This window comes from Coregonus clupeaformis, chromosome 25 (assembly GCF_020615455.1).
Source record: "Coregonus clupeaformis isolate EN_2021a chromosome 25, ASM2061545v1, whole genome shotgun sequence".
NCBI lineage: Eukaryota > Metazoa > Chordata > Actinopteri > Salmoniformes > Salmonidae > Coregonus > Coregonus clupeaformis.
The window spans coordinates 20,086,914-20,199,359 of record NC_059216.1 but is presented as its reverse complement, the minus strand read 5'-3'; the positions used below and the strand labels follow the sequence as shown (position 1 = coordinate 20,199,359).

General features: G+C 47.4%; 3 protein-coding genes across 8 annotated transcripts in view; 1 reads left to right on the top strand and 2 right to left on the bottom strand.

Moving 5' to 3' along the window:
- The first annotated feature begins 23,826 nt into the window (after nt 1-23,826).
- Nucleotides 23,827-32,862, top strand: LOC121538754 (enhancer of rudimentary homolog). 3 transcript variants are annotated; one of them, XM_045207447.1, is made up of 5 exons: nt 23,827-23,923; nt 25,980-26,067; nt 28,960-29,080; nt 31,479-31,924; nt 32,019-32,862. In XM_045207447.1, exons 1-4 carry the CDS (start codon nt 23,921-23,923, stop codon nt 31,579-31,581), a joined length of 315 nt encoding a protein of 104 aa, XP_045063382.1. In that variant the 5' UTR covers nt 23,827-23,920; the 3' UTR covers nt 31,582-31,924; nt 32,019-32,862. The 3 variants fall into 3 exon arrangements, with proteins under 3 accessions (XP_045063382.1, XP_045063381.1, XP_041702850.1); XM_045207446.1 differs by having other exon boundaries at nt 25,977-26,067; XM_041846916.1 differs by lacking the exons at nt 31,479-31,924; nt 32,019-32,862 and adding an exon at nt 31,080-31,137 and having other exon boundaries at nt 25,977-26,067.
- Nucleotides 32,863-45,324: 12,462 nt separating this feature from the next.
- LOC121539125 (exonuclease 3'-5' domain-containing protein 2-like) lies at nt 45,325-99,152 on the bottom strand. 2 transcript variants are annotated; one of them, XM_041847387.2, is made up of 11 exons: nt 98,769-99,152; nt 84,939-85,500; nt 84,669-84,797; nt 84,389-84,516; nt 65,427-65,553; nt 55,025-55,341; nt 54,262-54,368; nt 50,467-50,602; nt 48,116-48,278; nt 47,617-47,819; nt 45,325-45,819 (listed from the first exon to the last, which is right to left on the bottom strand). In XM_041847387.2, exons 2-11 carry the CDS (start codon nt 85,338-85,340, stop codon nt 45,603-45,605), a joined length of 1,929 nt encoding a protein of 642 aa, XP_041703321.1. In that variant the 5' UTR covers nt 85,341-85,500; nt 98,769-99,152; the 3' UTR covers nt 45,325-45,602. The 2 variants fall into 2 exon arrangements, with proteins under 2 accessions (XP_041703321.1, XP_041703322.1); XM_041847388.2 differs by having other exon boundaries at nt 98,773-99,152.
- A 3,822-nt stretch (nt 99,153-102,974) lies between these two features.
- Nucleotides 102,975-112,446, bottom strand: part of LOC121539126 (protein numb homolog) — a 135,340-nt gene continuing 125,868 nt past the window's right edge. For 2 of the 3 annotated variants that reach the window (XM_041847389.2, XM_041847390.2), the window contains 5 exons: nt 108,129-108,330; nt 107,725-108,039; nt 106,740-106,898; nt 105,843-105,944; nt 102,976-103,723 (listed from right to left, as the gene is read on the bottom strand). In XM_041847389.2, coding sequence (XP_041703323.1) covers nt 103,329-103,723; nt 105,843-105,944; nt 106,740-106,898; nt 107,725-108,039; nt 108,129-108,330 — 1,173 coding nt within the window. In that variant the 3' untranslated portion in view covers nt 102,976-103,328. Of the gene's footprint in view, nt 103,724-105,842; nt 105,945-106,739; nt 106,899-107,724; nt 108,040-108,128; nt 108,331-112,446 lie in introns of all 3 variants that reach the window. The other variant, XM_041847392.2, reaches the window with a different exon arrangement.

Here is a 112,446-nt window from a genome sequence, read left to right as displayed (position 1 = left end):
CTGAAACATATATCACTTGTTGGTTTATCCCTCTGTACTGGTACAGATCTACTCCTCCCACCACTCCTCTCAGGATCCCTCCCCCTTGACCCATCTTCCTCTACTTCCTTCCCTGCCTCAGCATATGACAACTTCTGCACTACTGTAACCCTGGAAACCTCAACCTGCCTCAGCATATGACAACTTCTGCACTACTGTAACCCTGGAAACCTCAACCTGCCTCAGCATATGACAACTTCTACACTACTGTAACCCTGGAAACCTCAACCTGCCTCAGCATATGACAACTTCTTCACTACTGTAACCCTGGAAACCTCAACCTGCCTCAGCATATGACAACTTCTTCACTACTGTAACCCTGGAAACCTCAACCTGCCTCAGCATATGACAACTTCTTCACTACTGTAACCCTGGAAACCTCAACCTGCCTCAGCATATGACAACTTCTGCACTACTGTAACCCTGGAAACCTCAACCTGCCTCAGCATATGACAACTTCTGCACTACTCTAACCCTGGAAACCTCAACCTGCCTCAGCATATGACAACTTCTGCACTACTCTAACCCTGGAAACCTCAACCTGCCTCTCTCGCACGGGACATTTCTGATCCCCAGCCCCATGGGCACCCCTACAATTAGCACATACCACTTTTATTTTTTATTTATTTCACCTTTATTTAACCAGGTAAGCCAGTTGAGAACAAGTTCTAATTTCCAACTGCGACCTGGCCAAGATAAAGCAAAGCAGTGCGATAAAAACAACAACACAGAGTTACATATGGGGTAAAACAAAACAAAGTCAAAAATACAACAGAAATACATATATATACAGTGTGTGCAAATGTAGCAAGTTATGGAGGTAAGGCAATAAATATGCTATAGTGCAAAATAATTACAATTTCGTATTAATACTGGAATGATAGATGTGCAAGAGATGATGTGCAAATAGAGATACTGGGGTACAAATTAGCAAAATAAATAACAATATAGGGATGAGGTAGTTGGGCGGGCTAATTTCAGATGGGCTGTGTACAGGTGCAGTGATCGGTAAGGTGCTCTGACAACTGATGCTTAAAGTTAATGAGGGAGATAAGTGTCTCCAGCTTCAGAGATTTTTGCAATTTGTTCCAGTCATTGGCAGCAGAGAACTGGAAGGAATGGCGGCCAAAGGAGGTGTTGGCTTTGGGGATGACCAGTGAGATATACCTGCTGGAGCGCAGACTACGGGTGGGTGTTGCTATGGTGACCAATGAGCTAAGATAAGGCGGGGGATTTGCCTAGCAGTGATTTATAGATGGCCTGGAGCCAGTGGGTTTGGCGACGAATATGTAGTGAGGACCAGCCAACAAGAGCGTACAGGTCACAGTGGTGGGTAGTATATGGGGCTTTGGAGACAAAACAGATGGCACTGTGATAGACTACATCCAATTTGCTGAGTAGAGTGTTGGAGGCTATTTTGTAAATGACATCGGCGAAGTCAAGGATCGGTAGGATAGTCAGTTTTACGAGGGCATGTTTGGCAGCATGAGTGAAGGAGGCTTTGTTGCGAAATAGGAAACCGATTCTAGATTTAACTTTGGATTGGAGATTCTTAATGTCAGTCTGGAAGGAGCACATCCCACTACTTTCCCCAATGCTACACATTCCTTTGTCTCATGCCCTTCTGCACACTTCTCACACCTCCCTCCTACACACTGCTGCCACATGCCCATAAGCTTGACACCTATAACATCGTAATGTATTCAGCACAAAAGCTAGTACAGGATAACTTATATATCCTAACTTCACTTTGTCGGGCAAAGACTCAACATCAAAACAAAACAACAGACAATGACTCTTCTGTTTCACCACTCACGCCACCCTGTCTGCATCGCACCAAACGACGAGCATCACAAACACCGGGAATCTTCCCCTTCAGTTGGTCAGCTTTTACATTTACTGCTACCCCAGTAATCACTCCTTTCAATGGCGCCCTTTTCTTGAGTGCAAAACAATTTTAATCTCTTGCCCTCATTTGTTTAACGTGGAGCGCCTGCTGCCTCTGAGGAGCACACCACTTCTGATTACCCTCACTGATTCCACATCACCCAACTCTGTTTTCACCCACCCTGAAACCACAAGTGGATCAGCCAAAAGACAAGGTTCCACTTTTTCCACAAACTTCACAGACTCATCTTTATCCTGACCCTCGGTGCAAGCCTCGGGCTCCGAGAACTTCACCACACCTTCCACCTCCGATACTTCCCCCTCATTCTCTTCCATTTCTCCTCCTGTCTTCAGCTCACTCTGCTAACACTTTCTACCATTCTTCTTTAACAAACCTTCTCCCTTTTCTCAACCATTCTTACCTGGCTCAATCTCACCCTCTTCCTCCCTCTCTCTCTTAGACCTCCTCTGCCTCTCTTTTTCCCCTCCATTCCTCCTCCGTATTCCAAGTATACGTCTCCTTATGATAACACTGCACTTCTCCTTACATACATCTAGTTCTTGCCTTGTTAAGGGACGCCATTTAACCGGCTGTCACAATCTCCGTACATTCAGCACGAACCCCTCGGGATGTAACGTTCAACAGTGCATCCCACTTGTAAAGCAGCCCCTGACCGTCTCTTCCCATCCCCCTTGTAAAGCAGCCCCTGACCGTCTCTTCCCATCCCCCTTGTAAAGCAGCCCCTGACCGTCTCTTCCCATCCCCCTTGTAAAGCAGCCCCTGACCGTCTCTTCCCATCCCCCTTGTAAAGCAGCCCCTGACCGTCTCTTCCCATCCCACTTGTAAAGCAGCCCCTGACCGTCTCTTCCCAGCCCCCTTGTAAAGCAGCCCCTGACCGTCTCTTCCCATCCCACTTGTAAAGCAGCCCCTGACCGTCTCTTCCCATCCCCCTTGTAAAGCAGCCCCTGACCGTCTCTTCCCATCCCACTTGTAAAGCAGCCCCTGACCGTCTCTTCCCATCCCACTTGTAAAGCAGCCCCTGACCGTCTCTTCCCATCCCACTTGTAAAGCAGCCCCTGACCGTCTCTTCCCATCCCCCTTGTAAAGCAGCCCCTGACCGTCTCTTCCTTGCGTTTCGTCGATGCCTTGGAATCTACCAAGAAGAGCGCGCATGAGGGCACGAGCATTCCGGAAAACTCAGTGGAATTTCAGTGGGTCGAAACTAAGATAATATGTCGGATACCGCCATCTAGTGGACATAGTTATACTTTGATTTCAACAGTGCGTCCCACAGAGCGCGTCTTGATGTTATAATTTTTTTTCAATAGCTACCATGACGCTTTTCCATTTTAAATTAGCGCGCTCTTCCAACCACCATCCACCGTCACTCGTTACGCTCTGTGTCGCCCGGTACTCTCCTGTCGGGAAGTCCATACCCTAAACCTGAACCTTAATAAAATGGATACTTCGGGAATCGGGATCTTGGGAATGAAGCCATTTGTCTACTTCCCCAGAGTCAGATGAACTCATGGATACAGTTTTTATGTCTCTGCGTGTGTACTTTGAAGGAAGTTGCTAACTAGAGTTAGCGCAATGACTGGAAGTCTATGGTATCAGCTAGCATGCTAGTAGATACCATAGACTTCCAGTCATTCCGCTATTAACTGATACCATATACAGTGGCTTGTGAAAGTATTCACCCCCCTTGGCATTTTTCCTATTTTGTTGCCTTACAACCTGGAATTAAAATTGATTTTTTGGGGGGTTTGTATCATTTGATTTACACAACATGCCTACCACTTTGAAGATGCAAAATATTTTTTATTGTGAAACAAACAAGAAATAAGACAAAAAAACTGAAAACTTGAGCGTGCATAACTATTCACCCCCCCCAAAGTCAATACTTTGTAGAGCCACCTTTTGCAGCAATTACAGCTGCAAGTCTCTTGGGGTATGTCTCTATGAGCTTGGCACATATAGCCACTGGGATTTTTGCCTATTCTTCAAGGCAAAACTGCTCCTTCAAGTTAGATGGGTTCCGCTGGTGTACAGCAATCTTTAAGTCATACCACAGATTCTCAATTGGATTGAGGTCTCATCTGACCAGAGTACCTTCTTCCATATGTTTGGGGAGTCTCCCACATGCCAAACATGTTTGCTTATGTTTTTCTTTAAGCAATGGCTTTTTTCTGGCCACTCTTCCGTAAAGCCCAGCTCTGTGGAGTGTACGGCTTAAAGTGGTCCTATGGACAAATACTCCAATCTCCTCTGTGGAGCTTTGCAGCTCCTTCAGGGTTATCTTTGGTCTCTTTGTTGCCTCTCTGATTAATGCTCTCCTTGCCTGGTCCGTGAGTTTTGGTGGGCGGCCCTCTCTTGGCAGGTTTGTTGTGGTGCCATATTCTTTCCATTTTTTAATAATGGATTTAATGGTGCTCCGTGGGATCTTCAAAGTTTTGGATATTTTTCTATAACCCAACCCTGATCTGTACTTCTCCACAACTTTGTCCCTGACCTGTTTGGAGAGCTCCTTGGTCTTCATGGTGCCGCTTGCTTGGTGGTGCCCCTTGCTTAGTGGTGTTGCAGACTCTGGGGCCTTTCAGAACAGGTGTACATATACTGAGATCATGTGACAGATCATGTGACACTTAGATTGCACACAGGTGGACTTTATTTAACTAATTATATGACTTCTGAAGGTAATTGGTTGCACCAGATCTTATTTAGGGGCTTCATAGCAAAGGGGGTGAATACATATGCACGCACTACTTTTCCGTTATTTATTTTTTAGAATTTTTTGAAACAAGTTATTTTTTTCATTCCCACTTCACCAATTTGGACTATTTTGTGTAGGTCCATTACATGAAATCCAAATAATAATCCATTTAAATTACAGGTTGTAATGCAACAAAATAGGAAAAACGCCAAGGGGGATGAATACTTTTGCAAGGCACTGTACTTCCAGTCATTGCGCTAGTTAGCATTGACTTGCGAAAGTATTAACTTCCTTCATACTGGATGGACCATAAACATGGTGTCCATGAGTTCATCTGACTCTGGGGAAATAGATAAAGGGCTTCATTACCAACATCCCGAAGTATCCCTTTAACCCCCGACCCTAACCATAACCCTTACCTAACCCTCACCTAACCCTAACCATAACCCTTACCTAACCCTTACCTAACCCTCACCTAACCCTTACCTAACCCTTGCCTAAACCTCACCTAACCCTTGCCTAACCCTCACCTAACCCTCGCCTAACCCTCACCTAACCCTAACCATAACCCTTACCTAACCCTCACCTAACCCTTACCTAACCCTTACCTAAACCTCACCTAACCCTTACCTAACCCTCACCTAACCCTTACCTAACCATAACCATAACACTCACCTAACCCTCACCTAACCCTCACCTAACCCTCACCTAACCCTTACCTAACCCTTACCTAACCCTCACCTAACCCTCACCTAACCCTTACCTAACCCTTACCTAACACTCACCTAACCCTCACCTAACCCTTACCTAACCCTAACCATAACACTCACCTAACCCTCACCTAACCCTTACCTAACACTCACCTAACCCTCACCTAACCCTCACCTAACCCTCACCTAACCCTCACCTAACCCTCACCTAACCCTCACCTAACCCTCACCTAACCATTACCTAACCCTCACCTAACCCTCACCTAACCCTTACCTAACCCTCACCTAACCCTTACCTAACCATTACCTAACCCTTACCTAACCCTCACCTAACCCTCACCTAACCCTTACCTAACCCTCACCTAACCCTCACCTAACCCTCACCTTAACCATTTTAAGTTTTAACTTCAATGGGATAAGGATGTCCCAAGGATTCTGGATAGCAAAGTGCTATCCCCGTAACTGGTTATTCCTAGGAGATTTTGGGGCGAGATACATGAATATTCATGAGCTGTGGTTTAGAACGCGCTGTGTGATTGGCTGAACCCAGGAACATGCAGAGAAGGAACTGCCAGATCAGTTCTTATTATACCTCAGTGTGCCAGATGCTTCATCAAGCAGCACTGGGAGCCTCATTTGAAATGGAATGAGTCATGCTGAAACAGGAAAGGGCCTTCCCCAAGTTGGAAGCACAGAATAGTCTAGAATGTCATTGTACACTGTAGCGTTAAGATCTCCCTTCACTGGAACTAAGCCCAAACCATGAAAAACAGCCCCAGACCATTATTCCTCCTCCACCAAACTTTACAGTCGGGACTATGCAATGGGGCAGGTAGCGTTCTCCTGGAATCCACCAAACCCAGATTCGTCCGTCGGACTGCCAGATGGTGAAGCGTGATTCATCACTCCAGAGAACACATTTCCACTGCTCCAGAGTCCAATGGCGGCGAGCTTTACACCACTCCAGCCAACGCTTGGCATTGCGCATGTTGATCTTAGGCTTGTGTGCGGCTGCTCGGCCGTGGAAACCCATTTCATGAAGCTCCCGACAAATAGCTATTGTGTTGACGTGCTTCCAGAGGCTGTTTGGAACTCAGTACAAAAATAATATATATGGACCCATGAAAAAACTATAAAATAGCTCTCCATTACCATGAGATGTATCTACACTATATATACAGCAGTATGTGGACACCCCTTCAAATTAGTGGATTCAGCTATTTCAGCCACACCCGTTGCTGACAGGTGTATAAAATCGAGCACACAGCCATGCAATCTCCATAGACAAACATTGGCAGTAGAATGGCCTTACTGAAGAGCTTAGTGACTTTCAACGTGGCACCGTCATTGGACGCCACCTTTCCAACAAGTCAGTTCATAAAATGTCTGTCCTGCTAGAGCTGACCCGGTCAACTGTCAGTTCTGTTAAAACCACCCTAATGATTGGTGGGTCAAGCAAATGCACCCTAATGATTGGTGGGTCAAGCAAAAGCACCCTAATGATTGTTGGGTAAAGCAAAAGCACCCTAATGATGGGTGGGTCAAGCAAATGCACCCTAATGATTGGTGGGTCAAGCAAAAGCACCCTAATGATTGGTGGGTCAAGCAAAAGCACCCTAATGATGGGTGGGTCAAGCAAATGCACCCTAATGATTGGTGGGTCAAGCAAAAGCACCCTAATGATTGGTGGGTCAAGCAAAAGCACCCTAATGATTGGTGGGTCAAGCAAAAGCACCCTAATGATTGGTGGGTCAAGCAAATGCACCCTAATGATTGGTGGGTCAAGCAAATGCACCCTAATGATTGGTGGGTCAAGCAAATGCACCCTAATGATGGGTGGGTCAAGCAAATGCACCCTAATAATAATAAATAATAATAATATGCCATTTAGCAGACGCTTTTATCCAAAGCGACTTACAGTCGTGCGTGCATACATTTTTGTGTATGGGTGGTCCCGGGGATCGAACCCACTACCTTGGCGTTACAAGCACCGTGCTCTACCAGCTGAGCTACAGAGGACCACAGACTCAAGCAAAAGCACCCTAATGATTGGTGGGTCAAGCAAAAGCACCCTCGTGATTGGTGGGCAATAGTTCCTCCCACAATGTAGGCACGACTGCATGAAGCTGTTCAAAGCTTCAATGTAAATGTATCTCTATCTTGTTCAAATCTGAAGCTACATACATGTATGATTTGTGCTCCTGTTACAGACGGTTCTGGCTCACCTGTATTCAGATATTTGAGGAAGATCACTCAATAAATAAAAACAACCTAACCGATGAAATTCCCAGTGCCCCTTTGTTAGCTACTGTCAGTCACATGGTCAATTGTGTGGTTTAGTAAATGTTATTGCAGTGCAGAAATTCACTTGTTCTTATCAACACTACTGTCCTCCTTTTCATCAAAGTACTCGTTTTTTAAAAGGATTGAACAAGTTGTTTTCTCACAATCACTCTCTATAACACTCTCACACATTACACAAAGCCAGGACATTCTGGGAAGAAACAGCCAGGACATTCTGGGAAGAAACAGCCAGGACATTCTGGGAAGAAACAGCCAGGACATTCTGGGGAGAAACAGCCAGGACATTCTGGGGAGAAACAGCCAGGACATTCTGGGAAGAAACAGCCAGGACATTCTGGGAAGAAACAGCCAGGACAATTCAGCAGAAAGATATCTGTAAAATAAGGTAAGAAAGCTTCAAGGATGCCAGAAAAAAAAGTAGCTTATTAATTCAGATGTAAAGATATTTTTCAAAGGTTCTAGCTGTCTGAATAAGTACTTGACTAATCCATCAGAAAATCTAAGACTAGTGATTCACAAATGTATTTATAAAGCCCTGTTTACATCAGCAGATGTCACAAAGTGCTATACAGAAACCCAACCTAAAACCCCAAACAGCAAGCAATGCAGATGTAGAAGCACGGTGGCTAGGAAAAACTCCCTAGAAAGGCAGACACCTAGAGAGGAACCAGGCTCTGAGGGGTGGCCAGTCCTCTTCTGGCTGTACTGGGTAGAGAGGAACCAGGCTCTGAGGGGTGGCCAGTCCCCTTCTGGCTGTGCCGGGTGGAGATTATAACAGTACATGGCCATTAAGGCCAGTATCAAAAGCTTTGGCCAATAAAAATAGCAGCACAACATAGCTTAGAATCAAGGGCAATGGTGACATCATTTAGGACCTTTAAGGTTGCAGTGACACATCCATAACCTGAGCGGAAACCAGATTCCATACCGGAAAGAATACTACAGACATCAAGAAAGCCAGTCAGTTGATTATTGACAAGTTTTTCCAACACTTTTGATAAACAGGGCAAAACAGGAACTTTTATTTTGAAGGCGAACTGCAAATTCCACTATTGTGGCTGATCTTTACTGTGGGTAGCTTCACATAAGTAGGGACAATGACGAATTTGTTAGATTTTGTGGATGACGGTCAGTAACAAAGCTGTATCTTTGTTTGTTTTCTGACGGATTTGGCAAAACTCCACTGTGACTGGGGTCGGCATGGCGGGTAGTTCAGATGGTAGCTTTAGGGCTATTTATATTAATAACTAGATGGTAACTTTACAGGTAAAGTTGTGGGGCTTGCTAAAGCTCTTTAAAAGTATGTTTGTGGTAGAAGTTTAAAACATTTGACTTTACTATTTAAAGCAAAACAGTTAAAGTATGTATGGTTTTGGAAAACGTTATAGTAGTGGTAGTGACTGGTTATAGTTATAGTAGTGGTAGTGACTGGTTATAGTTATAGTAGTGGTAGTGACTGGTTATAGTTATAGTAGTGGTAGTGACTGGTTATAGTTATAGTAGTGGTAGTGACTGGTTATAGTTATAGTAATGGTAGTGACTGGTTATAGTTATAGTAGTGGTAGTGTCTACAGTAGTAATGGTAGTGACTGGTTATAGTTATAGTAGTGGTAGTGACTGGTTATAGTTATAGTAGTGGTAGTGACTGGTTATAGTTATAGTAGTGGTAGTATCTACAGTAGTAATGGTAGTGACTGGTTATAGTTATAGTAGTGGTAGTGACTGGTTATAGTTATAGTAGTGGTAGTGTCTGTAGTAGTAATGGTAGTGACTGGTTATAGTTATAGTAGTGGTAGTGACTGGTTATAGTTATAGTAGTGGTAGTGTCTGTAGTAGTAATGGTAGTGACTGGTTATAGTTATAGTAGTGGTAGTGACTGGTTATAGTTATAGTAGTGGTAGTGACTGGTTATAGTTATAGTAGTGGTAGTGACTGGTTATAGTTATAGTAGTGGTAGTGACTGGTTATAGTTATAGTAGTGGTAGTGTCTGTAGTAGTAATGGTAGTGACTGGTTATAGTTATAGTAGTGGTAGTGACTGGTTATAGTTATAGTAGTGGTAGTGACTGGTTATAGTTATAGTAGTGGTAGTGTCTGTAGTAGTAATGGTAGTGACTGGTTATAGTTATAGTAATGGTAGTGACTGGTTATAGTTATAGTAGTGGTAGTGACTGGTTATAGTTATAGTAGTGGTAGTGACTGGTTATAGTTATAGTAGTGGTAGTGACTGGTTATAGTTATAGTAGTGGTAGTGACTGGTTATAGTTATAGTAGTGGTAGTGACTGGTTATAGTTATAGTAGTGGTAGTGACTGGTTATAGTTATAGTAGTGGTAGTGTCTGTAGTAGTAATGGTAGTGACTGGTTATAGTTATAGTAGTGGTAGTGACTGGTTATAGTTATAGTAGTGGTAGTATCTACAGTAGTAATGGTAGTGACTGGTTATAGTTATAGTAGTGGTAGTGACTGGTTATAGTTATAGTAGTGGTAGTGACTGGTTATAGTTATAGTAGTGGTAGTATCTACAGTAGTAATGGTAGTGACTGGTTATAGTTATAGTAGTGGTAGTGACTGGTTATAGTTATAGTAGTGGTAGTGACTGGTTATAGTTATAGTAGTGGTAGTGACTGGTTATAGTTATAGTAGTGGTAGTGACTGGTTATAGTTATAGTAGTGGTAGTGACTGGTTATAGTTATAGTAGTGGTAGTGACTGGTTATAGTTATAGTAGTGGTAGTGACTGGTTATAGTTATAGTAGTGGTAGTGACTGGTTATAGTTATAGTAGTGGTAGTGACTGGTTATAGTTATAGTAGTGGTAGTGTCTGTAGTAGTAATGGTAGTGACTGGTTATAGTTATAGTAGTGGTAGTGACTGGTTATAGTTATAGTAGTGGTAGTATCTACAGTAGTAATGGTAGTGACTGGTTATAGTTATAGTAGTGGTAGTGACTGGTTATAGTTATAGTAGTGGTAGTGACTGGTTATAGTTATAGTAGTGGTAGTATCTACAGTAGTAATGGTAGTGACTGGTTATAGTTATAGTAGTGGTAGTGACTGGTTATAGTTATAGTAGTGGTAGTGACTGGTTATAGTTATAGTAGTGGTAGTGACTGGTTATAGTTATAGTAGTGGTAGTGACTGGTTATAGTTATAGTAGTGGTAGTGACTGGTTATAGTTATAGTAGTGGTAGTGACTGGTTATAGTTATAGTAGTGGTAGTGTCTGTAGTAGTAATGGTAGTGACTGGTTATAGTTGAAAAAAAGTAGGTTGATGAAAAGTTAGGATAGCCTGAACATGTGAAAGTTGGTTTGTTGTCTCTAGCTTGAACGGTTCAAGAGTTACTGTTGGTGGGTTATTTTATGCTGTTTTATGTAAATAGTTATCCTAGGTTATTATTATTTTTATTATTATTACTTTCTAACCCCACCACCCCTCCCCTAATTGGAGTAAACTTGTGAACAACAACGCTTAGGCCTCTACTTCCAGCTTATACATACTATATACGTTTTATGGACACAGTCTATTTTACAATAGTTATATTTTGTTTGTTTTTACTCCTGCCCTTCCTCTACCCAACCTCTCCCATCTATTTCTGATGTCCATCCGGTTTGATTTCTATTTGCCATATCTTTCACAACAGCTCTTAACCTATATTCTATATCCATTTTACGGACACAGTATATTTTACATTAGTTATCTTTGTTGTTATTAGTCCCAAACTTCAGCTCCATTCAACACCTCCCATCTATCTCTTAACACCATCCATATTGGATTTTCTATTTGCCATATATGTTTCAACTATGCTGTGATATTTCATAAAAGTTCTGAAACGTTCTATTCTCATTGTTTCTACAGATCGTAAATTGAAAATAAACATTTTTATTCCACACTCAGTGGTCAGTTTATTAGGTACACCACCCCATTCACGAAAATGGTTAGCTCCTACCTGGCCATGCCAAGAGTGTGCAAAGCTGTCATCAAGGCAAAGGATTGGCTATTTGAAGAATCTCAAATATAAAATATATTTTGATTTGTTTAACACTTTTTTGGTTACTACATGATTCCATATGTGTTATTTCATAGTTTTGATGTCTTCACTATTATTCTACAATTTAAAAAATAGTAAAAATTAAGAAAAACCCTTGAATGAGTAGGTGTGTCCAAACTTTTGACTGGTACTGTATATATAAATAATACTACAGTTTTTTCTTACTACAATATTTACCCTATAGTAAACTAAATATACAGTATACTACAGTCATGTCTGCAAAACTACAGTAAAAAACCACAGTATTCACTGTTGTGTTTTTGCTACCTTTAGTCCGCTAAAACACTACAGTAAATGGGGCGGCAGGTAGCTTAGTGGTTAAGAGCGTTGTGGCAGTAACCGAAAGGTCGCTGGTTCTAATCCTCGAGCCGACAAGGTGAAAAACCTGTTGATGTGCCCTTGAGCAAGGCACTTAACCCTAATTGCTCCTGTAAGTCGCTCTGGATAAGAGCGTCTGCTAAATGACCAATTTATTTATTTTATTTTTTAAATGATACAGTTAAGTCTCCCCTTCTTTCCTCCCCATAACGTCTCAGAAAAATGTTATAATTGGACAACATATCCAACAAGGGGCAAATAACAGCCAAAAAAAAGAACCCTTTATTTTACCAAGTAAAAGAAAATAACCCTTTATTTTACCAAGAATTGTCCAACTGTGCCAGATAGAGAAATAGTATATATTATCTAGAAATAGTATCTATTATCTAGATTCAACTAAAAAAGGTACATGTTGACCACAACATTTTTGCTAAAAGTATTATTATATTATTGATTGATTGACTATGACTTTTCAGATCACCCAGTAGTGCTATCTGCAGGGTTAGCTCCAGGTAAATATTGCAATTATTCAGCCATTCCTTGACCTGTGACCAAAAACAAGCTACATACCTAAACAAATGATCACATTTTTCTGTCTCTTCGCAGCAAAATCTGCAGAGCTGGGAAGGTTGTATCCCCCATATAAATAACATTCTATTGATTGCAAGAATTTTGTATAATCATTTAAATTGAAAAATTCTAAGTTTTGAATCCGGCGTCGTTTTGCGTATCAGTTCATAAACCATGTACCATGGAATCGGTACGTCACCAATCTCTTCCCAACTATTTTGCAATCTATATGGGACGGCTGTCAATTTTTTGGTGCTTAAATGAAACTGGTATACTTTTTTATTTATCACACTTTTCTTTAACTAATTATGGTCTTTAATGCAATTCCTTACTTTTACCCCCTTCCATTTTTTTATTTATTTTATTTCCAGTTGCATGTGTGACATAACTCCACCAGTCCTACCGATGATATAATTTACGAATATTATACCTTTTTTTAAACATAGTTTTTTTTATCAATTAGTATATTTGAGTTTAACCACAATATTTGTAGCATTGTTTGTTCTGTCGTTTCTGGTGGATGAAATTGAAATTGCAACCAATTTTCTATGGCTTGTTTTAGAAATAGTGATATTTGTGAGATTATTTCCTTTTCAAATAACTGAAAGTGCGAGGTTGTAATCTGAATAAAGGGAAAAAGGCCATTATTGAACATGGGGTGAGACAATCTTACTAATTTGCTAGATAACCAGTTCGGATTTAAGTATAACTTTTGTATGACTGAAGGTTTTAGTGATAGGTCTAATGCTTTAATATTTAATCATTTCTGCCCTCCGAATTCATATTCATTATATAAATAGGCCCGTTTAACTTTGTCTGGCTTGTCATTCCAAATAAAATGGAATATATTTTGCTCATATAATATAAAAAACAGGCGTAGGCAAGACCATAAGCAAATAGGTAAACTGGGATAATACTAAAGAGTTAATCAGGGTGATTTTTCCACAAATAGACAGGTATTTACCTTTCCATGGTAGCAAGATCTTATCTATTTTTGCTAACTTTCTATTAAAATGTATTGGAGTGAGAACATTTATTTCTTTCGGGATATGTATTCCGAGTATATCCACATCACCATCAGACCATTTTATTGGTAAACTACATGGTAATGTAAAAGTTGTATTTTTTAGTGATCCAATATGTAATATAGTACATTTGTCATAATTTGGTTGTAATCCAGAGAGGTTAGAAAATGTATCTAGATCCTCTATGAGGCTCTGAAGTGATCCAAGTTGTGGATTTAAGAGAAAACATTAATCATCAGTGTACAATGACACCTTTATTTTTAAGCCCTGGATTTCTAATCCCTTGATATTATTGTTGGATCTGATTTTAATAGCTAACATTTCGATGCCCATAATAAATAGATATGCCGATAGTGGACAACCTTGTTTTACTCCTCTTGACAGTTTAAAACTTTCGGAGAAATAGCCATTTTTTACTATTTTACACCTAGGGTTACTATATTGATATGATTTTAACCCATTTCATAAGAGATTCTCCAAAATTGAAATGTTCCAGGCATTTACATATGAATATTTGTATTATATTTTATTTAACAATTTTTATCTATATATTTTTTTTATTATTACAATCCCTACCATGGCTAGTATTGGGTGTTCCATTATTCAACTCCCCTATGAGAACTTTGTAATTTTTAGAATAGCCATGGAGTAGTCTTTGTGTCTCGGGAACATTTGGTTTGGCGCTTTTGGCGCAGCGGTCTAAGGCACTGCATTTCAGTGCTTGAGGCATCACTACAGACCCCCCGGTTCGATTCCAGGCTGCATCACAACCGGCCGTGATTGGGAGTCCCATAGGGCGGCGCACAATTGGCCCAGCGTCGTCTGGGTTTGGCCGGTGTAGGCCGTCATTGTAAATAATAATTTGTTCTTAACTGACTTGCCTAGTTAAATAAAGGTAAAAAAATATATATATATATATATATATATATATATATATATATATATATATATATATATATATATATATATATATATATATATATATATATATTCTCCTTGAAGATTGGGTACAGAACTTTGCGCCGTTCTGCAATCTCCCTCAGGAACTGATCATTCATGCCTATTTTCGTGCCAGCGAGTCTTTTACCCAGGCTTTTAACCATTACTTTATCCTTAAAGAACGCAAATTTGGCAACAACTGGATGCTCATATCTCTGTCCGAAACGGTGTACACATTCGAGTTGGATTTTATCGACAGCATCGAGTGGGATTTGAAGCGCTGTAAGAAAGAATTCCTTCACTACATTTTCGGGAACTTCTCCTTCTTTTTCCTGGATCCCCGTAAGTACTCAATTTTCTCTCATACTGTAGATCTAGTCTGTATGTCTAGTAAGGCTTCTCTCAGAAAGATGTTCTCCTTTTAAAGTTCATTAACATCCGTTTCTATCTTAGTGACCGTCCCTTTTAGCTTTTTTGTTTCTTTCACTATTATCGCAGCTTTTTCGTCACTCATTTCAAGGCTCGCCTTCAACTCTTTTATATCCTTACTGACCAACTCTAGTATGGCCAGTTTGTCATTTATCGACTAGAACAGATCGCTTTCCACACTTACCAGTCCCAGTGGTGAAAACCATAAATCATTTGTATCCGTCGAGGAGTCGCGTTTTCTTTTGGAGATTGATTCTCCTCATTTACCCTCCATCATGTTTGAGTGTTGCTTGTTTTCGTAATATTTTTCTATACATTTTTTTAGCCTTTTGATTTGTTTTGTGTTATTATCCAGATTGAATGTTATTACCCACAAGTATATGAAGTGCTAATATTTAGTCTAACTTACTGATATTGAATATTACTTTTTTTTATCCTGGAGCGATTTGCACCGCTGTGTTCAGTACTCCTTGATAAAAGTTTTAAGGAATTTGTTAGGATAGCCCGAACATGTGGAAGTTGGTTTGGTGTATGTAGCTGGAACAATTTAAGAGTTACTGTTGGTGGGTTATGTTATGCTAATAACAGTGCCTTTGGAAAGTATTCAGACCGCTTTACTTTTTCCACATTTTGTTACGTTACAGCCTTATTCTAAAATTGCTTAAATAGTTTTTTTCCTCATCAATCCACACACAATACCCCGCAATGACAAAGCAAAAACAGGTTTTTACACATTTTTGCTAAATTATTACAAATAAAAAATGGAAATATCACGTTTACATAAGTATTCAGACCCTTTACTCAGTACTTTGTTGAAGCACCTTTGGCAGCGATTACAGCCTTGAGTCTTCTTGGGTATGACCCTACAAGCTTGGCACACCTGTATTTGGGGAGTTTCTCCCATTGTTCTCTGCAGATCCTCTCAAGCTCTGTCAGGTTGGATGGGGAGCGTCGCTGCACAGCTATTTTCAGGTCTCTCCAGAGATGTTAGATCGGGTTCAAGTCTGGGCTCTGGCTGGGCCACTCAAGAACATTCAGAGACTTGTCCCGAAGCCACTCCTGCATTGTCTTGGCTGTGTGCTTAGGGTCGTTGTCCTTTTGGAAGGTGAAACTTCACCCGTCTGAGATCCTGTGCGCTCCAGAGCAGGTTTTCATCAAGGATCTCTCTATACTTTGCTCCGTTCATCTTTGCCTCAATCCTGACTAGTCTCCCAGTCCCTGTCGCTGAAAAATATCCCCACAGCATGATGCTGCCACCACCATGCTTCACAGTAGGGATGGTGCCAGGTTTCCTCCAGACGTGATGCCTGGCATTCAGGCCAAAGAGTTCAATCTTGGTTTCATCAGACCAGAGAATCTTATTTCCCATGGTCTGAGAGTCTTTAGGTGCCTTTTGGCAAACTCCAAGCGGGCTGTCATGTGCTTTTACTGAGGAGTGGCTTCCATCTGGTCACTCTACCATAATCGCTTGATTGGTGGAGTGCTGCAGAGATGGTTGTCCTTCTGGAAGGTTCTCCCATCTCCCCAGAGGAACTCTAGAGCTCTGTCAGAGTGACCATCGGGTTCTTGGTCACCTCCCTGACCAAGGCCCTTCTTCCCTGATTGCTCAGTTTGGCTGGGTGGCCAGCTCTAGGAAGAGTCTTGGTGGTTCCAAACATCTTCCATTTAAGAATGATGGAGGCCACTGTGCCCTTGGGGACCTTTAATGCTGCAGACATTTTTTGGTACCCTTCCCCAGATTTACGGACAATTCCTTCGACCTCATGGCTTGGTTTTTGCTCTGACATGCATTGTCAACTGTGGGACCTTATATAGACAGGTGTGTGCCTTTCCAAATCATGTCCAATCAATTGAATTTACCACAGGTGGACTCCAATCACTGACAAACTGAAATGGGCCACCCACACAAACATTGTGGTGAAGAAGGCGCAACAGAGCCTCTTCAACCTCAGGAGGCTAAAGAAATTTGGCTTGGCACCTAAAACCCTCACAAACTTTTACAGATGCACAATTGAGAGCATCCTGTCGGGCTGTATCACCACCTAGTCAATCTCCTCCTTCTATGTATTCAGTCTCCTCCTCCCATGTATTCAGTCTCCTCCTATGTATTCAGTCTCCTCCTCCTATGTATTCAGTCTCCTCCTTCTATGTATTCAGTCTCCTCCTCCCATGTATCCAGTCTCCTCCTCCCATGTATTCAGTCTCCTCCTCCTATGTATTCAGTCTCCTCCTATGTAATCAGTCTCCTCCTCCCATGTATTCAGTCTCCTCCTCCCATGTATTCAGTCTCCTCCTCCCATGTATTCAGTCTCCTCCTTCTATGTATTCAGTCTCCTCCTCCCATGTATTCAGTCTCCTCCTATGTAATCAGTCTCCTCCTCCCATGTATTCAGTCTCCTCCTATGAATTCAGTCTCCTCCTCCCATGTATTCAGTCTCCTCCTCCCATGTATTCAGTCTCCTCCTATGAATTCAGTCTCCTCCTCCCATGTATTCAGTCTCCTCCTATGTATTCAGTCTCCTCCTCCTATGTAATCAGTCTCCTCCTATGTATTCAGTCTCCTCCTATGTATTCAGTCTCCTCCTCCCATGTATTCAGTCTCCTCCTATGTATTCAGTCTCCTCCTATGTATTCAGTCTCCTCCTCCTATGTAATCAGTCTCCTCCTCCCATGTATTCAGTCTCCTCCTTCTATGTATTCAGTCTCCTCCTTCTATGTATTCAGTCTCCTCCTCCCATATATTCAGTCTCCTCCTCCTATGTAGTCAGTCTCCTCCTCCCATGTATTCAGTCTCCTCCTCCCATGTATTCAGTCTCCTCCTTCTATGTATTCAGTCTCCTCCTCCCATGTATTCAGTCTCCTCCTATGTAATCAGTCTCCTCCTCCCATGTATTCAGTCTCCTCCTATGAATTCAGTCTCCTCCTCCCATGTATTCAGTCTCCTCCTCCTATGTATTCAGTCTCCTCCTCCTATGTATTCAGTCTCCTCCTTCTATGTATTCAGTCTCCTCCTCCTATGTATTCAGTCTCCTCCTCCCATGTATTCAGTCTCCTCCTATGTAATCAGTCTCCTCCTTCTATGTATTCAGTCTCCTCCTCCTATGTATTCAGTCTCCTCCTCCCATGTATTCAGTCTCCTCCTCCCATGTATTCAGTCTCCTCCTATGTATTCAGTCTCCTCCTATGTATTCAGTCTCCTCCTCCTATGTAATCAGTCTCCTCCTCCCATGTATTCAGTCTCCTCCTTCTATGTATTCAGTCTCCTCCTTCTATGTATTCAGTCTCCTCCTCCCATATATTCAGTCTCCTCCTCCTATATAGTCAGTCTCCTCCTCCCATGTATTCAGTCTCCTCCTCCTATGTATTCAGTCTCCTCCTTCTATGTATTCAGTCTCCTCCTCCCATGTATTCAGTCTCCTCCTATGTAATCAGTCTCCTCCTCCCATGTATTCAGTCTCCTCCTATGAATTCAGTCTCCTCCTCCCATGTATTCAGTCTCCTCCTTCTATGTATTCAGTCTCATCCTCCTATGTATTCAGTCTCCTCCTCCTATGTATTCAGTCTCCTCCTTCTATGTATTCAGTCTCCTCCTCCTATGTATTCAGTCTCCTCCTCCCATGTATTCAGTCTCCTCCTATGTAATCAGTCTCCTCATTCTATGTATTCAGTCTCCTCCTCCTATGTATTCAGTCTCCTCCTCCCATGTATTCAGTCTCCTCCTTCTATGTATTCAGTCTCCTCCTCCCATGTATTCAGTCTCCTCCTATGTAATCAGTCTCCTCCTCCCATGTATTCAGTCTCCTCCTCCCATGTATTCAGTCTCCTCCTATGAATTCAGTCTCCTCCTCCCATGTATTCAGTCTCCTCCTCCTATGTATTCAGTCTCCTCCTCCTATGTATTCAGTCTCCTCCTTCTATGTATTCAGTCTCCTCCTCCTATGTATTCAGTCTCCTCCTCCCATGTATTCAGTCTCCTCCTATGTAATCAGTCTCCTCCTTCTATGTATTCAGTCTCCTCCTCCTATGTATTCAGTCTCCTCCTCCCATGTATTCAGTCTCCTCCTTCTATGTATTCAGTCTCCTCCTCCCATGTATTCAGTCTCCTCCTATGTAATCAGTCTCCTCCTCCCATGTATTCAGTCTCCTCCTATGTATTCAGTCTGCTCCTCCTATGTATTCAGTCTCCTCCTCCTATGTATTCAGTCTCCTCCTCCTATGTATTCAGTCTCCTCCTTCTATGTAGTCAGTCTCCTCCTCCTATGTATTCAGTCTCCTCCTCCTATGTAATCAGTCTCCTCCTCCCATGTATTCAGTCTCCTCCTCCCATGTATTCAGTCTCCTCCTTCTATGTATTCAGTCTCCTCCTCCCATGTATTCAGTCTCCTCCTATGAATTCAGTCTCCTCCTCCCATGTATTCAGTCTCCTCCTTCTATGTATTCAGTCTCATCCTCCTATGTATTCAGTCTCCTCCTCCTATGTATTCAGTCTCCTCCTTCTATGTATTCAGTCTCCTCCTCCTATGTATTCAGTCTCCTCCTCCCATGTATTCAGTCTCCTCCTATGTAATCAGTCTCCTCCTTCTATGTATTCAGTCTCCTCCTCCTATGTATTCAGTCTCCTCCTCCCATGTATTCAGTCTCCTCCTTCTATGTATTCAGTCTCCTCCTCCCATGTATTCAGTCTCCTCCTATGTAATCAGTCTCCTCCTCCCATGTATTCAGTCTCCTCCTCCCATGTATTCAGTCTCCTCCTATGAATTCAGTCTCCTCCTCCCATGTATTCAGTCTCCTCCTCCTATGTATTCAGTCTCCTCCTCCTATGTATTCAGTCTCCTCCTTCTATGTATTCAGTCTCCTCCTCCTATGTATTCAGTCTCCTCCTCCCATGTATTCAGTCTCCTCCTATGTAATCAGTCTCCTCCTTCTATGTATTCAGTCTCCTCCTCCTATGTATTCAGTCTCCTCCTCCCATGTATTCAGTCTCCTCCTTCTATGTATTCAGTCTCCTCCTCCCATGTATTCAGTCTCCTCCCTATGTAATCAGTCTCCTCCTCCCATGTATTCAGTCTCCTCCTATGTATTCAGTCTGCTCCTCCTATGTATTCAGTCTCCTCCTCCTATGTATTCAGTCTCCTCCTCCTATGTATTCAGTCTCCTCCTTCTATGTAGTCAGTCTCCTCCTCCTATGTATTCAGTCTCCTCCTCCTATGTAGTCAGTCTCCTCCTCCCATGTATTCAGTCTCCTCCTCCCATGTATTCAGTCTCCTCCTTCTATGTATTCAGTCTCCTCCTCCCATGTATTCAGTCTCCTCCTATGTAATCAGTCTCCTCCTCCCATGTATTCAGTCTCCTCCTATGAATTCAGTCTCCTCCTCCCATGTATTCAGTCTCCTCCTCCCATGTATTCAGTCTCCTCCTATGAATTCAGTCTCCTCCTCCCATGTATTCAGTCTCCTCCTATGTATTCAGTCTCCTCCTTCTATGTATTCAGTCTCCTCCTCCTATGTATTCAGTCTCCTCCTATGTATTCAGTCTCCTCCTCCCATGTATTCAGTCTCCTCCTCCCATGTATTCAGTCTCCTCCTATGTATTCAGTCTCCTCCTATGTATTCAGTCTCCTCCTATGTATTCAGTCTCTTCCTCCTATGTAATCAGTCTCCTCCTCCCATGTATTCAGTCTCCTCCTTCTATGTATTCAGTCTCCTCCTTCTATGTATTCAGTCTCCTCCTCCCATATATTCAGTCTCCTCCTCCTATGTAGTCAGTCTCCTCCTCCCATGTATTCAGTCTCCTCCTCCCATGTATTCAGTCTCCTTCTATGTATTCAGTCTCCTCCTCCCATGTATTCAGTCTCCTCCTATGTAATCAGTCTCCTCCTCCCATGTATTCAGTCTCCTCCTTCTATGTATTCAGTCTCCTCCTCCCATGTATTCAGTCTCCTCCTATGTAATCAGTCTCCTCCTCCCATGTATTCAGTCTCCTCCTATGTATTCAGTCTGCTCCTCCTATGTATTCAGTCTCCTCCTCCTATGTATTCAGTCTCCTCCTCCTATGTATTCAGTCTCCTCCTTCTATGTAGTCAGTCTCCTCCTCCTATGTATTCAGTCTCCTCCTCCTATGTAATCAGTCTCCTCCTCCCATGTATTCAGTCTCCTCCTCCCATGTATTCAGTCTCCTCCTTCTATGTATTCAGTCTCCTCCTCCCATGTATTCAGTCTCCTCCTATGTAATCAGTCTCCTCCTCCCATGTATTCAGTCTCCTCCTATGAATTCAGTCTCCTCCTCCCATGTATTCAGTCTCCTCCTCCCATGTATTCAGTCTCCTCCTATGAATTCAGTCTCCTCCTCCCATGTATTCAGTCTCCTCCTATGTATTCAGTCTCCTCCTTCTATGTATTCAGTCTCCTCCTCCTATGTATTCAGTCTCCTCCTATGTATTCAGTCTCCTCCTCCCATGTATTCAGTCTCCTCCTCCCATGTATTCAGTCTCCTCCTATGTATTCAGTCTCCTCCTATGTATTCAGTCTCTTCCTCCTATGTAATCAGTCTCCTCCTCCCATGTATTCAGTCTCTTCCTTCTATGTATTCAGTCTCCTCCTTCTATGTATTCAGTCTCCTCCTCCCATATATTCAGTCTCCTCCTCCTATGTAGTCAGTCTCCTCCTCCCATGTATTCAGTCTCCTTCTATGTATTCAGTCTCCTCCTCCCATGTATTCAGTCTCCTCCTATGTAATCAGTCTCCTCCTCCCATGTATTCAGTCTCCTCCTATGAATTCAGTCTCCTCCTCCCATGTATTCAGTCTCCTCCTCCCATGTATTCAGTCTCCTCCTATGAATTCAGTCTCCTCCTCCCATGTATTCAGTCTCCTCCTATGTAATCAGTCTCCTCCTCCTATGTAATCAGTCTCCTCCTCCTATGTATTCAGTCTCATCCTATGTATTCAGTCTCCTCCTATGTATTCAGTCTCCTCCTCCTATGTAATCAGTCTCCTCCTCCCATGTATTCAGTCTCCTCCTATGTATTCAGTCTCCTCCTATGTATTCAGTCTCCTCCTCCCATATATTCAGTCTCCTCCTCCTATGTAGTCAGTCTCCTCCTCCCATGTATTCAGTCTCCTCCTCCCATGTATTCAGTCTCCTCCTCCCATTTATTCAGTCTCCTCCTCCCATATATTCAGTCTCCTCCTCCCATGTATTCAGTCTCCTCCTATGTATTCAGTCTCCTCCTCCCATGTAGTCAGTCTCCTCCTCCCATGTATTCAGTCTCCTCCTATGAATTCAGTCTCCTCTTCCCATGTAGTCAGTCTCCTCCTCCCATGTATTCAGTCTCCTCCTCCCATGTATTCAGTCTCCTCCTATGAATTCAGTCTCCTCCTCCCATGTAGTCAGCCTCCTCCTCCCATGTATTCAGTCTGCTCCTCCTATGTATTCAGTCTCCTCCTCCTATGTATTCAGTCTCCTCCTCCCATATATTCAGTCTCCTCCTCCCATGTATTCAGTCTCCTATGTATTCAGTCTCCTCCTATGTATTCAGTCTCCTCCTATGTATTCAGTCTCCTCCTCCCATGTATTCAGTCTCCTCCTCCTATGTATTCAGTCTCCTCCTCCTATGTATTCAGTCTCCTCCTTCTATGTATTCAGTCTCCTCCTATGTATTCAGTCTCCTCCTATGTATTCAGTCTCCTCCTATGTATTCAGTCTCCTTCTATGTATTCAGTCTCCTCCTATGTATTCAGTCTCCTTCTATGTATTCAGTCTCCTCCTATGTATTCAGTCTCCTCCTTCTATGTATTCAGTCTCCTCCTTCTATGTATTCAGTCTCCTCCTATGTATTCAGTCTCCTTCTATGTATTCAGTCTCCTCCTCCTATGTATTCAGTCTCCTCCTCCTATGTATTCAGTCCCCTCCTTCTATGTATTCAGTCTCCTTCTATGTATTCAGTCTCCTTCTATGTATTCAGTCTCCTCCTATGTATTCAGTCTCCTCCTATGTATTCAGTCTCCTTCTATGTATTCAGTCTCCTCCTATGTATTCAGTCTCCTTCTATGTATTCAGTCTCCTCCTATGTATTCAGTCTTCTCCTTCTATGTATTCAGTCTCCTCCTTCTATGTATTCAGTCTCCTCCTCCTATGTATTCAGTCTCCTTCTATGTATTCAGTCTCCTCCTATTTATTCAGTCTCCTCCTATGTATTCAGTCTCCTCCTATGTAATCAGTCTCCTCCTTCTATGTATTCAGTCTCCTCCTTCTATGTATTCAGTCTCCTCCTTCTATGTATTCAGTCTCCTCCTCCTATGTATTCAGTCTCCTTCTATGTATTCAGTCTCCTCCTATGTATTCAGTCTCCTCCTATGTATTCAGTCTCCTCCTTCTATGTATTCAGTCTCCTCCTCCTATGTATTCAGTCTCCTCCTCCTATGTATTCAGTCTCCTCCTCCCATGTATTCAGTCTCCTATGTATTCAGTCTGCTCCTCCTATATATTCAGTCTCCTCCTTCTATAGTGGCAGAACCAAGCTTTCTCATGTAGAAAATAACAGAGCCATCTTCGAGGTAAGAAGTGATTGTGTTTCCCAATAGCCTGTTGGAAAAGTCTACTGAGGAACAGACTGTCTCAATGTCTGACAGTCAGCAGCAGGTCACAGTGAAATATATATTTTAAGAGAAATGGCATGGCGGCCACAGTGCAACTTAGAAATAGCCCAAAAACCTGCAGACCGCGACCAAAACATTTTTACCCGCGTTTTCAATTTGACTGGAAAACCGGGAACATGGCAACACTGAGGGTAGGAACGTCCCAAGGATCACACTAACCCTTCTCGCATTCCTAAAGTTATTCTTCCGGTATCAAAAGTCATTTCCGCTCTCGTTCTGCCATCAAATCCAAATCGTGTAGCACGAGAAATCTTACCTACTTCAAGAGCACGGTGAAGGAATTATGGTTAGTTTTTTTAAATAACATTTCTAGATTTGCATTCGAGTAGTTTACCAGATAAAATAATAAGTAGATTGCTAACTAGCCTTGTTTTGAAATTGTCAACGCATGTCAATCAACAAACGGATAAACGTTAGCTAGCTAGCTCGCTAATGAAGTGAGTCGTTTTTAAACATCTTTGACTTTGTCATATAACAGCTTCTTATATTACATCGTGTTGTAACAATCTTCAGCTATTTATTTTAGTCTGCGTGTTAACTGACCAGCCGTTGTCATCCTGTGTTGAATTCTGAGCTACGCTAGCTGTAGCCCTTGTCATAACTCAGTTCCATTATATTACATTTACATTTTAGTCATTTAGCAGACGTACATGAGTCATTGGACAAAGGCATCTTCTGTAACAAAATTCCCGACGCTCAATCTGAAAATTAAAACGCGTCGCTTGCGGTACGGTTTTGGAAGCATAAGGACCTTCTCTTTGATATCATCGAGAGAGAAAAAAAGGTTAACTAGAAACACACCTTTTGTTAGGGTTAGTGTTCCCACAAGGCCATATATCCATGTTACTGCGCTTGTTTATGGAAGACATTGGCGGCCACCTGTGCAAATCAGCTATGTAGCATGCGTTGAACACAAGCCTAATTCGGGAGAAAGTGTTGTTCCTCAACTGGAGGCACACAGCTTGTGGATCTGTCAAAAACTGCAACAGTATGTAACTTTTTATTTATTTGAAGGATTCTTTCTCGCTGATGAAAGATAAGGACCATATGTTTCCACAGCCGTATCGCAACCGATGATTATCGACGTTTCTGAACCTTAAAACACACAATTTGCCTTTTTTCTAAACACATTTCGTGCAATTCTATGACACTTTACAGACTGGAGACAATATGATAATCTTTAATAATAGGCACACTACAAAAACGACAGGCCTACTCTGCTGATACTGATCAAACTAAGATCAATAAAAACGACCTGGTCTTGAATGCAACCATCTAATCTAGGAGCGAACCATATTATACAATATGACGTCCATCTAGACCAGACAAGGAAATGAGATGTGGCCTACTAATGGGAATACACTACAATTAACGTTTAAATCATTTGAAAGGATCATTCAGACTTGTGTTTATCCCGCGATTGAACAATCAGCTATTTAATATTTGCCATGCGGCACGAACGGTATGCACTTCTGATTTACCATATGACTGCAATATAACCAATTAGATCCCAGGGACCTCCTACTGCATTTTCAACCCTTCCGATTAGTCTGACAATATATTTTAAACCAGTGTGATTGGATGGCCCAGTATTCAATCTGGCAGGGCCTTGGCCCAGTATTCAATCTGGCAGGGCCTTGGCCCAGTATTCAATCTGGCAGGGCCTTGGCCCAGTATTCAATCTGGCAGGGCCTTGGCCCAGTATTCAATCTGGCAGGGCCTTGGCCCAGTATTCAATCTGGCAGGGCCTTGGCCCAGTATTCAATCTGGCAGGGCCTTGGCCCAGTATTCAATCTGCCAGGGCCTTGGCCCAGTATTCAATCTGCCAGGGCCTTGGCCCAGTATTCAATCTGCCAGGGCCTTGGCCCAGTATTCAATCTGCCCAGCCCTGCCGTGGCTTCACCTCTGCTAGCAATATAATGCTGGACCTGTTGCTGTACCCGTTTTAGCAACACTTGTTGCACTCTGCACCGGTACCCCCCTGTATATATAGCCTCCCTACTGTTTTATTTTACTTCTGCTCTTTTTTTTCTCAACACTTTTTTGTTTTATTTTACTTTTTATTAAAAAATAATTGCATTGTTGGTTAAGGGCTGTAAGTAAGCATTTAACGGTAATGTCTACACCTGTTGTATTCGGCGCATGTGGCATATTTGATTTGATTTGTTATACTGCTTGACAGGGCAATATATTATACTGCTTGACAGGGCTATATGTTATACTGCTTGAGAGATACTGTGCAAAACCCCTAACCTGGTAATTTGAGTTGTATTAATCTTATTGAAACTGAAAAGTTGATTTTGAAAACTGACATTTCTACTCTGTTTTTGTTATTGTTGCAGTCTCACACGATCCTGTTGGTCCAGCCTACTAAGAGGCCAGAGGGGAGGACATACGCTGACTATGAATCAGTCAACGAGTGCATGGAAGGTAAACTGACAGCCCCCATTGCAGTTCACTCCAACCCCAGTTGTAACAAACCTGATTTTTAATCTTGTCAACCAGTTAATTATTAGAATCAGGTGTGCTAGATTAGGGTTGGAGTGAACCTACAGGAGGGTAGCTCTCCAAAAAAAAAATAGGGTTGAGAGCCCTGCCCCATAGGTTAAATACCCATTCCTTCCTTGTCCCAATTGAATGCTTAGAGGGGGGTCCTACATCCTCCATCTTAAAGGAGTGGTTTACTATTTCAGCCGCAATAGACTTCCTTATTGCTCGTTGTGCACTGTGGGGTAACCAAAAGACACGGACACGCTCCAAAAAACACCAAATACATCCTTTTTAGAAACAAACATGCTCTCGGTGATGTAGGTTTTAGATGTTGTACACATGCAGCGGCGACCATCATTCAAATTATATATTATTTTTTTTGCATGTTATTTTGTCACATATCAGTTTGCAAAACAATGTAAAAAAAAATAAAAAAAAATAATAATCATTGAGTTAATAAAGCTGCGTACAATCTTGGTCTCTTTTTGTGCTTTCTTGAGTTTGGCAGCTCCAAAATGTAGGTGTTTCAGCCTAGCTCAGTGCTTTCTGTGGTGGTGGGGTCAGCCTGCGGAAAATACAGAGCTTAGGGGTTGGTAATGTCCTCTAGTTGTGCCGTGATTGGCTCAGTGTTCTGTCACTCGTGGGGACACTACGTCACCGCCAAATCTAAGGGTAGAGCTCGAAAATTCAAATGCATTTTTTTTTTTTTGGGGGGGGGTTTCCCCCACTAAGATTGACATGCTAAAATCACCACTCTACATGTGAAACTATCATTCTTAACTTTGTCTGCAATGTTATGTTCTATTTTGTGCGACACCGAGCCGTTTCCCTTTTCTCCGTGTAGCCTGCTGGTAGGGGAAACGGCTCGGTGTCGCACAACATTGAATATATCGTTGTGGACAAAAGTTAGGAATGACACAATTTCACGTGTACAACATCTAAAGACCTGCGTCAGTATACTGAGCGCGTGTCTGTTTTCTAAAAGGACTTATTTGTTTTTGGAGCTTTTGCTCATGTCTATCGGTGGTCCGCACAGCGCACAACGAGCAATAAGGAAGTCTATATGCGGCTGAGGTAAGTTTATTCTCAAAAACCAAGTGAAATCACAAATATGTCTGTACCCTTCTATAACATGCCACTACATTAAAAAATAGAGATTCACTACCGATTTATAGTAAACGACTAATTTAAGGACGAATCTTACGGGAGTGATAATTGACACATTTTTTCACAATGATGCACATCCGTCACCTTTTCATGCATGATTTACAATCGGTCAACCAGTAAAAACTAATCGTACGAGGATTATGAATCTGTAATTGAGTGCATGGAAGGTACGTTGACAACCACCTAAACTGACAGACCAGGGTATTGAACCCACTTCATCTGTGGCCCACTGAGCTTTAGACTGACAGACCAGGGTATTGAACCCACTTCATCTGTGGCCCACTGAGCTTTAGACTGACAGACCAGGGTATTGAACCCACTTCATCTGTGGCCCACTGAGCTTTAGACTGACAGACCAGGGTATTGAACCCACTTCATCTGTGGCCCACTGAGCATTAGACTGACAGACCAGGGTATTGAACCCACTTCATCTGTGGCCCACTGAGCTTTAGACTGACAGACCAGGGTATTGAACCCACTTCATCTGTGGCCCACTGAGCTTTAGACTGACAGACCAGGGTATTGAACCCACTTCATCTGTGGCCCACTGAGCTTTAGACTGACAGACCAGGGTATTGAACCCACTTCATCTGTGGCCCACTGAGCTTTAGACTGACAGACCAGGGTATTGAACCCACTTCATCTGTGGCCCACTGAGCTTTAGACTGACAGACCAGGGTATTGAACCCACTTCATCTGTGGCCCACTGAGCTTTAGACTGACAGACCAGGGTATTGAACCCACTTCATCTGTGGCCCACTGAGCTTTAGACTGACAGACCAGGGTATTGAACCCACTTCATCTGTGGCCCACTGAGCTTTAGACTGACAGACCAGGGTATTGAACCCACTTCATCTGTGGCCCACTGAGCTTTAGACTGACAGACCAGGGTATTGAACCCACTTCATCTGTGGCCCACTGAGCTTTAGACTGACAGACCAGGGTATTGAACCCACTTCATCTGTGGCCCACTGAGCTTTAGACTGACAGACCAGGGTATTGAACCCACTTCATCTGTGGCCCACTGAGCTTTAGACTGACAGACCAGGGTATTGAACCCACTTCATCTGTGGCCCACTGAGCTTTAGACTGACAGACCAGGGTATTGAACCCACTTCATCTGTGGCCCACTGAGCTTTAGACTGACAGACCAGGGTATTGAACCCACTTCATCTGTGGCCCACTGAGCTTTAGACTGACAGACCAGGGTATTGAACCTACTTCATCTGTGGCCCACTGAGCTTTAGACTGACAGACCAGGGTATTGAACCCACTTCATCTGTGGCCCACTGAGCTTTAGGACCCTAACACGTGAGTCCTCGGTGGTTGAGCAAACTACATTCATGTCATAGCATACAATCCTCTTTTTATTGGCTTTGCGTACACGCTGTGCAATTCATAAAAGGACTTATCATATAATAAATATAATATGCCACTTAGCAGACGCTGTTATCTCTACCGACTGAGCTACAGAGGACTTATCATTGAGGTGTTTTATTTTTCTCAATTATGCATAGGCCTGTTTATCTTTTGTGGTGAATTTTGATGCCTGTGACAGATTTGCAGCGAGTACTTCAAATAATGTATGACTCTCCTAATGTATGACTCTCCTAATGTATGACTCTCCTAATGTATGACTCTCCTAATGTATGACTCTCCTTCCAGGTGTTTGTAAGATGTACGAGGAACACCTAAAGAGAATGAACCCCAACAGTCCGTCCATCACATATGACATCAGTCAACTGTTTGACTTCATCGATGACCTGGCTGACCTCAGCTGCTTGGTGTAAGTCTTATCTGCAGTACACTTTTCACATGGATTTCGCTGTCTTTGATTCTACACCCTTTTCCTGATGTGCACAATCCCCCGTCAAGGATTTAAAAGCATCAGTTGGTATTGGCTGGAGGGAGATTCCACCATTTTTGTTAAATTATATATGTGAAAAAGTGTACATACTTCAGGAGGGAGGTGGAGAACTGGGACGCAACCCATCTGCCCACATGGTCTGTCTGAATGGGATCAAATCCCATAGATCTGCCCACATGGTCTGTCTGAATGGGATCAAATCCCATAGATCTACCCACATGGTCTGTCTGAATGGGATCAAATCCCATAGATCTACCCACATAGTCTGTCTGAATGGGATCAAATCCCATAGATCTGCCCACATGGTCTGTCTGAATGGGATCAAATCCCATAGATCTGCCCACATGGTCTGTCTGAATGGGATCAAATCCCATAGATCTGCCCACATGGTCTGTCTGAATGGATAATCATGAATAATGAGTGAGAAAGTTAGAGGGTCAAAGATCATATCCCCAAGTCACTACCACTACTATAACTAACCAGTCACTACCACTACTATAACTAACCAGTCACTACCACTACTATAACTATAACCAGTCACTACCACTACTATAACTATAACCAGACACTACCACTACTATAACCAGACACTACCACTACTATAACCAGTCACTACCACTACTATAACTATAACCAGTCACTACCACTACTATAACTATAACCAGTCACTACCACTACTATAACTATAACCAGACACTACCACTACCACTACTATAACCAGTCACTACCATTACTACTGTAGACACTACCACTACTATAACTATAACCAGTCACTACCACTACTATAACTATAACCAGTCACTACCACTACTATAACCAGTCACTACCATTACTATAACTATAACCAGTCACTACCATTACTATTGTAGACAGTACATGTCCTCTGTAGCCTGCACTCGAATAGCAACCCTGTACCGGTGGTCCAAGGCCTATAGGCTACGCTTAGTTATTTGGTCACTTTAATTGTGTCACAAGCCTTATCAAAACTTATAGGCTTATGGGCTAGGCTACATGATTTAATCTTGTCTTTACATATACTAAATAATATATGTGTGAAATTAGTTTTGATATAGAATGGACCATTATCATGCACCTGTCTCGAAACAGGATCAAATAAGACACGTCATCTGTATGCACTTGAATAGCGAATGGAGGACGCTTTTCCTGTGGTTCATTTTCATGCCAGTCAGGTAGGCTACTCCGGTTGTAACGCAAAGCAATGTGCTTAATATTAGGAGAGTTGAGAACAAAATATAGTAGACTTTCCTCTAGAAAGCTGATGGGGATCCTCCTCTTTTTAAGAGGCCATCAAAACTCTTTTCTCACACAATTGCATAGAATAGCCTATAGAAATGTTACGCAACATGGGCTTAGAGGAACACATTTCATTCCGTGCAACCACCAGCTATGAGGAGCTGGCTCTCGCTGCACAACAGGTGATCCTATTCTGCTCTGAATGCCGGGGCTCTAATGAAGTGTTTGATTAGAATTTAGAGCACATTTGCATTGATGTCAGAGTGATTAGAGGGACAATAGAGTGCTGAGTACCAGGCAGTTAGCAAGTTTGGTAGGCTACTAATGACCATCGGTGGCATCAGAGTAGCCTAGTTACCGTGACTCAACTGGCACGTGGAATTTGACTGCTGTCATGACTCGTGACTGCCGGTGTGGCGGTAATACGGTCACTGTGACAGCCCTAATCAATAGGCCACGTTAAACGTGTCTCTCTCTCTCTCTCCGTTAGGTACCATGCGGACACACAGACGTACCAGTCCATGTTTTAATATATCTCTCTCCGTTAGGTACTGTGCGGACACACAGACGTACCAGCCCATGTTTTAATAGATCTCTCTCCGTTAGGTACTGTGCGGACACACAGACGTACCAGCCCATGTTTTAATATATCTCTCTCCGTTAGGTACCGTGCGGACACACAGACGTACCAGCCCATGTTTTAATATATCTCTCCGTCTGTCTCTCCGTTAGGTACCGTGCGGACACACAGACGTACCAGCCCATGTTTTAATATATCTCTCCGTCTGTCTCTCCGTTAGGTACCGTGCGGACACACAGACGTACCAGCCCATGTTTTAATATATCTCTCTCCGTTAGGTACCGTGCGGACACACAGACGTACCAGCCCATGTTTTAATATATCTTTCCGTCTGTCTCTCCGTTAGGTACCGTCTGCCGGACACAGACGTACCAGCCCATGTTTTAATATATCTTTCCGTCTGTCTGTCCGTTAGGTACCGTGCGGACACACAGACGTACCAGCCCATGTTTTAATATATCTTTCCGTCTGTCTCTCCGTTAGGTACCGTGCGGACACACAGACGTACCAGCCGTACAACAAGGACTGGATCAAGGAGAAGATTTACGTGCTGCTGCGGCGTCAGGCCCAACAGGCTGGGAAATGAGACTCTGGCCCCGTTCCAGGCTGACTACACTGCAGACGCATGATCTCGCAACAACCTGGATAGGTGTTTAACATGTCGGCTAACCACATCTTATCAAATAGCAATCCGATGCAGTGTAGTCTGCCTGGAACGCCACCAATCTATGACATCAGAGGTTATTACGGTGGGGTCAGGGTTGGGGGGGGCTGGGAGTGTTGGGTAGTGTGAATTTGCCCCTAGATCCTTGGGTGGGGAAGGGGATGATCAGAGGTTATTACGGTGGGGTCAGGGTTGGGGGGGCTGGGAGTGTTGGGTAGTGTGAATTTGCCCCTAGATCCTTGGGTGGGGAAGGGGATGATCAGAGGTTATTACGGTGGGGTCAGGGGTTGGGGGGCTGGGAGTGTTGGGTAGTGTGAATTTGCCCCTAGATCCTTGGGTGGGGAAGGGGATGATCAGAGGTTATTACGGTGGGGTCAGGGAGTGTTGGGTAGTGTGAATTTGCCCCTAGATCCTTGGGTGGGGAAGGGGATGATCAGAGGTTATTACGGTGGGGTCAGGGAGTGTTGGGTAGTGTGAATTTGCCCCTAGATCCTCGGGTGGGGAAGGGGATGATCAGAGGTTATTACGGTGGGGTCAGGGGTTGGGGGGGGCTGGGAGTGTTGGGTAGTGTGAATTTGCCCCTAGATCCTTGGGTGGGGAAGGGGATGATCAGAGGTTATTACGGTGGGGTCAGGGTTGGGGGGGCTGGGAGTGTTGGGTAGTGTGAATTTGCCCCTAGATCCTTGGGTGGGGAAGGGGATGATCAGAGGTTATTACGGTGGGGTCAGGGTTGGGGGGGCTGGGAGTGTTGGGTAGTGTGAATTTGCCCCTAGATCCTCGGGTGGGGAAGGGGATGATCAGAGGTTATTACGGTGGGGTCAGGGTTGGGGAGGCTGGGAGTGTTGGGTAGTGTGAATTTGCCCCTAGATCCTAGGGTGGGGAAGGGGATGATCAGAGGTTATTACGGTGGGGTCAGGGTTGGGGGGGCTGGGAGTGTTGGGTAGTGTGAATTTGCCCCTAGATCCTTGGGTGGGGAAGGGGATGATGATCTTTGATCTGTACATAGGGGAACCTTCACTCCGGAGCGTTTGGATAGGAAGGGAGAAGGGTTGAATGATATTATCTTTATTGTTTCACTGAGAAGTGTTGTAGAGGGAGAGTGTAAGGCAGCTTGCGTTTTGTTTTAATTTTTGTATTTAAAGAAAATTCCCCCTTTATAAAGAAGTGTTTGTCTTTTACTTAAAATAAAACAATAAAAAAGTATTATTTGTTACTGTTCATGTTTGTGTTCTACACTGAGTGGACAAAATATTTGGAAACCCTGCTCCTTCCGTGACAGACTGACCAGGTGAATCCAGGTGAAAGCTATGATCCCTTATTGATGTCACTTGTTAAATCCACTTCAATCAGTGTAGATGAAGGGGAGGAGACAGGTTGAAGAAGGATTTTTAAGCCTTGAGACAATTGAGACATGGATTGTGTATGTGTGCCATTCAGAGGGTGAATGGGCAAGACAAAATATTTAAGTGCCTTTGAACGGGTTATGGTAGTAGGTGCCAGGCGCACCGGTTTGAGTGTGTCAAGAACTGCAACGCTGCTGGGTTTTTCACGCTCAACAGTTTCCCCCGTGTATCAAGAATGGTCCACCACCCAGAGGAGATCCAGCCAACTTGACACAACTGTGGGAAGCATTGGAGTCAACATGGGCCAGCATCCCTGTGGAATGCTTTTGACACCTTGTAGAGGTGTGCAGCGAGCATTGAATTAAAACGACCTCGAACCAGTGCCACAGACCAGGCACAATTTAAATGTTTATCTATTTTCTACAAAATATACTGGTGTTTTGGTTCTATTTTAACCATAGACAATGTGAATTGAGAGTGAGGTCTCTAATGTAAAATACTCTACAGGGGCCTCCTGTAGCTCAGTTGGTAGAGCATGGCGCTTGCAACGCCAGGGTTGTGGGTTCGATTCCCACGGGGTGCCAGTACGAAAAATGTTTGGCCGGTGTAGGCCGTCATTGTAAATAAGAATTTGTTATTAATAATATAATAATAATATATTCAGTTATTAACTGACTTGCCTAGTAAAATAAATAAAATGTGTGCCATTTTTAAATGTATGTAGTTCTGTCCTTGAGCTATTCTTGTCTATTAATGTTCTGTATTATGTCATGTTTCATGTTCTGTGTGGAGCCCAGGAAGAGTAGCTGCTGCTTTCACAACAGCTAATGGGGATCCTAATAAAAATACCAAATGGGGGCCTCCAGCGTATGACGTAGGTCTGTAATGGGCCTCCAGCGTATGAGGTAGGTCTGTATGGGGCCTCCAGCGTATGAGGTAGGTCTGTATGGGGCCTCCAGCGTATGACGTAGGTCTGTAATGGGCCTCCAGCGTATGAGGTAGGTCTATAATGGGCCTCCAGCGTATGAGGTAGGTCTAATGGGCCTCCAGCGTATGACGTAGGTCTGTAATGGGCCTCCAGCGTATGAGGTAGGTCTGTAATGGGCCTCCAGCATATGAGGTAGGTCTGTATGGGGCCTCCAGCGTATGACGTAGGTCTGTAATGGGCCTCCAGCATATGACGTAGGTCTGTATGGGGCCTCCAGCGTATGACGTAGGTCTGTACGGGGCCTCCAGCGTATGACGTAGGTCTGTAATGGGCCTCCAGCATATGAGGTAGGTCTGCGTTCCCTTATCCATGTTTTTTTTTTTTTACCAACCACTTTGCTAAGTATAATTTTTTGTTTGAATGACGTGTGCTCATTTACATTTACATTTTAGTCATTTAGCAGACGCTCTTATCCAGAGCGACTTACAGGAGCAATTAGGGTTAAGTGCCTTGCTCAAGGGCACATTTACGTCATTTAGCAGACGCTCTTATCCAGAGCGACTCACCAATTGATGCGTTCACCCTATAGCCAGTGGGATAACCACTTTACAATTTTGGGGGGGGGGTAGAAGGATTACTTTATCCTATCCCAGGTATTCCTTAAAGAGGTGGGGTTTCAAATGCCTCCGGAAGGTGGTGAGTGACTCCGCTGTCCTGGCGTCGTGAGGGAGCTTGTTCCACCATTGGGGTGCCAGAGCAGCGAACAGTTTTGACTGGGCTGAGCGGGAACTATGCTTCCGCAGAGGAAGGGGAGCCAGCAGGCCAGAGGTGGATGAACGCAATGCCCTCGTTTGGGTGTAGGGACTGATCAGAGCCCGAAGGTACAGAGGTGCCGTTCCCCTCACTGCTCGAGCTTCAACTGGAAGCCAGTGGAGTGTGCGAAGGAGGGGGGTGACGTGAGAGAACTTGGGAAGGTTGAACACCAGACGGGCTGCGGCATTCTGGATGAGTTGTAGGGGTTCGATGCTGCACATCGAACAGCTCAATGTTTTGAGGTGCTAGATAGAGCTCATTAGACAGTGAGTTATGTCTGATGTCACTTATCTCATCTGACCTCTCCTTCAGTTGATATGGAGGATGAAGACGGGACGTGTCTACTTGATGGTTTGTGTTGAGTGCTGCTGACTAAATCAACGAAAATATTGAATAAGCCAGTCCTGTTCTAACCACTATTGTTAACCCTACTCTTCCCCAGAAAAAAAAGAAGATGAGGGGACAAAGGGAAAAACTGATGCTGTTTGATGTCATGAGGATATTGTTAATGTCTCTAAGTAATCAGTATGATATTTTTTGTTGTTTAATTTAACCTTTATTTTGACAGGGAGTCAATGCTGAGACCAAGGTCTCTTTTCCAGATGAGCCCATGTATAGCATCAAAATACACTGCTCAAAAAAATAAAGGGAACACTTTAACAACACAATGTAACTCCAAGTCAAATCACACTTCTGTGAAATCAAACGGTCCACTTAGGAAGCAACACTGATTGACAATACATTTCACATGCTGTTGTGCAAATGGAATAGGCAACAGGTGGAAATTATAGGCAATTAGCAAGACACCCCCAATAAAGGAGTGGTTCTGCAGGTGGTGACCACAGACCACTTCTCAGTTCCTATGCTTCCTGGCTGATGTTTTGGTCACTTTTGAATGCTGGTGGTTCTTTCACTCTAGTGGTAGCATGAGACGGAGTCTACAACCCACACAAGTGGCTCAGGTAGTGCAGCTCATCCAGGATGGCACATCAATGCGAGCTGTGGCAAGAAGGTTTGCTGTGTCTGTCAGCGTAGTGTCCAGAGCATGGAGGCGCTACCAGGAGACAGGCCAGTACATCAGGAGACGTGGAGGAGGCCGTAGGAGGGCAACAACCCAGCAGCAGGACTGCTACCTCTGCCTTTGTGCAAGGAGGAGCAGGTGGAGCACTGCCAGAGCCCTGCAAAATGACCTCCAGCAGGCCACAAATGTGCATGTGTCTGCTCAAACGGTCAGAAACAGACTCCATGAGGGTGGTATGAGGGCCCGACGTCCACAGGTGGGGGTTGTGCTTACAGCCCAACACCGTGCAGGACGTTTGGCATTTGCCAGAGAACACCAAGATTGGCAAATTCGCCACTGGCGCCCTGTGCTCTTCACAGATGAAAGCAGGTTCACACTGAGCACATGTGACAGACGTGACAGAGTCTGGAGACGCCGTGGAGAACGTTCTGCTGCCTGCAACATCCTCCAGCATGACCGGTTTGGCGGTGGGTCAGTCATGGTGTGGGGTGGCATTTCTTTGGGGGGCCGCACAGCCCTCCATGTGCTCGCCAGAGGTAGCCTGACTGCCATTAGGTACCGAGATGAGATCCTCAGACCCCTTGTGAGACCATATGCTGGTGCGGTTGGCCCTGGGTTCCTCCTAATGCAAGACAATGCTAGACCTCATGTGGCTGGAGTGTGTCAGCAGTTCCTGCAAGAGGAAGGCATTGATGCTATGGACCGCCCGTTCCCCAGACCTGAATCCAATTGAGCACATCTGGGACATCATGTCTCGCTCCATCCACCAACGCCACGTTGCACCACAGACTATCCAGGAGGCGGATGCTTTAGTCCAGGTCTGGGAGGAGATCCCTCAGGAGACCATCCGCCACCTCATCAGGAGCATGCCCAGGCGTTGTAGGGAGGTCATACAGGCACGTGGAGGCCACACACACTACTGAGCCTCATTTTGACTTGTTTTAAGGACATTATATCAAAGCTGGATCAGCCTGTAGTGTGGTTTTCCACTTTAATTTTGAGGGTGACTCCAAATCCAGACCTCCATGGGTTGATACATTTGATTTCCATTGATAATTTTTGTGTGATTTTGTTGTCAGCACATTCAACTATGTAAAGAAAAAAGTATTTAATAAGATTATTTAATTCATTCAGATCTAGGATGTGTTATTTTAGTGTTCCCTTTATTTTCTTGAGCAGTGTATTTACATTTACGTCATTTAGCAGACGCTCTTATCCAGAGCGACTTACAGTTAGTGAGTGCATAAATTTTTTCATACTGGCACCCCCGTGGGAATCAAACCCACAACCCTGGCGTTGCAAACGCCATGCTCTACCAACTGAGCTACACAGGGATATTCCATTTTGTTTTTAAAATCTGCCGTTTCCAGCTATAGCCATTTACAATAGCAGCAATAGCCATTTACAACATTAACGTCTACACTGTATTTCTGATCAATTTGATGTTATTTTAAAAAGGTACCAAAAAATTGCTTTTCTTTCGAAAACAAGAACATTTCTAAGTGACCCCCAAAACTTTTGAACGGTAGTGTATACAGCAACCCCCCCCCCCCAGGAAGTCTACATTCCATTATGTCAAAGTAGATTAGCGATGGTTAGGGTAGTGTGAGTGATGGACAGGATGGTGTGAGTGATGGTTAGTGTAGTGTGAGTGATGGTCAGGGTGGTGTGAGTGATGGTCAGGGTGGTGTGAGTGATGGACAGGATGGTGTGAGTGATGGTCAGGGTGGTGTGAGTGATGGTCAGGGTGGTGTGAGTGATGGACAGGATGGTGTGAGTGATGGTCAGGGTGGTGTGAGTGATGGACAGGATGGTGTGAGTGATGGTCAGGGTGGTGTGAGTGATGGTCAGGGTGGTGTGAGTGATGGACAGGATGGTGTGAGTGATGGTCAGGGTGGTGTGAGTGATGGACAGGATGTAGTGACCTGAGGGCAAAGGTTAATAAGAACAGAGACAGCGAGGCCAATGATTGGTTACCAGATGTATGTGAAAGGAAGGAGGACCAAGAGGCTATATAAGATAGAGTCTTCTTTGTTAACTGAGGTCAACTGACGAAGGGCAAAGCCATGTCCGTTTGTTAGATGAACCCACGAGCTCGTGATTCAATAAATACTTGGTATGAAATCTCCACAGAATGTCTAAGTATATCCTTGATTCTTTGATACCTGAGAAACTCATCATAACAGTGTCATAATACCTGTATCCATTTGTAGCAGACAAATGAATGTAGTAGCTCAAACAATGAGAAATTGACAAAAATGTGAAGTTTTATAAGCATACCCAGTCTCCCCTACTACATAGAACACTGCAATCCATCCACTTTGAATCATCAAAACAAGTCTCACAAGTATGCAAAAAAACAATACTTTATTTTTTCCATTTAAAAATATTAGGGAAAAAGAACAGCTTCTATGGGACAAATGTAAATAAAATAAAAAGCTGATGGTTTTCTTTAAATTAAAAATGACTTCAGAATTTAAACAAATGCCCATTTCGTCACGCTCAAGAACATGAAAATCTCTGCTTTGCAAACGGGTTTCCTGTATTCAGTGTTAAGGCCATCATTCTTCAGTAACCAATGGAGCTAGTCTCTCAGGCTACCTATTCCATATAAACTTCTCTCAATGTGAAATGACAAGGAGGTTGGAAAGAACCAACTTGTTATTGCAGAATTAGGAGGATGTGTGCTGATGTTTTGGGGGTTAAGTTAGTCTTTCGTCTAGTGAGCGGAAGAGTCACACTAAAAACATGTGATATGGTGTCCTGACGTACACTACCGGTCAAAAGTTTTAGAACACCTCCTCATTCCAGGGTTTTTTCCTTTATTTATACAATTTTCTACATTGCAGAATAATAATGAAGACATCAAAACTGTGAAATAACACATGGACTCCAGGTGACTACCTCATGAAGCTGGTTGAGAGAATGCCAAGAGTGTGCAAAGCTGTCATCAAGGCAAAGGGTGGCTACTTTGAAGAATCTCAAATACAAAATATATTTTGATTTGTTTTAACACTTTTTTGGTTACTACATGATTCCACTTGTGTTATTTCATAGTTTTGATTTCTTCACTATTATTCTACCATGTAGAAAATAGTAAAAAGAAAAGAAAAACCCTGGAATGAGTAGGTGTGTCCAAACTTTTGACTGGTAGTGTATGTCAGGATACATCCCAAATGGCACCCTATTCCCTATATAGTACACTCCTGTTGACCAGAGCCCTATGAGCCCTATGTAGGGAATAGGGTACCATTTGGGACGCTCCCATACAGTACAGGAGGAAGTGAGGTCACAACCAGGACGTACATAGGAGGGACTTAAGGGCACTTCGCCAAGCCAACTGTTCTACGATCTACATTCTGTCCTACTGAACCGGAGAGAACCGGCCGTGTCTGAAATAGCATCCTATTCACTATAAGGCCGGGACGATGCCACGATCGTGGCAAGGCAAGGCAACAAAACAAGAAGCGGCTTTAACTGCTTTTTAGGAAAACAGCCCTAAATGTTGGAAACAAACATCATTGTCGTCATCCTGAGTCACGTTTTATTTTCCAAACTATAGCACACACTATTTTACATACAGCAGGGTTTTTTTTAAAGGACCAAAGAAGACCAGAGTTTTTGCTTCATGTTTAAAATGTTTTGCCATGGAAATTATCATCACGATACTGGTATCGTCACATACCTAATACACAGCTCTGGTCAAAAGTTGTGCAATACAGTGCCTTCAGAAAGTATTGACATCCACTTTTTCCACATTTAATTGTATTACAAAGTGGGATTAAAATGGATTTAATTGCCTTAAAAAAACAACAACAATACTGTCAAAGTGGGAGAAAAATTCTAAGAATTTAAAAGAAAAAAGGAAAATAATACACTAATATATTTTGATTAGGTAAGTATTCAACCCCGAGTCAATAAAATGTTAGAATCACCGTGTTCTTGGTAAGCAACTCCAGTGTATATTTGGCCTTGTGTTTTAGGTTATTGTCCTGCTGAAAGGTGAATTCATCTCCCAGTGTCTGGTGGAAAGCAGACTGAACCAGGTTTTCCTCTAGTCTCCCAGTGTCTGGTGGAAAGCAGACTGAACCAGGTTTTCCTCTTGGATTTAGTCTGTGCTTAGCTCCATTACGTTTCTTTTTTATCCTGAAAAACTCCCCAGTCCTTAACGATTACAAGCATACCCATAACATGTTGCAGCCACCACTATGCTTGAAAATATGAAGAATGGTACTCAGTAATGCGTTGTACTGGATTTGCCCCAAACATAACACGTGTTGTCCTGAATACAAAGTGAATTGCTTTGCCACATTTATTGCAGTATTTAGTGCCTTGTTGCAAACAGGATGCAGGTTTGGAATATTTTTATTCTGTACAGGCTTCCTTCTTTTCACTCCGTCAATTAGGTTAGTATTGTGGAGGAACTACAATGTTGATCCATCCTCAGTTCTCCTATCACTTTGTTTTAGTCACCATGGCCTCATGGTGAAATCCCTGAGCGGTTTCCTTCCTCTCTGGCAACTGAGTTAGGAAGGATGCCTGTATCTTTGTAGTGACTGGGTGTATTGATACACCATCCAAAGTGTAATGAATAACTTTACCATGCTCAAAGGGATATTCAATGTCTGCTTTTTTAATTTTACCTATCTACCAATAGGTGCCCTTCTTTGCGAGGCATTGGAAAACCTCCCTGGTCTTTGTGGTTTAATCTGTGTTTGAAATTCACTGCTCGACTGAGGGACCTTACAGATAATTGTTTTCAATGGGGTACAGAGACGAGGTAGTCATTCAAAAATCATGTTAAACACTATTCTTGCACAGATTTAGTCAATGCAACTTATGTTACTTGTTAAGCACATTTTCATTCCTGAACTTATTTAGGCTTACCATAACAAAAGGGGTTGAATACTTATTGACTCAAGACATAAGCTTTTCATTTGTAATTAATTTGTAAAAATGTTGAAAAAATAATTCCACTTTGACATTGTCATTCAGACAATGGCTGGTCGTCATCTGGGATCAATTCTTAACGGCTTATTGGTTATAAAATTCATAGCTTTGTCTGATCTATTAAAGAAGATTGACAATGCGCTGCCATTGTGTTTTCAAAAATTAAAGCTACCATTGCAAAGCAAACTTGATTTCTGCTCACAAATGCATAGTAATTATCGTTAGGACTGAAAACCTGCAGGGGAAATTATAATTCATATTTACTGATAATTAAAAGCAGGTTTCAGCTTAGTCTAAAATACATGATTTTCTGAAACTGGTGAAAACTAATACACAGTGCATTCAGAAAGTATTCAGACCCCTTGACTTTTTCCACATTTTGTTACATTATATCATTATTCTAAAATTGATTAAATAAATAATCCTCAATCTACACACAATACCCCATAATGACAAAGTGAAACCGCTTTTTTGAAATGTTTGCAAATGTATTTAAAAAAAGCCCAGAAATACCTTATTTACATAAGTATTCAGACCCTTTGCTATGAAACTCAAAATTGAGCTCAGGTGCATCCTGTTTCCATTGATCATCCTTGAGATGTTTCTACAACTTGATTGGAGTCCACCTGTGGTAAATTCAATTGATTGGACATGATTTGGAAAGGCACACACCTGTTTATATAAGGTCCCACAGTTGACAGTGCATGTCAGAGCAAAAACCAAGCCATGAGGTCGAAGGAATTGTCTGTAGAGCTCCGAGACAGGATTGTGTCGAGGCACAGATCTGGGGAAGGGTACCAAAACATTTCTGCAGCATTGAAGGTCCCCAAGGGCACAGTGGCCTCCATCATTCTTAAATGGAAGAAGTTTGGAACCACCAAGACTCTTCCTAGAGCTGGCCGCCCGGCCAAACTGAGCAATCATGGGAGAAGGGCCTTGGTCAGGGAGGTGACCAAGAACCCAATAGTCACTCTGACAGAGCTCCTTCCAGAAGGACAACCATCTCTGCAGCACTCCACCAATCAGGCCTTTATGGTATAGTGCAAACATTTATTTAAAAACCTATTTTTGCTTTGTCATTATGGGAAAGAGAAATATGGGTATTGTGTGTAGATTGAAGAGTAAAAAAACAATTTAATCCATTTTAGAATAAGGCTGTAACGTAGCAAAATGTGGAAAAAGTCAAGGGGTCTGAATACTTTCCCTATGCACTGTATAGGGCCGGTTTCCTGGGCCTAGATTAAGTCTAGTCTCCTATGGCATTTTTGGCTAGGACTAGTTTTAAATCTGGATCTGGGAAACCAAACCATAGCAGGGTCATCATGATACCAATAAGGTGATACTACGATACCTAGCATGGAAGATCAACGTGATTCTGGGTGACATCAGGCTGCTTGTCTCCAACGTTCGGAGTGTTTTCCTCAGGACATTTAGTCCGCTTCCTGTTTTGTTTCCTTGCCGTGATACTGCGGAGTACCGGTATCGCGACAACCCTAAACCATCGTGTTTTGTCCAATAGGATTTTAACATGAATTCTGCAAAATTGTATCAAGGTAGTGTTCTTGATGCTGGCTTCTTTTCCCTCGGTCAGAACGAAGGCAGTCTCTCTCCTTAGACTCCAGTTAGGCCGCATCTCAAATGGCCCTGATCACATGTAGTGCACTATATAAGGAATAGGGGGCATCTCACATGGCCCTGATCACATGTAGTGCACTATATAAGGAATAGGGGGCATCTCACATGGCCCTGATCACATGTAGTGCACTATATAAGGAATAGGGGGCATCTCACATGGCCCTGATCACATGTAGTGCACTATATAAGGAATAGGGGCATCTCACATGGCCCTGATCACATGTAGTGCACTATATAAGGAATAGGGGGCATCTCACATGGCCCTGATCACATGTAGTGCACTATATAAGGAATAGGGGGCATCTCACATGGCCCTGATCACATGTAGTGCACTATATAAGGAATAGGGGGCCATTTGGGATGCAGGCAACATCTCAGCAATTCTCTGCAAAAAATAATAAAACAATTTATGGGGAGCAAATCTCTGGGTCCTTTAGGGGCCCATTAGTCTCTGTCTGGTATTCAACACGTATGGCACCGTAGGGTCAGGGTCCCGTAGGGTCAGGGTCCCGTAGGGTCAGGGCACCGTAGGGTCAGGGTCAGGGCACCGTAGGGTCAGGGCACCGTAGGGTCAGGGCACCGTAGGGTCAGGGTCAGGGTACCGTAGGGTCAGGGTACCGTAGGGTCAGGGTCAGGCACCGTAGGGTCAGGGTACCGTAGGGTCAGGGTCAGGGCACCGTAGGGTCAGGGTCAGGGTACCGTAGGGTCAGGGCACCGTAGGGTCAGGGTCAGGGTACCGTAGGGTCAGGGTCAGGGGTACCGTAGGGTCAGGGTCAGGGTACCGTAGGGTCAGGGTCAGGGTACCGTAGGGTCAGGGTACCGTAGGGTCAGGGTCAGGGCACCGTAGGGTCAGGGTCAGGGTACCGTAGGGTCAGGGCACCGTAGGGTCAGGGTCAGGGTACCGTAGGGTCAGGGCACCGTAGGGTCAGGGTCAGGGCACCGTAGGGTCAGGGCACAGTAGGGTCAGGGTCAGGGCACCGTAGGGTCAGGGTCAGGGCCGTAGGGTCAGGGTCAGGGCACCGTAGGGTCAGGTCAGGGTACCGTAGGGTCAGGGTCAGGGTACCGTAGGGTCAGGGTCAGGGCACCGTAGGGTCAGGGCACCGTAGGGTCAGGGTCAGGGCACCGTAGGGTCAGGGCACCGTAGGGTCAGGGCACCGTAGGGTCAGGGTACCGTAGGGTCAGGGCACCGTAGGGTCAGGGCACCGTAGGGTCAGGGTCAGGGCACCGTAGGGTCAGGGTCAGGGTACCGTAGGGTCAGGGTCAGGGTACCGTAGGGTCAGGGTCAGGGTACCGTAGGGTCAGGGTCAGGGACCGTAGGGTCAGGGTCAGGGGTCAGGGTACCGTAGGGTCAGGGCACAGTAGGGTCAGGGCACAGTAGGGTCAGGGCACCGTAGGGTCAGGGTCAGGGCACCGTAGGGTCAGGGTCAGGGTACCGTAGGGTCAGGGCACCGTAGGGTCAGGGTCAGGCACCGTAGGGTCAGGGTCAGGGTACCGTAGGGTCAGGTACCGTAGGGTCAGGGCACCGTAGGGTCAGGGCACCGTAGGGTCAGGGTCAGGCACCGTAGGGTCAGGGTCAGGGTCCCGTAGGGTCAGGTACCGTAGGGTCAGGGTCAGGGCACCGTAGGGTCAGGGCACCGTAGGGTCAGGGTCAGGGGTACCGTAGGGTCAGGGTCAGGTACCGTAGGGTCAGGGTCAGGTACCGTAGGGTCAGGGTCAGGGTACCGTAGGGTCAGGGTCAGGCACCGTAGGGTCAGGGTACCGTAGGGTCAGGGTCAGGGCACCGTAGGGTCAGGGTCAGGGTACCGTAGGGTCAGGGTCAGGGCACCGTAGGGTCAGGGCACCGTAGGGTCAGGGCACCGTAGGGTCAGGGCACCGTAGGGTCAGGGCACCGTAGGGTCAGGGTCAGGGTACCGTAGGGTCAGGGCACCGTAGGGTCAGGGTCAGGGCACCGTAGGGTCAGGGTCAGGGCACCGTAGGGTCAGGGCACCGTAGGGTCAGGGTCAGGGTACCGTAGGGTCAGGGTCCCGTAGGGTCAGGGTCAGGGTCCCGTAGGGGTCAGGGTCAGGGTCCCGTAGGGGTCAGGGTACCGTAGGGTCAGGGTCAGGGCACCGTAGGGTCAGGGCACCGTAGGGTCAGGGTCAGGGCACCGTGGGTCAGGGTCAGGGCACCGTAGGGTCAGGGTCAGGGCACCGTAGGGTCAGGGTCAGGTACCGTAGGGGTCAGGGTCCCGTAGGGTCAGGGTACCGTAGGGTCAGGGTCAGGGCACCGTAGGGTCAGGGCACCGTAGGGTCAGGGTCAGGGTACCGTAGGGTCAGGGTCAGGGTACCGTAGGGTCAGGGTACCGTAGGGTCAGGGCACCGTAGGGTCAGGGTCAGGGCACCGTAGGGTCAGGGTCCCGTAGGGTCAGGGTCCCGTAGGGTCAGGGTCCCGTAGGGTCAGGGTACCGTAGGGTCAGGGTCAGGGCACCGTAGGGTCAGGGCACCGTAGGGTCAGGGTACCGTAGGGTCAGGGTACCGTAGGGGTCAGGGTACCGTAGGGTCAGGGGTCAGGGCACCGTAGGGTCAGGGCACCGTAGGGTCAGGGTCAGGGTACCGTAGGGTCAGGGCACCGTAGGGTCAGGGTCAGGGCACCGTAGGGTCAGGGTACCGTGAGGGTCAGGGCACCGTAGGGTCAGGGGTACCGTAGGGGTCAGGGTCCCGTAGGGTCAGGGCACCGTAGGGTCAGGGTCAGGTACCGTAGGGTCAGGTCAGGGCACCGTAGGGTCAGGGTCAGGCACCGTAGGGGTCAGGGTCAGGGCACCGTAGGGTCAGGGTCAGGGCACCGTAGGGTCAGGGCACCGTAGGGTCAGGGCACCGTAGGGTCAGGGCACCGTAGGGTCAGGGTCAGGGCACCGTAGGGTCAGGGTCAGGGCACCGTAGGGTCAGGGCACCGTAGGGTCAGGGTCAGGGCACCGTAGGGGTCAGGGTACCGTAGGGTCAGGGTCAGGGCACCGTAGGGTCAGGGTCAGGGCACCGTAGGGTCAGGGTCAGGGTCACCGTCCTCATCCAGCCAACAGTAGACTGAGGAGGACTGAACACACCCAGAATCCAACCCCTCCCCTGTAGGCATCAGTCAGTCAGTCTGCTCTCTGGGCTACTGAGTAGACCCAGTGTGGATGGACCCCAGGTAGAGGCTGCTGCAACAGCTGATGGAGATCCAGCCTGGGGACCAGACAGACCTTTCAGGCTAAGACTGACAGTGTGGCGACTGTAGGTCAGTTAAGCTGGATGGGAAGGTCCTCTCCGTACTTGCGTAGGAACTTGTCGTGGTTGTGGCTGACGGACCAGAGAGGAGGCAGGTAGCGAGGTGTCATGGTAGACAGGAAATGCTGCCTCCAGCAGCCCTCCAGCTCCATCAATCCCTTCAGGCCCCGCTTAGCGTGCGCCTTCACCACCTTCAGCCCGTGGGGAACGTAGCTCTCGTTGAAGATCCTGGGAGAGGGCAGGGTAATCCATCAACTCCATTTCTTCATAAAGGCCTCATTATACAGTGGGGGAAAAAAAGTATTTAGTCAGCCACCAATTGTGCAAGTTCTCCCACTTAAAAAGACGAGAGAGGCCTGTAATTTTCAGCATAGGTACACGTCAACTATGACAGACAAATTGAGGAAAAAAATCCAGAAAATCACATTGTAGGACTTTTAATGAATTTATTTGCAAATTATGGTGGAAAATAAGTATTTGGTCAATAACCAAAAGTTTCTCAATACTTTGTTATATATCCTTTGATGGCAATGACACAGGTCAAACGTTTTCTGTAAGTCTTCACAAGGTTTTCACACACTGTTGCTGGTATTTTGGCCCATTCCTCCATGCAGATCTCCTCTAGAGCAGTGATGTTTTGGGGCTGTCGCTGGGCAACACAGACTTTCAACTCCCTCCAAAGATGTTCTATGGGGTTGAGATCTGGAGACTGGCTAGGCCACTCCAGGATGTTGAAATGCTTCTTACGAAGCCACTCCTTCGTTGCCCGGGCGGTGTGTTTGGGATCATTGTCATGCTGAAAGACCCAGCCACGTTTCATCTTCAATGCCCTTGCTGATGGAAGGAGGTTTTCACTCAAAATCTCACGATACATGGCTCCATTCATTCTTTCCTTTACACGGATCAGTCGTCCTGGTCCCTTTGTAGAAAATCAGCCCCAAAGCATGATGTTTCCACCCCCATGCTTCACAGTAGGTATGGTGTTCTTTGGATGCAACTCAGCATTCTTTGTCCTCCAAACACGGTTTCATCTGACCATATGGCATTCTCCCAATCCTCTTCTGGATCATCCAAATGCACTCTAGCAAACTTCAGACGGGCCTGGACATGTACTGGCTTAAGCAGGGGGACACGTCTGGCACTGCAGGATTTGAGTCCCTGGCGGCGTAGTGTGTTACTGATGGTAGGCTTTGTTACTTTGGTCCCAGCTCTCTGCAGGTCATTCACTAGGTCCCCCCGTGTGGTTCTGGGATTTTTGCTCACCGTTCTTGTGATCATTTTGACCCCACGGGGTGAGATCTTGCATGGAGCCCCAGATCGAGGGAGATTATCAGTGGTCTTGTATGTCTTCCATTTCCTAATAATTGCTCCCACAGTTGATTTCTTCAAACCAAGCTGCTTACCTATTGCAGATTCAGTCTTCCCAGCCTGGTGCAGGTCTACAATTTTGTTTCTGGTGTCCTTTGACAGCTCTTTGGTCTTGGCCATAGTGGAGTTTGGAGTGTGACTGTTTGAGGTTGTGGACAGGTGTCTTTTATACTGATAACAAGTTCAAACAGGTGCCATTAATACAGGTAACGAGTGGAGGACAGAGGAGCCTCTTAAAGAAGTTGTTACAGGTCTGTGAGAGCCAGAAATCTTGCTTGTTTGTAGGTGACCAAATACTTATTTTCCACCATAATTTGCAAATAAATTCATTAAAAGTCCTACAATGTGATTTTCTGGATTTTTTTTCCTCAATTTGTCTGTCATAGTTGACGTGTACCTATGATGAAAATTACAGGCCTCTCTCATCTTTTTAAGTGGGAGAACTTGCACAATTGGTGGCTGACTAAATACTTTTTTCCCCCCCACTGTAAAAACAGCTTGACAGATACCTGACCTGGATACCAAATAGCAAGCAGAAGCAGGACAAAGGTCCTAGGAGGAGGAACCTAGATAGGAACTGGCTCAGAGCGGAGGCTGTACTGGGTACAAGTTAAGAGTACACGATGACCATCAAGGCCAGATGGCGCGGACCCTCACCTAGTCTCCAGGTCTGCAGCCCTCTGCAGTGTCTCGGGCGTCAGCTCCACATCGGTGTCGTTGAAGAAATCCCTTATGACCTTCTGCAGCTCATCTCGCCTGGCCCCTGGCAGCCTCTCCCCCACGGTGAGCAGGGCTCGGGCTGCAGAACGAACTCTCCTGCGGTCAGAGTCCTCCAGGAGACGCACCCCGTCCTCACACCCCTGGGGGTAGGAAAAAAAAATCCATACAGTTGAGTATCGCAATATTATTTTTGACCCCAAAACAATGTTTTTTAAATTTATTTTTATGGGGAGCCAACATGTCTTGTCAAGTCTTGTCCCTCTGCAACAGACATGGTGAGCAATGTTTGGAACATCGAATCGCAATAAAATCACAGTATCGAATCACAAAATCACAATAAAAATCTCCATATCAAATCACAATAAATATAGAATAGTGATACATCTAAATTCTCAATACATCTCGTATCGGCACCTCGGTATCGTGAGGTCCCTACCTGGGGCGCGGCGTACTCATCAGCCAGCTGCTGCTTTAGGAAGCCGTCGTGCACGTTGGAGGCCGCGTGACAGGAAGTGCACAGCAGCAAGATGTCATGGGAGTTGTGGTCCTTCATCTCCGTGGGGAAGTGACGTCTGTATTCGTGAGGGACGATGTTCTTCCTGTAGGAGCAAGACGAGAGGGGAACTAGTAAACACTATAGGCCTTCAATGCAGAGGGGAACTAGTTAACACTATAGGCCTTCAATGCAGAGGGGAACTAGTAAACACTATAGGCCTTCAATGCAGAGGGAACTAGTTAACACTATAGGCCTTCAATGCAGAGGGGAACTAGTAAACACTATAGGCCTTCAATGCAGAGGGGAACTAGTTAACACTATAGGCCTTCAATGCAGAGGGGAACTAGTAAACACTATAGGCCTTCAATGCAGAGGGGAACTAGTTAACACTATAGGCCTTCAATGCAGAGGGGAACTAGTAAACACTATAGGCCTTCAATGCAGAGGGGAACTAGTTAACACTATAGGCCTTCAATGCAGAGGGAACTAGTTAACACTATAGGCCTTCAATGCAGAGGGGAACTAGTTAACACTATAGGCCTTCAATGCAGAGGGGAACTAGTAAACACTATAGGCCTTCAATGCAGAGGGGAACTAGTTAACACTATAGGCCTTCAATGCAGAGGGGAACTAGTAAACACTATAGGCCTTCAATGCAGAGGGGAACTAGTTAACACTATAGGCCTTCAATGCAGAGGGGAACTAGTAAACACTATAGGCCTTCAATGCAGAGGGGAACTAGTTAACACTATAGGCCTTCAATGCAGAGGGAACTAGTAAACACTATAGGCCTTCAATGCAGAGGGGAACTAGTTAACACTATAGGCCTTCAATGCAGAGGGGAACTAGTAAACACTATAGGCCTTCAATGCAGAGGGGAACTAGTAAACACTATAGGCCTTCAATGCAGAGGGGAACTAGTTAACACTATAGGCCTTCAATGCAGAGGGGAACTAGTTAACACTATAGGCCTTCAATGCAGAGGGGAACTAGTTAACACTATAGGCCTTCAATGCAGAGGGGAACTAGTAAACACTATAGGCCTTCAATGCAGAGGGGAACTAGTTAACACTATAGGCCTTCAATGCAGAGGGGAACTAGTTAACACTATAGGCCTTCAATGCAGAGGGGAACTAGTTAACACTATAGGCCTTCAATGCAGAGGGGAACTAGTAAACACTATAGGCCTTCAATGCAGAGGGGAACTAGTTAACACTATAGGCCTTCAATGCAGAGGGGAACTAGTAAACACTATAGGCCTTCAATGCAGAGGGGAACTAGTAAACACTATAGGCCTTCAATGCAGAGGGAACTAGTTAACACTATAGGCCTTCAATGCAGAGGGGAACTAGTTAACACTATAGGCCTTCAATGCAGAGGGGAACTAGTTAACACTATAGGCCTTCAATGCAGAGGGGAACTAGTTAACACTATAGGCCTTCAATGCAGAGGGGAACTAGTTAACACTATAGGCCTTCAATGCAGAGGGGAACTAGTTAACACTATAGGCCTTCAATGCAGAGGGGAACTAGTTAACACTATAGGCCTTCAATGCAGAGGGGAACTAGTTAACACTATAGGCCTTCAATGCAGAGGGGAACCAACACCGATATATATTCACGTACGCCTCCTACCCCACTAGGATGGACTGTCATGGCTGCAACGTGAAAAAGGTCTTGACTCTCCACCTTCTCACATGGTGGTCCCTCCAGCCGATGCTTACACCACTCCTATCCTCAAATTCACTACGGGGAGTGTGCAAGTACTCACCTTGAGAAAAGGGTGGCGAATCGGGACATAGCTTCACGTTGTTAGTATAACTAATAACAGGCCTGACTGTGTAGCATCCGGCCAACCTGATATAAGACTTGTTCCGGCCAACCTGATATAAGACTTGTTCCGGCCAACCTGATATAAGACTTGTTCCGGCCAACCTGATATAAGACTTGTTCCGGCCAACCTGATATAAGACTTGTTCCGGCCAACCTGATATAAGACTTGTTCCGGCCAACCTGATATAAGACTTGTTCCGGCCAACCTGATATGAGACTTGTTCCGGCCAACCTGATATAAGACTTGTTCCGGCCAACCTGATATAAGACTTGTTCCGGCCAACCTGATATAAGACTTGTTCCGGCCAACCCGATATAAGAGTTGTTCCGGCCAACCTGATACAAGACTTGTTCCGGCCAACCTGATACAAGACTTGTTCCGGCCAACCTGATATAAGACTTGTTCCGGCCAACCTGATATAAGACTTGTTCCAGCCAACCCACACAGGTTGTCCTCACCGGATATAAGAGTTGTTCTTGCCACACACCACACACAGGTTCTCTTTGGCAGTCAGATAGTAGTCCTGCTGGGAGTCTGGACGTCCCGACGGCTCAAACAGCAGACGCACGATGAAGGGATCCTCAGTCTGCAGCACTGGAGGAGGAGTGAGAGCAAGACAGGAGAAGAGTCAGCGTCAACATCAACTCACCTGGGACTTGGTTAACATTCCTGGAAATGGGCCTATGTGCATAGGGCCAAATTGAAATGTTTCTTACAGAATAAATTTGAAAAGTGTGAACATAAGCAATGGTAGCAATTGAAAGGGAACAGTTGGGAGAGGGGAAAATCATTAGACCAAAAAGGTGAGGACACAAGACTGGAATCCAAACATTACACTGGTGATTTTATGTGCATTTTACAGTACTTTTCACCGCATTTGTTGATAACGAAATCTGAAAATACACTGGATACATTTCTGGAAAATGTTATGTAGGTGCAACTTAAGACAGAAAAATGACATGGGTTTGAGTGAGAGGACTAACTGGTGTCTCCAAGTGGCCACACCTCTCCACAGTGTGGGTTTGAGTGAGAGGACTAACTGGTGTCTCCAAGTGGCCACACCTCTCCACAGTGTGGGTTTGAGTGAGAGGACTAACTGGTGTCTCCAAGTGGCCACACACCTCTCCACAGTGTGGGTTTGAGTGAGAGGACTAACTGGTGTCTCCAAGTGGCCACACATCTCCACAGTGTGGGTTTGAGTGAGAGGACTAACTGGTGTCTCCAAGTGGCCACACCTCTCCACAGTGTGGGTTTGAGTGAGAGGACTAACTGGTGTCTCCAAGTGGCCACACCTCTCCACAGTGTGGGTTTGAGTGAGAGGACTAACTGGTGTCTCCAAGTGGCCACACCTCTCCACAGTGTGGGTTTGAGTGAGAGGACTAACTGGTGTCTCCGAGTGGCCACACCTCTCCACAGTGTGGGTTTGAGTGAGAGGACTAACTGGTGTCTCCAAGTGGCCACACCTCTCCACAGTGTGGGTTTGAGTGAGAGGACTAACTGGTGTCTCCAAGTGGCCACACCTCTCCACAGTGTGGGTTTGAGTGAGAGGACTAACTGGTGTCTCCAAGTGGCCACACCTCTCCACAGTGTGGGTTTGAGTGAGAGGACTAACTGGTGTCTCCCCAAGTGGCCACACCTCTCCACAGTGTGGGTTTGAGTGAGAGGACTAACTGGTGTCTCCAAGTGGCCACACCTCTCCACAGTGTGGGTTTGAGTGAGAGGACTAACTGGTGTCTCCAAGTGGCCACACCTCTCCACAGTGTGGGTTTGGAGTGAGAGGACTAACTGGTGTCTCCAAGTGGCCACACCTCTCCACAGTGTGGGTTTGAGTGAGAGGACTAACTGGTGTCTCCAAGTGGCCACACATCTCTCACAGTGTGGGTTTGAGTGAGAGGACTAACTGGTGTCTCCAAGTGGCCACACCTCTCCACAGTGTGGGTTTGAGTGAGAGGACTAACTGGTGTCTCCAAGTGGCCACACCTCTCCACAGTGTGGGTTTGAGTGAGAGGACTAACTGGTGTCTCCAAGTGGCCACACCTCTCCACAGTGTGGGTTTGAGTGAGAGGACTAACTGGTGTCTCCAAGTGGCCACACATCTCCACAGTGTGGGTTTGAGTGAGAGGACTAACTGGTGTCTCCAAGTGGCCACACCTCTCCACAGTGTGGGTTTGAGTGAGAGGACTAACTGGTGTCTCCAAGTGGCCACACCTCTCCACAGTGTGGGTTTGAGTGGGAGAAGACTAACTGGTGTCTCCAAGTGGCCACCCCTCTCCACAGTGGTGAAGGCAACTAACTGGTTCCAAGTGGCCACACATCTCCACACAGTGTGGGTTTGAGGAGAGGACTAACTGGTGTCTCCAAGTGGCCACACCTCTCCACAGTGTGGGTTTGAGTGAGAGGACTAACTGGTGTCTCCAAGTGGCCACACCTCTCCACAGTGTGGGTTTGAGTGAGAGGACTAACTGGTGTCTCCAAGTGGCCACACTCTCTCCACAGTGTGGGTTTGAGTGAGAGGACCAACTGGTGTCTCCAAGTGGCCCACACCTCTCCACAGTGTGGGTTTGAGTGAGAGGACTAACTGGTGTCTCCAAGTGGCCACACCTCTCCACAGTGTGGGTTTGAGTGAGAGGACTAACTGGTGTCTCCAAGTGGCCACACATCTCCACAGTGTGGGTTTGAGGGAGAGGACTAACTGGTGTCTCAAGTGGCCACACACCTCTCCACAGTGTGGGTTTGAGTGAGAGGACTAACTGGTGTCTCCAAGTGGCCACCTCTCCACAGTGTGGGTTTGAGTGAGAGGACTAACTGGTGTCTCCGAGTGGCCACACCCTCTCCACAGTGTGGGTTTGAGTGAGAGGACTAACTGGTGTCTCCAAGTGGCCACACCTCTCCACAGTGTGGGTTTGAGTGAGAGGACTAACTGGTGTCTCCAAGTGGCCACACCTCTCCACAGTGGGCACCGTTCCTAACTAATTTCAATGCCCTTTTAAGACTCAAAGAAGGTTCTTCAACTATAAGGTGCTTGTTTGATCTCTCCTAGCTGTGCTGTTGAGGAACTAGAGCAAGCAGACCAGTTGTTTAGTTTGGAACGCAGCCCTGCCTCCCCGCCATCACACAGTTACTGTTGTTGTTTACGCAATCCAAAAAACGGTCCGTTATAAATCGCAATCTGGGTCAGGTGGGCCTGATTTGAAAGCGTGTTCCCTTGCCAATGTGACTAGGTCCTCTGTAGCTCAGCTGGTAGAGCACGACGCTAAGTTATAAAATACACTTTTACAGCATTTAGGCTTTCATAAAGCAATTCAGATTAACAGATCTCAATTTTGTTTGCGCATAGAATAGGTCATGACCGCGGCAAATTTCCTTCACAATAAACAAACATAGGCTCATTCTGTTCAGAACAGGGTTGCAGAATTCCTGGAACTTTCAATAAATAAGTAAGTAAATAAATAAATAAATAAAGCAGGAACTCTAGAATCTGTCAGTCCAAACCCATACAGAGCTGTGAAGAACAGAACCAGAGCTCTGACCTGATGTATAGCTGTTACTGTCCAGAACCAGAGCTCTGACCTGATGTAAAGCTTGTTACTGTCCAGAACCAGAGCTCTGACCTGATGTATAGCTGTTACTGTCCAGAACCAGAGCTCTGACCTGATGTATAGCTGTTACTGTCCAGAACCAGAGCTCTGACCTGATGTATAGCTGTTACTGTCCAGAACCAGAGCTCTGACCTGATGTATAGCTTGTTACTGTCCAGAACCAGAGCTCTGACCTGATGTATAGCTTGTTACTGTCCAGAACCAGAGCTCTGACCTGATGTATAGCTTGTTACTGTCCAGAACCAGAGCTCTGACCTGATGTATAGCTTGTTACTGTACAGTCACTACGTTCACATTTAGCTGCTTATTACTGCCCAAATTAGCCATTTCCAACCCGTGTACGGGTACGAGTGTAAAGGGCTACGGCACGGACACACCATTCCAACCCGTATACGGGTACGAGTGTAAAGGGCTACGGCACGGACACACCATTCCAACCCGTATACGGGTACGAGTGTAAAGGGCTACGGCACGGACACACCATTCCAACCCGGATACGGGTACGAGTGTAAAGGGCTACCTGTTCATTTTTACGCCACATTTTACAGTATGAAACCACCAAATGATAGTGGTGTTCTCCAATTCAACTGTTAAATTCATATGAAAATACTGTCAGTCGTGGCACTGCCAGTGCCGCATGTGGCTGCCGCTTACCCCCTATTCCTTTATCCAGGTACCACTTGGCCTTCTTCTTGTCACAGGTACAGAGGGGCTGTCCATCCGGAGCTTGGAGGAAGCAGTTGTCATAGAGAGGGGACTTCCTGCAACAAGCAGAGCGAGCGGGAACCTGATCAGTCACTACACTGACACACAGCTGCCCTTAACACACAGGAAATGTCTAAAACCAGCCAATGCTGCCCAGAATCACACTACTCAAGTCTTTGACACAATGTTCCCCAAAATGTGGGCGATGATCTTTGCTATGGAAAGTCGGGCAAATTGTTCTGTATTATGACCTTGACAACTGGCAATTGTCCAGAGGTCAGTAACAACGGTCTGCCCCACGCGCCTGTGCTGTGAAAGAGATCCCTGATCCCTGGACAGACCAACCACTGACCTAGCAGAGTAGCCCGCACCGAGCGGTTTTCTCTAGTCACTTTAACTCTACCCACATGTACATATTACTTCAACTACCTCAACTAGCCGGTGCCCCCGCACATTGACTCTGCACCGGTACCCCCCTGTATATATAGCCTCCCTACTGTTATTTTATTTTACTTCTGCTCTTTTTTTTCCTCAACACTTTTTTTGTTGTCGTCGTTTTATTTAACTTTTATTTATTATTAAGAAATAAATGCATTGTTGGTTAAGGGCTTGTAAGTAAACATTTAACGGTAATGTCTACACCTGTTGTATTCGGCGCATGTGGCAAATAAAATTTGATTTGATTTGATCCCTGGACAGACCAACCACTGACCTAGCAGAGTAGCCCACACCGAGCGGTTTTCTCCTGCTGTTCCTTCTGGGGTCTGGTACTTGCTGGTCCCCAGACTCGGGGCTTTCAGTAGGCTGCTGGAGCGCCCTACTCCTCCGTCTCCTCTCGCTTCTCCCTCCATCCTCCCCCTCTCCTCCGCCCCTCCCCCTGAAAGGTGTGTCCACCAGGCCCTGGCAGCGATTGGCCAGCTGGGTGTAGTCACTCCCACAGCCAGGTGAGGGCGTGGCGTTAGAGTGGAGGCTCAGCAGATGGAAGAAGAGGGCGATGGACACTTGGGCATCCCGGGCTGCGTACGTCATCTAGGGGAGAGAGAGAGGGAGACGGGGGGGACGTCATCTAGGGGAGAGAGAGAGGTAGGGGGGACGTATCTAGGGAGAGAGAGAGGAGGGGTGGGGGACGCATCTAGGGAGAGAGAGAGAGGGGGGGGGGGGACGCCATCTAGAGGAGAGAGGGAGGGGGGCGTCATCTAGGGAGGAGAGGGGGGGGACGTCATCTAGGGAGTCACCAGAGAGTAGGGGGGGACGCATCTAGGGGTCACCAGAGAGAGAGGGGGGACGTCATCTAGGGAGAGAGAGAGAGGGAGGGGGACGCATCAGGGGAGAGAGGAGGGGACGTCATCTAGGGGTCACCAGAGAGAGAGAGTGTGGGGGACGTCATCTAGGGGTCACCAGAGAGAGAGGTGGGGGGACGTCATCTAGGGGTCACCAGAGAGAGGTGGGGGGGACGTCATCTAGGGGTCACCAGAGAGAGAGAGGGGGGGGGACGTCATCTAGGGTCACCAGAGAGAGAGGTGGGGGACGTCATCTAGGGGAGAGAGAGAGAGGTGGGGGGACGTCATCTAGGGAAGAGAGAGAGGGGGGGAGTATCGGGAGAGAGAGAGGGAGGGGACGTCATCTAGAGAGAGAGAGGGGGCGTCATCTAGGGGAGGAGGGGGACGTCATCTAGGGTCACCAGAGAGAGAGGTGGGGGGGGACGTCATCTAGGGCAGAGAGAGAGGTGGGGGGACGTCATCTAGGGAGGGAGGGGGACGCTATCTAGGGAGAGGGAGGGGGGACGTCATCTAGGGAGAGAGAGAGGGGGACGTCATCTAGGGTCACCAGAGAGAGAGTGTGGGGGGACGTCATCTAGGGAGAGAGGGGGGGGGACGCCATCTAAGGGAGAGAGAGAGGGAGGGGGGACGTCATCTAGGGTCACCAGAGAGAGAGGTGGGGGGGGACGCATCTAGGGAGAGAGAGAGAGAGGGGGGGACGATCTAGGGGCACCAGAGAGAGAGAGGTGGGGGGGACGCCATCTAGGGGAGGGAGGGGGGACGTCATCCAGGGTCACCAGAGAGAGAGGGTGGGGGGGACGCCATCTAGGGAGAGAGAGAGAGGGAGGGGGGGACGTCATCTAGGGTACAGGAGAGAGAGGTGGGGGGGACGTCATCTAGGGGTACAGAGAGAGGGGGGGGGACGTCATCTAGGGGTCACCAGAGAGAGAGGTGGGGGACGTCATCTAGGGGAGAGAGGGGGGGACGTCATCTAGGCGGAGAGAGAGAGGTGGGGGGGACGTCATCTAGGGAGAGAGAGAGGGGGACGCACTAGAGAGAGAGAGGAGGGGACGTCATCTAGGGGTCACCAGAGAGAGAGGTGGGGGGACGTCATCTAGGGGTCCAGAGAGAGAGAGGGGGGACGTCATCTAGGGGTCACCAGAGAGAGAGAGGTGGGGGGGACGTCATCTAGGGGTCACCAGAGAGAGAGGTGGGGGGACGTCATCTAGGGGTCACCAGAGAGAGAGGTGGGGGCGTCATCTAGGGGTCACCAGAGAGAGAGGTGGGGGGGACGTCATCTAGGGTCACCAGAGAGAGAGAGGTGGGGGGGACGTCATCTAGGGGACCAGAGAGGTGGGGGGGGACGTCATCTAGGGGTCCCAGAGAGAGAGGTGGGGGGGGACGTCATCTAGGGGTCACCAGAGAGAGAGAGGTGGGGGGGACGTCATCTAGGGGTCACCAGAGAGAGAGGAGGGGGGGGCGTCATCTAGGGGTCACCAGAGAGAGAGAGGTGGGAGGGGACGTCATCTAGGGGTCAGAGAGAGGTGGGGGGACGTCATCTAGGGTCACCAGAGAGAGAGTGGTGGGGGGACGTCATCTAGGGGTCACCAGAGAGAGAGGTGGGGGACGTCATCTAGGGGTCACCAGAGAGAGAGGTGGGGGGACGTCATCTAGGGGGTCACCAGAGAGAGAGGTGGGGGGGGACGTCATCTAGGGGTCACCAGAGAGAGAGAGGTGGGGGGACGCCATCTAGGGGTCACCAGAGAGAGAGAGGTGGGGGGGACGTCATCTAGGGGTCACCAGAGAGAGAGGTGGGGGGGACGCCATCTAGGGGTCACCAAGAGAGAGAGGTGGGGGGACGTCATCTAGGGGTCACCAGAGAGAGAGAGGTGGGGGGACGTCATCTAGGGGTCACCAGAGAGAGAGGTGGGGGGACGTCATCTAGGGGTCACCAGAGAGAGAGAGGTGGGGGGACGTCATCTAGGGGCACCAGAGAGAGAGAGGTGGGGGGACGTCATCTAGGGGTCACCAGAGAGAGAGGGTGGGGGACGTCATCTAGGGGTCACCAGAGAGAGAGGGTGGGGGGGACGTCATCTAGGGGTCACCAGAGAGAGAGAGGTGGGGGGACGTCATCTAGGGGTCACCAGAGAGAGAGGTGGGGGGGACGTCATCTAGGGGTCACCAGAGAGAGAGGTGTGGGGGGACGTCATCTAGGGGTCACCAGAGAGAGAGAGGTGGGGGGACGTCATCTAGGGGTCACCAGAGAGAGAGGTGGGGGGACGTCATCTAGGGGGCACCAGAGAGAGAGGTGGGGGGACGTCATCTAGGGGTCACCAGAGAGAGAGGGGGGGGGGGCGTCATCTAGGGGTCACCAGAGAGAGAGGTGGGGGGACGTCATCTAGGGGTCACCAAGAGAGAGAGGTGGGGGGGACGTCATCTAGGGGTCACCACAGAGAGAGAGGTGGGGGACGTCATCTAGGGGTCACCAGAGAGAGAGGTGGGGGGGGACGTCATCTAGGGGTCACCAGAGAGAGAGAGGTGGGGGGGGACGTCATCTAGGGGTCACCAGAGAGAGAGGTGGGGGGACGTCATCTAGGGGTCACTAGAGAGAGAGGTGGGGGGGGACGTCATCTAGGGGTCACCAGAGAGAGAGAGGTGGGGGGACGTCATCTAGGGGTCACCAGAGAGAGAGAGTGTGGGGGACGTCATCTAGGGGACCAGAGAGAGAGGTGGGGGGACGTCATCTAGGGGTCACCAGAGAGAGAGGAGGGGGGACGTCATCTAGGGGTCACCAGAGAGAGAGAGGTGGGGGGGGACGTCATCTAGGGGTCACCAGAGAGAGGAGGTGGGGGGACGTCATCTAGGGGTCACCAGAGAGAGAAGGTGGGGGACGTCATCTAGGGGTCACCAGAGAGAGAGAGGTGGGGGGGACGTCATCTAGGGTCACCAGAGAGAGAGAGGGGGGGGGACGTCATCTAGGGGTCACCAGAGAGAGAGAGGTGGGGGGGACGTCATCTAGGGGTCACCAGAGAGAGAGAGGTGGGGGGGACGTCATCTAGGGGTCACCAGAGAGAGAGGTGGGGGGGACGTCATCTAGGGGTCACCAGAGAGAGAGGTGGGGGGGGACGTCATCTAGGGGTCACCAGAGAGAGAGAGGTGGGGGGGGACGTCATCTAGGGGTCACCAGAGAGAGAGGTGGGGGGGACGTCATCTAGGGGTCACCAGAGAGAGAGGTGGGGGACGCTCATCTAGGGGTCACCAGAGAGAGAGGTGGGGGGACGTCATCTAGGGGTCACCAGAGAGAGAGAGGTGGGGGGGCGTCATCTAGGGGTCACCAGAGAGAGAGAGGTGGGGGGACGTCATCTAGGGTCACCAGAGAGAGAGAGGTGGGGGGACGTCATCTAGGGGTCACCAGAGAGAGAGAGGTGGGGGGGGACGTCATCTAGGGGTCACCAGAGAGAGAGGGAGGGGGGACGTCATCTAGGGGTCACCAGAGAGAGAGGGGGGGGGGCGTCATCTAGGGGTCACCGAGAGAGAGAGGTGGGGGGGGACGTCATCTAGGGGTCACCAGAGAGAGAGAGGTGGGGGGGGACGTCATCTAGGGGTCACCAGAGAGAGAGGTGGGGGGAGCGTCATCTAGGGGTCACCAGAGAGAGAGAGGTGGGGGGACGTCATCTAGGGGTCACCAGAGAGAGAGAGTGGGGGGACGTCATCTAGGGGTCACCAGAGAGAGAGGTGAGGGGGGACGTCATCTAGGGGTCACCAGAGAGAGAGAGGTGGGGGGACGTCATCTAGGGGTCACCAGAGAGAGAGGTGGGGGGACGTCATCTAGGGGTCACCAGAGAGAGAGGTGGGGGGACGTCATCTAGGGGTCACCAGAGAGAGAGGTGGGGGGACGTCATCTAGGGGTCACCAGAGAGAGAGAGGTGGGGGACGTCATCTAGGGGTCACCAGAGAGAGAGAGAGGTGGGGGGGGACGCTCATCTAGGGGTCACCAGAGAGAGAGGTGGGGGGGACGTCATCTAGGGGTCACCGAGAGAGAGAGGTGGGGGGGGACGTCATCTAGGGGTCACCAGAGAGAGAGAGGTGGGGGGACGTCATCTAGGGGTCACCAGAGAGAGAGGTGGGGGGACGTCATCTAGGGGTCACCAGAGAGAGAGGGTGGGGGGACGTCATCTAGGGGTCACCGAGAGAGAGGTGGGGGGACGTCATCTAGGGGTCACCAGAGAGAGAGGGTGGGGGGACGTCATCTAGGGTCACCAGAGAGAGGGGGGGACGTCATCTAGGGGTCATCAGAGAGAGGGGGGGGGACGTCATCTAGGGCAGAGAGAGAGGGGACGTCATCTAGGGGACAAGAGAGAGAGAGGGGGGGGACGTCATCTAGGGGGTCACCAGAGAGAGAGGTGGGGGGGACGTCATCTAGGGAGAGAGAGAGAGGGAGGGGGGACGTCATCTAGGGAGAGAGAGGGGGGGGGCGTCATCTAGGGAGAGAGAGAGAGGTGGGGGACGTCATCTAGGGGCAGAGAGAGAGGAGGGGGGACGTCATCTAGGGGAGAGAGAGAGAGGAGGGGGCGTCATCTAGGGGAGAGAGAGAGGTGGGGGGGGACGTCATCTAGGGGAGAGAGAGAGAGGGGGGACGTCATCTAGGGGAGAGAGAGGGAGGGGCGTCATCTAGGGGTCACCAAGAGAGAGAGGTGGGGGGACGTCATCTAGAGAGAGAGAGGGAGGGGGGCGTCATCTAGGGAGAGAGAGGTGGGGGACGTCATCTAGAGAGAGAGGTGGGGGGGGGGACGTCATCTAGGGGAGAGAGAGAGGGACGTCATTAGGGTAGAGAGAGGGAGGGGGGGACGTCATCTAGGGGTCACCAGAGAGAGAGGTGGGGGACGTCATCTAGGGGTCACCAGAGAGAGAGGTGGGGGGACGTCATCTAGGGGTCACCAGAGAGAGAGGTGGGGGGGGACGTCATCTAGGGGCACCAGAGAGAGAGAGGTGGGGGGACGTCATCTAGGGGTAGAGAGAGAGAGGGGGGGGACGTACAGGAGAGAGGGTGGGGGGGGACGTCATCTAGGGGTCACCAGAGAGAGAGGAGGTGGGGACGTCATCTAGGGGTCACCAGAGAGAGAGGTGGGGGGGGGACGTCATCTAGGGGTCACCAGAGAGAGAGAGGTGGGGGGGCGTCATCTAGGGTCACCAGAGAGAGAGGTGGGGGGGACGTCATCTAGGGGGTCACCAGAGAGAGAGAGGTGGGGGGGACGTCATCTAGGGGGTCACCGAGAGAGAGAGGTGGGGGGACGTCATCTAGGGGTCACCAGAGAGAGAGGTGGGGGGGGACGTCATCTAGGGGTCACCAGAGAGAGAGGTGGGGGGGACGTCATCTAGGGTCACCAGAGAGAGAGGTGGGGGGGGACGTCATCTAGGGGTCACCAGAGAGAGAGAGGTGGGGGGACGTCATCTAGGGGTCACCAGGAGAGAGAGGTGGGGGACGTCATCTAGGGGTCACCAGAGAGAGAGGTGGGGGGACGTCATCTAGGGGTCACCAGAGAGAGAGAGGGGGGGGACGTCATCTAGGGGTCACCAGAGAGAGAGAGGTGGGGGGGGACGTCATCTAGGGGTCACCAGAGAGAGAGGTGGGGGGGACGTCATCTAGGGGTCACCAGAGAGAGAGGTGGGGGGACGTCATCTAGGGGTCACCAGAGAGAGAGGTGGGGGGACGTCATCTAGGGGTCACCAGAGAGAGAGGGTGGGGGGACGTCATCTAGGGGTCACCAGAGAGAGAGGGTGGGGGGACGTCATCTAGGGGTCACCAGAGAGAGAGGTGGGGGGACGTCATCTAGGGGTCACCAGAGAGAGAGGTGGGGGGGGACGTCATCTAGGGGTCACCAGAGAGAGAGGTGGGGGGGGACGTCATCTAGGGGTCACCAGAGAGAGAGGTGGGGGGACGTCATCAAGGGGTCACCAGAGAGAGAGGTGGGGGGGACGTCATCTAGGGGTCACCAGAGAGAGAGGGTGGGGGGACGTCATCTAGGGGTCACGAGAGAGAGGTGGGCGTCATCTAGAGAGAGAGAGAGGGGGACGTCATCTAGGGGTCACCAGAGAGAGAGGTGGGGGGGGACGTCATCTAGGGGTCACCAGAGAGAGAGGTGGGGGGACGTCATCTAGGGGTCACCAGAGAGAGAGTGGTGGGGGGACGTCATCTAGGGTCACCAGAGAGAGAGAGGTGGGGGGGACGTCATCTAGGGGTCACCAGAGAGAGAGGTGGGGGGGGCGTCATCTAGGGGTCACCAGAGAGAGAGGGGGGGGGGACGTCATCTAGGGTCACCAGAGAGAGAGGTGGGGGGACGTCATCTAGGGGTCACCAGAGAGAGAGGTGGGGGACGTCATCTAGGGGTCACCAGAGAGAGAGGTGGGAGGGGGAGGACGTCATCTAGGGGTCACCAGAGAGAGAGGTGGGGGGGACGTCATCTAGGGGTCACCAGAGAGAGAGAGGTGGGGGGGGACGTCATCTAGGGGTCACCAGAGAGAGAGGTGGGGGGGGACGTCATCTAGGGTCACCAGAGAGAGAGTGGGGGGGACGTCATCTAGGGGTCACCAGAGAGAGAGAGGTGGGGGGACGTCATCTAGGGGTCACCAGAGAGAGAGGTGGGGGGGACGTCATCTAGGGGTCACCAGAGAGAGAGGTGGGGGGGACGTCATCTAGGGGTCACCAGAGAGGGAGGTGGGGGGACGTCATCTAGGGGTCACCAGAGAGAGAGGTGGGGGGGGACGTCATCTAGGGGTCACCAGAGAGAGAGAGGTGGGGGGGGACGTCATCTAGGGGTCACCAGAGAGAGAGAGGGGGGGGACGTCATCTAGGGGTCACCAGAGAGAGAGAGGGGGGGGGACGTCATCTAGGGGTCACCAGAGAGAGAGAGGTGGGGGGGGACGTCATCTAGGGGTCACCAGAGAGAGAGGTGGGGGGACGTCATCTAGGGGTCACCAGAGAGAGAGAGGTGGGGGGGGACGTCATCTAGGGTCGCCAGAGAGAGAGGTGGGGGGCGTCATCTAGGGTCACCAGAGAGAGAGAGGTGGGGGGACGTCATCTAGGGGTCACCAGAGAGAGAGAGGTGGGGGGGACGTCATCTAGGGGTACCAGAGAGAGAGGTGGGGGGGCGTCATCTAGGGGTCACCAGAGAGAGAGGTGGGGGACGTCATCTAGGGGTCACCAGAGAGAGAGGTGGGGGACGTCATCTAGGGGTCACCAGAGAGAGAGAGTGGGGGGGGACGTCATCTAGGGGTCACCAGAGAGAGAGGTGGGGGGACGTCATCTAGGGGTCCGAGAGAGAGAGGTGGGGGGGACGTCATCTAGGGGTCACCAGAGAGAGAGAGGTGGGGGGGGACGTCATCTAGGGGTCACCAGAGAGAGAGAGGTGGGGGGACGTCATCTAGGGGTCACCAGAGAGAGAGGTGGGGGGACGTCATCTAGGGGTCACCAGAGAGAGAGAGGTGGGGGGGGGACGTCATCTAGGGGTCACCAGAGAGAGAGAGGTGGGGGGGGCGTCATCTAGGGGTCACCAGAGAGAGAGGGGGGGGGGACGTCATCTAGGGGTCACCAGAGAGAGAGGGGGGGGGGACGTCATCTAGGGGTCACCAAGAGAGAGAGGTGGGGGGGCGTCATCTAGGTCACCAGAGAGAGAGGGGGGGGGACGTCATCTAGGGGTCACCAGAGAGAGAGGTGGGGGGGGACGTCATCTAGGGGTCACCAGAGAGAGAGTGGTGGGGGGACGTCATCTAGGGGTCACCAGAGAGAGAGGTGGGGGGCGTCATCTAGGGGTCACCAGAGAGAGAGAGGTGGGGGGACGTCATCTAGGGGTCACCAGAGAGAGAGAGGTGGGGGGGACGTCATCTAGGGGTCACCAGAGAGAGAGAGGTGGGGGGGGGGCGTCATCTAGGGGTCACCAGAGAGAGAGGTGGGGGGGGACGTCATCTAGGGGTCACCAGAGAGAGAGAGGGGGGGGGACGTCATCTAGGGGTCACCAGAGAGAGAGGTGGGGGGGGCGTCATCTAGGGGTCACCAGAGAGAGAGAGGTGGGGGGACGTCATCTAGGGGTCACCAGAGAAGAGAGGTGGGGGGGGACGTCATCTAGGGGTCACCAGAGAGAGAGAGGTGGGGGGGACGTCATCTAGGGGTCACCAGAGAGAGAGAGTGGGGGGGCGTCATCTAGGGGGTCACCAGAGAGAGAGGGAGTGGGGGACGTCATCTAGGGGTCACCAGAGAGAGAGGTGGGGGGGGACGTCATCTAGGGGTCACCAGAGAGAGAGGTGGGGGGGGACGTCATCTAGGGGTCACCAGAGAGAGAGAGGTGGGGGGGGACGTCATCTAGGGGTCACCAGAGAGAGAGAGGTGGGGGGACGTCATCTAGGGGTCACCAGAGAGAGAGAGGGGGGGGGACGTCATCTAGGGGTCACCAGAGAGAGAAGTGGGGGGGACGTCATCTAGGGGTCACCAGAGAGAGGTGGGGGGGGGGACGTCATCTAGGGGTCACCAGAGAGAGAGGGGGGGGGGACGTCATCTAGGGGTCACCAGAGAGAGAGAGGGGGGGGACGTCATCTAGGGGTCACCAGAGAGAGAGGGGGGGGGGACGTCATCTAGGGGTCACCAGAGAGAGAGGTGGGGGGACGTCATCTAGGGGTCACCAGAGAGAGAGGTGGGGGGGACGTCATCTAGGGGTCACCAGAGAGAGAGGGGGCGTGGAGCAGAGGGACGTCATCTAGGGGTCACCAGAGAGAGAGGTGGGGGGGACGTCATCTAGGGGTCACCAGAGAGAGAGGTGGGGGGGACGTCATCTAGGGTCACCAGAGAGAGAGGTGGGGGGGACGTCATCTAGGGGTCACCAGAGAGAGAGAGGTGGGGGGGCGTCATCTAGGGGTCACCGAGAGAGAGAGGTGGGGGGGGACGTCATCTAGGGGTCACCAGAGAGAGAGGTGGGGGGCGTCATCTAGGGGTCACCAGAGAGAGAGGTGGGGGGACGTCATCTAGGGGTCACCAGAGAGAGGGGTGGGGGGGACGTCATCTAGGGGTCACCAGAGAGAGAGGTGGGGGGGGACGTCATCTAGGGTCACCAGAGAGAGAGGGTGGGGGCGTCATCTAGGGGTCACCAGAGAGAGGGTGGGGGGGACGTCATCTAGGGGTCACCAGAGAGAGGGAGACGTCATCTAGGGTCACCAGAGAGAGAGGTGGGACGTCATCTAGGGTCACCAGAGAGAGAGGAGGGGGGACGTCATCTAGGGGTCACCAGAGAGAGAGAGGTGGGGGGGGGACATCATCTAGGGGTCACCAGAGAGAGAGAGGTGGGGGTTAAATCAGAGAAAATGGGTTGGGGGGATCACTGAGCAAGCAAAGGTAGGGCACAGGATCGCTCATCTTCATAACATAATGAGTGGTTCGTTATTTGGGATGAAGGAGATTTGTAGATCAGTTATTCTTCTCAGTCCGATCTCAAACACGAACAGTAACAATCTTTCCATACCACAGACACACTATGGATCCCATCCTGTATTAATTAGCACCAGCAGGTATCCCATCCTGTAATAATTAGCACCAGCAGGTATCCCATCCTGTATTAATTAGCACCAGCAGGTATCCCATCCTGTATTAATTAGCACCAGCAGGTATCCCATCCTGTAATAATTAGCACCAGCAGGTATCCCATCCTGTAATAATTAGCATCAGCAGGTATCCCATCCTGTATTAATTAGCACCAGCAGGTATCCCATCCTGTATTAATTAGCACCAGCAGGTATCCCCATCCTGTATTAATTAGCACCAGCAGGTATCCCATCCTGTATTAATTAGCACCAGCAGGTATCCCCATGTACCTGTTCTAGGGTTAGCTGGTCAGCCTCCCAGTTACTGCAGCGCAGCTCCAAGGATTTATCCAGAGACACATTGAGCAGGTCGGCAGCTAGAGACTTGAGGCTCATTCCATTGTTCAACACTACCTTCCTGCACAGAAACACACAATACTGGTTCAGAACCACACAGCCTGGGAAATACTCAATGAGAGAGAGACCCAGAGCGAGAGACCCAGAGCGAGAGAGAGAGCGAGAGAGAGAGAGAGAGAGAGACCCAGAGCGAGAGAGAGAGAGCGAGAGAGAGCGAGACCCAGAGCGAGCGAGCGAGCGAGAGACCCAGAGCGAGCGAGCGAGCGAGAGACCCAGAGCGAGCGAGCGAGCGAGAGACAGAGCGAGCGAGAGACCGACCCAGAGCGAGCGAGAGAGAGACCCAGAGCGAGCGAGAGAGACCCAGAGCGAAAGCGAGAGAGAGACCCAGAGCGAAGCGAGAGAGAGACCCAGGGAGCGACGAGACCGACCCAGAGCGAGCGAGACGACCCAGAAGCGAGCGAGAGACCGCCCAAGCGAGCGAGAGACCAGAGCGGCAGCGACAGACCCAGAGCGAGCGAGGAGAGACCCAGAGCGAGCGAGAGAGAGACCCAGAGCGAGCGAGAGAGAGACCCAGAGCGAGAGAGAGACCCAGAGCGAGCGAGAGAGAGACCCAGAGCGAGCGAGAGACCGACCCAGAGCGAGCGAGAGACCGACCCAGAGCGAGCGAGAGACCGACCCAGAGCGAGCGAGAGACCGACCCAGAGCGAGCGAGAGACCGACCCAGAGCGAGCGAGAGACCGACCCAAGCGAGCGAGACCGACCCAGAGCGAGCGAGAGAGACCCAGAGCGAGCGAGAGAGACCCAGAGCGAGCGAGAGACGACCAGAGCGAGCGAGAGAGAGACCCAGAGCGAGCGAGGCGAGGGGAGACCCAGAGCGAGCGAGAGAGAGACCCAGCAGCGAGAACGAGCGAGAGACCCAGAGTAGCGAGAGACAAGCGGCGAGAGACCCAGAGCGAAAGCGAGCGAGAGACCCAGAAGCGGCGAGGGCGAGCAGAGACCCAGAGCGGCGAGAGACCGACCCAGAGCGAGCAGAGAGAGACCCAGAGCGAAGCGAGAGAGAGACCCAGAGCGAGCGAGAGAGAGACCCAGAGCGAGCGAGCGAGAGACCCAGAGCGAGCGAGGAGACCCAGAGCGAGCAGCGAGACCCAAGCGGCGAGAGACCGACCCAGAGCGAGAGAGAGCGACCCAGAGCGAGCGAGAGAGAGACCCAGAGCGAGCGAGAGAGAGACCCAGAGCGAGCGAGCGAGAGACCCAGAGCGAGCGAGAGAGAGACCCAGAGCGAGCGAGCGAGACCCAGAGCGAGCGAGCGAGACCCAGAGCGAGCGAGAGACCGACCCAGAGCGAGCGAGAGAGACCCAGAGCAAGCGAGCGACCCAGAGCGAGCGAGAGACCGACCCAGAGCGAGCGAGAGACCGACCCAGAGCGAGCGAGAGACGACCCAGAGCGGAGAGACCCAGAGCGAGCGAGAGAGAGACCCAGAGCGAGCGAGAGACCGACCCAGAGCGAGCGAGAGAGAACCGACCCAGAGCGGCGAGAGACGACCCAGAGCGAGCGAGAGAGAAGAGCGACCCAGAGCGAGCGAGAGACCGACCCAGAGCGAGCGAGAGACCGACCCAGAGCGAGCGAGAGACCGACCCAGAGCGAGCGAGAGACCGACCCAGAGCGAGCGAGAGAGAGACCCAGAGCGAGCGAGAGACCGACCCAGAGCGAGCGAGAGAGCGACCCAGAGCGAGCGAGAGACCGACCCAGAGCGAGCGAGAGACCGACCCAGAGCGAGCGAGAGACCGACCCAGAGCGAGCGAGACCGACCAGAGCGAGCGAGAGACACCCAGAGCGAGCGAGAGAGAGACCCAGAGCGAGAGAGCGACCCAGAGCGAGCGAGAGACCGACCCAGAGCGAAGCGAGAGAACCCAGAGCGAGCGAGAGAGAGACCCAGAGCGGCGAGCGACCCAGAGCGAGCGAGAGACCCAGAGCGAGCGAGAGACAGACAGAGCGAGCGAGAGACCCCAGAGCGAGCGAGAGACAGAGAGACCCAGAGCGAGCAGAGAGACCCAGAGCGAGCGAGAGAGAGACCTAGAGCTAGCGAGAGAGCGACCAGAGCGAGCGAGAGAGACCCAGAGCGAGCGAGAGACCGAACCCAGAGCGAAGCGAGAGAGAGACCCAGAGCGAGCGAGAGAGAGACCCAGAGCGAGCGAGAGAGAGACCCAGAGCGAGCGAGCGAGACCCAGAGCGAGCGAGAGAGACCGACCCAGAGCGAGCGAGAGAGAGACCCAGAGCGAGCGAGAGAGAGACCCAGAGCGAGCGAGAGAGAGACCCAGAGCGAGCGAGAGAGAGACCCAGAGCGAGCGAGAGAGACCCAGAGCGAGCGAGAGAGACCCAGAGCGAGCGAGAGAGAGACCCAGAGCGAGCGAGAGAGACCGACCCAGAGCGAGCGAGAGACCGAGCGAGAGAGAGAGAGTTCCAAATTGAGCAGCAGCTGAAAAAAAATGAGCTCCTACAAATCTAGAAATGTACATTGGAAAAAAACAAAAAGAAAACTGCAAGACTGAATGGGAGACAAAACAAGCAACAAACGAAGAAGACAGGCTTGTGAAAAAGTATCTATTTTTATAAAATTGTGCAGTTATCTTAGCTAGCTGGATTGTTTACCAGTTGCTAAGCAGTTGCTAGGGACTCTCCTAAAAGAAGCTAACAAACTAAAAAATTAGCTAGTCAACAGAAAGACAGAAGACAAAGGTCATCAAAGTAAAACAGTTCTCTATTATAAAAAAATTTAAATGGTCATTTAGCAGACGCTCTTATCCAGAGTGACTTACAGGAGCAATTAGGGTTAAGTGCCTTGCTCAAGGGCACATCGACAGATTTTTCACCTAGTCGGCTCGGGGATTAGAACCAGCGACCTTTCGTTTACTGGCACAACGCTCTTAACCACTAAGCTACCTGCCGCCCCGGCAAACACTGTTTGGGAAAAGGTAGGCTTCTATTGCAACATTGTAGACAACATCACCAGCGTTGCTATGGAAATTGTTTACCCACCAGACATCCAGACGGAGAAAGCTAAGAAAAGTTTTAAAGGTTTGATGATGGGACGTGAATGCCTGTTTGCAGATCTTACCAGTTGCAAAACAAGAGCAAATTGAATACCAAAACAAGGGCACATATGGAAAAGGGTTATTTGCAACCATTTCCATTTCTCAAAAAAAAAGAGATGCATCAGCCAAGGCTGTCAGATCAGCATTTTTGAAGAAGCTGACCAGAGCAACACATATCAAACAGTCAACTTCTACAATAATGGAACTGTATTGATACAAGGCAATGATTCAAGCCTCCAGGCTTTTGAGAATGTGTTTGCTGCCCTAAAAGTAGAAGCTGAACTCATCTCAGAAGCTGAAGAAGTAAAGGAGGGAGATGATGGAGAAAAGCCCCAACACCCCCAACAGCCTCTGTGACCCAGCAAGAAGCCCTCCGTGTCCCTCTACCTACCTCACCTGCAGCAAACAGAGCCAAGGACATGCCTACAACATCAGGAACCCCTGCTATGCAACGTTTCCACAACACCCTCTCTCTAGTTGAAGCAGAGGTCATAGAACTCAGAGAGAACAAGCTTCAAGAGGACGACACTGTCCAGAAACTAAAAGAAGAGATGAAACAGTTCAGGGAGGAGAGCAGAGCATCTATTGCTAAATTAGAAAGCAGAATGGACAAACTGAGTCAGACAAATGATGACCTCAGAGACCATCTGAGCACAACAAGAGAGGAGCCAGAGCAGAGAGAGAGGTACATTGACACCCTCAACCAGCAGCTAGTCAATATGTCCTCTGCATCTAGAGAACATGTCCACCATCTTGGTACAACACAGGCAGAACCTGAGACCAGCATGGCCTCCACCACACAGCCTGATGACACTGCACCAGCCTCCCAGTGTGCTCCAGCCCAGGTCAGCCAACCAGCCTCCCAGTCTGCTCCAGCCCAGGTCAGCCAACCAGACTCCCAGTCTGCTCCAACCCAGGTCAGCCAACCAGCCTCCCAGTCTGCTCCAGCCCAGGTCAGCCAACCAGCCTCCCAGTCTGCTCCAGCCCAGGTCAGCCAACCAGCCTCCCAGTCTGCTCCAGCCCAGGTCAGCCAACCAGCCTCCCAGTCTGCTCCAGCCCAGGTCAGCCAACCAGCCTCCCAGTCTGCTCCAGCCCAGGTCAGCCAACCAGCCTCCCAGTCTGCTCCAGCCCAGGTCAGCCAACCAGCCTCCCAGTCTGCTCCAGCCCAGGTCAACCTACCAGCCTCCCAGTCTGCTCCAGCCCAGGTCAACCTACCAGCCTCCCAGTCTGCTCCAGCCCAGGTCAACCTACCAGCCTCCCAGTCTGCTCCAGCCCAGGTCAGCCAACCAGCCTCCCAGTCTGCTCCAGCCCAGGTCAACCTACCAGCCTCCCAGTCTGCTCCAGCCCAGGTCAACCTACCAGCCTCCCAGTCTGCTCCAGCCCAGGTCAACCTACCAGTCTCCCAGTCTGCTCCAGCCAGACAACCACCAACAACTGCAATCCTTATTGATTCAAATGGGAAGTTCTTAGTCCAGGAAAGATTATTCCCTAGACACCAGGGGCCTGTTGCACAAAAGTAGAATTAAGACATCCGGGATAAATGACTCAGCTGAGCTCAATGAAGCCAAAACATGTGCGTCCAGGCTTAATTGGTTGCACAAAGACCAAGCCAGGATGAGCAGACACGGATTCATTAAGCCAGGTGAAACCAATCCTGGATAGGTGCGCGCTCACGGCTCACTCAAATAGACCCCGCCACAGATCACAGATTAACTGATTTACCATGGCAACTAGAGCCGCGTACTTTTCCCCGTCGGAAGCACAAATCCTCATGGAGGCATACGAGGAGGTAAAATATATAATTAAGAAGAAAGGCAACACCGCCACAGTGATAAAGCAAAGAGAAAAAAGCGTGGCAAAGTATTGCAGACCGCCTGAATGCGTAAGTAGTGCACAATTACACACTCACCGCTCCGCTGAAACATCACAATTACAATTCAAATATTTAATTCACATCTCCAAAAAATGCAGTTGTACTGTAATTGTGAAACGGTTAAATTTTTAATTGAAATGCACTGCAGATATGAGTGAAATTGTGTAAAGTAACTCCATCACACTGTATAAAGCTATGATAAAATTTTTTGATATTTTTACTGAAAACAAGACAAAAATACCAAGTAATTTTTTGCAGTGTGACTCCATTAAAGTGTGTGTGTGTGTGTGTGTGTGTGTGTGTGTAGATTAAACATGAACGGGCCAAAACGGACATGGCAGCAGGTCAAAATCAAATACAAGAACATTCTGCAGAATGGTATGGTCCCTGACTAATATTTAACAAAGCACAAGCATATATTGTACCCAGAAGGTGCCTGCTCACACATTGTCTGTACTGTTTTAGCAGTGAAAAAGAATACCCACAGACAAGGCACGGGTGGTGGGTCACCAAAGGCTGACCTTACCCCAGCAGAGGACATGGCCTTGGAGCTAAATAAAGGCAGGCCCGTCTTAGAGGGGATCCCTGGGGGAAAGAGACGAGCATAGGTTCCTCCCAAGATGCCACCGCTTCATTCAAGGTATGTCCTTCCATCTCTACATGGGATACAACCACATTCATATTGAATCAATTTGGACTGTCTGACTTTGGTTTACCTATTGCCTTGCAGTGTCTGGCAGCACTGTGTTCCTGTTAGAGCCACCAGCACAAGCACCAGACGATGCTGATCCAGTGAGTACTCCATCAAAGGCATACTGTAGGCCTGGCATGTCTTGTCTACTAGCTTCAATATGAATCCGATTAAATGTGATAGGGTGAAGGCCCCAGTGCAGCAGCAACAGCACATGATGGAGACGATGATGAGGAGGAGACCATCTCTCTGGATTCCAGAAGGCATGAGGTATCATGTTAAGACTGTGAAAGTACTATTTACTCTACAATGGTGAGGAGTCCTCATCAAAATCAAAAAATCTAATTTATTTTACAGGACCCAGATGCTATACAGTGGGAAAACCAGCCTGGCAACATAGTGCGTATTAATAAAAAGGACACCACATCCTGCCAAATTCCAGCTGCGCTAATTGTATTGTGTTCACAGAGCTCACAAGCTATCAGAAAGTTGTATGGCAACCACTTCCGGCGCCAAATAGAACTGGCAGACATAGACATTCAGTACAAGAAGAAAAAGATGGAAAATCTTGCACTGGAGTCCGAAATAAAAAAAGAGGACAATTAGGAAACTGGACCTTGAAATAAAAAAAACTTGAGAGGGAGGTGAGATATGCCTTCAATGTACACTGTATGCTAACTGTAACACAAATGTATTAATCATTATTTTTCTTTCCTCCCCCAGCTCCAAGAAGATGACACAGCTCAAAATAAAAATTAGGTATATTCTCGTAAAGTCAAGTGAGCCATGACATATGAGCTCTTATTGTGAGCACACAGGACGGTGGCATCTTTCTAAGGTTTTTTTATTTTCCCAGCAATCAGTACAACCAAGTCATCGTTATAAGGCATCGCCCTCTTTTGCCCACCCCCCAGCACCAGGTGTGGCCACTAGCCTATATGAAGGCCCAAAATTGTGTGTTCCTTTCTGCTCTGACAATGGCATGCCCATTCGTGCGAGATGTGGTGGATGAAGAAGCACTTGTGCTGAGGAGAGCCTTCAGGCGAGAAAGGGTCTTCAGGGACCGGTTGGACCCACTGGCCTTCCCTGATGACCATCTATATGAAAGATACAGGTTTTCTGCAGATGGCATCAGGTATCTATGCAGACTACTGGGTCCCAGGATTAAGCACCGCACTGCACGGAGCCATGCACTGAGTGTGGAGCAAATGGTTTGTGTGGCCTTGCGCTTTTTTGCTAGTGGAGCCTTCCTGTACTCAGTGGGGGGATGCAGAACAGCTGAACAAGGCCACAATTTGCCGCACAATAAGGAGTGTGTGTCTGGCTATCAAAGCATTAGCAGATGTCTTCATCTCCTTCCCTGGCCACAGAAGACTCTGTGACATCAAAGAGGAGTTCTATAGGATTGCAGGTAAGAGGATCTACAAATTACAGGACAACTGTTAACACATAGTAGGATACTCATTACTTTGTGTGACAGGTTTCCCCAATGTCATTGGTGCAGTGGACTGCCACACATAAGGATAAAAGCCCCTCAGGTGCCCATGAGGCCGATTTTGTGAATAGGAAATCCTTTCACAGCATTAATGTTCAGGTGAACATAACTTTTGATATTGTCCATTGACGAACACTCTGCATTGCCAGTGATGTGCATTGATTGGTGTAATATTCCTCATCTTATGATTTCAGATGGTCTGCAATGCTGACTGTGTGATCAGCAATGTTGTGGCAAAATGGCCTGGCTCAGTCCATGACTCCAGAATCTTTCGGGCCTCTGAAATCTATCAGTGCCTATCACAAGGTAAGCCACACAACCCCTATTTATAACCATCATGGCTGTGTCAAGAATATCACTGTGTTTATGAGGTAGCAATGATGAGATTTTGTGTTGACAGGTGAATTCTCTGGTGTGTTGCTGGGAGACAGGGGGTATGGCTGCCAGCCTTTTCTCCTGACACCTTTCACAGACCCCCAGGAAGCACAGCAGGCCTACAACCATGCCCATGCCAGGACCAGGGCCAGAGTTGAAATGACCTTTGGCCTCCTGAAGGCACGCTTTCACTGCCTTCACAAATTAAGGGTCAGCCCTGTTAGGGCATGTGATATTACTGTGGCTTGTGCTGTCCTCCACAATGTGGCCTGCCTGAGGAAGGAGAGGGCCCCCAGAGTGCCACCAGCCATGGACTGGGACAATCCGGCAATCTTCCCTGATGACGACAGTGGTCGGCTGCTGAGGGGACCAATATGTGTTGAATTATTTTAGTTAGTATGTGTGCTTTCAATTTTGGTTAAATATGTCCTGCGGTGGCAGAGGAATTTGGGTTTTTTGGGTTCGTTTTTTACGAATTTGGCCTCTTATGATGTTTGTGCGGTATACTGTGTGTAATACAAGGCTGCAGGGAGGCTACTGCATCCATTCATTTGTCTGTTCAGTTGATGTGTATGGATTTGTCCTGCATTTATTTTAGTGTGCAGACATGCAGGGTGTGTTATATACAGACCTTTGAATGTGTATGTATCATTTTGTATAATATGCTTGGATTCTGTGCTTTCCATCTTGTAGAGTCACTGTGACTTCAGTTTCGAAAGGAGCTGATGGTTTACCTGCTTTGTTTTGTCCTTATTCAATAAAGGAACATAATGTTACACATTGTGTTTTTATATTCATATGGAATGTGTATTTGTTTATATGACAGAGTACTAGGGCCACACTGAAGAAAAAGGATAAAGTCATACATTTATGAGGCTGGTTCTTTCTGCAGAAAAGCTACATATTGTTTTTACAGTTTTGATACTTATGACAATGTGATACTTAATATTCTGGCACATCAGCATGTCTTTGTTTATGAAACCATACTGAAGTACAATTTCACGAAATGCCCCACATCTGTCATTTTTAACAACTGTCCTCCTTTAAAACAACTGGTTACAATATTATGACTTGTGTTTTTTTCCCCTCTGTGGCCCTAATATTCTATCATTTTATATATAGCCTTATAGTCTATGGGAAACTGTAAATTATCTAATGATAGCAACATCATCTAAAAATCATTTTTTATCCAAAATCATTGAAATTAATGATCACAAACGTTTAAATAATGACAGTGGGTCTAGTTATATGTGATAACAATGTATAGTGAGCAGTGAAATAACTATTGGTTTCCATTTGTGGTGACTGCTGACTGACATTAGGGATGAGATTAAATAGATCCTGGAATTTAGCCTGGTCTGGAGCAGGCTAGCTCCACAGAATAAATCTCCATGGTAATTTATACCATAACATATCCTCCTGCCCCCTATCCATCTTTAGTGCAACCGGATTACGGATCAATTGAGCCAGGATCACCAAGATATCCTGGCTTAATCCCTTATCCTAGTTTTGTGCAACAGGCCCCAGGTGTATAAGTTCTGGTGACCTACAACTGAGAGTTCAATGCAGCTACTCAGTCAGACCAGGATTGACCCCCCCGACAACATCATCATCCACACTGGCACAAACGACCTTCGTGCCAAGGGTGAAACTATCTGGGGCAGTGAAAAGAGTGGCAGAACGGGCACAGGCTATGTTCCCAACGACCAACATAGTTGTGTCCACCCTCCTACCAAGGAAAGACTTCCCAGGACAGTTGATCGACAAAATAAAATCAACAGATCACTGTGGACTGTGCCTCACTGCTCAACGTCAGAACGGCTCACCACCCCACTCTGACGTGAACATTTACACGATAATGTACACCTTGATCAGGACAGTGTCAGAACCTTTGCTGAGGACCTAAAGGATGCAACACTTGGCAGGGACCCACACACCCATCACCCCAGCAGCAGAGCCCCCCTGCCCCACCTGAAACAACAGTACCCCCACCATCCCCAGGAGAGAAGAGCCAGACACGGCTCTACAAGACCAGGCCCACCACAGTACAGATTTACCAGACCAGACCCGCCTCAGGACAGCACGACCAGACCCATCACAACACAGCTCTACTAGACCCATCCCATCACAACACAGCTCTACCAGACCCGGCCCATCACAACACAGCTCTGCTAGACCCCATCACAACACAGCTCTACTAGACCCGGCCCATCACAACACAGCTCTACTAGACCCGGCCCATCACAACACAGCTCTACTAGACCCCATCACAACACAGCTCTACTAGACCCGCCCATCACAACACAGCTCTACTAGACCCGGCCCATCACAACACAGCTCTACTAGAACCCCATCACAACACAGCTCTACTAGACCCCATCACAACACAGCTCTACTAGACCCGGCCCATCACAACACAGCCTCTACTAGACCAGGCCCATCACAACACAGCTCTACTAGACCCGGCCCATCACAACACAGCTCTACTAGACCCCATCACAACACAGCTCTACTAGACCCCATCACAACACAGCTCTACCAGACCCCATCACAACACAGCTCTACTTAGACCCCATCACAACACAGCTCTACTAGACCCGGCCCATCACAACACAGCTCTACTAGACCCGGCCCATCACAACACAGCTCTACTAGACCCGGCCCATCACAACACAGCTCTACTAGACCCCATCACAACACAGCTCTACTAGACCCGGCCCATCACAACACAGCTCTACTAGACCCGGCCCATCACAACACAGCTCTGCTAGACCCCATCACAACACAGCTCTACTAGACCCGGCCCATCACAACACAGCTCTACTAGACCCGGCCCATCACAACACAGCTCTACTAGACCCCATCACAACACAGCTCTACTAGACCCGGCCCATCACAACACAGCTCTACTAGACCCGGCCCATCACAACACAGCTCTACTAGACCCCCATCACAACACAGCTCTACTAGACCCGCCCATCACAACACAGCTCTACTAGACCCGGCCCATCACAACACAGCTCTACTAGACCAGGCCCATCACAACACAGCTCTACTAGACCCGGCCCATCACAACACAGCTCTACTAGACCCCATCACAACACAGCTCTACTAGACCCCATCACAACACAGCTCTACCAGACCCCATCACAACACAGCTCTACTAGACCCCATCACAACACAGCTCTACTAGACCCGGCCCATCACAACACAGCTCTACTAGACCCGGCCCATCACAACACAGCTCTACTAGACCCGGCCCATCACAACACAGCTCTACTAGACCCCATCACAACACAGCTCTACTAGACCCGGCCCATCACAACACAGCTCTACTAGACCCGGCCCATCACAACACAGCTCTACTAGACCCGGCCCATCACAACACAGCTCTACTAGACCCGGCCCATCACAACACAGCTCTACTAGACCCGGCCCATCACAACACAGCTCTACTAGACCCGGCCCATCACAACACAGCTCTACTAGACCCGGCCCATCACAACACAGCTCTACTAGACCCGGCCCATCACAACACAGCTCTACTAGACCCGGCCCATCACAACACAGCTCTACTAGACCCGGCCCATCACAACACAGCTCTACCAGACCCCATCACAACACAGCTCTACTAGACCCCATCACAACACAGCTCTACTAGACCCCATCACAACACAGCTCTACTAGACCAGGCCCATCACAACACAGCTCTACTAGACCAGGCCCATCACAACACAGCTCTACTAGACCAGGCCCATCACAACACAGCTCTACTAGACCCCATCACAACACAGCTCTACTAGACCCGGCCCATCACAACACAGCTCTACTAGACCCGGCCCATCACAACACAGCTCTACCAGACCCCATCACAACACAGCTCTACCAGACCCCATCACAACACAGCTCTACCAGACCCCATCACAACACAGCTCTACTAGACCCCATCACAACACAGCTCTACTAGACCCCATCACAACACAGCTCTACTAGACCCCATCACAACACAGCTCTACTAGACCCCATCACAACACAGCTCTACTAGACCCCATCACAACACAGCTCTACTAGACCCCATCACAACACAGCTCTACTAGACCCCATCACAACACAGCTCTACTAGACCCCATCACAACACAGCTCTACTAGACCCCATCACAACACAGCACTACTAGACCCCATCACAACACAGCTCTACTAGACCCGGCCCATCACAACACAGCTCTACTAGACCAGACCCATCACAACACAGCTCTACTAGACCAGACCCATCACAACACAGCTCTACTAGACCCCATCACAACACAGCTCTACTAGACCCCATCACAACACAGCTCTACTAGACCCCATCACAACACAGCTCTACTAGACCAGACCCATCACAACACAGCTCTACCAGACCCCATCACAACACAGCTCTACTAGACCCCATCACAACACAGCTCTACTAGACCCGGCCCATCACAACACAGCTCTACTAGACCCCATCACAACACAGCTCTACTAGACCCGGCCCATCACAACACAGCTCTACTAGACCCGGCCCATCACAACACAGCTCTACCAGACCCCATCACAACACAGCTCTACTAGACCCCATCACAACACAGCTCTACTAGACCCCATCACAACACAGCTCTACTAGACCCCATCACAACACAGCTCTACTAGACCCCATCACAACACAGCTCTACTAGACCCAGCCCATCACAACACAGCTCTACTAGACCCGGCCCATCACAACACAGCTCTACCAGACCCCATCACAACACAGCTCTACCAGACCCCATCACAACACAGCTCTACTAGACCCCATCACAACACAGCTCTACTAGACCCCATCACAACACAGCTCTACTAGACCCCATCACAACACAGCTCTACTAGACCCCATCACAACACAGCTCTACTAGACCCCATCACAACACAGCTCTACTAGACCCCATCACAACACAGCACTACTAGACCCCATCACAACACAGCTCTACTAGACCCGGCCCATCACAACACAGCTCTACTAGACCAGACCCATCACAACACAGCTCTACTAGACCAGACCCATCACAACACAGCTCTACTAGACCCCATCACAACACAGCTCTACTAGACCCCATCACAACACAGCTCTACTAGACCCCATCACAACACAGCTCTACTAGACCAGACCCATCACAACACAGCTCTACCAGACCCCATCACAACACAGCTCTACTAGACCCCATCACAACACAGCTCTACTAGACCCGGCCCATCACAACACAGCTCTACTAGACCCCATCACAACACAGCTCTACTAGACCCCCATCACAACACAGCTCTACTAGACCCGGCCCATCACAACACAGCTCTACTAGACCCCCATCACAACACAGCTCTACTAGACCCCATCACAACACAGCTCTACTAGACCCGCCCATCACAACACAGCTCTACTAGACCCCATCACAACACAGCTCTACTAGACCCGGCCCATCACAACACAGCTCTACTAGACCCGGCCCATCACAACACAGCTCTACTAGACCCCATCACAACACAGCTCTACTAGACCCCATCACAACTCCACTAGACCCGGCCCATCACAACACAGCTCTACTAGACCCCATCACAACACAGCTCTACTAGACCCCATCACAACACAGCTCTACTAGACCCGGCCCATCACAACACAGCTCTACTAGACCCCATCACAACACAGCTCTACTAGACCCCATCACAACACAGCTCTACTAGACCCCATCACAACACAGCTCTACTAGACCCGGCCCATCACAACACAGCTCTACTAGACCCGGCCCATCACAACACAGCTCTACTAGACCCGGCCCATCACAACACAGCACTGACCACTACTCCAGGGTCGGGCAGAACACTGTCCTTCAGAGAAGTGCACCACATGATGCAGTCCACACCATGTATCATTCAGATCATCAGCCTACATATGCTGAGGTAACCTCTGGCAAAAGACACCTAGAACAATCAGAGATAGGAGAGGTGCGCCAACTACTGCATCTAATATGCAGACTGCTGGACTACACAGACCCTTTAATTCACACACACACACACACACACACACGGGGTTGCAGATTACACAAAAAATAATTACAATGCAATCTTATTGATTTATTTTATTGGCACTGGTATTATATAATAATTATTATATGTGTAATTTACATTTACATTTTAGTAATTTAGCAGACGCTCTTATCCAGAGCGACTTACAGTTAGTGAATACATCAATTTTTTATTTTTATTTTTTATTTTTATACTGGCCCCCCGTGGGAATCGAACCCACAACCCTGGCGTTGCAAACGCCATGCTCCATCAACTGAGCTACATCCCTGCCGGCCATTCCCTCCCCTACCCTGGACGACGCTGGGCCAATTGTGCGCCGCCCATGGAAATTATAGGCAATTAGCAAGACACCCCCAATAAAGGACTGGTTTTGCAGGTGGTGACCACAGACCACTTCTCAGTTCCTATGCTTCCTGGCTGATGTTTGCTGGCGGTGCTTTCACTCTAGAGGTAGCATGAGACGGAGTCTACAACCCACACAAGTGGCTCAGGTAGTGCAGCTCATCCAGGATGGCACATCAATGCGAGCTGTGGCAAGAAGGTTTGCTGTGTCTGTCAGCGTAGTGTCCAGAGCATGGAGGCGCTACCAGGAGACAGGCCAGTACATCATGAGACGTGGAGGAGGCTGTAGGAGGGCAACAACCCAGCAGCAGGACTGCTACCTCCGCCTTTGTGCAAGGCGGAGCAGGAGGAGCACTGCCAGAGCCCTGCAAAATGACCTCCAGCAGGCCACAAATGTGCATGTGTCTGCTCAAACGGTCAGAAACAGACTCCATGAGGGTGGTATGAGGGCCAGACATCCACAGGTGGGGGTTGTGCTTACAGCCCAACACCGTGCAGGACGTTTGGCATTTGCCAGAGAACACCAAGATTGGCAAATTCGCCACTGGCGCCCTGTGCTCTTCACAGATGAAAGCAGGTTCACACTGAGCACGTGACAGACGTGACAGAGTCTGGAGATGCCGTGGAGAACGTTCTGCTGCCTGCAACATCCTCCAGCATGACTGGTTTGGCGTGGGTCAGTCATGGTGTGGGGTGGCATTTCTTCCTCCATGTGCTCGCCAGAGGTAGCCTGACTGCCATTAGGTACCGAGATGAGATCCTCAGACCCCTTGTGAGACCATATGCTGGTGCGGTTGGCCCTGGGTTCCTCCTAATGCAAGACAATGCTAGACCTCATGTGGCTGGAGTGTGTCAGCAGTTCCTGCAAGAGGAAGGCATTGATGCTATGGACTGGCTCGCCCCGTTCCCCAGACCTGAATCCAATTGAGCACATCTGGGACATCATGTCTCGCTCCATCCACCAACGCCACGTTGCACCACAGACTGTCCAGGAGTTGGCGGATGCTTTAGTCCAGGTCTGGGAGGAGATTCCTCAGGAGACCATCCGCCACCTCATCAGGAGCATGCCCAGGCGTTGTAGGGAGGTCATACAGGCACGTGGAGGCCACACACACTACTGAGCCTCATTTAGACTTGTTTTAAGGACATTACATCAAAGCTGGATCAGCCTGTAGTGTGGTTTTCCACTTTAATTTTGAGGGTGACTCCAAATCCAGACCTCCATGTGTTGATACATTTGATTTCCATTGATACTTTGTGTGATTTTGTTGTCAGCACATTCAACTATGTAAAGAAAAAAGTATTTAATAAGATTATTTCATTCATTCAGATCTAGGATGTGTTATTTTAGTGTTCCCTTTATTTTTTTGAGCAGTGTATATATAGTTTTTCTTTTTATTATTATATTTAAAAAAATTAAATGTACTTTAGTCAAACCAGTGAATATCACTTATTATAAATGAGATCACTAACTATCAGCTCTTGGAATATCCAGGGCCTATACTCGTCACGTTTTGGTTCTAAAACAACAAATCCAGAATTATTTTTAAACATCAAGGAACAGGACATCATAATCCTCCTGGAAACATGGTATTGTGGAGACATAGATACTCAGTGTCCCTCAGGCTATAGAGAAAGTTTACTACCATCAAGCAAACATAAAAATGTTAAACGGGGCTGAGACTCAGGAGGAATCATCATTTGGCATAAGCAGGACTTAGCACTGAATTAAATGAAAAAAGGTGCTAGCCACATTTGGCTAAAACTTTAAAAAGGTACAATCTATTGCGACAATGATGTATAGATATGTGCAGCTTATGCTCCTCCTTCAGATTCATCATATTATGATGATCAGTTTTTTGACAATCTCCATACAGAAATCCTTCAATTTCAGGCAGAGGGTAAAGTGCTCCTTAGCTCTGGCATCTTCCCTAATATTTGGAATCAAGGACTGATCACCCCAATCCACAAAAGTGTAGACAAATTTGACCCCAATAACTACTGTGGGATATGCGTCAACAGCAACCTTGGGAAAATCCTCTGCATTATTATTATTAACTGCAGACTCGTACATTTCCTCAGTGAAAACAACATACTGAGCAAATTTCAAAATGGGCTTTTTACTAAATTTTACCAAATTACCGTACGACAGACCACGTATTCACCCCGCACACACATCTTCTCATGCTTTGTAAAAAAAAAGAAAAAAAGCTTGACTTAATTTGGCATGAGGGTCTTCTATACAAATTGATGGAAAGTGGTGTTGGGGGAAAAACATACGACATAAAATCCATGTACACAAACAACAACATTTACATTTACATTTAAGTCATTTAGCAGACGCTCTTATCCAGAGCGACTTACAGTTAGTGAATACATATTTTTTTATACTGGCCCCCCGTGGGAAGCGAACCCACAACCCTGGCGTTGCAAACGCCATGCTCTACCAACTGAGCTACATCCCTGCTGGCCATTCCCTCCCCTACCCTGGACGACGCTGGGCCAATTGTGCACCGCCCATGAGTCTCCCGGTCACGGCCGGCTGCGACAGAGCCTGGATTCGAACCAGGATCTCTAGTGGCACAGTTAGCACTGCGATACAGTGCCTTAGACCACTGCACCACTCAGGAGACTAGTATGGTCCTCTGTAGCTCAGCTGGTAGAGCACGGCGCTTGTAACGCCAGGGTAGTGGGTTCGATCCCCGGGACCACCCATACACAAAAATGTATGCACGCATGACTGTAAGTCGCTTTGGATAAAAGCGTCTGCTAAATGGCATATTATTTATTATTATTGTGCGGTTGAAATGGGCAAAAACACACATTTCTTTCCACAGGGCCGTGGGGTGAGACAGGGATGCAGCTTAAGCCCCACCCTCTTCAACCTGTCTGTCTAATATATATGAATTGGCGAGGGCACTAGAACAGTCTGCAGCACCCGGCCTCACCCTACTAGACTCTGAAGTAAAATGTCTACTGTTTGCTGATGATCTGGTGCTTCTGTCCCCAACCAAGGAGGGCCTACAGCAGCACCTAGATCTTCTGCACAGATTCTGTCAGACCTGGGCCCTGACAGTAAATCTCAGTAAGCCAAAATTAATGGTGTTCCAAAAAAATACAAATTCCATCTAGACACCGTTGCCCTAGAGCACACAAAAAATTATACATACCTCGGCCTAAACATCAGTGCCACAGGTAACTTCCACAAAACTTTGAACGATCTGAGAGACAAGGCAAGAAGGGCTTTCTATGCCATCAAAAGGAACATAAAATTTGACATACCAATTAGGATCTGGCTAAAAATACTTGAATCAGTTATAGAACCCATTGTCCTTTATGGTTGTGAGGTCTGGGGTCCGCTCACCAACCAAGAATTCACAAAATGGGACAAACACCAAATTGAGACTCTGCATGCAGAATTCTGCAAAAATATCCTCAGTGTACAACGTAAAACATCAAATAATGCATGCAGAGCAGAATTAGGCCGACACCTGCTAATTATCAAAATCAAGAAAAGAGCCGTTGATTCCCAAACCTTCCATAACAAAGCCATCACCTACAGAGCGATGAACCTGGAGAAGAGTCCCCTAAGCAAGCTGGTCCTGGGGCTCTGTTCACAAACACAATCAGACCCCACAGAGCCCCAGGACAACACCACAATTAGACCCAACCAAAGCATGAGAAAACAAAAAGAGAATTACTTGACACATTGGAAAGAATTTACAAAAAAACAGAGCAAACTAGAATGATATTTGGCCCTAAACAGAGAGTACAAAGTGGCAGAATACCTGACCACTGTGACTGACCCAAAACAAAGGAAATCTTTGACTATGTACTGACTCAGTGAGCATAGCCTTGCTATTGAGAAAGGCCGCCGTAGGCTGACCTGGCTCTCAAGAGAAGACAGGCTATGTGCACACTGCCCACAAAATGAGGTGGAAACTGAGCTGCACTTCCTAACCTACTGCCAAATGTATGACCATATTAGAGACACATATTTCCCTCAGATTACAGCGATCCACAAAGAATTCGAAAACAAACCCAATTTTGATAAACTCCCTTATCTATTGGGTGAAATACCACAGTGTGCCATCACAGCAGCAATATTTGTGACCTGTTGCCACAAGAAAAGGGCAACCAGTGAAGAACAAACACCATTGTAAATACAACCCATATTTATGTTTATTTATTTTCCCATTTGTACTTTAACTATTTGCACATTGTTACAACACTGCATATAGACATAATATGACATTTGAAATGTCTTTATTCTTTTGGAACTTCTGAGTGTAATGTTTACTGTTAATATTTATTGTTTATTTCACTTTTGTTTATTATCTATTTCACTTGCTTTGGCAATGTTAACATACGTTTCCCATGCCAATAAAGCCCTTAAATTGAATTGAGAGACACAGAGAGAGAGAGGGACCGAGAGATACTTTGAGGGTAAATGGTTGATTAAAACAGACAACCTAGTAATTAGTTTTTTCTTCTTTAGGGTGTAGAACAGCTTTTATATTGTAGATACGATTGTGGGTTCTATCAATGTAAATTGTGTGTATCATTTCCAATCCCCCATATATTTTATAAATATATTTTCCTTTATTATTTTCCCCTAATCCTCCCACCCCTCCCCTAATTGGAGTAAACTAATGGACCACAATACTTAGGCTTCTACATTTCACAGACATAGTATATTTTAGTTTTTAGTCCCACCCTTCAGCTCCACTCAACCCCTCCCATCTATCTCTGAACACCATCCAGTTTTGAGTTCTATTTGCCATATATTTTTTCCACTGTGCTGTAATGTTTCACAAAAGTTCTGAACCTTTCTATTCTCATAGTTTCTACAGATCGTAAATTAAAACATTTTTACTAAGCGTATTATTATAGTACTGATTGACCATCAACCTAGTCTTACCAGAGCCCATAATAGCCCATCTCTAGTGGTACCTTTGTCGTAGTGCGAGGTATCGCAGATCCACGGTACACCCCAGAGCCAGGCCGTAGTCTCGGGTCAGACGTTTCCCGTCTTCATAACAACCCAAGCCCACCTTCAGGACATGAGGGTCCCTGAGGACCTATATAATAATATTATTAACAATAAACAGAATATATGACATCTATCCAAAAGACATAATTGTAATATTGGTGGCCCCAGCGGGAATCGAACCCACTGTACTGGAATTAAAACCATCATTCTCTACCAACTGAGCCACGGAGGACAATATACCTCCTTCAAGCTGAGGGGAAGGTCCTGCGGGCGACCTCGGAACAGCCGCAGCCTCACCAACACACACAGGCCAGAGTAGGACGCCATCTGGAGAAGGGAGACCGCTGACGTCTTACCCTTCTCTGACACCTGGGGAGGGAGGGAGAGGATGGAAGGGAGGAAGGAGGGAGGGAGACTACGTCAGGGGAGGACAGGAAATAGACTCGAGGACCAATGGAATTATATTTATTTTTTTACATGCAAAACGAACTCCTACGCCCAGACTCTTACCCATTCGCAGTCCAGCCCGAGGACAGGGTAGACAGATAGCTCCTTTTGCAGTGACGGCCACAGCTGCTCCCAATCCTCCTCAGAGCTCACCGTCACAGGCTGCACCGCCAGGACCTGGTCAGCAGGGGGCAGTGAAACAGGCAGGAGGCCCAGGCTCTGACCCGGGGGTAGCCGAGTCTGGGACTCGACTGGCTCCACAACCACAGGCTCTGGTTCCACAGGACCCAGCTGATCCACTGGTAAGGGACCAGAGCTAACCCCTATCTGACCCTGAGCCAGAAGCTGCTGCTTCTTCTTCTTCAGTGTCCTCGTTGTTCGTTGTCGCCATAACACCAGACCCCCGAAGGTGACCCCCAACAGGGTGACCACCGCAGCCATTAGGGTGTTTTGTCTAGTAGACATCTTGGGTTTCAGAGGTGCAGATTTGGTTAAGGCTGGTTGGTTGAGTAGTGGGGCATAGGTAGATAGATAATACAGACTGAATTAAAGTTTGTTCAGAGAGACTGGGGATATAATGTCAGCATTGGGGAACAGCAAGATTTGTCCTGTCCAGTGTAGGCGCCTGTGAAGAGAAGAGAAGAGGCTATTGGTTAGTAGGCTTTGCTCCTGCATTCAGGGCAGACACCTCGTCCCCTAGGAAGGAATCTGCAATAGTCACATCACGTCAACATTAACCTACACTGACTGGTCCTCTGTAGCTCAGCTGGTAGAGCACGGCGCTTGTAAAGCCAAGGTAGTGGGTTCGATCCCCGGGACCACCCATACACAAAAAAAATTATAATGTATGCACGCATGACTGTAAGTTGCTTTGGATAAAAGCGTCTGCTAAATGCCATATTATATTATTAATTAACTCATATGGCTACATTAAGGGGCATAGCAGTAGACTCATTTTTTTTTACATTATCTCACAAAATAAGTTATTCACTTGTCTTGCCAAAACAATTACACGTTGTAAAAAAGGTGTTCGCCACACTTTTGATAGCTTCGTCCCGCAACTAGCCATTTAAATTAACACATATTGACTTTGACGTTTAATGTTACACAGTTGCAAAAGATCCCTCGCCTGGAGTCCTTGATGACTCTAAAACTATTCGGATTCACTTCCCAATTATTTAAAAAACTTTTTTTACGTCAACACAGGCATTTCCATTATAGATAAGACTATAGTCATGTATAGGTATAGTCACTATATAAGACCATATCTAAAAGGGTCGGAGAACAGCGCAGGAGTCGAGAAACCTCACAATAGGAGTAGAAAGGGATGAAAAAGATGGCGGAAGCGGACGCTGATGTGTGAATATAATGGCGGGGGAAAAATCAAGGAGAATTTGAATCAAATTTTGTTTGTCACATGCGACGAATACAACCACAGGTGAAGACCTTACTGTGAAATGCTTATTTACAAGCCCTTAACCAACAATGGAGTTAAGAAAGAAGACCTACACAAAAAATAAATAATAATAATAATAATAATAATAATAAATAATTACAAATAATTAAAGAGCAGCAGTAAAATAACAGTAGCGAGGCTATATACAGGGGGTACCGGTACAGAGTCAATGTGCGGGGGCACCGGTTAGTCGAGGTAATATGTACATGTAGGTAGAGTTATTAAAGTGACTATGCATGGATAAACAGAGAGTAGCAGCGCAAATAGTCCGGGTAGCCATTTGATTAGATGTTCAGGAGTCTTATGGCTTGGGGGTAGAAGCTGTTTGGACCTAGACTTGGCGCTCCGGTACCGCTTGCCGTGCGGTAGCAGAGAGAACAGTCTATGACTAGGGTGGCTGGAGTCTTTGACAATTTTGAGGGCCTTCCTCTGACACCGCCTGGTATAGAGGTCCTGGATGGCAGGAAGCTTTACCCCAGTGATGTACTGGGCCGTACGCACTACCCTCTGTAGTGCCTTGCGGTCGGAGGCCGAGCAGTTGCCATAACAGGCAGTAATGCAACCAGTCAGGATGCTCTCGATGGTGCAGCTGTAGAACCTTTTGAGGATCTGAGGACCCATGCCAAATCTTTTCAGTCTCCTGATGGGGAACAGGTTTCCCTCCTTTGGAATATTGTCCAAAAGAATAGAAAACAGATCAAAGTAGCATACAGTGATGAGAATGTCCCTTCTTATCTTGTAGGAGTATGTTTTGTTAATGAGGAGCAGCTGATTGGATTACCAATCTTGAAGAATCCATTTGAGATATCCAAACTGGTGGAGAGTGCACTGGGTAAAGTGAAGGCTGTGAGGATCACGAGAGGCGGGCTTGTTTAGATTTTTTGTTCTTCTGAGGATCAGAAGGAGCGTGTGTCGCGTCTCACAGGATTTGAGAAGTTTGCCGTGTCCTGTGTCTCTTCGGAACAGGGCACCCCTCAAGGAGGTAATATCTGGCGTTTCGTGGGAAGTCGATGCTGCAGAGATGGAAAAATATTCCTGCAGTGATTGGTGCTCGTCGGATGAATCATGTGATGAAAAAGTGAAGAGTATCTGTTCTTTTGTTTTTTGATATGGAGTCTCTCCCTACTCAAGTGCAGCTCCCTACTCAAGTGCAGTTGGGGTATATTAACTACAGAGTCAGAGCATTTATCCCAAGACCAATGCAGTGTGATCATTGTAAAGCTTTTGGACATGTTTCAAGTGTTTGCAGAAGGGAGAAGTTGAGATGTCTTTTGGGTGGATTAAATTAGTTTTCCCTATCACGTATGGGTTTTATTTTTACCTTGGTTTTTTTCAACCCCGTCCAGTTGATGGCGGTAATACACCTTTGAATTGTAGTTTGCCATAAAACCGAAGAATCATCATATCTAAACCAATAGGACACCAATCTCTCAAATCAACTTGGAGCCATCCGGCTGTTACCGAGAACCACATACCGGATTTTTTTAAACGGTTGTTAGCAATTGATTAACACATATTACATACATTTGATGAGCTAGCTCAAATTCTAGACATAGGATTAAAACAAGACTATAGCGTCCATAAAGTAAAACCATTGGATAAAAAATAATGCCGGATTGACTAAAGTTGTAGGTGCAAAAGTTATTACATGTATAATATAAAATCGCACTCACGTGTTCATTTCTGTCCGTTAAGAACCAATGATGTGCTACCCTTTTGTAGTATTTCTGACAATGCTAACATCTTTTTTCAGCCGAATTTCAGAGTTCGAACACTGGGATCAGATGCTCGGAAACAATACAGCTGCTTGCACCATGCTGCCAGTCAGAAGAAGTGTATGCGAACAAACCTAGGCTACTGTAGATAGCTAGCTATATGGTGGTATTCAAGTCGAGGTTAAATCAAATGCAAACAGATATTTTGATTAGCTAGCTAGCGCTACCTTGCTAATGTTAGCTTGATTGTAAAGTCCAGCAGCTAGCTTATGTAGCTAGCTAGCTAGCTTATGTAGCTAGCTAGCTAGCTAGCTAACACCAGTCACCTGAAAGCTAGCTAGCTAATGACCAGGAAAAGAACGGTAGCTAGCTATATTTGTTTATGGAAGGTTTGTTACACAAATAACTTCAGCAAATAGCTAGCTAACTAGCTAGAGCCAGACAACAACAGCTGAAGCTAGCTAACGATAGCTAGTTCACATCTAAAATGGCAGTCCTAAATTTTTTCCACAAAACATAGCTAGCCAAACGTTGGACAAATTGTCACGCTGCTACTTTACTATGCATGCAATGGGCTTTTGCAAGACTAGCTAGCTACTCCATAGTCCAGGCTACAGTGAGAGCAAGCCACATTTCACTGTCAGACAGGACACAATTAAAACTGCTGAGGAAAAATTTAAATATTGTTAGCTAACGTTAACAGCGCCTCTGGCTCTGTTGTGCACTGACTGTAGTGTGCAAATGCATGCTTGTGAGCATCAGAAAAACTCACTAGTTTAACATCTATAATACATTCCACTATGCTCATTCTCCTGCCTTCTTGACATGTAAGCTGATCAACAGCGGCAAACTAACAACTCTGCCATGTGTTGGAGATTTTTTAACTCTGCTGTGCACACCTGTGTGAAGCTAACCACAATAAGGATTAGCCACAATAGTGGGGTTTGCGGTTCATCTTCAAAATAAAAAAAGTTGCCCATTTAAAGTGATTCAAACTGATACAAATATTGGAATCACGCCATATTTGGACTAGATAATGCTAAACAAGGTGGGGATGTTGAACAGTCCTTAGCCGTGGTATATTGGCCATTTAACACACACACCTTATTGCTTCATTATAATGTTGTATAACGTTGCATAAATCACCTTCCGGTGTAAAAACCATCAAAATGTAAAACAAAAACCTTTGTTAAGTGAGAATAGGCATTGGTCTGAAGCCGAAAAATAAAGGAAATTCACATGAGCACCACAATGCCTCCTCCACCCATGCTCCACCAAGGTTTTCCAGCACACAGCTTTGACCTACTACAGTAGCTATGTTGGTATTGTACTTCAAAGTATGTATAGGCAGGTTGCTTAGGATTTAAAACTGTCTCAGTGTTTCTAAGCTTAAAATCACTAATTGTTTGAATCCAGTTTTAACTGGTTCGCACTCTTGAAGCTACAGGGAGAGACTTCTGGAAGTGTGTGACCTGCACATTCAAGAGGGGCCCTAGCCATTATTCAGTGTGACCAGTGCAAGAGATATGAAGTGGTGTGTTTACAACCCCCTGCTATAGTCTCTGGTCAGGGGCTGGTAACTTGATGCACTACGGAATCACACAATTTGAGTGAGGGTTTGCTGTAGCAACATTGACCGTTTGGTGAATATAATAAATAATTGTAATATTTGAATACTTCATCCATCGTCCAAAAGGCATATTCTCTCCTTTATAGGATTTCAACCAGGACCACCATGTTGGCATGAACATGTAGACAAGAGTGACCTCTCCATCAAGGATACCTGGGCACCAAGGTTATTTGTTATAGGACGTCATGGATACCTGGAGGTAAATCCGAGTATGAGAGGCCTGTAATATAGTTTATCTTAATATATACAGTGAGGGAAAAAAAAGTATTTGATCCCCTGCTGATTTTGTACGTTTGCCCACTGACAAAGAAATGATCAGTCTATAATTTTAATGGTAGGTTTATTTGAACAGTGAGAGACAGAATAACAACAACATCCAGAAAAACGCATGTCAAAAATTGATTTTCATTTTAATTAGGGAAATAAGTATTTGACCCCCTCTCAATCAGAAAGATTTCTGTCTCCCAGGTGTCTTTTATACAGGTAACGAGCTGAGATTAGGAGCACACTCTTAAAAGGGAGTGCTCCTAATCTCAGCTTGTTACCTGTATAAAAGACACCTGTCCACAGAAGCAATCAATTAGATTCCAAACTCTCCACCATGGCCAATACCAAATAGCTCTCCAAGGATGTCAGGGACAAGATTATAGACCTACACAAGGCTGGAATGGGCTACAAGACCATCGCCAAGCAGCTTGGTGAGAAGGTGACAACAGTTGGTGCGATTATTCGCAAATGGAAGAAACACAAAAGACCTGTCAATCTCCCTCGGCCTAGGGCTCCATGCAAGATCTCACCTCGTGGAGTTGCAATGATCATGAGAACGGTGAGGAATCAGCCCAGAACTACACGGGAGGATCTTGTCAATGATCTCAAGGCAGCTGGGACCATAGTCACCAAGAAAACAATTGGTAACACACTACGTCGTGAAGGACTGAAATCCTGCAGCGCCCGGAGGTCCCCCTGCTCAAGAAAGCACATATACAGGCCCGTCTGAAGTTTGCCAATGAACATCTGAATGATTCAGAGGAGAACTGGGTGAAAGTGTTGTGGTCAGATGAGAACAAAATGGAGCTCTTTGGCATCAACTCAACTCGCCGTGTTTGGAGGAGGAGGAATGCTGCCTATGACCCCAAGAACACCATCCCCACCGTCAAACATGGAGGTGGAAACATTATGCTTTGGGGGTGTTTTTCTGCTAAGGGGACAGGACAACTTCACCGCATCAAAGGGACGATGGACGGGGCCATGTACCGTCAAATCTTGGGTGAGAACCTCCTTCCCTCAACCAGGGCATTGAAAATGGGTCGTGGATGGGTATTCCAGCATGACAATGACCCAAAACACACGGCCAAGGCAAGAAAGGAGTGGCTCAAGAAGAAGCACATTAAGGTCCTGGAGTGGCCTAGCCAGTCTCCAGACCTTAATCCCATAGAAAATCTGTGGAGGGAGCTGAAGGTTCGAGTTGCCAAACGTCAGGCTCGAAACCTTAATGACTTGGAGAAGATCTGCAAAGAGGAGTGGGACAAAATCCCTCCTGAGATGTGTTCAAACCTGGTGGCCAACTACAAGAAACGTCTGACCTCTGTGATTGCCAACAAGGGTTTTGCCACCAAGTACTAAGTCATGTTTTGCAGAGGGGTCAAATACTTATTTCCCTCATTAAAATAGAAATCAATTTATAACATTTTTGACATGAGTTTTTCTGGATTTTCGTTTTGTTATTCTGTCTCTCACTGTTCAAATAAACCTACCATTAAAATTATAGACTGATCATGTCTTTGTCAGTGGGCAAATGTACAAAATCAGCAGGGGATCAAATACTTTTTTCCCCCTCACTGTATCTAAAAACACATACTTTGTTGTTTCCTTTGTCATGTCTTTGTTGACAGCTGCAGCGCTAACCCCGACAGCGGTCCAACTCTGAACCAGATAGAAAACCTTGAGTAGATCTAAAAGCTAACTAGCTTCAGTTAGCTTCACATTCCAGATCAGGCTTCATCCATACTACGATACTGCTCGTCCGCCTGCAGGCTTGTAACCGCGCGTGGCTAGTCGAATGCAGAACTTCATTGAGACAATGCTGAAACGTCAATTCATGAGCAAGTCAGTGCCACATTTAGCATTTCTGCCAAAATCAAAAAGTGATCTTGTAAATTCAGCAGGCTATTGTGTGGAATAGGCTTTGAGAAGTGCCATCTTTATTGCTTGTTGTTAATGCGTGGTCCTCTGTAGCTCAATTGGTAGAGCATGGCGCTTGTAACGCCAGGGTAGTGGGTTCGATCGCCGGGACCACACATACATAAAAAAAATATATATAATGCGCACATGACTGTAAGTCGCTTTGGATAAAAGCGTTCTGCTAAATGGCATATTATTATTATTATTATTATTATTATTATGCCATCTCTGGTTACCGATGCAGAAAATATAAACTTAATTCCCCCACTCCGATCACTACTTTGTTTTTATTAAGTCATACAAAAGTGTTACATTGCGTGAAGTTTAAAATGCATTTAGTCATTCATGTAATGTGATAAATTTAAACAAAACGTACACAAAAAAACATTTAATTAATAAACTATTTAACTCCTAAGGTCGCGCACCCGGACATCAACCTTATCTCATTAGCATAATACAAAACCCCCCATAAAAATCTGTCCGTTTAAGCTAGAGATTTGTTTTGTTTTTTTGCATTGGAGGAGTCTCAATCCACCGCATTCACCAGTGTCGCACTTCCGCATCTGAGGTGAAAGGTGACAGCGCTAGAGCGGTGTTTGTCAGACCATGAGACATCCCGAAAATCGGTCTTCTCACAGAATACTCTGTAGCGTCCAAACGGTTTGGAAACAAACTATTATGCCCCCTCTATAGAAAGATGACTCTCACGAACAAGACGGTGTTCTCTGTTTTGCTCTATTCGTCTGAAGTCAGTACAGGCGATCTGCCAACTTCTGCCTGTAGCTTCCGAACAGTTTGGGCTACACACTAATATGACCCCTCTGTGGAAAGGTGAGACTCTCACGAACATGTCGGTTGTTTTGCTCTAGGACGCCCACAGTCCTCAAGACTCGTCTGAAGGTCCCCTGGTAGCAGGATAGATAGATCTGTATATACATACAGTGCATTAGGAAAGTATTCAGACCCCTCGACTTTTCCCACATTTTGTTAGGTTACAGCCTTATTCTAAAATTGATTACATTTATTTTTTTCCCCTCAATCTACACACAATACCCCAAAATGACAAAGCAAAAACAGGTTTAGAAATGTTTGCTAATTTATTTATTTTTAATGAAAAATTACATTTACATAAGTATTCAGACCCTTTACTCAGTACTTTGTTGAAGCACCTTTGGCAGCGATTACAGCCTTGAGTCTTCTTGGGTATGACGCTACAAGCTTGGCACACCTGTATTTGGGGAGTTTCTCCCATTCTTCTCTGCAGATCCTCTCAAGCTCTGTCAGGTTGGATGGGGAGCGTCGCTGCACAGCCATTTTCAGGTCTCTCCAGAGATATTAGATCGGGTTCAAGTCCGGGCTCTGGCTGAGCCACTCAAGGACATTCAGAGACTTGTCCCGAAGCCACTCCTGCGTTGTCTTGGCTGTGTGCTTAGGGTCGTTGTCCTGTTGGAAGGTGAACCTTCGCCCCAGTCTGAGGTCCTGAGCGCTCTGGAGCAGGTTTTCATCAAGGATCTCTCTATACTTTGCTCCGTTCATCTTTGCCTCAATCTTGACTACATTTACATTTTAGTCATTTAGCAGACGCTCTTATCCAGAGCAACTTACAGTTAGTGAGTGCATACATTTTTCATACTAGTCTCCCAGTCCCTGAAAAAACATCCCCACAGCATGATGCTGCCACCACCATGCTTCACCGTAGAGATGGTGCCAGGTTTCCTCCAGATGTGATGCTGGCATTCAGGCCAAATAGTTCAATCTTGGTTTCATCAGACCAGAGAATCTTGTTTCTCATGGTCTGAGAGTCCTTTAGGTGCCTTTTGGCAAACTCCAAGCGGGCTGTCATGTGCCTTTTACTGAGGAGTGGCTTCCGTCTGGCCACTCTACCATACAGGCCTGATTGGTGAAGTGCTGCAGAGATGGTTGTCCTTCTGGAAGGTTCTCTGTCAGAGTGACCATCGGGTTCTTGGTCACCTCCCTGACCAAGGCCCTTCTCCCCCGATTGCTCAGTTTGGCCGGGCGGCCAGCTCTAGGAAGAGTCTTGGTGGTTCCAAACTTCTTCCATTTAAGAATGACGGAGGCCACTGTGTTCTTGTGGACCTTCAATGCTGCAGAAATGTTTTGGTATCCTTCCCCAGATCTGTGCCTCGGAGCTCTACGGACAATTCCTTCGACCTCATGGCTTGGTTTTTGCTCTGACATGCACTGTCAACTGTGGGACCTTATATAGACAGGTGTGTGCCTTTCCAAATCATGTCCAATCGATTGAATTTACCACAGGTTGGCTCCAAGTTGTGATCAATGGAAATAGGATGCACCTGAGCTCAATTACGAGTCTCATAGCAAAGGGTCTGAACATTTATATATAAATAAGGTATCTTAATTGTATTTTATACATTAGCAAACATTTCTAAAAACTTGTTTTCACTTTGTCATTATGGGGTAGTGTGTGTAGATTGATGAGGCGAAACAATTTTTACTCAATTTTAGAATAAGGCTGTAACGTAGCAAAATGCGTAAAAAGTCAAGGGGTCTGAATACTTCCGAATGCACTGTATGCAGGGAAGAGGATCAGCATCTACCGAGACCTGAGTGCTGAATCAGAGGGAGATCTGCAACGAGGCGAGATCACAGCTACGCCAGATAAACCTGAGATGAGGCTTCATCCACCATCTTGACACGACACGACAACACGCGTGGTTTTTTTTCCACTGCCAAGGAAGCTCAAGACTTCTTCGAGAATCACATCAAACCCAACAGTCGACAGATGGAACCACGTTATGACTGGCTCATTATGCTACGCTATCCACGCACACAGCCTAGCATAGCACACAGCCTAGCATAGCACACAGCCTAGCATAGCACACAGCCTAGCATAGCACACAGCCTAGCATAGCACACAGCCTAGCATAGCACACAGCCTAGCATAGCACACAGCCTAGCATAGCACACAGCCTAGCATAGCACACAGCCTAGCATAGCGCTATATGCTGCCCTCAGCATAACACAATGAGGATACCCCCTCAAGTACAAGGAACATTACTATTATTGCATTGGACTCATTTTATTATTATATAGTCTATGGTCCAGGACATTAACACAGTGATGACACCACTACACCAATTAATGAACAGTGGACCATATAGTGATGTCATACAGACTGGGTCTGCTTCTTTGTGGGGCTACAGCGCATTGAGTCCCTACATGCGCTAAATACGGCTATATAAGTTGGATGTATTTTTTTACTAGTGCTAATGAGAGATGGCCAGTCCTATATTTACATTTACGTCATTTTAGCAGACGCTAAAATATCCAGAGCGACTTACAGGAGCAATTAGGGTTAAGTGCCTTGCCTAAGGGCACATCGACAGATTTTTCACCTAGTCAGCTCAGGGATTAGAACCAGCGACCTTTCGGTTACTGGCACAACGCTCTTACCCACTAAGCTACCTGCCGCACTATATGGGCTACTAAACAATGTTGTTGTATTGCTCCTACAGCCTCCTATTTGACAGTTTAGGTTTGCATATATGTAGTTATACTTTTCTCACCCCCTTCATTACCCACCCCAACTTAAGACCTAAAAAAAATATGCTGCTAAGACACGCCACGTGTAAAGCTGTCACTCACCGTTCTGCTGCAACCCTGTAATGATAGTGCAGGGTGGGGGGAACCGGGGAAGGGAGGGGGGGCATGGTTTACAGGCAGGGTCCTCTGGGTGGGGAGAGACCAATGGGTGAGTTCCCCTGTGGGTCCTGGTTTTTATTACATCGATGGGTTTAATAAAATATATATGAATGATTTAAACATTCCTTTTTTTTTTTTAAAAGAAGAATGGCAACGCTAGCTATTCTCTTGGAATTTGAAAGGGCCTCAATTTTCCTAGTAAACCTTCCAGCTGTCTTGATATTCTAGTAAGAAACCATGTTGACATAGCAAGGTTCCAGGAAACCCACCTGCGCCATAAGGACATAGAGAATAGAGAACCATTTATACAAACTGGCTGCTTTTTCATCAGCCCCAAAACACAACTAAAGGTGTAATGATACATAAGAAACTCAATCACCATCTTGGGTAAAGGTGAAGAGCAAGAAGGCAGAATCACTTTCCTTAAATGGATCCATAATGGGAAGAAAATTGCCTTTATTAAAAGTGTACACTCCAAATTCATATGATCCTATGTTTTTTGATTCTCTGAAGAGCATATTGTTAGAATTAACTGAATTCCAACTGGTTATTGGGTCAGACATGAATGCCATTTTGGACATGTGAGAAAAATCTACTAAGACCAACTACAATCTACACACAACCAAGGCTCTCCAGCATATCCTCTCCGATTACAACCTCATTGATGCCTGGCGAGCACACAATCCTAAAGCAAAAGAGTACACTTCCTACTCAGACATAAAACATTCTCACGAATCAATTTCATACACCCATTTTCTTTCATCAAGAAAATAGAAATTCGACAGATGAGCTTGTCCGACCACCACGCTTACTACTGCCAACTTCAAATCTTAGAATCTACTAAAAAGAGCCACAAGATGGTGTTTTCAACATTTCATTTCTACATTCTGTGCTCAATTTGAAATTGAACTAAATTAATAACGATCCAAAAATTATTTAAAATAAATCGATGACCCCTGGATTCTATGGGATGCCACCAAAGGTTGTATACATTTTTTTAAAAATGAAACTGCATTTGCATCTGGGTTGAATAAAATCACAATTAGAGATGTCAGAATTGGAAATGTTAACTGCATTAGAGAGTTTTCAACAAACACTCTTTTCAGACCAGGTAGCTATTACTCTTTGTGAAGTCAACATTTTACATTACATTTTTAAGTCAAGACAGACATTCGTCCTGAGGTCTACTTAACAGTTTGGAATCAACGAGGTCACAGAGGTTCATGTGGGAGAGATGTGACTACAGCACTTTGATAGACACAGATATTAAACCGTTTTCCAAAACGTTGTCGTTACTTACAGTACTTAACCCAAATTGGTACACACGGACCAAAGCGGGTTAAACTTTTATCCGAGGATAACCTTCATCAGAAACAACAGCTCTTTGGCCTGTATTATATCTCCATGCAGAAAAAGTTAGAATTTCTGTAGTTCAACGCTAACGTAGGGTTTTCACCAACAGGGAAACACTTCATGCCACTTGGATACCAAAGTGACGTTGCCAGTTAGGAGACTGAGGTTAGGAAAATGTCAAGCGAAGCTGTGCGTTGGAGCGAAGCGCCGCCTCAGGTCAAAACCCACTGTAAGGTCCTTGCTATCTGGCATCCTTGGGTCATCCCAACTCTGACGTTACCATTGAAGTTGACATTTCTAATGGTTACGGTAAGGGTTAACCATCCTAAGGATCCCGGATTGTACTAACGTCAATACTGATCGTTGATAAGGAACACCCTGGATAAAAACGTGTTTTTAGAATAGTGTGCAACTGCAGCCCGTAATTCGGGGCATCCCATTGGTTCCTTCATGAACGCTCGGAGCCTCCCATTGGTTAATTCATGAACGCTCCCCCCTCGAGCACCCCATTGGTTCCTGCATGAACATCTTCACGTCTGTGACACTTAAAATGTGGGTCAAAAGGGAAATAAAAGTATTATCTGAGTTTTTCCGCTTCCCGGAGTCCTCCTTTCCAGCTAGCGGATGCGACACTGGTAGACAGCGCCCTTCGCTCCCTGCCTGCCCTCACCGCCGTTAACGGAACTGAGGGGAAACAGCGCCCTTCGCTCCCTGCCTGCCCTCACTGCCGTTAACGGAACTGAGGGGAAACAGCGCCCTTCGCTCCCTGCCTGCCCTCACCGCCGTTAACGGAACTGAGGGGAAACAGCGCCCTTCGCTCCCTGCCTGCCCTCACCGCCGTTAACGGAACTGAGGAAACAGCGCCCTTCGCTCCCTGCCCTGCCCTCACCGCCGTTAACGGAACTGAGGGAAACAGCGCCCTTCGCTCCCTGCCTGCCCTCACCGCCGTTAACGGAACTGAGGGGAAACAGCGCCCTTCGCTCCCTGCCTGCCCTCACCGCCGTTAACGGAACTGAGGGGAAACAGCGCCCTTCGCTCCCTGCCTGCCCTCACCGCCGTTAACGGAACTGAGGGGAAACAGCGCCCGACGGGCGGGGACGAAGGACACCTCCTACCGTGTACGGCTAGTTAGCTACCGTTGTAGCCCCCGGCCCCTTATGTGGGGTTTATCTGTGGCGGTCATCCGACTTTATTGTACAATAACATCACCTACTGTACTGGCGCACCCCGCCTCTCCTAGTTTAAACATTGACCAATAGACGTATAAAGGGGGTTCCTTTGAGGCGATGCATTCTTGGAACGCTCCGAATTGCAGGCCGCAATTACAGCCTTCTCTGTTTTTAATGCTTATTTGATAGCAAGTGACACATTCTACCCAGCGACTGGTTAGTGTTTCTAGAGAATATGGAAATTCCTCTTGACGTTGAACATTTTTTTGTGTGAATCCGACACTGGAGTGCCAACAGCTGGGCATATGATAGCGGAGACAGCGTTGTGTAATTCACTGCCATTGCTTACAGGTGCAGCTAACTTAGTTAGCTGGTGCAAACTAGCTAGGTTGCTTGACATGTTTGACTAACAGTTAACAGATAAGCGTTACTAAATGATCTCAGGATGTTTCAGAGTAGTGGACGACTGACGCCGCTAGATAGTGAAGTGTGCCGACAATGGTGTTGAGGGTCAGTCAGCTAATATGGTTTCCACAATTATAACGTTAGCTTGGTAAGCTAATTTACTAGCAAGCTAGCAAACCTAGCTAAGTCAGTAACCAACTTCAGCGTCCTTCTCTGGATGACATTTACATCATTTAGCAGACGCTCTTATCCAGAGCGACTTAGACATTTTGCAATTGCTTCTTGCTTATTTCAACTTACCTACCTTGGCGTTTCACTTCCACACCATAACGCACCGCTGGCATCCTGCACATGTCCACTGGTTTCTAGTATGTTGCTGTTCTTCTAACGGCTCTGTTTATCATGATGGAGCCAGATGATCCATTACTTTAACCACATACTCTAGTGGCCGCTCTAACAATTAAAATAAATGTCTTCAAATATATATATATAACGCAGTCGGGAGGAGGCAAGATCAGGTGAAACCATTCTAGCTAATGAGAGGGCAGACACGCGTGTGAACAACAGGCACGGTTTCCACTAGTTACCACAGCCACAAAGACAATAGTCTATCGTAAAAATGGATGAAAACTAAAAGTTGCTTTTTGGTTTTCATTTAAGGTTAGGCATAAGGTTATCAGTATGTGAAGGTTTAAAATCACATTTTAAGAAGATAAATTGTAGAAATATGCGGGATTTCTGACGATGTAGTAACTAGTGACCAGGCACAACTCCAATATAAAGTATTTTTGCCTCAAAGTTGTCCTACTTGTCACGAATCATACTTATCAGTACATGCATAACAACCTAATAATTAAGAAACTTATATTCGATCAAAAGAGCCACACGTAGAAAATAAGCCATTACATTTTTTTGTTAACCAAATTCGACAATCTCATTGACCTCCATACAAAAACTCCTTTGCTTGATGAGCGAAAAAACGCCACCTGCTGGAGACGCCAGATTTTGGTTTTCCATTCATCCCTCTCGCATCTTCCTCTCTGTGGTAGACTAGGGGACGTTGTCATGATAGCGCCCCCATGCTGTCAGAGGTGAGAGAATTAATAATACTTATCTTACGAGATTTTCCAGCTTTCTGAAAGTAGCATTCAAGAGCCCAAACGGGTCCCATGAAAATGGTGTACTGCCTCGTATGTGTGCAGGACATCATTGCGCTCTCTCTTCTCTGCTGTGTGTGCGTCTTGCTAATGCTAGCTGTCACTCAAATGGCTAGGGGCTGAAGCTCATTGGCTGGACCTCGAATTGCTAGGAGGGGCTGGCCCACGTGTCAAAAATGAACGAAAATGAAGCTGCACAGCTTCCAGAAAATAGTCCATTTTCAAACTAGGGATTTCATGGTTAATTTAGGTCAAACAGTAATTATGCTCATAGATTATGCATGTATGTGGTCCTCTGTAGCTCAATTGGTAGAGCATGGCGCTTGTAACGCCAGGGGAGTGGGTTCGATGTAAAAATGTATGTGTTACAGTGTTGCTTCCGTCCCTCTCCTCGCCCCTACCTGGGCTTGAACCAGGGACCCTCTGCACACATCGACAATAGTCACCCTCGAAGCACCGTTACCCGTCGCTCCACAAAAGCCGCGGCCCTTTGCAGAGCAAGGAAGAAACAACTACTTCAAGGTCCCAGACCGAGTGACGTCACCGATTGAAACGCTACTAGCGCACCGCTAACTAGCTAGCCATTTCACACTGGTTACATATGCACGCATGACTGTAAGTCGTTTTGGATAAAAGCGTCTGCTAAATGGCATATTATTATTATATTATATGAACTACACTGACACATCCAGCCCAAAGCGGGAGGTTTAAAAAAAATCAAACAATTACCTGCATTGCATAAACTTGACTAGGAAGTCAGAGAAATATGACTGCATTGCAATTTCCAATTGATTACTTACAGTATTTCACGTTTCATGCAGACATTTAATTAACTTCTGAAAAAAAGTTCCTATTAAGAATATCTGTTTAATCTCGTGGCCTCTTGACTCAATATTGCAGTGTGCAGATGTTGAAGTTTTAGCAGGTAAAGTTGCTTTCTTTAATATATGGACATCAGAAGTAGCAGTCAAAGAAAGATATGGTGAATACGTAAAGAAACACCCAGAAGCTTGTTTTTCCTCTACCACCATCAATTTATTCCATATTTTTAGCTTAAATTGTTCTGGAAAGAAGTGGAATAAAGTAATGAAATAATTACAAAATGGAAAATAATTCAAACTAGATCAGAGAACAGATCAGATCACAGGCTTGATAAAACAAGTATGTCAGACCAGAGTGATAGACACAGTGTGCATCCCAAATGGCACCCTATTCCCTATATAGTGCACTACTTTATATATATACACTCCTGGTCAAAAGTAGTGCACTATATAGGGAATAGTGTAATAATTTGGGACACAACCCAGAGAAAGAGACACACAAACAGATCAATCTCTGTCTCTTTCCACTGCGAAAAGCTGGACTCACTGTCAGGACCACAGTCAGATTAGAGGTCAGGACACCCTGTCCTTCTGACACATTTCTGCAAACTCTACCAAAATTCCCAGGTTTTCCAGAAATCCTGGGAATTTTGGAATAGTTACTGGAATTTTGCTAACCCCATCCACAAATATCAGTTACGGTTAGCAAAAACCATAACTGACCCAATCCATACATTACCCACAGCCATGAACTGATAACCATAATTCACTAGCGTGGCCAAATGATGAACTACTGTACTATAGTGCTTGTGCAAATAATATGGGAAATCAATCATTTTCATTGAAAAATAATAAAATTGAAGGAGAAATAAAATTGGGAGATGACACTGTCCATAGTGTTAAAATACCAAAAAAAAAACAAAGAACGAACATTACCACAAAAATGAACGAATGACAATGAAGATGGAAGTCAAATGTAGTTAAGCACTATCGACTACTAGACTAGTACTATCGACTACTAGACTAGTACTATCGACTACTAGACTAGTACTATCGTAGTAAGGAGACTTGAGAGAGCAGAGCAGTGGTAGCAGAGGCAACCTGGGGTGTATTCATTAGTCGCACGCCGTAGCAAAATGTTTTGCAATGGAAATCGTCGACTCCAAATGGAAAAATGTTTTGCAACGAAAACGAGAGTTTCTATTAGAAAATTCAAGTAGGTCCCTCCCCGTTAGGTTCCTAGTGAATACACCCCTTACTAACACCACCACCGCTGCTGCCCGCTGGCTCCACATTGATTGTTGCTGCAATGATGATTTACTATTTACAGTGAGATGCACATCCAATCACAGGATGAAAACAAACAAACGGCAATAAGACAGAATTCATTCAAAATACAAAATAAAACAGCTGTCCCTTCAACAAACGCATTCTCTCTACGTCATTATAGAAATCAGAAATCAACACAGCTGCTGTGAGCTGTGTTGCTGTGTACTCTATTATATAATAGATATAGATTTTATTTATAATATATGATAATTTCTCGTATACACGTTGCACATCCACTCATTCTCATTATAGCTAGCTAGGCTCTGTGCCTTTGGCAAACATTACTTACAACTTTTCTGTTAGATTTCCAAAGCTATTTAAAATATACCTTAATGCATAAAAATAAAGATTTTGGCATTCTCTCACTTCTTCTGATTTTGAAGTTTTAGATGAGAATCTCTGGTCTGGAAGCTCAGTTCTCTTTCAGTGCTGCAGTCCTTCTGCCTGCCAGGTGGCCGGGAGAGGTAATCATACTCCAGCCACCAGGGGGCGCTGTGAGCTGGACCAGGAGGGGGCGGAAGGGGCAGGAGCAGCAACCCCTGGTACAGTCGTTTGAGTTTCCAGAGCTGGGAGGGCTGAGGGCTGGGGGCTGAGGGCTGGGGGCTGGGGGCTGGTGTTGGGGCTGGGGGCTGGTGGTCTTAGATCCACTACTCCACAGGGTCATCATGTCCACTTCCATGTCATCCAAAGCAACAACACAACTAAACCCACAAAGAAATTAAATGTCTGGTAAGCAGCAGCACCTTGATACCTCCATCTCATCTCACTGCTTCCATCCTTCATCCCTGCCGATAGCTCCACCCACCCATCCATCTCCTTCTCTCCTCCTCCTCCTCCTCCTCCTCCTCCTCCTCTCCCCTCAGGTCCTCCACTAAGCCAGTCCAGGCGGATGTAGAGACAGAGAGAGAGGCTAGTCTGCTCCTCTTCCGTCTCTCACCAACCTGCACATTCACCAGAATACTCTCCTCTCCCCATCCCCTCCTCCTCCACCTCCACCTCCACCTCCTTCTTCTTCTCCTCCTCCTCCCAGCTTCTCGGTCTCTAGAGCTGGATTTCAAAGGTCTTGTGCAGCTCGGAGGAGAAGGGGTTAGTGGGCGACGGCGTGGTGTGCTGGCGGGAGCGGCTCTCCAGGGCGGCCCACTTGGCCTCGAAGGGGTCTGCTGTCGCCAGGGGCTGGGGGGGCAGGGGAGGGGCCGGGGAGGGCTGGGGGGGCAGGGGAGGGGCCGGGGAGGACGGAGGGGGCAGGGATGGAGGGGCCCAGCTGTCGGCCCCACCCCCGTTGAAGGCTACACACCCATTGGGTGCCTGGAAGTGAAGGGGCTGCTGGTGGGGGTTGCTGAACGGGATACACACAGCGTGCTGAGCAGGGTCATACCGTTGGGTGGGGTACGCCTGGGGCTGGGTGGCTGAACCAAACACATTGGCCACCATCTGAGAGGGTGTGATGCCCACCATGGGCACACTGGGATGGGCATAGGGTAGCCCGTTGGACATGGGGTAGGAGGCTGGGGTCTGGGCGTGGTAGGCCAGCTGGCGAGGGGGCAGCATGGGCATCACGGGAGACAGGGAGGACATGAAGGCCACAGGGGCAACCGCCTGGGTTGGGGGGTGGGTACAGCAAACGCCTGGGTTGGGGGCGTGGGTACAGAAAACGCCTGGGAAGGGGGTGTGGAGAAAGGCTGGTTAGGGGGTAGCGTGGCAGGGAAGGCCTGGGTGGAAGGCATGGGGACAATGAAAGCCTGGGTTGGGGGCGTAGAGAAGGCTGGGGGGTTGGGGGTGAGGAAAGGTTGGGAGGGCGGTGTGGACCCGGGTTGCGGAGCGCGGACAGACTTGGTGACCTCCTCGAGCCAGCGGTCAGCCTCCGACGGCGTGCGGCGGTGGGAGTGGTGAGACGGAGATGATGTGGCGGAGGGAGGCGCTACAATCACTGGGGTTGTCCAATCACCTCCTGGTAGAGAAAATATCATAGAATGTTTAATAGACGTTTCGGAGTAATTAATGATAATTGAATTGTACCTGAAAACATCTTAAAATGAGTATAATTATACAGTGCCTTGCAAAAGTATTCATCCCCCTTGGCGTTTTTCCTATTTTGTTGCATTACAACCTGTCATTTAAATGGATTTTTATTTGGATTTCATGTAATGGACATACACAAAATAGTCCAAATTGGTGAAGTGAAATGAAAAAAATTACTTGTTTAAAAAAATTCTAAAAAATAAATAACGGAAAAGTGGTGCGTGCATATGTATTCACCCCCTTTGCTATGAAGCCCCTAAATAAGATCTGGTGCAACCAATTACCTTCAGAAGTCACATAATTTGTTAAATAAAGTCCACCTGTGTGCAATCCAAGTGTCACATGATCAGTCACATGATCTCAGTATATATACACCTGTTCTGAAAGGCCCTAGAGACCACTAAGCAAGGGGCACCACCAAGCAAGCGGCACCATGAAGACCAAGGAGCTCTCCAAACAGGTCAGGGACAAAGTTGTGGAGAAGTACAGATCAGGGTTGGGTTATAAAAAAATATCCGACACTTTGAACATCCCACGGAGCACCATTAAATCCATTATTAAAAAATTGAAAGACTATGGCACCACAACAAACCTGCCAAGAGAGGGCCGCCCACCAAAACTCACTGACCAGGCAAGGAGGGCATTAATCAGAGAGGCAACAAAGAGACCAAAGATAACCCTGAAGGAGCTGCAAAGCTCCACAGCGGAGATTGGAGTATCTGTCCATAGGACCACTTTAAGCCGTACACTCCACAGAGCTGGGCTTTACGGAAGAGTGGCCAGAAAAAAGCCATTGCTTAAAAAAATAAATAAGCAAATACGTTTGGTGTTCGCCAAAAGGCATGTGGGAGACTCCCCAAACATATGGAAGAAGGTACTCTGGTCAGATGAGACAAAAATTGAGCTTTTTGGCCATCAAGGAAAACGCTATGTCTGGCGCAAACCCAACACCTCTCATCACCCCGAGAACACCATCCCCACAGTGAAGCATGGTGGTGGCAGCATCATGCTGTGGGGATGTTTTTCATCGGCAGGGACTGGGATACTGGTCAGAATTGAAGGAATGATGGCGCTAAATACAGGGAAATTCTTGAGGGAAACCTTTTTCAGCCTTCTAGAGATTTGAGACTGGGACGGAGGTTCACCTTCCAGCAGGACAATGACCCTAAGCATACTGCTAAAGCAACACTTGAGTGGTTTAAGGGGAAACATTTAAATGTCTTGGAATGGCCTAGTCAAAGCCCAGACCTCAATCCAATTGAGAATCTGTGGTATGACTTAAAGATTGCTGTACACCAGCGGAACCCATCCAACTTGAAGGAGCTGGAGCAGGTTTGCCTTGAAGAATGGGCAAAAATCCCAGTGGCTAGATGTGCCAAGCTTATAGAGACATACCCCAAGAGACTTGCAGCTGTAATTGCTGCAAAAAGTGGCTCTACAAAGTATTGACTTTGGGGGGGGTGAATAGTTATGCACACTCAAGTTTTCTGCTTTTTTGTCTGATTTGTTTCACAATCAAAAATATTTTGCATCTTCAAAGTGGTAGGCATGTTGTGTAAATCAAATGATACAACCCCCCCCAAAATCAATTTTAATTCCAGGTTGTAAGGCAACAAAATAGGAAAAATGCCAAGGGGGGTGAATACTTTCACAATAACACTGACAACAACTGATGTAAAAAGAGCTTTATCAATAGATTTGATTGATTGATGACATCATGACATGACATTGCTATTTTGCTGAGCACACTTCCCATGTCAGACTTGATGTGGAACCAGTCAGGCGTTTTAGTGGAATCCAGCCTGTCTGTTCTGGTCTGGTGTCCCAGTCCATAGAAACAGAACAACCAGCCTGTCTGTTCTGGTCTGGTGTCCCAGTCCATAGAAACAGAACAACCAGCCTGTCTGTCTGTGTTCTGGTCTGGTGTCCCAGTCCATAGAAACAGAACAACCAGCCTGTCTGTGTTCTGGTCTGGTGTCCCAGTCCATAGAAACAGAACAACCACACTAGTAGCCTCAAACACCAAGGGGCCTGAGGCTTCTCCTTACCTGGGCGTGCTGAGGAAGAGGCCAGGGGGCTATGGTGCCCTGCGTGACCAGGGGTCTTGGCCCAGGGGTTAGTGTCTCGGGCAGGCAGTGGAGGGGGCGGTGCTGGAGGGTTAGACACAGCAGGAGGGAGGGCAGGAGGGAGGGCAGGAGGGAGGGCAGGAGGGAGGGCAGGAGGGAGGGCAGGAGGGAGGGCAGGAGGGAGGGCAGGAGGGAAGGCAGGAGGGAAGGCAGGAGGGAGGGCAGGAGGGAGGGCAGGAGGGAGGGCAGGAGGGAAGGCAGGACCATTAACTAAAGCAGACAGAGACAGAAACTACTAGTAGTGCAGACAGCATGTTGTTGTATGTAGACATGGTAGTATGAGATGGACACGTGCAGACAGCATGTTGTTGTTGTATGTAGACATGGTAGTATGAGATGGACACGTGCAGACAGCATGTTGTTGTATGTAGACATGGTAGTATGAGATGGACACGTGCAGACAGCATGTTGTTGTATGTAGACATGGTAGTATGAGATGGACACGTGCAGACAGCATGTTGTTGTATGTAGACATGGTAGTATGAGATGGACACGTGCAGACAGCATGTTGTTGTATGTAGACATGGTAGTATGAGATGGACACGTGCAGACAGCATGTTGTTGTATGTAGACATGGTAGTATGAGATGGACACGTGCAGACAGCATGTTGTTGTATGTAGACATGGTAGTATTAGAAAATGAATGAACATGCATGAAATGAAAAACTGAAGTCTCATTCACACTTCATAATGTTTTACTCAAAATGCAGGGAGACAGGCCTGGAAAAATGCATGTGAACTTGTGAACTGACACGCACACTACAAGTGTTATTGTGAGTGTCAGCTGTCTAGGTTAGTGTGGTAGTGGAGTGTAGTTACCTGGCTGAGCTCCGGGAGGCGCTACAGGTGACTGTGGGGAGGAGGCTGGTCGGGGCATTGGGGCCTGGGAGAAGGGGTCTTCTGGAGGCCCACTGAAGGCTGAGGTGATCTGGGTACACAGCGAGCTGATGCTGTCCCCCTCCCCCTCCACCTCCGGGACTGGAGGAATGAGACAAAGGACATCTACATTTTTCATACATTCAACCAACTCTTCCGTGAGGCATCCTCACAAAAAACCCATTGTGTGTGATGTGTGGTGTCTGGGGGCACTAAGGAAGGAGCAGAAGACACATTTCTGTTGTTCACTGTAACATATAGACAATACTGTTTTGTATTGGACGGAAACATTATGGACAAAAACCAAAGCTCACATAGCAAGCCACTGATGCCTAAGATTGTTTCATACATGGTTACAAAGTGATGGCTGCTATTGTAGGTGAATGAGACAGAGGTACAGTTGATGACAATAGTGTACAAAAGGTGTGTGACCCACCGCCGCACCGGAGTTCTACAAGGGGAACTCAGACTGACCTGTGTTCTTCATGGGGAACTCAGACTGACCTGTGTTCTTCATGGGGAACTCAGACTGACCTGTGTTCTTCAAAGGGGAACTCAGACTGACCTGTGTTCTTCAAAGGGGAACTCAGACTGACCTGTGTTCTTCATGGGGAACTCAGACTGACCTGTGTTCTTCAAAGGGGAACTCAGACTGACCTGTGTTCTTCATGGGGAACTCAGACTGACCTGTGTTCTTCAAAGGGGAACTCAGACTGACCTGTGTTCTTCATGGGGAACTCAGACTGACCTGTGTTCTTCATGGGGAAGTCAGACTGACCTGTGTTCTTCATGGGGAACTCAGACTGACCTGTGTTCTTCATGGGGAACTCAGACTGACCTGTGTTCTTCATGGGGAACTCTGACTGACCTGTGTTCTTCATGGGGAACTCAGACTGACCTGTGTTCTTCATGGGGAACTCAGACTGACCTGTGTTCTTCATGGGGAAGTCAGAATTCCTCTGCAGGGTAGAGGGCAGCTCATTTATCCTGAGGGACAGCTGCCGTTTGAAGGGAGAGGAGTTGTTGTTGAGGGCTGGGAACCCTCTGAAGGAACCCTGTCTTGCCAGGGCCTCCACTGGGGCGTGTCTGCGGGGGATAACCTGTGGGCCCAGAGTGCCTCCCATGCCCAGGGGGGGGGAAGAGGAGGGGGACGGGGGCCCTGGTAGAGGGGCAACCGCCTGGTTCACCACACCCCCACTGGGGCCTGAGGAGAGCGGGATGGAGGACTTGACATCGCCCTCCGCTGTGGGAAAAGGGTAAACATCAGGGTATGGTAGGCTACTAGACAGATACACCATGTAAAGAACAGCCACAAGAACACACAACACACACCTTTCCTGTCCTGTAACTGCCGCATGGCCTCCTCTCGCTCTGCGGCTTCTGTCGCCGTGGTAACTCGGAACGAGCCCTCCCTGGTGAAGGTGGTTCTGTTGGAGTCGAAGGTTGCTGTGACGCCACACTCCTTCTCTCTCTTCTGTTTCCTCTCCAGACAGGCAGCGAAGGCACAGCCCACCGCGTGGCTCAGACGCTCACCCTTAACAACACCACATTCTCATTACAACATTATCACATTTTTTAAATTTAATTTTATTTTATTTCACCTTTATTTAACCAGGTAAGAAGCCAGTTGAGAACAAGTTCTCATTTACAACTGCGACCTGGCCAAGATAAAGCAAAGCAGTGCGATAAAAACAACAACACAGAGTTACACTGACTGTTATTTTAGCATTGCCTCAGGTCTTAGAGGGGAAATATTATCACAACATTATCTTTACACTTAACCCTAATTGCTCCTGTAAGTCGCTCTGGATAAGAGCGTCTGCTAAATGACTAAAATGTAAATGTAATGTCTACAGAGAAGAGTATCCCTGCATCTATATTCCTTATATTGAAACAAAATGTGTGTGATCTCACAAGTACGGCATGTAAATCCACTTATAATGTTTAGGATAGACATCATCTCGGTTAACCCAGAACATAAATCACTGCGTGGCTCAGACGCTGTCAATAACAGCCCACCGCCTGGCTCAGACGTTATCATTAATAACACGTCAATAACATGTTAATGACAGCTGTTCTCCCTGAGACAACACTTCAGTAATGGTATTTTATTAGGATCCCCATTAGCTGTTGCTATAGCAGCAGCTACTCTTCCTGTGGTCCACACAGAACATGAAACATGACATAATACAGAACATTAATAGACAAGAACAGCTCAAGGACAGAACAACATCAATTTAAAAAAAAGCACATGTTGCCTACATATCAATACATACACACAAACTATCTAGGTCAAATAGGGGAGAGGCGTTGTGCTTTATCTGTTTTTTGAAACCAGGTTTGCTGTTTATTTGAACAATATGAGATGGAATGGAGTTCCATGCAATAATGGCTCTATATAATACTGTACGCTTTCATGAATTTGTTCTGGATTTGGGGACTGTGAAAAGACCCCTGGTGGCATGTCTGGTGGGGTATGTGTGTGTCAGAGCTGTGTATAAGTTGACTACCTAAACAATTTGGAATTTTCCACCCTTCAGTCATGACATGAGGCATAAGAAGGTGAACTTGCTTGGCTTTCTGAAACAAGAGACTCTCCTTGCGTGATCTTAGTTTATGATTCACAATGCTGAGGCTTTATCATTTCACTAGTGAGACTAGCTGAATGTCAGCTGGGTTTGTGTTAGAGTAATGGGTTATGGTAACGGTTTAGGGTAACATTTTAGGGGTTAGGGTCTGGTTTAGGGGTTAAGCTATGGTTTAGGGGTTAGGGTAACGGTTTAGGGTTAAGGTAACGGTTTAGGGTTAGGGTAACGGTTTAGGGTAACGGTTTAGGGTTAAGGTCTGGTTTAGGGGTTAGAGTAATGGTTTAGGGGTTAGGGTAACGGTTTAGGGGTTAGGGTAACGGTTTAGGGGTTAGGGTAACGGTTTAGGGGTTAGGGTAACGGTTTAGGGGTTAGGGGCTGGTTTAGGGGTTAGGGTAACGGTTTAGGGGTTAGAGTAACGGTTTAGGGGTTAGGGTAACGGTTTAGGGTTAAGGTCTGGTTTAGGGGTTAGAGTAACGGTTTAGGGGTTAGGGTAACGGTTTTGGGGTTAGGGTAACTGTTTAGGGGTTAGGGTAACGGTTTAGGGGTTAGGGTAACGGTTTAGGGGTTAGGGTAACGGTTTAGGGGTTAGGGGGCTGGTTTAGGGGTTAGGGTAACGGTTTAGGGGTTAGGTAACGCGGTTTAGGGGGTTAGGGTAATGGTTTAGGGGTTAGGGTCTGGTTTAGGGGTTAGGTAACGGTTTAGGGGTTAGGGTAACGGTTTAGGGGTTAGGGTAACGGTTTAGGGGTTAGGGTAACGGTTTAGGGGTTAGGGGCTGGTTTAGGGGTTAGGGTAACGGTTTAGGGGTTAAGGTAACGGTTTAGGGGTTAGGGTAATGGTTTAGGGGTTAGGGTCTGGTTTAGGGGTTAGGGTAACGGTTTAGGGGTTAGGGTAACGGTTTAGGGGTTAGGGTAACGGTTTAGGGGTTAGGGTAACGGTTTAGGGTTAGGGTAACGGTTCAGGGGCTGGTTTAGGGGTTAGGGTAACGGTTTAGGGTAACGGTTTAGGGGTTAGGGTAACGGTTTAGGGGTTAGGGTAACGGTTTAGGGGTTAGGGGCTGGTTTAGGGGTTAGGGTAACGGTTTAGGGGTTAGGGTAACGGTTTAGGGGTTAGGGTAATGGTTTAGGGGTTAGGGTCTGGTTTAGGGGTTAGGGTAACGGTTTAGGGGTTAGGGTAACGGTTTAGGGGTTAGGGTAACGGTTTAGGGGTTAGGGTAACGGTTTAGAGGTTAGGGTAACGGTTTAGGGGTTAGGGTAACTATTTAGGGGTTAGGGTCTGGTTTAGGGGTTAGGGTAATGGTTTAGGGGTTAGGGTAATGGTTTAGGGGTTAGGGTCTTGTTTAGGGGTTAGGGTAATGGTTTAGGGGTTAGGGTAACGGTTTAGGGGTTAGGTTAACGGTTTAGGGGTTAGGGTAACGGTTTAGGGGTTAGGGTAATGGTTTAGGGGTTAGGGTAACGGTTTAGAGGTTAGGTTCTGGTTTAGGGGTTAGGGTAATCAAATCAAATCAAATCAAATCAAATTTTATTGGTCACATGCGCCGAATACAACAAGTGCAGACATTACAGTGAAATGCTTACTTACAGCCCTTAACCAACAGTGCGTTTATTTTAAACAAAAAAAGTAAGAATAAAACAACAACAAAAAAAAGTGTTGAGAAAAACAAAGAGCAGAAGTAAAATAAAGTGACAGTAGGGAGGCTATATATACAGGGGGGTAACGGTGCAGAGTCAATGTGCGGGGGCACCGGCTAGTTGAGGTAGTTGAGGTAATATGTACATGTGGGTAGAGTTAAAGTGACTATGCATAAATACTTAACAGAGTAGCAGCAGCGTAAAAGGATGGGGTGGGGGGGCAGTGCAAATAGTCCGGGTAGCCATGATTAGCTGTTCAGGAGTCTTATGGCTTGTGGGTAGAAGCTGTTGAGAAGTCTTTTGGACCTAGACTTGGCACTCCGGTACCGCTTGCCGTGCGGTAGCAGAGAGAACAGTCTATGACTAGGGTGGCTGGAGTCTTTGACAATTTTGAGGGCCTTCCTCTGACACCGTCTGGTATAGAGGTCTTGGATGGCAGGGAGCTTTGCCCCAGTGATGTACTGGGCCGTACGCACTACCCTCTGTAGTGCCTTGCGGTCAGAGGCCAAGCAGTTGCCATACCAGGCGGTGATGCAACCAGTCAGGATGCTCTCGATGGTGCAGCTGTAGAATTTTTTGAGGATCTGAGGACCCATGCCAAATCTTTTTAGTCTCCTGAGGGGGAATAGGCTTTGTCGTGCCCTCTGGTTTAGGGGTTAGGGTAACGGTTTAGGGGTTAGGGTAACGGTTTAGGGGTTAGGGTAACGGTTTTGGGGTTAGGCTAACGGTTTAGGGGTTAGGGTAACGGTTTTGGGGTTAGGCTAACGGTTTAGGGGTTAGGGTAACGGTTTAGGGGCTAGGGTAACGGTTTAGGGGCTAGGGTAACAGTTTAGGGGCTAGGGTAACGGTTTAGGGGTTAGGGTAACGGTTTAGGGGTTAGGCTAACGGTTTAGGGGTTAGGGTAACGGTTTAGGGGTTAGGGTAATGGTTCAAGGTCTGGTTTAGGGGTTAGGCTAACGGTTTTGGGGTTAGGGTAACGGTTTAGGGGTTAGGGTAACGGTTTAGGGTAACGGTTTAGGGGTTAGGGTAATGGTTTAGGGGTTAGGGTAACGTTTAGGGGTTAGGGTAACGGTTTAGGGGTTAGGGTAACGGTTTAGGGTAACGGTTTAGGGGTTAGGGTAACGGTTTAGGGTAACGGTTTAGGGGTTAGGGTAACGGTTTAGGGGTTAGGGTAACGTTTAGGGGTTAGGGTAACGGTTTAGGGGTTAGGGTAATGGTTCAGGGTCTGGTTTAGGGGTTAGGCTAACGGTTTTGGGGTTAGGGTAACGGTTTAGGGGTTAGGGTAACGGTTTTGGGGTTAGGGTAACGGTTTTGGGGTTAGGCTAACGGTTTAGGGGTTAGGGTAACGGTTTAGGGGCTAGGGTAACGGTTTAGGGGTTAGGGTAACGGTTTAGGGGTTAGGGTAACGGTTTAGGGGTTAGGGTAACGGTTTAG

What these genes read in the sequence shown, in the direction of transcription:
- LOC121539125 (XM_041847387.2), bottom strand. Translation starts at nt 85,340, where the DNA reads ATGTCTACTAGACAAAACACCCTAATGGCTGCGGTGGTCACCCTGTTG. An exon ending in TCGGGCTGGACTGCGAATGG is followed by an intron (nt 84,798 to 84,938) that starts GTAAGAGTCTGG and finishes CTCCCTCCCCAG; the next exon opens with GTGTCAGAGAAGGGTAAGAC. An exon ending in AAGAACAACTCTTATATCCG is followed by an intron (nt 48,279 to 50,466) that starts GTGAGGACAACC and finishes TTGCTCCTACAG; the next exon opens with GAAGAACATCGTCCCTCACG.
- LOC121538754 (XM_045207446.1), top strand. An exon ending in AGTCAACGAGTGCATGGAAG is followed by an intron (nt 26,068 to 28,959) that starts GTAAACTGACAG and finishes CTCTCCTTCCAG; the next exon opens with GTGTTTGTAAGATGTACGAG. An exon ending in GCTGACCTCAGCTGCTTGGT is followed by an intron (nt 29,081 to 31,478) that starts GTAAGTCTTATC and finishes TCTCTCCGTTAG; the next exon opens with GTACCGTGCGGACACACAGA.